The 144,179-nt window shown below is 40.5% G+C and overlaps 1 protein-coding gene across 17 annotated transcripts; it reads left to right on the top strand.

The window, feature by feature from the left end:
* The first annotated feature begins 48,692 nt into the window (after positions 1 to 48,692).
* On the top strand, positions 48,693 to 143,057 carry TSC22D1 (TSC22 domain family member 1). 17 transcript variants are annotated; one of them, XR_014954548.1, is made up of 6 exons: positions 48,693 to 48,920; positions 49,529 to 52,389; positions 78,851 to 78,953; positions 82,038 to 84,637; positions 85,517 to 85,774; positions 86,738 to 111,744. XR_014954548.1 is itself a non-coding variant. In XM_021528468.4 (4 exons), exons 2-4 carry the CDS (start codon positions 49,562 to 49,564, stop codon positions 141,898 to 141,900), a joined length of 3,138 nt encoding a protein of 1,045 aa, XP_021384143.2. In that variant the 5' UTR covers positions 48,693 to 48,920; positions 49,529 to 49,561; the 3' UTR covers positions 141,901 to 143,057. The 17 variants fall into 17 exon arrangements, 3 of the variants coding, with proteins under 3 accessions (XP_021384143.2, XP_085433420.1, XP_085433392.1); XR_014954545.1 differs by having other exon boundaries at positions 78,851 to 82,455; positions 84,408 to 84,637; XR_014954552.1 differs by having other exon boundaries at positions 78,834 to 78,953.
* The last annotated feature ends 1,122 nt before the right edge of the window (positions 143,058 to 144,179 follow it).

Genomic DNA, 144,179 nt, shown 5'->3' with positions numbered 1-144,179 from the left:
TATATCCCCCTACCCAATTCAATATGTGTAAATTCATCAGGGGAAACAGATAAAACTGGTAGGCTGAAGCAAGCAGTACAAGAGAAATTGGTAAGAGTTTGTCATTCACCAGGGTGGATGGGATGCATTGGGTGAAGCAAATGACACCTGTCAGTCCTCTTCTCACCTCTGTATTGGCCCACGTCCTCACTGGTCCCAGGTGGAACCAAGCACCCTGATCATCAGGAGCCTTCAGGACAGCTACTTCTCACTCCAGAAGCACTCTCCATCACAACCCCAAGCTCCCTGGGGATGATTTGTGAGGCAGGACCTCAGATATGATTTTCTTGCCTGAAAGCCCAAACACTTTGGAGGATCAGGCCTCTTCTTTCTTCCTTCCTGCACCACATATCAGAGAACCAAGGACTGGAACTAATACAATACTGAGTTTCCAGTAAAAACATCCCCACTAAGTCCTAAAGGAATTTGGGATATATTTTTCTGGACTTATAAGACCCGCCAAAGCACAGTGATTGCACCAGTCTGGAAAATAAAAGCTGTGGGCCTGAAGTCATGAATCAGGAGCAGGAAGCACACTGGCTGAATTGATAACTGGGACATTGCTTTAAAACAACCTGGTGAATACAGCAGGCCAGCAAGGCTAAGGCAAGGGTGGGCTGTGCCTCTCCCATCATCTATTAGCTCCACTGCAGTAAAGAGAAGAACAGATTCAAAACCAGACTTACATTCTCAAGGAGAATTTTAAAAATGCTCCTCAGATAACTGGACAGGCACATGGGTAAAATTCAGTCATGGATAAAAATTTTCAGTGAGAGTGTAAAGCAGGAGTTCACTTGCCATGTGGCAAAGGCAGCACGTGGCTACTGATGTCCTGATGGGCAAAGCAGGACGAGGGGAAGAGAAAAGGAAATATGCTGAAGACATCAATTTGTTCAGGTTAATTGAAACTAGAAAAATCTGTGAGGTACTTCAGAGGTGAGGTCAAAGTAGTCTGAAGACTATTGCCTAGAAAGAGCAATAAAAATATTTGAGGAGCGGAAGAGACTGAAAGATGAAAAGGCTCAGGTGAGAGTGATGGTAGATATGAAGGAACCTGACAAAATGACTTGAGATAATATAGAATATGTCAGCTGAAGTAGCATGGAGAATTTCAGCTGAACACAGTATTTCCTTTTATTTAACACAAGAGAAAAGTGACATTAGATGAAAATGAAAGATGATGGGTATAAACATCCAAAAAAGAAACACTGCTTTTCAGAACAGCATGCACCTCCACTGTCATAACTAAACAGGTGGGCTTTTTTTCATTCTGCCTAAATACAGGGCAATGCCTATAGGTGTGTGACTTCATTTTTCTCTCACAACACTAACAGAAAATGTTCCATGCATGGAAATGATTGTCATAAGATTGTGTTAGAAGAAATACTTCATCTGAATTCCAGGACCATCTTGCAGTTACATGACTAATAGGCCCAGTAGGTATGTCAAGAGAAAAAATGCTCTAAAAGCCACCCTACTCCGAGGTGTGATACAACCAGTAATTGCCTAAGATTGGCAAGAAAAAAAGCCCCTGAACTGTGTACTCCAAATGTACGTGATTCTAGGATCCTTTCACTTTCTTTTAGCACCAAACATTTCTGGAAGCAAATACATCAAGTGAGTTAATTAGCAGGCTGGGACCAATGTCCTTAGCAACCTCTGCAGTCAGGAGGAATGCAGTGCACATGCTACAGGAAGGGAAATAAAATCCTATTTTTAAAAGCTTCTCTTAATACAGCAAAAATACAAACCTGATGGACTAGAAGGCAATGAAAGTTTTCCTTCCATGTACCCCCTCTGGAACACCAAATATTCCCATAGGCAAAAACAGACCCAGAGCCAGTGAAGCTCTGTTTCCCTTGGGAGAAATGAGAAGCCCAGTGGCCAGAGTGGCAGAGTTGGGTCCCTCAGTCCAACCCAACCCAACTCAACCCAACCTAACCCCATCACTTTCAGCATCTGAGCTGCAAAGGGAGGACACTGTAGCACCTATGGCAAAGCAGCCAGCAGCCACAGCCACAGGGCAGAGTACAGACTCCCAGATGAGTAAGTCCTTGCTACCCTGCAAGACTAACTCTGAAACCACCAGGGGAGGTTACACGTGACTGGGAAAGTTGCCAAGCAGTTATACCCCAAAGTAAGAGAAAGTGAAAGTGTCACAGTTTAGACATCTGTTCTTACAATGCTGTTCACCTACTTCATTCAAATTTCCTTTTTTGCCCTTTAATCAGTGCATTGTTTGTTACCCACCTGACTCCCATTTGGGAATGTTTTAAGAGTGGCTGCCCCAGCACCAGCATAACTGGTATTCCCCAGGCTGTTGGTTCTGAGCTCAAGCTGGAGTGTTTCTAGTGACGCCCTTACACTTGAATGCAGCCCTGGCTACTGCCCATCAAGTCCTGCAGAAGGGTTACATACTCATGACTCTTATCCACTCCTCTGGAAAAGCTGAACAAGCTTTGTCTCCATGAGTGGATACAGTATCTCATTATGATCTGGAGGGATCGTTCTCAGAGATTCAGCACTGGGATGACAAATCCGTAAACTCCTTTGGGATCTGTTTCTTTGTAAATACACAGACATGACTCATTACACTAATGTAGTTATGTGTGAAAATTCAAGGGGAAAATATAACCCCAAACCACCTTCATAAGAAAATAAGCTGCAAAGCCAAACATTACTGCATGCTTTTTTTTTTTGCCTGGATATCAGCAGTTTACAAGTTCCCTCTTGTTGGCCCTCAGGAAACAGCACATCCCGAGACTATGAGCACCAGGCAGTTAAAGCAATGCCAATGCTCTTCAGTGTGATTAAAAAAGCAAGTTCGTTGATATTTGCTGGAATTATCCACTGGCCTAGATAGGCCATGAATTCCTTTCTGTATGCCATGCTGTCTGACCCTTGCAGGCCTAAGCGTTTATCCCCTGGGATGCCTGTGGCTCTTGTGCTTGCTAAAGGCTCCCAGGTCTCATCCTGCTCCCCATCAAGCTCTCGGAGGTTTGATGTTGCAAGTCCTCTGCTAATGGGCTGCGCACTGGTGCTAATGAGGTTCAGCTCACTGACCACAGAGAGGATGGGCCACTTGTTATTTTTCTAATTAATTCAAGAACTAATCATACAGCAGCATGCTCTGAAGACAGCCCATCTAACAACTGTGTTAAGAAGTCTGTACAAATCTGTCCCCTCTGCATTCACCCCTGAGTATTTTTCCCTGCTTTTTGCAACTCATTCAAACAAAGGATGGCAAAAAAAAATCTTGTTCTACCAGCTGCTTGTGTTCTCCCCCATGGCAGCTCATCCTGTACATTAGGTCCTTCTGCTGTTTTAAATCATTTGGCATTCCTTTTGGGCCCACCCATCCCGCATACCCTGAGCTTAAATTCTTGACCCCTACTGGGAGATGACATTAGCTCTCCACTTCACTGCCTCTCCCATCTTACTCAAAGCTTATCTAAACCCACAGTTGCTCATATCTCCGATTTCTCTTTTTCTTTTGGTTATAACACTCTAATTAGAGCCTTGAAGCATACAGAGAAGTGATTTGCATGAAAGGCACTATTCAAAATGAAACTGGTTCCCAACCCATGCAGCTTAGCATGGCATTTGAAGGCGATAACTTATTTAGAGCCCTCATTTCTTGCCATTATTTTTTAAACACTCAAAGCCCCATTCATCTGCCCTTTTCTAAAAGACTGGAGCTAGTTTCGCTAGTTTTTCTGGATGGGTAGTACCCTAATAGGTCTGTACTGTGTTAAATAAACCCTAGAAGTGTTTCCACATTCCTCTTCAGTGTGTATATATTTACTTGAATGTGTATCACCTGTTCCCCAGCCCACACAGTGGATGTCTATCCTGTATGCTAAAACACACAAGATAAGGCCATTATGATAAACATCTGCACTCACCACTTTCTTGCTCCTCCAAAGCTGCTTATTTAAATGAAAAAGACAGAAAAAGTCATATCAGAGTGGTAGGCAACTTTAAAGTGAAATACTAACAGTAAAGATGAAGACACCTTATTATAGTTACCAGTCATTATTAAATATTAACTAAAATTAAATCTGGAAAGTTTGTAAACACCCTATTTACATACCCAAGTGGTTGTCTTATGTTCAAAGCCTCCCCTCAGAAGAAAAGCAGCTCCCAGTGCCATTTGGCTTGAAGGGGACATAAGTTACAGAAGACCTGACACGAGGAATTTGTGCTGTGGCTATTCATGGTGCCAATGCTCTCCACGTAACTCTCCATTCATGGCCTGTTTGGGGAACGGGATGTGTCCCAGGCACTGCAGAAAAGTCAGAAAAGGGCCACTTATTGGTAGCATATTCAAAGCAACATTTGCAAAACAAATTCAGCACAAATGAAATCTGGCCCAAGCAAAGTTGGCAAATCCTTGCTTGTGCTGTCCATGGAGAGCAAGTCACGTCCTTGCTGGGGTACTCTGGCTGGTCTCTGTAAATGTTCTGCTGCCTGTAAGGATGCTTTACCCATCCTAAAACTGTGAGAACTCCCGGCACGCTGAATGCATGGCTAATCCCATGGGAAGCTTTCTGCACTGTGCTGTTTCAGCAGCCAGCCAGGCAACAGCAAATTGGTTGTGCAGACCCAAGCGTTTCCCCGTCCCCCTGCCTTTGAACAGGCAGGGATGAAGAACAAACTTCTAATGAATGGACTTCAGTGCAGTGAATGTGGCCCTGGCTGGAGTGGTACAGCTCTGCTGGCCTCGGGCAGAAATGCTGCAGAGGAACAAAACGAGGAGCAAAACACTCAGAGTTGAATTTGGCCCTGTAATTTCAGTATGGGGCAGTACCAGGTTAAGCTATATAGCACTACATGCAAAATTGAGTGTTCTTACGCCCAGGATCAGGGACAGAAGCCAGGCCAAGGCTGACTGCAGTGACAAGGGTTAAAAATCAATAATTAGTCTAGATAGAGAGCTGAGATTGCTACATCTGCCTGTAGGGCACCAGCGCTGAGCAGAGAAGATCCTGCTGCTGTGGGAGGATGGACCTTGGCTCACCACAACATCCCACCCCCTCCTCCAGCAACATCAGTAGCAGTGTCTTTGGTTTCTAGGGCTCTGACACAGCCAAAATGAAATGCAGGGTCCCAGACCTTGAGCTAGTTCCTTTCCTCCACCCTGCTTCAAGACAGCCCTCCCCTGCGGATATCCATCCACTTAATCTGTGTCTTCAGCTGGTCTTTCTCTGCAGGCTGCATTTATTGTTCTATATGAAAGATAATTCTGAGAAGAGCAAGCCAGAGAATGTGTCAGAGAAGGGGAAGAAGTGACTTTGTAACTCCAAATAAGTGCATGCAAACAGGGATGACTGCCAGTGATTACTCCCAGAGTTGTGCCTTCTGAACCCACCACATTCCCGTCCCGTGACGTTTGCTCTTCTCTCCAGCCTGACTGCAATCATTAGCCAAAAGATATTGTGGAATTTCACTGTCAACTAGTAAAACTAGGCCCTAGAAATAAGCTTCCTCTATAATTACTCCAGAATACTCAAAGGACCAGATGTTGAGGCATGTGGGACACATCACAGCGTAACAGGATGGTTGTGGTTGGGCAGGATCTCTGGGGATCATCTAGTTCAAGCCCCCTGCTGAAACAGAGCTGGTTGCCCAGGTCCATGTCCAGACTGCAGTCCCAAACTTCAGCAGCAGGAAAAGTTCCTGAGGCAAGCTGACTTCTCAGAAGGAAGAGAAATTCTCAGAAGATGCTCCACCCAGATGGCAAAAGACACCTTCATGGCTTCTGTAGGACAAAGCAGAAAGTAGGGTGGGGGGAGACTGGGGTTTAAATGGAAATGGGTTTTGGCCACAAAGAAATAGGTGGATACCAGGGAAGGGAGGCTGCCCCAAGTTTGAACAATAATAGCCCAATTTCCCATCAGTGCAGTTTCATTCTTGCCTATGGAGCTGAGTTAAGGGCAGTGCTTTAAAAGAGAATAAACCAGTGTTGGGAAGACAGTACAGTTGTTATGGTTGGGGAGACCTGCACCCAGGGACCTGGTGAGCGGGAGAGCCACGTTCAAGTTTCTTCATTGCATCAGGCTTCCTATGCCATCCTGGACAATTCCTGCCTAACAGTGCCTCAGTTTCCCACAGGAACAAGAGGGAGGTAAGAGCTTTTCTCAGGCTCTTTTTCCTCTTTTTCATTGTACATGCTAGGATGGGATAAGCCTTAAATAGTGAGGTGCTGGCGCCAGGCAAAAGTGGTGGATATTTAGGTAGACAGGCAAAACTCTAAGCAGGTGACGCCAGGTCACCCTTTCTGAAGACGTCTCTAGTAGCCTCAGAAAAGAGGTGATTTGAAGACCCCCCTGAAGTATTTCATCAAATAAATCCTGATTATTTAGGCTTTGTTAAGACAGAGTGATTGTTACTCTAACTTCTTAAGGCACATAAGCATTTAAGCTGCCTTAAATCTTTAAGGTAGCACAATGTAAGCATTAGAGCCAACTTAAATCCTTATTAAGTCTTCTAGGTGCTTAAAGCATTTAAGCCATTTTTAAGTCTTTTTAGAATTACTTCTGATTCCATGGGAAGGATGCAATGTTGAAAGGCATTTTGTATGCAATGTCGCCTTAAAGTTCATACTGTCAGACAAGCTGGTGTCTTATATGCAGCCTTATCAGGAGAGATTTGAAAAATGTCTAGACTTTAATTTCCCTGCCATTTCAGGTTTGGTCCCAGGTTTACAACAATGCTTTATAAATGTGACAGAGTTTTGAGAACAAAATGATTGATCCATCAGCTCATCCTGGTGATTCATGGTCCACATCAGGGCTCTATTACACTGGTCTGTGGTGCGTGCTTCAAAGGACAGTAGATGTTGAAAATGAGTGAGTTCCTTGCACACACAGGGACAATCACAGCTCACAACTAAGCAATCTTTTTGCTCTGACTTTTCAGCAGTGACCTTTGGATTGCAATCAACCTTGGAACGCCCAATCTGAAAAGGCAACATTTTTGGCATGCCGTGAAAGCAAGGCTTTAGAATAGAAACTACTTTTGCAACTTTTATTGTATGACTTGCACTCAAGAGGATGCCATAACAAACTGCTGAGCACAGTCTTTCTACGAGAAGAGATGCAATCCAGCTAACCCTGTCCTGTGTGCACAGTCAAAGAAACCACTTAACCCCTTGAATAAGGGGTGGCATATGTGGCAAAAGTTCTAAAGGACTGGGTTATCAGTGGACAGAGGGTTTTTCCAATAACGCCAGTGATAATTCTGACTTGTTCTGGTTCTTAATTTGTCTTGCTGGATCATATCCCTCATACAATTATGACTCTGAACGGCTGATAAAGCTCTCCTTTTAGCTTGATTTTTGACTGGCAGTGACTGGGAAGCAGTTTGCTTCCTTCAGACCCTTAGCTGGTGCTGATATTGCAGGCACCCTCCAAAGTCAACAGAAGAAGACCCACAGCAAGCACAAGCCAGACAGACATCTCACCTCAGTGTTGGCCACTGTGCTGGGACATGGGCTCTCCTGCTGGAACCCTTTAAGGACTGACCCTACAGGATGTACAAAGAGACTATGATATGATTTGTCTCTCTTCATCTTCTAATAAAATCTGTTTCTGGGTGGGTTATCCAGTCAGACCTAGTCACACTTCTTAGTCAATGGGCAAAGATGAGCACTTCTAAGAAGCCATTCTTGTGACCTGTTAAACACAACTCTCTTAGTAAAGGGCAGCCATACCTTGGAAAAAGCTAATTGCTCTCCTCTATGAGTCTAGGCAATGTCAGACATAGGCAGTCACAATACGCATTTGAGCAGACGAAACCGTGCATCTTACACCTAGGTACAAACCAAGTGCTTAAATTGGCCAGACTGGATCTTACCAAGTGCGCTCTGGTGTGTGTACAAAAGTGAATGACTTTCTCAGCCACCTCTTGAGGTCAGTTTTGAAGACCCCCTTTACTCCATAAAATGCCATTGCTACTGAATCATGGGGCCAGTCTAGATTCTCCTCTTTTCACTTAATTGCAAACTGTTAGCCAGTATGCTATAAAAGGTTTATGCAAGCATACCCAAGCGGGTTTGAATGTTTTCCACTTCCCTGCTTTTGCACGTGAGAACTTGCTCACTCCCATTTGCAGACTCTCAGCAGATCTGGAGGTTATGACTGAATGCCTCCAAGCTGAGGGATGCAAACAGACGTCAGTGTTTGGAGTCAGTGACCGCACTCATGCCCACGATAATCACGAGCATGTACAAGCCACAGGGAATTGTTAACATTGAGACTGATTTGGCCATAACAAAAGTCTCAACTGTGTTTTGTTATAAAGTGCCTCATTAGTCTGATATTCTTTGTGACATCCCATTGGCAGTAGATATGAATAGAGGGTTTTTTCCTGTCTCACACATGAGCAATAGGCACAAATTCCCATGTCAGCCAAAACCAGGCCTGCTCTCCACACCAGAGATGTGAAATCTGTGGAACAGATTGCCCGGGGAAGTGGTGAAGTCTCCCTCACAGAAGATATTCAAGGGCTGTCTGGACACAGTCCTGTGCCACGTGCTCTAAGATGACTCTGCTTGAGCAGGGAGCTTGGAGCAGATGACCCTCTGTGGTCCCTTCCAACCCGACCCACTCTGTGATTCTGTGATGGTGTATCTGAACAACTGAGTCTGCAAGATGCTGAACATCCCCTGCTGATGAGAGGAGCCAGGTAGTTATTTGCCTCAGTCTCTGGAATAATCTAGCCCAAAAAGGGAATGGAAAGTTCAAGAGCTTATTTAAGAGCTCTGTGCCCAAACTTAGCTCGCGCAAAAGGAATCTGCAGGCTGAGTGAGTGCAGCCTGCTGCACAGCTATCTCTTCTCAATACCCCCTGGGATGAGTTGAGGAGTATCACAAGTCAAGCAGCAACTGCATCTGATGAAACCAAAAGGAAATTACCACGCACAGAGTAGCATCTGTTGGATTGTGTAAACATGCAACATGCTTGGGTATGCAGACCAGGCGTGGACAGCAGGACTACTAATTCAACACGGAGCACAAAGAGCAAAAGAGGGCTGGCTGTGCTCCTGCAGCCGAGGCTGAGTCTCATCTCCTCTGCAGCCATAAATGCAGCTGGCTCAAGGTCACCTTGTTGTCCACCAGGACAGCCAGATCCTTCTTTGCAGAGCTGCTTTCCACCTGACTGCTCCCAGCCTCCACTGGCACACAAGTTTATTCCCCTAGGGGTAGGGCATTGCATTTCCCCTGCTTGACTTCATAATGTTCCTGTTGGACCACTTCTCCAGCCTCCTTAACATCCTTGTGCATGACTCAGTACCACTGGTGATCTCACTGATGAGGCAAGCTATCCTGTTAGGTCGTGTTCCTGAATCAACACCTGACAAACTCCTCCAGCTGGACTCTGAACCATTGCCCACCACTCTGGCAATACAGCCAACTTTCCATTCACCTTATATCCAAATCACAATAATTAGGGCATGCCCAATCAAGCATTAACTTTACAGATGAAGCCACCATAGTCAGGGATTGAAAACGTATCTGCTTTTCCTTTTGAATGCAGCTATCCCTGTTTGAAAAAGAGTCATTCCTCTTCTCCACTGCTATCTAGACATGCAGAATGATTCAAACTGCTGATCCCATGAGAAACATCAAATGTCATCACAAACATCACAGGAACAATCTATTTGGCTCTGTAACAATACTTCTCACTAGTGAGAAGAAAAAAAATTTATTAACGAATTACAGATCAAAGGCCCTGAACCAAGCCTTGGTATTGCCTCACTTATTACTTGGCCAGAGGAAAGACAATATTCCTGATACACCAAGACATCTCTGTTTATCTGAATGATATGAGAGAGAGATTTGTAGTAGTTCCAATTAGATTAATAAAGAATGTACTGCATGCTTGGCTATCTCTGAGATGAAAACCATGTGCAGTGCACAATAATTAAATTGCTGATCACCTGCAGAGACAACGACCTCGATTCCATAGCACCCTCCTAATAGCTAAGGCGAGAGATCCTCTGCAATTGCCGTCAAGAGTTCACTCTGTTTGCTAAAGCCATTACGGTCATTATTCTAATTACCTGTTAAGACCTATTCTTCTGTGTGTGGTGCTGCACAATGACAAAGGGAATATTGTTTCTGTAGCTCAAAGTTTGCACGCTTAATCAAAGAAGAAGAGCATTCAGGCACCTAACAAATTGAGTGAGTTAGGGAGGGGAAGGAATTACCCCATGAATTAGCTATGAAATGTTTGTGAGGAAAATCTCTGGGTGAAAAACTGATGTATTCCTGTCAATCACCAGCCCCTATATTCTTGCAAAGTGGAGTGTGGGAAGGCTGAGTGTCTAATAGCCTGCTTCACAGGCAGTAATTCCTCTGGAATATGGTGACTGATTTGCTTGACATTTCCTTTGGTGTCAGTGGTATTAGAACCATCAGGCAATTTCTGGGAAGCTAATTTATTCCTTTCTACTATATGTTGATAAGGAACAAAGAGATGTTAAGTGCTGAAATCTCTCAAAAATCCAGTATGATTCGGATGCAAATCTCAGGAATCTTTTCTTTAGTGTAATGTAAGTATCGATACAATTTCCTTTTCTATTTCATTAACAAAGTTTGCTGCTGGCAGTATCCAAAATAAATCTGAGGTTTGGCATAACATGTAGACATGACTGTAGAGAAAAATAATTTTGTTAATTTAATCAATAATATGTCCTTATATGGAAACCTTGTCAGAATGTAATTATGTATCCAAGCAAATGTATTGCTACATGCTTCTTAGTAAAACTATTGCAGTGCAAAACTGTAAACTTAAAAGGAGCAGAGAGGCTTTAGATGCCCAAACTATTCTAGTCTTTGTGATGATGAAATTCCCAGTGCTAGTGTGGTAGGGTTCGGAGGGTACTGTAACCCTTTTATTTCCCAAAAGCAGCTATTTAGGATTTTTTCTTTTTTTTGCTCTTTTTTTGGGTAGTGGCTGAGATTATGATGGTCCCTGCTAATAAATCAGGTTTGCTAGACAGGAGTCCCTTGGTTTGGGTTTAAACAAGTTTGTACTGTATTAGATGGCTTAGCCCAAGGAACTGGCCTGTTTACCTTTGTCCATGTTCCTAACCTTTCTGTTCCTGTTTTTGTCACCTACATAGCACTTCAGAGACAGTTCTGCTCTCATGATTACCATGACCACTTAGTGATGCTTGGCTTGCCATTTTTTGCAGTGCTTCTGCTGCATGGATAGTGACTATTTGCAGCAAAAGCCATTTGAGAGCCCATAGCAGGAGAGTCCTTGTCCTGATCTGTTGCACCCAGCATAAAAGCTGAGATAGAGAATCACCACAAAGAAATAGCTGTGTTTTTATTGTTACATCCCTTTTTTCTTCTTCCCCCGTCTATTGCTACTCCCCACACATATAGGTCTTGGGAACAGAGTTAATATTTCCTATTTTTTTATCCAAGGTGCAGGTTAGATACACAGAAGCACGAGCTCTTTCCCATGCAGGAGCCAGTTAGGCTAATTAGCTGATGTGAACAAAAGCTGAATGACTTTCAAGGTCACCTCATATCTGAGAATTGCTTTTGTGCTACATAAAGCTCCAGCCTCCCAGCAGACTCTCTCGCTCTACCCCTATTTTCTGCAATTTGTTTTATTTGGCGAACCCTACTCCCTTGTTACCCTGGATCATGGACAGTTGAATTCACTCATTCTTCAAGCTCAATGGAACGAAAGATTGGTCCCAGAGTCCTGAGGTATCACCAAAACACATATAAAGGGGTGATGAGCATACTGCCTGCTCTGCTGTTTGCTGCAGGCTGAAGATCAGTGCTCCCTGTGGCCATGATCAGCTCCTTCTGGAAGCTCAGACAAGATTTCAGGTCTACCAGCTTTTAAAAGCTACTTGTTATTTACTAGTACAAGCATTTAACAGCATGCAGCTTCCTAAAACATGATTCCTCCTCCCCCCATCTTGATTAGTTTAAGAAGAGGAAATACCCTAATTTATAAGAACAAATTAGTGAGAAAAGACTGAGCCCCAGGTGTAGTCTTACCTCAGACTCAGACTTTGCATACACTTAGGGTGGTGCAAGCTCCTGCACTCAAAGGAGAGTGCTGTCTCAGAGTGGCACAACCTGCAGGATGTTTAAAGGCAAGCACTGAGTGCTAACAAAACCAGCAGTTTACTGATGAAGGTTCTGCTAATATGTTTATGCAAAACTTGTCCTTTGGTTCTCCCAAGGCATGGATAAATGCATGCAAGCAGTGTTAATGATGAGCTACAGAAAGTGTCGATGACACTTATTTTAATGACAGCACTGTGCACATAGGCAGGCACCAAGCCCAGCTATCTTTTTAGGGAAGGCCAAAGGGCTGGGATCCATACTTGTGTTTAGGTTCTTACATCCCACATAGGTGCTGGCAGCCAGACCCTCCCCACCTAACACCAGTCATGCTGTAAAGTTCATGTGTTTAGAGCTTAGTCACACAAGTCAGCAAGGAAAAATCGGTGTTTGCAGGGGTGATTCAGACTTGAGCCACTGCTCAGAGCCACACATCTCCATGCAGGAAACTTACTTCAAATGGACTCCCAGCTGCACTACCACAGGTGCCCAAGGGCAGCAAGTGCAGCTTTGGTGCTTCACAAGACTGAAAAGGACAATAACAGGTATGGTCTGTAAACAAGCCTGGAGAGGAACTTTGTGTGAGAGATTGAAGAGCACTTCTGTTAGCAGCAGAAACGTGAAAACAAAAAAAAAAAAGATTGTGCTTTACCCTCCAGGAGTGGTGAATAGAGACATTAGTGTAATTGTTCTATGATTTCCAACCCAAACCTGGGAGCTAGACAGCTGTTGAACCTTAATTTCCACCTTTCAGACTATTCCATTCTTGTGTTTGAGTGTCTTCACAGGGATGCTGGGGATTTTTATGCTGTGAAGAAGTTTATGCCCATTTCTTAAAAGAGCACAGATTCCCATGCACTGTGTGTTCACTTTTCCTTTCTTCAAACCACCTAGCATAGGAAGAAAAAAGCACAAGAAGAGTTACCTGTAGATAATGCAAAGGAATGCCTGCAAGGCTTAACCCTTGAAAGAGTGTGTTTGTCCTGTATATCCACAGTTTAATTAATTTATTTCTGGAATGGTTTTAGAGCAAACCAAAGCAAACATTTTTTTGCAGCTGCCTGCAATGAGGTTACAAGTAAACTAATGATATAATATTTTCTCTTGGAATTTATTCTATGAAGATGACTCATACTGGACAGCTAAATGCCATCAGCGTTGTGTCAGCTTTTACTGACTAAAGTGTTTTTCCATATGTGATAGTGGACTGGTCTTATTAATGGTTGAGCTGTAAAATTTTGCTTTCCCTCTTATTTATGATACTGGAAAAAATCCAGTGCAGCACAGTACATATGTAAGTCATTACCCTCCCTCTAAGCTCCCCCCTAAGTATGGAATGTTACTGTATTTTAATATATTACAGAAATAAACAAATGTTTTACATGTGGGGGATGAGTATAAATCAGAGATTATTCAAAGGGCAAAGGGGTTTAACAGAGTTTGCTGTGCCTGAAAATCTCTGGAGCCCAAGCAGTATTGTGAGGGGGTGCAGCTCTGCTGCTGCACTCTGCTTCCCCTCACTGGTTTGGCCATGTCCAGTTCTACATAGTGCCAGGCTTAGTGTTCAAGCAAGTTTTCAGGGCTACTCTTTAATGGACTCAGGGTATCTGATAGTTTTTTGTATCATGTGGTCTGTATTCCTTACTGCTGCATCCCAAAGCCTGATGTTGGGGAGTTTTTCCTTCCAGACAACAGCTGCTGGAGCAGCTCCTCAGAGAGCTCCCATCCTTGAAGCTTCCTGAGGGCCACATGCACACCCTGAGTACTCCTGTCCCAGCCTCAACGGCTTCAGTCAGCCACTGCTGTGGTGTCCACATTTCTTCTTGCTGAGACAAGTAAAGAACAGTGGAAGTTAAATACAGAGACACTCCTGAGAATAGGGACCTCCTAAGTGCCTATAGATTTTATTCTCTTCCCTTCTGGCCGCCCATATCTTACATCTCCCTTTCCATTAGTGGCTCAGTTTGCAGAGGGGAATTATGGAGTTTCCTGAGGAACTGTGACTTGAATGCTCTCACCCTGGGGAGTGAGTTGCCCCTTGGCTGTAGGCTGTCACCACTGGCAGTGCTACCATCAAAAGGGCTGGAGTCCTTTGGAGAGCTCTTTTAGCCCCACCAGGTGCAGGAGCAAGGCCTGTGCATCAGTGGGTGCCATTTGTACTGGTGGGAAGAAGGGGCTGCTGAAAACTGATGGCAAACACGGAGTTTCCATCCTTCTGCCTGAACCCTCTCACCTCTCTCTACCTGTGGACAGCCCCAAGGCTATTCCCTGGGCTCATCAGCATAGCTGTAGGCACTGAATCCATTCCTGAACATGCTGTGTGTGCAAGGCTAACTGGGGCCATGGGAGATAGCTGGTAGTGGCCACTCCAGTGTGGAGTATCACATCTCTTACCCAGGAGCTGCCCAAGTGCCCCTTTGCAACTGTGCCTTGATTTTGCCATGCCAAAGTCCTCAGCTCAAGCATTTATGCTTGGATCAATTCTCTGTCACACAGGGAGTGAGGAAAAGAAATCTTCCTCCTCCTTTTCTTCCCTCTGGATCAATGCATACAACTTCATGTGACATCAGTGGGAGCTCTGTCAGAGATCAAGAGCAGTAAATGGCCTAATGGAAAGAATAATAATGCTATCATGTGGCCATACTACTTCTCATCCATCTTGTGGGTTAACAGATCTTCCTCTTGGTGAGCTCACTGGTCATAATGCTCACCCTCAGCTAATTCATACATTTGAATTATCTTTTCAAAGACACTATCAAAAATCACGAGGAAAATAGAAAATCACAGAATATGCAGACTGCAAGTTGAAATTAGATGATCTAAAAGTTGAGTCTTTCCTTAGAAATATAATAGGCAATATAATTATTTTAAAAACAAATATAATTTTTTTAAAGTAAATTCTGTTAGAAGCTCTATAATATAAAAACTATGATCCTGAGTTTTAATTTTATCCAGCTGTAAAGTAATACTTTATTGACCTCAAGCTGGTTTATACCGGTTTTTTTTTCCTACCTCTTAATTATAACAGACACATCTTTATAAGCCAGTGGATTATTTACTAATGCAACATTTTCATTTTATTTAAGTGGGAAGAAAATTTATTTGTTGTGGGATTTAATTTTTCATAGCGTCTTTTTCTCCTGGATGTTGCATCTTTGTGGGTACCTTTCATCTAATACAATATTAGCTTTCATGATGGGGCTGTCTGCTTCCTTGATATTCACTTGAAGCTGGATAATAAAGTAGGGAAGAATAAGAGAAAGACAATAGAAATAGAAAAGTCTGCATATATGTGGCAGTTAATTTTCCAGCAGAAGCATCATTATGTTTACCCAAAACTGCTTCTCTGTTTGAGATTTCATTCTCATTTTGATTTGTTGTGGCTCAATGGACACTTAAAATAATTATTGTTATTTCCTTTTGCTTGAACAGCAAAAATATTCTGGCACTTTCACAGATTCAGTGGTCTCATTCATTTACAGTTCAAACAGAAGGGATGTAAGGAAAACTAAATTATTTTATATATTTATTTTGGCATCCAGAAAAATAGAAAACATCATCTTCTTACTGTAAGTGGTCATTAAGGAGAAATGATGAGTTTCTTGATGGCATGATTTATAAATTCTTTAAAAAGAGGTTAAAAGTGTATGATAGTGTAAAAAATTGTAATGGACTGATTTTTAAGAAGTATTTTGTCTATGTCAGGTATCACCATATACTCACATTGTGGAAGACCCCCTGCACAATAAATAGATTACAGCAAATCACAAAAATGAGGAATCACAAGAAAAGTATTTGTGTCTCATTTCAAAACACACTAAGGAGCTAAAATTAAACATGTGCTTCCCCTCCCTCAGCTGATTCACCTCAGTCTTCAGTGGGGAAACCAAAGCACTTCTGTGCATGGCACAGTAAAACACAGAAACTGAGACTATTGATAGAAAATTATTTCAGGGTAATTGCTGCTTGCATTCAGTCTGCTCCTTGGAGATGAATGAGTTGTTATTAACCATACGCTCAAATCTGTGATGAGTAAATCCACCTTGTTTGTCTGGATGGAGAGACAAGTCTCAGAGAATGTGAAGGGTTACAAGGAGGAAAGAGATATTTTAACATGAGACCTACATCAATGTGCTATGTTCCTTAAATAGAAGAGAAAATGTCTTTTGTGGTAGGGAGTGTTTAATGCAAAAATTCTGAAATTTTAAGGGTAGGCAATTGGGGTTTAATTCATGTTATGAAACTGCACACCAGAAGATGCTGTTCCACCAGAACAGTTGGGAAGAACTTAGCTTGTCCAGCAAAGTCTCAGGACAAAGGAAAACATATGAAAATGTTCACTATTTTCACCACCAACATTTGGATGTCAGACAACACAGGGCAAAACAGAGCTTGTGAGCAGCTGCCTGCTGTGGCAGGGGAATGTGTGACTACATCAGATTCTTCATTAGGGACCAGAAAAGATGCATGCCAGGTAGCAGCCACCACGCCTTGGTAGTTTGGAACGATTCAGAAAATGGGAAAAACTTTCAAGACCATTTTAACTCCTTTGAGCTCCCATTAATGTGCAAAACCAGCTCATTTCCAGTTTCCAGAGCACTCCTTCTTTTGCAGAGGTCAGGGCTGAATCTCACAGAGGTTAAGTGCCTTTCCCAGGACTGGAGTGCAACAGCAATAAGGGCTGTGGGGACTGTTGACAAAGATAGGTCACGCAGCAAAACAATTGCAAGTCAGGAAAGGAATCTGGGCCATGGGGATGCTCAGACCCCCACACAGCCAGATGAATGCTAACCATGGTGGGAATAAGAAAGAAGACATTGTTCCTTTAAACATCTTGGGACTGAATGTTTACCAACACAGAATCATCTTCAGATTTTTTCAAAACATGGTTCAGCCCAAGGCTTTCCTGGATATCAGCGAAGGAGTTAATAAAAAGCAGTGAAGATTAATGAGTCTTTAGTAGACTTGAACTCTTTATTTCCGAGTTACAGGATAGATGTCTGCAAATCAAAATAATTTGAAAAAATAATGGATTCCATATTTATCTGGAAAATAAAATCATATAAGAAAAAAATTGAAAAATCTCAGAAAACATCCACCAGAAAGACATCATTATCCAGACTTCTCTAGGAAAGTATGAAAAAAGATAAGATCAAAGGTAGATGCACCAAGTGCCTTGAACCATGTTTATACATAACATCTTCCATGTGTTCTGCTTTTGAAAGCAGATTAGCATTGGAAATGATTCAAAAACTTCTTCAAAATGAGCAATGAAGCTTTAGGAATACTAAGATGAGGATGAGAAAATTAACAGAAAGAGGTTCAGATCTAGATTCAGGGCTGTAAGGGAAGCTGTTGTAAAGTCCTTGCAAGTTAAAGATGTTGGGGAAGACGTCCAGACATCTGGACACAGGTGGTTGCTTGTGTCACATGAGAACCTCAGCTATGAATAGAGGGAACCAAGAAGGAGAAGGAGAATTATGCTGAGCTTCTGCCAAAGAGAAATGAAAATAATCTAAAATCTCTTATTCATTTTATATATGTTTTGGGTGTGCAAGATGGATAGAATATGCAATTTGACTTCCATTTTAGTATTATTTTTCCTTTTTTGTTCCTCTCATGTCACAAAGATACTCTTATTTAATGGGCTAAGATAAGCCTGGGAAATGAGTGTGCTTACCTTCTGTGTGGAGCCCAGATGTGGTGATGGAAGCAAAGGGAACTTACCAATAACTCCTGAGGCCAGGATTCACTGGAGCTTTCTAACTTCTACAGGTATCGCAGCGGTTCATCAGTGGCCTGATTCAGTACAAGATCCAGTGTGCTAGATTATGGAAAGAGAGTGTGTCAGACCCTCTCTGCTGACCTCATGCACACAGTTTGGGTTTCTTTGTTGTGTAGGAAAGAGAAGATGGTTAACAGAGAAATATGTCAGCTTGCATGAAGCCAACATTTCCCCAGCTGATTTTGACCAGCAAATTTGTCTTTACTCCATTTGAGAAGGCTGAGGGGACTATGTCCCTGCACAGAACAGATACTAAGGAATGGTAAATATGTTAGCATTCAAAATACACTTGAAATACAACATGCAAGACCAAAGTCCAAAGAAGTTACAGGTGCTGCCTCAGCCCACCCTTTGAGCTTTGCTTTGAGTCCCACTGAAATCAATGCTCCTTTGAAGTGTACTTTCCAACACTGTCAAGAAGCACAAGGGAGATAGCAAAAGGTTAACCTAAAGTAATGGCACTATGAGCTATATAAATCTTACTCTTTCCATCTGCAGCTGTATAGATGGGCAAATTTCTTTTGATGCCTGAAACTGTTGCAGCACACCAACACTTAGAAATTGCACCGCCTTATTTATTGCTTGAGCGAACTTCTCTTGTTGCAACAGAAGGCACAAAAGAGCCTCTGTGGATCTGGCCAGTCTGAGGACTCGTCTGGTCGAACTTCTGCTGCTGTCAGTGCTGGGAGAGTTGCCAGTGACGGGCAGGTGGGAAGACACCCGGGTGAGGACAGGATTACTTGGACTGCTGGAGAGTAGGTGTATAATGCTGAAAAGCTTCAGGAGAAAGCAAAGTGCAGCTTGGCTCCAGCATGGGGATGCTTCACCCTGCTGTGCCTCCAGCTGTATGGTCTGGCACCTTGTGTGCCAGAGTGAGTGCCAGAGTGCACCTTGAGTGACTGGGCAGCCGGCTCTAGCACGTTCCACTGACACTGCCCTGTCTGCCCACAGGGTCATGTAACATGGGTCAAAATCGTCTCTATCATTTCCTTTCATGTGTCCTTGCAAAGTTCATTCTTCACATTCTGCCACTCCCAGATCACCTCCAAAACTCTGACTTTCTAGGTTTCTCATCCCCTTGAACATCTGCCTTTTATCTGGTTTTCCCCTAGATATATTATGCTTCATTGTCTCACAGAATGTCATTGTTATTTTTCAGCTGGTATCCATCTATCCCCACTTGTGTTTGCAACAGTAATGTCTGGGAATCTTAATAAACCAGAATATCAAACATAACAACTTCGGTTTGTAACAACCTCTGAGCTAAGGAAAAGGGGAGGCAAACACTCTGCCTACAGACACAAAGGCGGATTCAGACTCTGGTGGCACAGAGAGCATTTGAGCTTACACCTGATCTGCAAAGATAAAGTTTTTCATCTGTTTGAAAAGAAAGCAGCAACGACTGTACCGCCCCCAGCCCTCATGGTTTGTAAAAACGTGCGTCAGTAAAGATGAAAAGCAATACAGATAGAAGAAGAAAAGGCATCCCTATGAAAATGCAATTGGCATTTCAGAGGCTGCTTTTGCTTTTAATCTGTGGGTTTTAGAAATGAATGCACTTTAGTTGCTGTAACAAGAGATGACTTGTGCTGAGTGGGCAAGTTTGGTGGTGTGCAGAGGAGCTGAGTGAGGAACAAGCCCTGCCCAAAGGAGGTGTATGTTCAACCTGACATTGCTCCGGGCACCCACAGCTGACCTTTAAAGCCAACATGAGCCCTGGGCTCCCCCTGAGGTCACCTTTTCTAATGTGTGCTGGGATTCAGTGGGGATGCTTGGAAATTGGCTGGGGCATATTTACAGAGTACAGGTTCAGACTGCTCCACAGTTAATTTGTCTGTCCAGACTTCAAGGTGTTGCCCACTGAAACAGCCTGGGTCTGGCATTCCCAGGATTCCCTGGCATGGGAATCCTCTCTTCCCCTTGGAGAGGACCATTTTCCCCAGCTCCATTTCAGGGTGCATCTTCATGTCCTCAGTATTCCTCTAACCATTAGAAACAGCAGGTAAAGGGTGGATTTTATAAGAGCACTGGTGTATCTCTTTTAAAAATACTTTTCCCCTTCTCTCTTCACCTTTCCCATCTCTTTCTTTGCTGGCTTCAGAGTGAATGGTCAAGGGTAAACCCAATTTCACAGTCTTCGTATTATGTATGGTAGGCTGGAGAGCAACAGCTTTCTGAAGCAAGTCTAAATATGAATGTTCCATGGGAAAGGAAGGAAGAATACATTTGTAGCAAAAAGGAAAGATAGGATGAATGAGAAATGAAACACTGGAGGTGATTTCCTTATGGCAGGTGAGTACTTGCTTAGTTTAGGACAAAGCTAGTTATTGTAAAATCCATTAGATATGGATTATGCTACCTCTTAACATTATTGTTAAAGCATATATTTAATTTTATTTCATAGATATATAAATATTTTATATTTATATTAAATTTCTACTATCAGGTATTTGAAGGTACAGCTCAGACTGAAATGAATGCTAATGAGGAGCTAACTTTGCCCTAGCTGGCTAATCTGTGCTAAAATAGTTTCCCTTGTCTAGATTAAGGTCACAGGTCCATGACTGCAAGCAGTTGTAGTAGCTGATTGAGTTTCCCTCATCAGCTGACTTGCAGTACCATTTACGTATCTACTCTGTACTCACCACGACACTGAATTCACATAATTTCCCAAAGGGGAACCTTGTGCAAAGTCTGAGTCACAGTTTATGCTAAGATGTACAAAATGAGTAGTTGCTGTGGCCTCAGTTGGCATTTTCAGCAGAAGATCTGCCTCAGTTTTGTGCCATAAGTATGCCTCTTGATGCCATGACGTTTGGGTTTTGAATCACTCATCAGTCCTTTGATCCTTTAAGAGTCACAGAATCTACGTGAGGCACTGCTGATAGGCAGTCTGAATAAAGCCCCTTTCTCTATCTAATCTGACTGGGCTGATGTAATGCACGATACAAGGCAGCATCTTCACAAGATAGGAATCTAGGAGCAGCTTATGTGGCTAAGCCTTATACCAGACACTGCCTGGTAATGCCGACTGGATGGGGGAATTAACTAGAGGAACAGTCAAGGCTCTTTGCTTAAGGGATTACATCAATTGTTATAAGATATATTTGCAATAAAGATCTGTGGTTCTGCTAGTAGGTCAGTATCAGTTGTGGCTAAGAACACTATCTTGCCATCTGTTCTTGGCAAGAATTGTACAATCCTTTCTTTCAAGTCGCAGATATTATTACACTTAGTCAGCCTTTGTCAGCTCAGGACTTGACCATTATAATGCTCCCTGCAGGATGCTGCTCGCTGCGACCATCTGGAAAAAGAAGCTAGAGCAGTATACAGCTGCTTATTCAGTAGCATTTCATACCACAAATGTCTCACACATCTGCCTTGTCGTCTGCCCCAGCTATTCATTTGCGGGTGTGGTGGGAGGTGCTGCTTTGAATCTATACAATGCTGTGCATGCAGACACAACTGTGCTAAAGGAACACTAGCCTGCAAAGTGAGGCAAAATTTCTAGTTTGGAAGCTTTGCAAGGAGCTTCTGGACTTCATTAAATATAGGGTAAAGGAGTATTTACACTTCCTGTCTTAGGCTACATGGACACAACCTGTCCCCACCAACTAAATTTCTAACTTCTTCCTCTAAATTGCCTTCAAGTCAGATTGCTGTGGCATCCTCCAGTCACTGTGATGAGTGGTGCAGAAAGGGGGGTGTCCACCAGGTGAGCAGCTGTTCCATGTTTTTTTTCCCATTATTCACTGCATGGCCCACTGCCCCACTGACCACACATTATCCAAGCCTTTCTCGGAGGCAGATCTGTTCCCTTCCTCACAGGCCCTTCTGTGTCACTCATCACTGCGACGTGATTATTAATCAATTTATTCTCACAGACTCATTTGTCGGGGAGATGGTGGGTATGCCTTCATCTTGCCTAACTGTGATTGTTACATTCTCCTGGGATGTCACCTGCTTTGTTTCACCTCTCATACCAAACCTTCGTGCTGTCGGTGGCCAGTGTGGCTCTCACAAATTAAGGGCATGGTGCCTGTGTCTCCTGGATTTTTGACATTCCCCTGCCTGGTGCACAGGCTGCCTGGAGAAAGAGTTGCCCACTTCAGTGGCAGAGAAGGCAAGCAGCAGCAGGAATATGGGAGGTCATGGTGAAAGCATCTGAGAACTAGGAGCTTTGCAAGGTGAGCAAGGGAAAGAGGAACAAAGACTACAGCTGAAGTAAGGCCACTGGCTCTGTCCCCTGTGATGCTGCAGAGACTGAGCTAAGGAGTGCGAGAGAAGACTGGGTGAAAGAAAAACAGCTCAAAGTCTGGCAAATAGGTCTGAATGATTAGGAGACCAGAGGAAGGAGGCATGGATGAGAAAAGAAACAGCAGAGGATGGGAGAGGCTGGAGCATGTTTTCCACCTTGGTTTTGGACAAAAGCCACTCTGGCACTCCTCTGTTGGTAAGAAACAGCCTTGAAACTCACCCACAAACTGTGCTATCACCCTCATCTTCTCACTGGTCCAAAGACTGGGTGGCAACCTATCGCTACTATCAATTACTCCCTCAGATCAAGTGTCTGAGTCACTTCAGGTCCTGGAGGGTCAATCTACCACAGACCACATCTAACCTGCTGGCTTTTCAAGGCACAGCTTACCTTTGGAGGCAAGGTAGAAGTTAAAATTCAATTCACAGTTGAAAATCATTGAAGCTGCTGCTATACTGTGAGTCCTGTTTTCCCAGGTATTGTTCATGTAAGTTGTAGCAGCACTGAACACGCAGCTCCTCTGTACATAACTACAACTGCACGAGGACATCACATAGTCTATTTGCACAGCCTGTTAGCTGCATAACTGGTCTTTTGTACACAAAATCTCTGATTCAGCAAGTTCTTTAATCATGTGTCCCACTTTAAGCACGTCTTTGAAAATTGGGTCTTATGTCACGTACCTCTGAAAAATCAATTTTTGTTGTAATTTGTGGCTTTTTCTGTCATTTGAGCTCTCTTGCTGGATTTCTCTGAAATTCCGTGCCTGAAGCAGAACATTAAGGAAAGATACAAATTCTTATAAATGATTAATTTTATCAAACAGTTACCTTCCATGGCTTAAAGTGACACATCACTGTTTTCTATTTTTTTCTGCATTATTACCCCCCAAGAAAGGACTACCCCCTTAAAGCACAAAAATCTCTTCCTAAAACTGCCCACAGTCTGAGGATTTTTCTCTTCGGTTAATGAGAATAAAACAGGACATCAGAAAAAGCCACATTTGACAGGATCTATTTACTCCTATGTCTTCCCTTAAGCTCCATAAATTGTATGGGCATACCATTCAGCTTCACAAGTTTGTTTGCAAATCACAAACACCCTAAATTGTCATGATCCCATAAAGCCTACCACATACTACATCCAAACACATTTGTCCAAACAACAATTTTATACCTAGTTCATATCTAGTTTATATCTACTTCTAGCATATACCAAAAATGCTACATGTGCACAGATAAAGATCAGTGATTCAATGATGCCTGCTGAAAAATGGGAAAAATTACCTGTATTATTAAAACCTAGAAGTTTTCCTATGCATTTAGGGACAATATTTTTTGTCTGGAGTTATCTAAACTGCACTTTGCCCTCCTACTCCTGGTAATGTGCATGACAGACTTCACTGCTGGCTTCCACAAGGATGATTGATTGCATTTAGGTATCAGAGAGTGCGTTCCTGGGTCTCAGGAAGTTTGTGAAGGCAGACAGCACATGGCTCCCCTGGTGATTTGAAGAGGTTGTATATGCCAGTTGTGATGGAAAGAGACCATGACCTCTCTTTTTGTCTTCAGAAATTTTACAGATCCATCCACAGAAAGCCGGTTTGGGACTCAAATAACCTTTGTGTTTTCTAGGCTGCAGTCTGAATAGGTGGAGAAGGAGGAAACCACTGTCAATAACTGCAAAGCTAAAAATAGGAAGACCAAAAGCCTCCGCAGGACTCTGGAAAAATCCTTAAGGTGGAAGTAAGAGGTAGTTATAAGGTTGTGAGCTGAGAGGGGAGAGAGAGGTCAGTAGAAGACACTACATTACTTACACAATTTAGGTTTCAGAAATTACTTTCTGGTGCACACAACATCATTAGTAGGTGTTTCTACTCAAGTCCTGGGTTCTAGCTACTTTTTGTGCCAACACATCATGCCATGGCAGGAAGCAGGTTTCTAGGCATTCCCAGCATGTAAGAAGGACAGGACTCATGACCTGTGACTCTGATTTAGAGAACAGAGATTCTTACTTGCAGATACATGCTTTGCAAAAGCACTTTTTGGAGCCTGAAAGCTGGTCAAGCTGCCTCCACAGGCATGGTCCTAACTGGTAAGAAGTTTGATGGAACTGTAGACAGATGCAAGCCTGGGATGGAGTAATCTTCTCCAAACTGAACTGTGAAGGACTGGGTTTTCTAATTGTTACCTAGGATGTGTCCCCAGACATCTCCACAATGGAAGGTGAGCTTTGAGGATTGGTACTGATTTAGGCCATGTACAATTCAGCAAATAGGTCAGTGCAACAGGATCAGATGCTGGAAACTTGACATTTACACAATATAGATCGGTCTCATTCTAGTCTCATCCCATTAGCACACCAGATGTGTCCCTAGGGAACACCTTTTCATTTAATTTTATCAGCAAGGGATCCAGCTGGTGTCTCTGAGACTACTCCATGATATGAACCCTAGCAGGGAATGTGGAGGTGCCTAGGGGATGCATTTCAGAAATACTTCCCAGTGCAAACAAAAACTCTGTTGTACAAAGATTATTAATCCTTAGATCAATAATTTTTATACAGCTGAAATAGCTACCGTGATACCTATCCCTCAGTCTGAGTACTCCTCTGAAAATGTGAGGTCTGAGACAAAACCAAGATGACTGACCTCATTTATACTTCTAAAGTTTGAAAATTGTATAGGTTTTCACCTCACATTTTCAAAGAAAGTAGAGGGAATATTTCTTTCACAAGAGATCACACACTTTTTTCTATCTTACTCTTAAATGTAATGAAATATTTGGCTATTAACCAGAACCAGCAAATTACCAAATTTTGCATTATAAAAACTGTTACAATTTTATTTAATGAAAAGTAATGGGCAAGATAATAACAGATGGATATTCCAGCCTAATGTAATGTAATAGAATAGAAATGACCAGTAAGTGTGTATTTAAATATATCCTCTTGGCATATTTTAAATTGGCTATTTACATTAAATCTGAGTTAAATTGCTAGTGAATTTCATGAGGAATTTAATCTAGTTTGCCATGTTAGAAAGAAAGGCAACAGTTATGCAGGAGGTGTGTCCTGCCTGGTGGTTCAAGTGGATCTCCTTGGTTGTGGAAGGACACCTCTGAAAAGTTGCCTGTGCAGAGAAATATCAGAAGGAAATGTTGGGACAGGCAGCTCCTGGATGAAATAATTGACAGCATCCCACGGAGGAGCACTAATACTTCAGAGGCCTGATTTGCTTCTTGCCCACACAAAACAATTCCACCGGCACAAGTGGGGGACAGGGATTTGCAGTGTGGAGGTGGGAAGGTGCACCCGGGGCTGTAATCACTTAAATGGGCTTTGCTGCATGAGGAAATGAGTGAGATAAGGAGCAATGAGGTGGAAATGTCTCTTGCTGAGGCTGAAGCTTGAAAAGCAGCAGCAGTCCTTCAGCAGCTAATTTAACAGTCATATTGCATATCAAAGGGACCCACTGACTTTTGGAGTGCACAGAATAAATAATTGATGCCTCACCAGGGGGACTATCACGTCTCAGCCATCAAACTGATGGGAATTAGCCTCATTGGAGGAGATGTTTGCAAGGCCAGACCATAGGCAATACTGTTGATAAGCAATTTGGCTGTGACATAATGCAGAAGTCAATGACATGTCAGTATTTTGTTACAGCATTTTACTCTCTGCTCTTCATTAAACCCTTCCAAGTGTCTGAAAAGTAATTTCTTTCCAGTCACCACTGCAGTTGTTGGAGCCCTCTGACCCCAGCAGCCTGGTCACAAGGGTGTCATGACATTTCTGCTAGAACAAAATAGGTCTCTGAAAAGCATGTAGGAAAGAGAGACACTGAACAGGCTATTTCCACTGCAAAGCTTCTTGGATGTTTCTGCATTTGAGAATGATAATACTAAAATTATTTTTTTTAAATAAAGGCTCAGGGTCAGTATCCTGCCAATGGCACCTCAGAAACAGGATGGTTCACTGTCATCCACCAGTTTGTACATAAGGACATGACTTTGGATGGGAAAACTGGCCTTACAGCCATTGGCAGGAAAGCCTCCAACCCGAGGTTTCATTTTTATTGGCCTGGGGACAAACACTTCACCAAGAGGAAATCCCATTGCAAACCATTTGGTCAGAGTCAATACCTCGTCACTCGACTTAGAATCTAGATGAGGGATGTGAAAATAATCTGGGAGTACAACAAAAACTGCAGGGAATAACTGTGAACCGGGAAGGCAGTGAGTGAGGCTACTCTATGACATGGCTGCGTCTGATTCTACACTCCCATATGCTCTGGATCTGTCTGCATGCACCTACAATTTAGAAGAGAGATTTTCCCAGGCACCGGACACAGCAGAAAAACAGACTCAGGTGGAAGTAAATCCAACCCACATCTTTATCAGCTATCTGTGCAACAGGAAAAGGAGACCTAACAAAGCTTTTATTTCTCAGGGACAGGCTATTAGACCTGAGAGCTCCCGAGTATCACAGTGACAACTGCTGAGACCTTTTAGGGATACAGAGCAAAAGTACCCTCTATCACCATGTCAGGGGGCTGAAAGATTGTAGCACCTCTTGCTCAGATCTCAGCAGTGCAAGCTCCTGGAACATAGTGCACTGCTGCAGCCAACCCCCAGCTCCGGCCCCAGCCAGCAGATGCTCCTTGCAAACAACATCCCAGGTCCTTGCTTCCACCTGGGAGCGGACAAGAGGTGCCCCCCAGCCTGGCCCTGCATGCCATGCATGCCTCTAGCCCCCTGCAACAACAGGGGGGCAGCTGCGGGGGAAGCCTGTGCCATTAAGTGCTAATGAGCAAGCTGGCAAGAGAAGGGGTTGTTTTTTTAGCTTCCTCCTGAGAGGGAGCCTAACGTAACTAAATACGAAGACAAAGGTGAGCAGGTCATTCCTGCCTTGGGCGGTCCCAGGTCACAGCTTTTCCACTGGCACTGGGTCACAGCTTGTGCCGAGCAGAGAGCTGGGTGAAGCTGCTGCACTTGCCCAATGTCAATCAGGGATGGGGCAGGGAAAGGCCATGAACTCGTTCATGTTGAGAACATGAACAGCCAGAAGACAGGCTGTGCTGTGCTGCACATCACCTTCAGTAACATCTGAGCTCTGCCTTAAGCTTTGGAGGCCTTAAGCCCCCTTAAGCAGGCTGATGCTTGAGAAATGTGGAGGTCTACTTAAAAAATGGTACTATGGCTGGAATCTGGGTATGTTCCACAAGACTTAAATCCATGGAAATCACCACTTTGCAATATGTACTGCTTTCAGAATCCTGAAGCCAAGGTCAGAGGTGGTAGCAGTGATGCAGATTACCTGACATTATGTTGCAATAAGAAATTATTGGGAAATTGTCCATTTATTAATGAGCAAGACCATTTTACCAAAGTTTCTGGGAACCTAAATGCAATCAGTGAATATATCTTCCCCAATCCTCTCTGTATTTACCTCTGTACAGGTGAAGAACTAAATAAAAATGGGCACTGGGAAATAAAGTGACTTGCTCAAGGTCATACAGAAGAGCTGCTGCCTTGCTTTTGGCATTCAAACCAGATACACATGTTGGGAGCATTTTCATCCTACGTTCCTCCTCTTTTCTGAGATTAATACTCCCAGAAGCTGAGCTCTCTGAGGTGCTTGTGTCTTCCCTTTTACGGCAGATGGAGCCTCATCTGGGTACATGGGAGGCACTGGATACAACTCAGCATTTTCTGAGACACTGTCCAATACCTTTAGAATGATATTAATTGCCATTCCCAACTGTACTGTTCAGTCTCAGATCAGGATTTAGCATGCTTGCATTTCATAATCTGCCTCTGAATTCTAAAATATTCCACCACAACCACTATAGTAGACTCTTCAAATTAAAATGCTGTTTAACAGGAAAATGAAGTCCTTGAAATGTATTGCAAAATTAGAATTACCCACAAAATAAAATAATTTTGATGTGACATATCTGGCTGTAAATTTGCCTTGCAACAGAAATATTCATAATTATAGTAATTTGCAGCTCAGCCTCTTACTGTAGTTACATGATCCCGTAATTGCTGAGTTGTCTGCAAAGCGCTGGTTGTGCTAGCTAAACCAGTTTGCTGCTTTAAAGGAACAGACTCTGAGCCAGCTCCAGTGCGTCCTGAAGCCATGGAAAACTTCCTAGAGACTGCAGTGAGCAGTGGGCTGGACCTTCAGCTGGAAGGGAGGATATTGAGTCTCCTGCAGAACTGTTTCAGTAACATTTTTTCAGAAGTGTGGAATACTGGGATGGAGATTAATATTGGTAAAAACTGTGTAAAGCCACCTCTGCTGTAAATCACTGCATCTTAACTGAGCAGTTCTGGGTTTATGCCAACACAAATGGAAAATACTCTGGTCAACATTATGGATAAAATATTGGCTTGTAGTTAGGATACCAAGCTGTTGATTTCCTCAAATTCAGAAATGAATGTTCACTTTCTAGGAGCCACAGTTAGGAGAGGTGTAATTGAATAAATACTACTTTCAGATTACATATGCATGCCCCAAAAAACATTGAGTGTCCGAGCTCAACTGCAATTAATGACCTTGAAAATATAGTCTGTTTCTCATGATCACATAAGAACTGGCATAACCCATGGAGGTATCTTTTAAATAACACCAGTAAGCAAAGAACTTGCATAGGAAAGGAGAACCTGAGATTTAGGTCCTAGGGCAGGATCTACATTTAACTTTGAGTAAAGCAAAAAAAGAGTCCTAACATTCTCTGTTCCTAAATCCTGAGCCCTTAAAGTTGCTTTCAGCTAGTTCTACCATCTTGTTGCCTCAAACCTGTGTTTCAGGGAGGTTTTATATTCAGCAAGAACAGAGACTGGATTACCTGTGGAATTGTGTTCTCTCCTGGGATGTGGACACTGTGGGCTTGGACTCCACTTGATTGGGGTCTAAAGGGATTTTCCATCTCCTAAGAATGCCTTCTTAGAACCAAACTGTCAGAGGCAAGCTGTGCTGCATGGTCAGACAGTATGTAATGCTGTAATAAATAACAGATAGGTGTTGGGTCTGATTTTGGTTTTTAAAAATAATTATTTTTTTAAAATAATGAATACTACTATTAAAGCTATCTTTCTTCTGGTCTGTAAAATTAATGTTACACTCAATCTCATATTTTATGACACTAGAAAAAGAGAAACTTGCAAGAGATAGGTTTTTATACTTCAGCCAATGTTGTAGCCATGCCTGTTTAGTCAAATTCATTGAGCAGTGTTTGAATGATAACTCCTCTATTATCTAATGTGTGTCAGCAAATGATCACCCACTTATAAAGCACTTATTGCAGCCAACAGCATGAGGTTTCTTCAAAAAAATTCTGTGAGCAAGGTTGGCCAGGTACCAACCTAATTCAGCTAAGAGACATAACCACTAAGGTCTTTCTGCTGTGCCTGGGGAAGAAGCAATTAAAAAGCTACTTTACCCAAAAGCTTAGGAGAGTCCTGTGACACAGTGCCTCTTAGCAGACTAAACCTTGCTGCTGATAGAATGTCTGCTTGGAAATGCCCCATCCATCCAAGCTCATACATTATAGCATTTCATTACGCTCACTTCAATTTAGTATCTCCTACAGCAAGCATGTTTCTGGCGCATAAAAAAGCAACCAGCTCATGTGGACACATTGCTGTGAGAAACCTTGCATGGTGTGCCACAGTATTTTATATTACAGGTTTTGAGACAGTTGGTTACAAATACTGTTATTATTAGAGATTTTAAAAATGGCTATTCAGCTTGTGTAAATTCTTTCAAAAGACTATTTCAGCATGTGACCTCTGGAAGGAAAGTTCAGGTGCACATACTGCAACTTTTCCCTTTACCCTGGGCCAAGCAGGGAAGCTGCTAGTCAGGCTTTGCCCAACAAGTTTAAGGAGTTAGTTTCTCCTTCTGGCCTCGTTCCACCAGGCTTTCCTCATCACTTCTGTTTAACTAGGTTTCTGTCACTGTAGTTTGAACAATGCTGTACATTGCTGACCTTCCTGAGGAGGAAGGACTCTGACTTCAGACCTGGGGTTTGGGATTGTTCATCCCCACACTGCAATGCATCCTCTTCCTCTGAAATCTGTATTTGGAGCCGCTTGTCCCTCTCCCCCTTCATCCATAGCAAGCCTTCACCTTCTCGTCATCAGCCCTGGGGGTCAAGTCAGGGATGCTGCAGGTGGGAAGGAGAAAGATGAGGTGAGATTGTGGTTGCAGCCATGCAATCAGCAATAGGAGCTGCAGGGACAACTGCTGCTGCTGAGGGGCCAGCTCCATCCTGGCCAGTCTGTCCTCTGCAACTCGGTAGCAGCCGCATCACTGCAGCATGTGTGGCCAGTCTACAGCAGGCACTCTGCCACCTTCCATTTAACAAACAGGCCAAGGGGAGGGGATCTGCAATCCCTCTTCGACCTGCAAGCCCAAGAGCAAATGACTGTCCGATGTTTCTTCTGGAAGCAATGGATTGGAGTACAGGAATATCAAGACCCAGACTGTCTGGGCAAGCTGTTGTGAATAAAATCACTCCTCCCTCCTCCCTGCATGCACATCATCCCAAAATAAATGTTGATGCCATCAGTAACCACAGCAGTGTGCCAGCTAATGGACCAGCAGCAAGAGATGTGCTCCTATCACCTCAACAGAGAGACCTGTTGGAGTAGAACGTGATTCGGCTGTGTTACTATTCTCAATTTTTTTGTTTGTTACAATAGGTCTTTGGGGTGGCAGAAATACTAGTACTTCTTTCTGGATGGTTCTTCCATCCTCTACCCCACCTCTTTTTTATTTTTTAGCACATACCTCTCTGCAGTTTTTAATTGCAAGTACCTTTCTCCTACCTAAAGAGCTGACAGTACTGATTCCTGGTGTCTAATATAGTGGTTCTTATACAGGGAAACACTGATGTCTACAGAGATGGAGCCATAATCCACACAGAAACTCTGCAACGTGTCCCATGCTGACCTTCAGCACACAATACCAAGGACCTGTCTTCTCAGCAGTTTTCTTGGCCGTGTTCCAAATTTTGGATCAATTTTATGCTATCATCTTATATAATCTATTTTTTCCCTCTCTTAAAAAAAATAAAAGCCATGACAAGAGGGCTGTTACATCAGTAAGAAAAGCAGTAAAAACATTGACTTTATGTAGTCTTCTGCCCTGGGCTGTATATTTTGTAAAGCATTTTTTCAATCAGTGCCAGGCTGGGATTATGAAGTGTGATAACCAGATGCAGATAATCTGCATGTACAAAGCTGAATAGCTGGACAGTGCAAATGGCATTGATTTTTTTCATACTTGATGAAAGTTATTATTCTGACCTTAATGCTTCCTTGATTTTCAAAGTAGCATGAGGTGTTTTGTATCTATGGCTTCCTGGCCCCATACTGCTTCTGTCCAAGATAAGAGAAATTTTATTAGTCATTTCAAAGAGGACAAGCTCATACCAATGGTGTCAATACCAACTGCATCATAAGGCTATTCTCTTGGAAAAAATGTCTGAACAGGAGTTCCCTGAACAGGAAGAAGTACAGTACTTGTAATAGCACCAAATATTTGCCATATGACTTAATGTAGATCCACATGTCCATCATAGTTTTCACAGCTAATGTGGCAGCAAGTAGATGCTCAGCTGGGTTCATTTTCAGGTATCTGTTTCCTCTAGATTGAAGCCAAAGTCCAGATCTGTTGGCAGTGACTCTGTAATGTCAGTGCAGCTTATGCTTCTGTGGCCAAAGGTAAATTGTGTCATTCCTTTTAATGAAATGTTCCTTAATTTCCTTTATTCCTTTGAATAGCATGTTTAATAAATAGAATATACATTTTATAAAGAGATTACAGAAAAGGAGAGTCGCTAATACCATTATATAATCTTGCAAATCCTAAACCTGAAATTGCTTTTTGCTTGCTGTTCTACAGAACATCTTTTCTTTGTGTCCTCTATAGCTGACAGAATAGTGTTTGTTTAAAAAAATATGTGACAGAAAACACCATGGGAAAAAATGTATTGTGAAGTCTCAGCCAACCCGCAGGAAGGCTCAAGCCGGGACTGTCAACACACACGATCCCAATTCAATGTCTGCTCTTTGCAGTAGAAGAAGGCAGTGCAGAACTAAGCAGAAATGAATTAGAAGACCAAAAAGAAAGAACAGAGAAAATTTTATTTCTTCCTAATCACAATCCAAACATGATTAGCAAATACCTGTCTATGGTACAAGGATATAATTTCACTCTGTAGTTCCTACCTAGTGAATGCCATAAACTAGCTCACAGTGAAGTTTTCATTTTTTTGAAAGCCCAAACAAAACTCCTACTGATTTCAGTGGAGCTAGGCTTTCATTTGATAAGCTTATCTTCTGCAATTTCAGAACTCTAAGAAACCAGTATTAGTTTTTCTTTTTTTTTTTTTTCACATCCTGCATTTATTGGTCTGTGAATTTCAAGTAACTCATCATAAACACTGTGAACATATACCGTGATGCTATATATTTCTCAAGAGTTGGAGGATGTCATTTTACTGCCTGCCCCTCCCAGAGACACACTAGATAAAAAAGACAGAAGGCTTCTGTGTACCTTTCCCCGGTGTAAAACAAGACCAGCTCTTAAATTGACTTTTCTGATCAGAGTTGGATCTTGACATTAACTGCTCAGGGCTTGAAGGTACCCACAAACTCTGCTTAAAAATACCTATTTGTTTGGCTTGGTTCCACCAGAGAAAAAAATATTGTGCTACACCCCAACAGATTAACTCATATCCATTTTAGATGCTTTGGACACTCTCCAAATAAAAGTGGTTTTGTTATTGCTAATGAAGGGTTTTCACCTTTGATTAGGAAGTGGAAACATTGCTATGGAAGTGAAGCATTATAAAAAACAAAAACAAAACCAAACAAAACCAAACAAAACCAAAAAAACCTCAACAAAAACCCACCCAGGAACTTCAAGTGGATTTGATAGCTGCTTATGCCCAAGCTGTCACTTTAACTTTCTTTGAAGCCTGATGATGTTAAGTACAGGAGTCCAGGCGAGAATTGCTGAGCAGCTGGTTTCTGAGCTGCTGTTCTGTTTGGTACCTTGATGTTCCCAATAGCTATTAAACACCACAGTATCAGGATTTCACCGAGTGCCAGCAAACTGTAGAGTTCACAGGACTCTTTCTTCTACTAAGCTAAGGAATCCTGAACTGTTTTTGCAAGCATTTAAGCATACTTTAGAAATGGTCTGGAAGTGGCATGTACAGCCAGTGCCAGGCTTGCCTTCTGGAATGAGACTGCCCTTCCCAGGTGGCATGACCTGCATGGAGAACTTCCGGTGGTGTCATAGCAATACACACATTGCTTATCACACAGAGAGTTCCATTCAGAGCGTTTTGACAGCCTCTGGGGTTGTGAGTGACTAGCATTGGCTTTCCACAGAGATGTTACGGTGTTGGGGAAGGTGTGGGGCTTGGTGTGTCACCTCCCCACCTACCTCACGTCAGTATAATAAAATCATCATCACATATGCTATTGCATCAGTAATGGCTAAAGAACCTCCCTCTGCAGCTGCTGCTGCTCAGGGTGGCAAGCTGGTCTGCAGCAGGGCTAGGAGAGTCTGGGTCCCTGCAGCTCTGTGTCTGGGAAACTCAGGAGAGCTATGGCTATAGGGCATTTATGCAATGTCTTTTATGCAGTAGAGCTTCTCTCTCTTTCTTACACACTTCTCTCCATCCTCATGTCATATCAGGAGTAAAAGTTGCACTACAACCTTTCTCCTCTACTTCATTAAGCCTGTGAAAACTAAAGGTGTTTGGCACCTCTATATTTTTATCAAATACATTAAAACTCCCAAATTGTTTAGGAATATATGTAATTTCTTGAGTTTGGAGAAAAAACAAATGGGAAAAATATGCACTTGCAGATACTTATAATTTTTTGAAAGTAGGTTAAAAAAATACTACATGAGATCTAGGGCTTTCGCTTTCTACCATGATGCTCAATAAGATCAGTAATATGGTCACAGCACATTTCTATTTCTAGAAACAGTGCTAAGGCAGTGCTCCTGGACATCCTGCTGGCAGGGGACCTTCTGCTCTGTAGAAAAAGCCTTTCATGAGTAGGATGCCGGTCACCATTGCTGCCCTACAGTACTGTTCCTCGATATTGGGCACACCAGAAACCAGGGGCACAGGTTTAAACACTGTCCATGACATGTTGTGACCAAAATCTGGGTATAGTTATAATCACCTTTTTAGTTCCCTGAAGGTATTCAAGTGCTTTTATGAAAGATGGGGGTTTGCACAAGGCAGAATGGAATACTTCTGGGACATGATTTCACAGAACCATAGAATGGTTTGGGCTAAAAGGAACCTTTAAGAACAACTTGTTCCAACTCTGCTACCGTGGGCAGGGACACCTTCCACTAGACCACGTTGCTCAAAGCCCCATCTAACCTGGCCTTGAACGTGGCAGGGATGGAGCATCCACAGCTTCTCTGGGCAACCTGTGCAGTGTCTCACCACTCTCACAGTAAAGAAATTCTACCTAATATCCAATCCAAATCTACACTTCTTCCATTTAAACTCTTTCTGTTTCTTTAGATCATTTGAGGCAGAGGCTCTAAGATTTCTTGTATTCCTACTACAAAATTGAATAACCTTGGATTTGTTGTCCACACCCATTGCTTATGCTGTCTTTTCCACTAACTTACCAGGTCAACAGGTAGTCTGCATAGAGTCATCTGCCATTGAACAAGCAGAATCCCTTTCACAATAGAGAACAGGTTTGGGGTTTTAAAAATTGATTTATTTCATAAATATGCACTTTTTTTTTTTTTTTGTCCAGCAGCAATTTATGCTGCTGAATATGTGACTTTCCAACAAATCCCTTGCTTAAAGCATATAGAAAGAAATAATAATAGAGTGGAGAACTCTAAGTCCTGTAAGACTTGTGGAGATCTCTGCCAAAGTAGGTCAATGTGTTCACACATTAGTTTTAGCAGAACTGCTGGAAGATTCCTGAGAGAGGTAAAAATCTGAAACTGCTTTATTTGTTGCTAGCTTTGCAATCTGCTAAGACTTTAAAAAGTGGTTAAAAATAGTGAAACAATTTTTATGAGAACTGAGACAATAGCAGATATTGAGAAAGGAAGCAACATGCTCATATCATTATGCAAAGCTCTAAATTATTCCTTCAGTAGGCTCCAAATGTTTCTGATTTAATCTCAGATATTTCTTATATTTATTATAATTTTTAGCTTTAAGAATTAACAAATTACAAGAACTTTCAGAAAACTATGGCAACAATCATAATCTTAGAAAAAAATAGTTTACCTGAGATTTCTTCAAATAGCAGGAGAACAAATAGAAAATTTCTGAGAAGTTTAGTGAAATATCTGCCAATTCAAATCTTGGCCTGTGTCTAGAAGCCATAGCACTTTCTGCATCCTAAACATGCATATGACTGGATGTTCAAACTTTGATAAAATATTATTATATTTACACTAATACACCATGCAAATTCTTCAGTACCCTTACACCTTTGTCTTAAACCAGAATGTTTTCTACAAAGATTTCCAAATTTTCTTCTCCTTTACCAGTCTCCTTTCCTTTAGGTAGCTAAATTTAATTCCCGTTTTTTCAACTTTGCTAAACAGCAACAACTGGCAGCCAATTATATTTTTTGAGCTGTGTTTTCGGCCAAAGAGCTGGATTTAGAGCTCTGAAATGTGAAAACACAACCAGGGCATTTGTATCACATGCAGTTGCCAGCCTTTCCTATAAATAGCTGGGTCAGGAGAGCACCTGTGTTTTTTCCCTCCCAGCATTTGATGGATAGCTTTGCTGGCATCTCTGCAATAGACACTACACTAAATTCAAAAGAGAGGCTTAGTCAGTTCTAAGTAATGGAAAGTGTCCAAATTCTCTTTGGCTTTGATTCTAACAGGGAAAGACATAATTTTCTCGTCCCTTTCCAGATTAAACTCCATTCCATTTTCTGCTGCCCTCAATGCGCACTCCTGAAAATCCCACAGACGCATTAACATTCAGTCAATGAAATATTTCTAGAAGCTAGACTACTACAATGTTTAGGTTCTTCTGCAGTTGCAAGGCCTTGATTTTAGTTTGCCTTTACAGTGCATAAATTGCCTTTAATTTTGAGAACCCTGAAAAATACCATCTTGACAGCCTGTAATGTCATGCATCCGTGCTAGCTATACCACCCTGCCTTTAAGGCTGTCATTTTCATCTTCTGTTGATTACTGATATGAGAGAAAAAATTAATAATCACCATCCAAATAATGAAGAACCCGTGTTTTCATGAGTTCTCCTGGAAGTTCATGAGGAAACTCTTTTTCAGCACAGATTATTTGGAAATTCCTCAGAATGTGGGTGAAACAACAACGTGCAAATGTTTTCTCTTTCCATTGTGCAGGATAAATAAAACACCCCCAGATGGTAGAGTATCAACAATTCCACCTTCTGGCATTGGGGAAGCAGGATGAAGGGAGGCATAGTATACCAAGGGAAGCACAAGCAGCAGGTTTGGGCTGTAAATGTAAACTATACCTACGGAAAAGACGAGATGTAACCTGCTAATGTCTACCTCTTAAACCCTTCCCTTGAAGATGGCATGCTACAGAAAGTACAAGCTATTTTCTTGCCACTCACAACCTTTGGCTCAGCTGCTTGTAGACTCAGGAGGATTTGCTACCAAGTTTATAGCAGATCATGCTTTCAAAGTTTTTTTTTGCAACTTCAAAGGGCAGGAGGGTACTTCAGACTGGAAACTAACAGCAACAGCACACAAGTCCTAGACTGTTTCAAGTGCTGACACTGTCTGGGTAGTCCATTCTGACACACTGCAGTGTCCTTGACCCAACCTTGCATGAGCCACCTTCCATATGCTAACATATGCCCTAGCTAAGGGCAAGATCACCAACCAAGAATACATTCCTCAAGTGGCTTCTACTACTTGTGTCAAACTTCAGATTACCACATTTGATGGAGGCTCTGAAATGGCATAATGGTAGCTCATGCACATCTCTGCACACCCACAGTCATAGATTCTTTACTAAGCAATGTAGGCAAATGTGTTCAAAAAGTATGTGTCATTCTCAGTGGCCTTTTTCCACATAAAATTCAGTTCAGCTGAAGTAATTTCAGGGTCCTGAGCATATGCAGAGCTCCAAAAGGGCAGGTTCCTAGGTTACAGTTTACTTTATCTAAACCCCATTGAGACTGCTGAGTTTTGTGACAGCACACTCCACCAGACTGACCAATCTGTGTTTGGCCAAGACAATTCTAGCCTGATTTCCTTAGGCAAAGGTTTGTGATTGTGGCCTTCATGCAAGGGCAAATACATGCATAAATGTGTGTGTACATTTGCATGTCTGTGAATTCCCTTTCTCACCACTGTCCATCATCCACTGGTAATGTTGAAGCTCTCAGTTACTTCCAACCAAATCTGACAGCAGAAAGCAGAGATTTATAACATGCTTATTTTCTATGGGTCTGTATAAATAGGCAGGTAGTTAATGGATAAAATCTCTGGTAGTATATCAGTAGTTCAAAGGAAAAGGTATAACTCCTATAGTGTACATCTATATCCCTGAATTAATTTTCCAGGACCATTTTCTGCCATTAAGGGCACCAAGTTGTGAACAGCCCATGCCACATACTACTAAATGCTCTTGTCCTCTGAAATAGGGTGGCCAGCTACTTGATGGAAACGGAGCTGACCAAAGCTCACTCCCACACTGTGTTCTAGATCCATTTGGGACACTGTTACAGACACAGGTCAGCACCACGCCAAGCACCGTTTGGATAATTTGACAGTACAGAGCATTGAATTTGAGTTGCCAGAACTGTTCCCTGGGACTGTTTGATGTAGTGCAGAAATTCAAAAGGGAAGGGTTTAAGAATGTCCCATCCATAGGAAAAGCCTGGATCAAGGTCACTATCATATTAGACAAGGGAGAATCCAAGTATGAAGTACAAACCTTCAGGGAATAGGCCTCATTAAATCTGTTTCTGACAGAATGCCTTGTTTAGCTGATGGCACCTTATTTAGAATTCACTCCCACTAGCAACCCATTTCAGATATGCTACAGAAACTCTCAGCCCTAGATGCCAGATGCATGAATATTTTTTTTAGTATTTAGCTGTTCAGATTTTGTTCTCTAGGTTGTTTGTAGTAGCTGCCACCATTATTGTTTTTTTAAGACATTGTAATTATGTGCACTTTTATTGCTTAACATGTGAATCAGATGATTTATCTTATTTGCTATCAGTAGAGGCAACTGAGAATTCAGACTGTGACCTCCACAGCTAAAGCATGATGTTAAAATCTTAGAGAATGAAGTCTGCTAACCAGCAGCTGCAAAGTCTCATCTTCCACGGCACAAAGAGAGACAGAGGACAAATACCAAGTATCTGCACACTGGGTATCTGAAGAACAGCCTCCTGCAAGGATAAACAGCTGAAAATTGTAGCAATGCTGAGAAGATTTAAGACTTGCAGGAGCTGGAAACTTGAATGCCCATGAGGACTCTGAAAATTGCAAGCTGTAGGCTCTATCTCTTCGATACCAGAGAATGAAATCTCATATTCCTACTGCAATATTATTAACATCTGTTTGTATTTCACTGGCACCTAGTGACCCAAATCCGAGACTAAGCCAACCAACTGAAAAATGAATACACATGCACCATGGGTCCATAATGTGCGTACACATGAAGAGGAAGACTCCAGAGAAGGAAACTGTTTTTGCATGCATCTTTCTTTGTCATAAATGCGTTTGCTCCATGAATAACAGCAATAACAATGTTTGCCTACAGACTTTTGCCGTGCTACATAGCGGGCCTCCATCCTTCCCAATTCATCAACACTTTTCTCCTCACCAGAACACTTCTCCTCCTCAAGATCTTTTTGCCCGCGGAGAGGGCTGTGTGGTGCCTGACCAGACCTTGCTGGCTGAACCACAGTGCTGTGGCCGCTGCTGCCCTACATGGCTGTGGGGTTGCCTGCTGTTCCCTGGAGCCTGTGTTGGGACCTCATCCTTTCCTAGGCTGTAGAAGAGCAGACTCTTCAGTGCTAGCATACCTTTGGGATCTCTATTCCTGTCTGAAATGAACAAACAGGTTCAGAGTTATTAAAAAGGGGCTGACAGACAAGCAGACAGACAGCCAGGCAGAACAGTTGTGTAAGCTTTGTTTCCTTAGGAAAGCAGGCTAAAAAAAGAAACAAAATGCAGTATGCACTCATCATTGTCTGCAAAAACACTGAAATCAGCTATTTAACACTTTGCAATGAGTGTAATGGCTCAGCAGAGTTATTTATTCTGCTTGAAAAACCTGTTTCTAGGCCTCAGAGGATTAGTTGAGAAGCAGCATAACCTCTGTGTGACCCTACCCGAGAAGAAGCTGGTCTAACTGGAAGCCTGAAAGCAGTATTTTGAAAGTGGTGGCAGCTATGTGTAGCTGTTCTAGGACTGAAACGAAGGGGAAGTTTTGCAGAGAACGAAAATAGTCTAAGCATCAGAAATGAGAAAGAGTCACAGAAAGCAAGTGAAAAGTAAGATTGAAGACAAGCAAAGAAAAAAGCCCAGGATCAGCACATTAACAAATGCATTTAAGTGGCATAAGGAACATGGTATGTAACTAAAATGATAGGTTAAAGGTATGTTCGGATTGTTGTTAGAAGCTGTACAGGGAAGAAATTTGTACAACACAAATTTGGTGTTCTAAAACACATTTTAAATCAACATGAAGCATCACTGCCCCCAGACACAGTGGATGCCGGAGCAAAGACAACATCAGTAACATGAAGCCAGGACTGAACCCAAAAATCTGCTTTCATCTACCTGCCAGTGCTAGGTTTGGGAGGTGATGTTCACATGGACTGTAGAGAGATGTCCAGTTTGAGAAGAAGGAAGACAAGAAACATGGGAAGGAGCTTTCAGCTGCACAGGCCAGGCCAAACCAAGCCCAGAGCACCCTTGGCTAACAGCATCTGACAGCAGGAGGGGGTGGAATTGTCAATCAGCAGACGATGACAGCACCACCAAGTTATGTTAGGAAACATTATTAAGATTATTATTTCCTAACATATATTAACATATATGTTAGGAAACATATATTAAGATTATACATATAAAATAATACAATGTATATTTTCAAGCAGAAAACTACACATAAAAATATTTACTTTTGTATGCACATGTTTATATACATGCATAAATTTATCTATATAAATAATGTGATTTTATTCCCCAGCATAATGTTAAAAAATAAAATCACATTCCTTTCTGCTCTGGATAATCACTTGTCACTTTAATCCTGGTATCAGGTAAAAGCCTTCAATTATTGATTGTTGTCCTTTGCCAAATAAGAGTATTGTATATATTAATGGTAGGAATAATCTTACAGATTATATGAACCCTCTCTTAACAGGCATAGGATTACTCTGTACAGGCAATTCTTTAGTAATTTATTTTGGCTAAATTTGAGTGTCTCTGTAATTGATTTTCTACCCTTTTCTCATGGGCTGTCTTTCATTGTTAGTGTCCAGTGCACCTTCCAAACTGTTCTGATGTTCAGTCTAAATATTATTTTTCTGATGCCATGGGCTCACATACCTCCCACTTTACCCAAGGTCCCTATTGATAGACACATACTAGACATCTAATTACCCTGGATTCTCTTAGCAGTCAATTGAGACAGCTCCAGAGGATGCAGAGGTTGTAGGTGAATGTTCCTGCTCTGTACAAGCAATGTTACAGCAACATTTCTAATTCAGGTACCTCACTGGGGGTGAGCTGAATTTGGATTTTGAAATACAACCCCTCCCCTTTAAATAGTCACAGATGATTATCTTGTGATTTAATGCCTCAACCTGAGAACGCTCACAAACAAACACACATTATGACTGAAACTCCTGCTTTTTACAACATCACTTTTTTGCTGCATTTTTCCGGGCTATTTCCTGTTCAACAATATATTTCTAGTACCACAATGTTCTAAAATGATTACAATGCACAGGGCATATCAACAACACCATCTTCACAAATGTCACCAAACATTAAAAATGTTAGTTTGCATCCACTTTATATACAAAAATCAGATCTAATACTGTGTTTACTAAGCATGTGAACTAAGCAAACATACTTCTGGAAATACTAAGCCTGCATGTTATTTCCTGGATCTGTGTGATTGACACACTGCCTCTCATCTTCATGTCAATGAATTTAATTTGTATCCCATTAACTTCCTCCTTTATGCACCAAGTAAAAATCACCATCTCCTGCAGCCCATGTCAAGAGGGAGTCATTAGAAGTCCTCTCACCAAGGATTCCCCTTTGACCATCCTCGCTAGGTGCTGAGGAGGCACCTGTCAATTGGAGAGCAAGTGTTCTGCATGATACTGAGCTCAATTTAGCATGTGTCCTGACCAGGATTTGTTTTTTGGTTCTCACAGCTGGTTTAAAAGAGAGGACTGGGAGACACAGGGCTGGGGGTGTTTGCTGCAGGAAGCAATTCCCTCACTTACAATGTCACCATATTTTGCCTCACAGGACAGACACACTGACATACTGCCCTTTATTCAAATAGGATGGGCTCCATCAGCACAGTTTAAGGTGTGTTTTGAGACTATTTCTGCCTTTCCTCATGTGTTATCTAAGAATTCATTTAGCAATGAGATGTGGCAAGTAACCCCAGTGGGTTTTAAATTCTCATCAGTGCTTCCATGCTGAAACTACTAATAACAGTATTAAGACTGAGCAGGAATAAAGCACTTTCCAATCAATAGCAGCATGCATTTTTGTTAGTAGCCTGTTTAAAATAGGGAATTTTCTGATTTCTGATGAACAACAGTTAAAATGCCTTAATAACAGGTAAAACTAGAAACGAGGTAATGTAGCTTGATCCTAAAGCCATGAAATATTGTAGGGCTAGCTTTTAAGCTAAGACACAAAGCTCCATTAGACATAATGTCAGCATCTTTCAAAAAAATATAAGCATGAGGAGTAACTTTCTTCTTGATAAGGACTCAACAGGGTTACCAACTAAAGGTAAACAAAATCCCAAGTCTCCATAAGGCCACACCTTAGCACATACCTCATCTTTTTGTCTTCTAAGCCTACAAATATTTACACATTTAATGTTAAGTTTTTAGGGGTTTGGTGACCAAACGTTAATCAAAGGGACTATTCACATGACTGAAGTTAAGCCTCTGACTTTGTGTTTGTGCCTGTCGGGACTTGGCACATCTTTTGTTTTACTGAAAGTGATAAAGAAAAATTTTTTTCTTGTGCTTGAGTTGGAAATCCTAAACCTGTTCCCCACTGAATTTTGTCACAAGGGCATTTTTAATATGACTTTCAAGGTTTGTCAGTGTATGTGTGCAGAAGCAAAAGTAACACATACAGTATTTAAAATGCAGAGATAATCAGAGGCAAGACGCCTGAAAAATAATAATGTAGGGAAACAAACCAAAGACCTCACAGATGTAGAAGAATTAAAATTACTGTTGTTGTGAATGAGTTTGTAAGTCCTTTAGCAGAAAAATAGTGCAGTATATATAACTATTGGAGTTATCAGGAAACATACCAATTGACTATTGATAAAAATTGTGTTTACTTCTGCTGTGCTCATGACCAGTCTGTGGTTACTTTCAGTAAACAGTTCAAGTTACACTACAACTAATGCATATAAAAAACAAAAGCTGAAGCTTGCTCAAGTACTGTCCCATAGAAAATTCTGGATTTCTGCAAACAAACACTTGCTTCCACAGAATATGTTTTAAATGGCTAGAAATGATGTTGACACAGCCAAAAGGGAGATGAAAACTAGATACACAAGCTTCAGACAATTGAGTTCAAGAATTTCTCTGTATTCTCCACAATCAGGAGATCCTATCTGTCTCCAGTTACTGTGTGATAATATGAGAAAAATTGTGTGGCTGTACTAAACACTAACTATACATTCTACTTTTCCAAAGAATTCAGCACTGAAGAAACCCATCTCTTCATGGGGAAAAACAAAATTTAATTCTAGGATGAGATTTTAAAGATTTGTGCCTTATCACAACAGACACATTCTCTCCTAACCATTCAAGAAAACCACACATAAATCACAGAACTTTTAGACATCACAAAATTCCCAGTGTAGTGAGGGAACACAAAGTACATTCCCAAACAAAGCATTTTCCTAAGTGCTTTCCCCTATCAGAATTAGGATCAGTCAGAAGAAAACAATTCCACACAATCTTTGCAACTGAGAACTACAAACCAAGAGCTCGGATTTTCAGCATTTTTAAACAGTCCTATGCAAAGGTTTATGATTAATTCATAAATACTAAAACTAATCTAAAAAATATGGTTGACTCCTACTTTGGTCATTGATTTACAAAAAAAAAAAAAAAGAGGGGGAAGGCTCTATTTAACTGTATGACCATTTTCCATTGATTTGATCATCTATTTCATTTAATCTTCAGCTTAATTATATATAACATTTGGCTGACTAATCAAAGATCAAACAGTTAGCAATCTAAGACCTGTACTCTACAAACAATTAAAGAAATTATCTCACTCTATAGTAGTACTGCATTCATTACAGTTGCATGTTGAGGTATCTGGGAAATACTTTCTATAACCTGGCGCTTGTATAAGATGCAAATTCATCAGTTGACTACAAATTCAAGAGAAAATGGAGGAATAAAGGAGAGCAAGATGAATATAGTGATAAAATGGTGGTGATCTTTTGGCTGTTAATTCATTAGTCATGGGCTGGTGGAGGATTTACTTTTAACCCTTGCTCCCACAATACAGTCTATATAGTCCTGTATGTAGTCTACACACCTACAAAGTTTAAAGCAATGATAAAGCTTCTAAACATCTTTCATTAATTCTGAATTTGAATACAATCCCCATTAAAAAAAGGCTGCCTACTTGGCCACATTTCTCAAGCTCAGGTATAATGAATATTTTAAAACAACTTTTCCAGATGATCTAGAAAGATATGATTTTGTGTATATTGGCATTGGAATACACCTTACTAGTCTAAAGAGAACTGATTTTTTTTTCAAGACTGCTAGATTGCAGTCTTGAATTGTTGATTTCTGCAAGCATTTATTTAATAAAAACTTGTGAGAAAGCTTCCCTTTCCCAAAAGTTCAACATTATTTAATAAGAATTAAAATAAGGGATGAAAAATGTCTCAGTAGGCGTTTTGGAATCAGTAAACTCAATCAACCAACTAACCAGCCAACTAAAAACAAAACAAGAAAGGAAGATCAAGACTTGACTTGAACTTTCTAAGAAAATGCAGAAGCAGAATTACCACTTTTTCAGGGCTGAAAGGTAAGAATTTTCTTATGACTACTTCTCTTAGAAGGAAGAAAAAAATGCATACATCTTTGCAAATCAACTTAGAAACTACAGTCAGCGATATTAATGAACAGAGAGAAGCTTTCTGTCTAAACCAACAATGGCAACTTCATGGGAAAAAATTATTTTTATTAATTTTTAAAAAAATTATTTATTAAACAGTCACACAGGACTTAAAGCACACATCAGACTGATTTTTCATGATTTTGACTGTCTTGAGTAAAAACCCCATAGTATTCCTGCTTGTTGGCTTTATAATTACTTAGTACAAAGACATAAACTACTGCATATGCTAGGATGAATGCACACAACTATGTTGAGTAGTGAAGGAGCCAAAGAAAGAAAATATTAAAATACTGCTTATTTTGATATCCTTGGAGAATCTGTGGTGGCAGCAAGGTGTTGTTTCCTGTCTGAAGAAATATTACATATACAGGAGACAGATCTCTAAATATTTACACTGTGAAGATCTTGTTCTCTTGCACTAGCCCGAACAATAAGATTTTAAAGTTGAAATAAGCATTATTCCAGACACTCACTCTCCCTGCCTGGCAGCAAGGACTGCATCAAGCTCATCTGTGCTTGTTCATTTGGGAAGTATGTATGTAAGAGATGCAATCCAAAGGGATTCCTCTATCCTGGCAACCCTCCAGCACTCTTCAGTCTGCAGCTGAGGTAATGATGGGACTGCAGGATTGTCTGCCTTGTAGTCATGAGCAGTGATCATGGTCAACAAGCTGCTCAATCCATCCAGTGATGACACAAGTAACTCTGGTTCCAGCTGACTGATCAATACAGCTAATTAAAAAATAGCAGGTAGAGCTGTTTGGAATAACTGCTGGGTATAATTTCACTTTCTACACATGGTCAGTTGTGTGGTGGCTGAATTTTTAAATATCTGGTGTTCTGTAAATTAGGTATAGGATGGAATTTCTTTTCCCACCTTGAACAACTAAAGAATACAATCCATAACAATTATAAATTCCAGTGGTTTAATTATAATTTCTTATATTTTAATAGATATGAAATTAAAATTGTTTATCTGAGAATCCCATTTTTATGCTTAGACTAATGCTTACCAAAAAATGAAAGAAAGAGAAGTAAGTTTGTACCTGAAGAAAATAGGTAAGGAAAGAAAATGGGTGTAACATGAAAATGTTCATATTTCAAGCAGCATTAAAAAATTAATTTCAATCTTGCCACTTCTGATGTGCTTTGTTTAGTCTAGACCAGTATTTGGATTGCTAACAGATCAGTGACCACATTATGCAGATAAGTTAACACTGTTATCTAAATTTCATTTTTTCTTCAGTTTCTAAGAAGAGAACAATATGGACCCAATTAATAAAAACCCCATATAACACACTGTACTATGAAGCAGCCCAACTACTCAAAATGAATATAAGTTAATTGGCATAGGCAAAGCAAATATTTAATTACTACCAGTACTACCGTTTCAATTCTTTTTCAGCCTTGCTGATATTGACTAGGTGCATACAAACTTTACAGCTCAATCCTTTTTAGGTTGCTTTTGCACAAATTTTTAAGTTTAGAAACCAACTCATCTGTATTCATAGCCTCTGTGCTTTAAAAGTAGTTGGATTTTGTTCAAACATTCAAAAATAATCTTCGAGTTACAACTCATCACAGAAACCTCTATTCCTCAAAGGAAATTGTTCTGGGAAAGTTATAAGCAGACAGAACAGGGATTTTTAATGGCTGTTGACTTGCAGTGTCGAGCCCTCATCTCAAAAATGTTTACAAGTGTGAGTATCTCATTAAAGACAATCTAAGATTTCAGTGTGGCACCAAGGATCAAGATGTAGACAGATTGTGGGCACGTTTGTGAAGCTGTCCTGAAATCTGCAAAGGTTACATGCAGCCAGCTCACTCTCAGGTAGTAGTCTTTCAGTATAGGCTGCCATCTGATTATCAGTTTTTTAAAAATAATATTGGCTTGCCCTCAGGAAAAGATGAATCCTATTTAACTATGTGTCAATTGTTCTTTAGTTTCTGTATAAAGGCAGTACAGCCATGGAAGGAGAAAGGGTTGCAAGTCTACCTTTCAGGTACCTGGAGACCTGAGCTGAATGCCTGCATTCCAGATAAAATGAATTAAACTGCAAAAGGCAGGGTTTTCTCAAAAGCCACCCCTATCCCCACACCAAATGAAAGCTAGATAAGCAAGGTTAGCAGGGAGAGGCAAGATGGAAGTGTGAAATTCAAGAACAGGCAGCAAGAGCTCTCGCTGTGTGTGACCTTGAATCCTTGCCCTTTTCACAAAATGGAGCAAGAAAAGCAGCTTTTTAGTTCCTTGGTGATTAAATGCCACATACTAAACATGGGAGACTCAAATCTCCTCTCTGCCTGAAGAAACTAACATTTATATCTCCCATAAGAACTCTCTAATGACTCAGCTATATGATATAATACCTTGGACTCTCACAACTTTTTTCCCCATTAAAGCTCTACTACTCTTCCTTATGTGTTTAAATATTCACAGCAGCAAGAGCCAAGCCCTGTTTGTTCTCCATGCTCTCTTGATCGTCCTGATCAGTGGGCTCCACAGTCAGGTTACAACATTAGCCTGAGCCCTTCAAACACTTCACCAATTCCAGGCAAGCCACAGCAATTTCAAAGCAGTGATTTGAGACACCTCCTGCCTGCTCATGGATTTCTCTGTTTGGAGACAACGTCATGCTGCCAGGAGTTGGGAATACGAGCATGGTGCACACCTTACGTAGCACCAGGCTGCCGGAGAAACAGGGCAGAGGGTGTGAACTTGTCCCGTCTCTGTAGGAATGCAGGACATCCCACCTATCGATCTCTGGAAGTCCGGCTGGAAAGGGTTCTGCTTGCAGGAGAGGTGGAGCGGTGCAAATGGTGGGGATCTATCGGGCTGGATCCACTGATCACGGTGGGGCCACGGGATGCCTGCCAGGCAGCTCTGTGCAAGGCAACAGGCACAAGGACGCGAAGGAAAAATCTCTGGGCAGGTATGTGTGCATCGAGCGTCTCTGGAGACCAGGCGGTGCTCACCGAAGGAGAGAAGCCAGCTCCGTTTGGGATGGGATGGGAGCAGCCTCACCGTGGTGGGCGTGGTGAGCTTTGCCGCCTGGCTTTGACGATGCTGGCACTTGAACAGTGAAGGAAGGTCTGTTAATTTCACCTCGATCCCGTTTAATAAGTTTTGTACTTTTTTTTTTTTTTTTTTTTTTAATCAGTGCTTCTGTATGGTTCGTCTGGAGCTTTCATGAGAAGCTCCTCCACACACAGACACACGCCCATGGACACAGCGCAGGTGGATGCGGAGGAACGATCCCACCTGACCTCCGGGCATCCCTGCCCGGCAGTACGGAGGGCGCCTGCGGCCCCCGCCGCGGCTGGGATGGAGCGGGCAGCGGGGCGAGCCGCCCGCCCCGGGCACAAAGGGAAAGCGGCCCCGAGCGAGGGGGATGCGCGCACACTCCGCTCTCCTCCCCACGCGCGGGGGAAGGAGCGGGCAGGAATATTCTGGACCGAGGGAGGGGAGGAAGGAGAGAAGGCGATGAATAACTTGAATAAATCTGCAGCGGAGCTGAGGAGGGGGGAGGGAAACGGCGGCAGGTCATGTGAGGCACAGTCATGCTGCGGGCAGAGAGGGGGCACCTGGCGGGTACACGACGCGGCCGGGGAGGGGGACGGGCCGCCGCCCGCCATGGCCGCGGCCTCGCCCCCTCCTCGGCCGGGACACCCCCGCCCGCCGCGGGCTCGGCCATTTCCGCCACGCGAGCCGAGCCCTATTTCCGCCGGCCCCGGCCAGACGGGCTTTATGTCTGCCGGCGGGGCGCGCGTGCGCGGCGGCCGCCGCCATCTTACGTTGTCTCTCGCCCGCCCTCCCCTTTGGCGAGCTCTCCCCTCCTCCCCCCCGCGGCGCCTCCTCCGGCGCTCTGTGAGGAGACGGGGCCGGCACGGGGAGGGAGAGACCCGCGGCGGCGGGGAAGCCGGGAGTAAACCCTGAGGGAAGAAAGGACGGGGCGGACGCACACGCGGGAGGAGGAGGACGGATTCCAGGCGCGGTTCTGCGGAGGACGAGCGGGTGCCGCCTGTTATAAAGGGGGAGGAGGCGGCGGAGGGGGAAGGAAGAGCGTGCACAGCGGAGCCTCCTCCAGAGACAGCCAGACACAGGGAGGAGAGAGAGGCTGCCTGGCTGGCTCCCCCTTCCTCCCTCCCTCTCTCCTTTTCATGGACTCTTTTGTCGGGTTGCTGCTGCTGCTTTTCTTCCGTCCTTATTCCGTCTCTCTGATATCCAAAATGATTCAGCTCCATGGCTGCCACTGACGGGGATGTCCCTGCCCGGCTCAGCCTGCCGCTGCCGCCCTGCTGTGCGCCAGTCCTGTACGTATCCGCGCCTTCCTCCTCCTCCCGCTCCTAAGAGCGGTGATGGCGAGGGGCGCCGGCCGCCTCGCCGGGCTGCCCTGCGGGCCCGCCGGCACCCCTCGCCCCGCCGAGGCAGGGAGGGAGGGAGCGAGGGAGGGCGGTGCTGCCGGCGAGCCGCGGCGCCCGGCGGAGCCTCCGCGGGGAGGAGGAAGGGGCTCGCCCCCGGGCCGGCCGGCTGGCTGCCCTCCCGGGTGAGGCGCAGTCGGAGGGCTGGGGACGGGGGGGCGGCCGAGCAGGGAGGCGGTGGTAGGGTGGCGGGAGGGAGGGTGGTAGGGAGGAAGAAAGTGAATGGCGGAGGATTGAAAGTGTCACATTCAGAGGCGGCGGAGGACCGGTGCTCGCCCCCTCCCTGTCTCGGAGGGGAGGGGGAGGGGAGAGGGGTGGTGGTGAGCGGCGGTGCCGAGCCGCCTCAGCCCGTGCGCTGCGGGAGCCGGGAGGGCTGTGCGTGGTGGTGTCTGCCCTGCCCTGAGCACGCAGCTAACCGTGTGTGTGTGTATGTGTGTCTGTCTGTCTCTTTCCATACCGGGGGATTGCACTCTTAAAATACACTCGATACAATGCACCAGCCTGACTCAGCCGCAGACATTAGTGCTAGGAAGATGGCGCACCCGGCGATGTTTCCTAGAAGGGGCAGCAGCAGTAGCAGCGGCAGCGGCTGCGTTACTGCTCCCACTGCACCAGGTACCGGCGTTGGGAGCGCTGCCCTCTCTGCCGAGGATTATCAGCCGCCTTTGCTGGTCCAGCCGCCGCCTCCATCTCCTGCAGCAGCTTCAACAGTGGGTCCACAGCCGACACCCCCTCATCCACAAAGCCTGAACCTCCTCTCGCAGTCTCAGCTCCAGCCACAGCCCCTTGCACAGACTGGAGCTCAAATGAAAAAGAAAAGTGGCTTTCAAATTACCAGTGTGACCCCTGCTCAAATATCAGCTAGTATGAGCTCTAATAACAGCATAGCCGAGGATACAGAAAGTTACGATGACCTGGATGAGTCTCACACTGAAGACCTCTCATCTTCTGAAATCTTGGATGTGTCTTTATCCAGAGCCACTGACATGGGAGAACCTGAGAGGAGCTCTTCCGAAGAGACTCTAAATAACTTCCAAGAGGCAGAGACTCCTGGGGCTGTTTCTCCAAACCAGCCTCATCTTCCTCAGCAGCATGCTCCTCAGCCTCATCACCCACAGCAGAGTGTTGTGATCAATGGAAGTGTTCATCCCCATCATGTTCATCATCACCACCATCTTCACCACCACCATCACGGACACCATCATCCATCACATCCTGGGGTGGGTAGTGCCCCAATTTCTGGAGGACCGCCACCCAGTCCATCGTTTAGAAAACTATCAACAACTGGAAGCTCTGACAATGTTATATCAACTGCACCAGTTTCTGCTGCATCATCCACTGGTTCCCCAGCATCTGCTGTGTCTAATATCCGCACTACAAGTAGTCCTGGCAATTTAGGTATAAGTCCTGCTCCTGGAACTAGTACCTTAAGTAATATTGGTGGTGGTAGTTCTAATGTGGCAAGCAATGTGCTTGGTACTATAAATTTAAGCAACATCATGAGTACTGGTAATGTAAATGCTTTGTCTGGAACTAGCAGCAATGCTAATGTGAATATCTTGAGTGGTGTTGGCAATGGTACGAGTGCTTCCTCTAGTGTCATTAACAATGCTACTAATCCAACTGCAGGAGTGGCAGTGGGATCAAGCCAGCAGCAGCCTGCATCTGGCACGTCGAGGTTTAGGGTTGTAAAATTAGATTCTAGTTCTGAACCTTTCAAAAAAGGTAGATGGACATGCACTGAATTCTATGATAAAGAAAACACTGTTGCAGTTTCGGAGGGAGTAGCAGTAAACAAAGCAGTAGAGACGATAAAACAAAACCCGCTTGAAGTGACTTCTGAAAGGGAGAGCACCAGTGGGAGTTCTGTTAGCAGCAATGTAAGCACACTGAGTCACTATACAGAAAGTGTGGGAAGTGGAGAAATGGGAGCACCTACTGTGGTACAGCAGCAAGCATTTCAAGGTGTGGGTCCGCAGCAGATGGATTTTAGCAGTGCTGCTCCTCCAGCAATTCCAGCATCTAGTATACCACAGAGTGTTTCTCAATCACAGCTTGCACAAGTCCAGCTGCATTCTCAAGAAGTAAACTATCCACAGCAGAAGCCAGGGGTCCAGACTCCTGCACAGGCCAGTCTAACCACTGTTCCTGGGGTTCAGCCAGCCCCAGTTAATATACTAGGTGTATCCCCATCTCTGGGCCACCAGCAACCTGCCCTTCAGAGTATGGCTCAACAGCAGCTGCCATATTCGCAGCCGGCGCAGCCTGTGCAGACTTTGCCAGTGGTGCAGCAGCAGTTGCAGTACGGACAGCAGCAGCAGCAGCAACAGCAGCCAGTTCCTGCGCAGATGGCCGCGGGTCACGTTAAGCCGGTGAACCAAAACTCTGTCACGGGGGCTATGCCAGACTACATTCAACATCAGCAGATCCTTCAGACTCCAGCCCCTGCCATGCAGCCAAGTTCTGCAGGAGTAGGAGCTGGGCAACCGGTTCCTGTTGCCCAGGCACAAGGCATGCAGCCTTCAGTTCAAGCACATCCAGCTGCTGCCCCAGCTCAGCCTGTTGCACATGCTCCAGCAGCAATACCAGGTGTAGCTGCCAGTGGTCAAATGCTAAATGTTGGGCAGCAAGGAAGTGTAGCTGCTGTGGTGCAACCACCATCTGCTACAAACCAAATTCCACCTCCAGTTATGCCATCAACGGCTGCTCCTCCATCTTCCCAAGTAGTGCAGCCTGTGCAGACAGGAATAATGCAGCAAGGATTGCAGGCTAGCACTACAGGCCTTCCTCAACAAATGGTCATTGCTCAGCAAAACACCTTGTTGCCTGTACAGCCACAGGCACAAGGAGTGGAATCTGTAGTCCAAGGGATGACTGGCCAGCAGCTGCCCGCAGTGAGCCCTATACCCTCTGGTAGTGCTGTTCCTGCACCAAGTCAAGCTGGTTCAGCTGTGCCTCCTGGCATACCTTCTGCTTCTGTAGGTTTGGGACAGCCGCAGAGTATAGCACAGGCTTCGGCTGTGCAGAATGGTAATTTGGCTCAAAGTGTTAGTCAGCCTCCCTTGATATCAACAAGTATAGGTATGCCAGTGGCACAGAGTGTGCCGCAGCAGATGCCATTAAGCTCTACCCAGTTCCCTGCACAATCACTAGCTCAGTCCATTGTAAGCCAAATCGAAGACGGCAGACGCCCTACAGAGCCTTCCTTGGCGGGTTTACCTCAAGCTGCCAACGTTGAGAGTGGTGGTGGAGCATCGGCCGCTTCAGATGGCGGTAGCAGCAACATGCCATCCTCGGCGTCCCTCTTCCCGCTGAAGGTGCTGCCGTTGACAACACCTCTTGTAGATGGTGAGGATGAGAGGTAAGACTGCCTGTAACTTTATTAAAAGATGGACTCTCTGATAGTTTGATTTGCACTAACTTGCAGTTCTTGTTACAGCCATTCTCTGAAATGAAGCAGTGTGATGTTTCTGTCTAATTAAAATACTATTTCTCAGGTCTCAGTGCATGCAGATATTGTATTAAAGAACTTGTTTTCCACTTGAGGGGGTGGGTTGTATTGATTATGCTTTGAAACTACTGTGTGGGTAAATTGTGCTTAGCAGTCTGTTCAGTGTGTATATTCCCACAGTGTTGAGGAAGACGAGAATACTGTAGAGTATACTAGTGGTGATTGCAGTTTAGGTTATTTATTATATGAAAATAATTAATATTTATTCTTAGGTATTTTTTTTCACAAGCCTAGACTTCATCCTGGCTTAGCTTCTCTTTTTAAAGTATTGACTTTACTAAGGTTGAACCAGTTGTGATTCTTTGGTATATTCAAAACCTCTTTGATGGCCAAAAGATGCTTTAGGCAAATGAGTATGGTGGGATAAGGGATGTTCAGCAACATTGTTGTGGCTCTTTGAATTGAACTAGGGGTATTTTTTGTCTTGATGGTGTCGCTTCAAAGTGTTCATGTGTGGCGAGATCTGCTTAGGCCTGCCAAAGCGTGGTGAACCTTTGCATGTGATGTACCAATTCTGTGCAGTTGGAGTAAGAAAACTTCTATTTTTTCCCCCATTTTCACTAGTTCAAACTACATGTATTCTCTCACCTTCACCTTTTCAAGTAAATGACCACTGCTTAGTCTTAACAGTACCTGCATGTTAATATTCTCATTTCTTTGACAGTGTGTGCAGAGAAGTTGAGACCATTGTGTGTGCAGGCTGAGTTGATTGTAACATCAATTTTAAAGTCTGGAAAGTCCTCAATGGGTTGAGGACCTCTTCTGATAAGGGTTTGTGAATGCCCCGTAAAACTGGTGCTTCTTCCAAAGAACTTCCTAAGAAACTACATTAATGGAGAAATAACTTTTAAGATAAATAACCCTCCTTGGGAATGTGGAGCAGGATAGAAAAGACTAGAAAAACTGAGACTAGGGTGAGGAGACAAAATAAGGTACTGAACACAAGGTGGGAAAATGCTGTAGCAATGGGAGGTGAAGCACTTTTTAAATACCTTCTTGGTGCCATAATTTAAATCAGGAGTAATACCAGTGGCTAGACTTTATTATTTTTTTTTTTTAATAAATTAGGTTGCTGGGAGAGGCTGGATTCTTTTCTTAATAATGAAAATCCTAACTCTATCAGCAGTCTCTGGTTATGTTGATCATAAGGTGTTGACTGCCACTGTGGCTTTCATCACATCTTTCTAAGATGCCAGAGAACTGTAATGAGTAGCAGCTTGTCTTCCAGGAGTGCTAGAAGACAAGTTCCAACACTGTTGCATTCTGATTATGTTTTTTTAGTCAATAAGTACATGGAGGTTATAGAAGACAGATTGAGGTGTTAAAGCCAACAGTGTCACCATTATGCTGTTAGCAGTTTTTCAGAAATATTTTTTGGTTTTCTTTCATTTGAATTTTGTAAACCAAGACATTAATGCTTCTCTTTTTGAGTCCCACTGGTGTTTGGTGTTGTTGTTTTCTTTTCTTGTTGTGTGGTTGTTGTTTTTGGGTTTTGTTTTCTTTTATCAACCAAAAAATCCCCCTAAGCTTTCAGGGGATCATAGCCAAGTAGAAAAATCATAAGCTTAATGATAGGGTTTTGGAAAATGACATCTAGAATATGTCTATACCCTGATTTTAAGAGCATATGTTAACAGTTCAACATGATTGGTAGTTTTTCCAGAATGTTTAAATCCCTCAGGGTAACAATAGCCAGAAATACCTTCTTCCTCTGTTGTTTGGCTAGCCAAAGATCATATCCTTTCTTCTGCCATGCACGTTGCGTCTTTGTTCAATCTGTCATCTCCAGGTAGGCTACACTTTTGTTTAGCTGCAGTTGGAAAACCATTTATATTCTTTACACAAAGCAGGATATGACTCTATTAAATGGACACCAAAAATAATCTGGGTTTTTTTGCGTGGTAGTAGCAGCCAGGTCACTTTTGTGTACAATCAGACCATTTAGAGCAGCTTGTCTCTCTGTATATCCGTATGTGACGTTAAAAACCTAGTGAGATTGCTTCTGTTTCTGCTTCCTGGGGATCTCAGGACAGGGTACTTCTGTTGTCATCTTCACTGGAATTTTGGGCTGGAGCTGAGAGTTTGTTACTCACTTGAGGCAGTGCAAGATAGGTTGTTACTCTCTTGGCTTTGCACTTTTCTGGCCATGGGATTTCTCTAGTTTGTGTTTTTTGCTGGTTTTGTTAGATTATCCCCTCTTTTACAGGAGGCAAAGGGGTTGTGTATTGTAGAAGGACATAACCATTTCAGAAGCAGGTGTATTGTAAATATGAAATACTTATTTCTCTTGGTCTTATCTTCAAATATATATCACTGAAGATTTCTGTCAATGCATCCCAAGTGATTCTAAACCTGGCAAAGGAAAAGGTAGGAGAAAAGAAGTGAGTGGTGACATAATTGGGCCAGTGAAGAAGCTGTAAAATTCCATTTAACGTGCCTTTGAAAAAACATCTGACCCATGTAATACCTTGTATAGATTAACTCCCAGCTTTCCTTAAAGCTGTATATAACTGCGTTTAAAGCTGTGCCAGTATCTTTAAGTCTGTTCAGTTTTTAGAACGCCATTTGCAGCTCTTTCTATGCCTGTTATCAGGTTATGGCCTTTTAAATATAGACAGTGTGTGGAGTGTATCAGCTTTGAGAACCGTAACCTTTATTTCCCCAGTATGAATGACTTTTATTTCAAGTCATAGTGAAGATTAGATATTAAAAATGAGCTGCTTGGCAGAATGCCATATGGAAAATTAATTTGCAGATGATAATAAATAGAGGATGCAAATAATACTCCCTGTACTTTCTATAGTAAAAAAAAATCAAACTGCCAAACAAAAAACCCCAAACCCCAACAAAATCACCAAACACCCATAGTTCTTCTGACTAGCCTTTCTTAAGCCTGTTGGGTATGCCATAGTTGTTTGTGTGTTGGTAGATTGATCATCTCTTAATTTTTTGGTCTCCAAAAATGCAGGCTAGTTTTTTTGGTTGTTAAATAGTTTTTTTTTTCCATCTCCTTAGCTTGAGCTGTGATATGGACTCAGTGCATAGTTCATAATTAGTTTCTTGGATTTGGAGTGGTTACCTTGATTTATTCACTATAATTACTAAATCTTGCTAATTTAAGGCGTGGTCTTTTGAGTTTAGTATTTCATCTTTAGAACTGTAGAGCAGGATTGCTTTTATTTTCATGTGTTTGATATTTAGGCATAGGAGAATGCATGTTTATATCACAGTGAATCTTTTTGTGTATTTATACTTAGTGTTGCAAAATCAGTTTTACATCCTTGTAGACAATGTTTTGCTGTACATGTTTGCAGTAAGATTTTGTATGAACTTAAATTATTTTTAAGTTATCTAGAAAGTGAAGACTTCAAAAGTTAATGTATTTTACAGCATCTATGAAAGCTGCTATGTGAATTTAAAAATAACTTAATCTGAAATGTTGTTTGCCATTACTCAAAAGCAGATTTTTGTGAATGAAGGGTAAGAGAACTAGTAACTGCCTCCCTGACCTTGACAATGTTTCCTGTAGAATTGTTTGCATTCTTGAGGCTGGTGCAAGTTCTGTTCACCTGTTTGTGTATGTCATCCAACGAAGCTGAAGAGAAAGAAGGAAAAGATGATGGCAAACACAAAACAGGCTTAAAAATTTAAAATACATTTTATTATCTAACAATCTCATTATTTTTTAAGAGAAATTTTTATTGGAAGATCCCTTGAGAAATATTTTTCGTGTAGGACGTGTGTTTTGGCTTGTTTCTAAATTTGTAGAGGGGCTGGAACATTAAAGCTTAACATGAGAATCAGGACATGTCAGCAACTTTTGAGAAATCTGTAGTAGTAGTAACTAGTACTAGATTGTAAAGTGAAGTACAGTCAGGAAGTGAAGTACAATCAGGATTAATGTTTGTCATGTATGCAGCTGTGTAGTGGAAAGCTTGACCAGGTACAAGTGAGATTTTTACAGATGTAGTTCAATACTTTTTGAAGATTTTAGTAAGCAGTAGTGAAAGAAATAAGTAAAGTAGAACTGGAAGCTTCAATTATATTTTTGGTGCAGTAACTATTTTGCATACTTACTTTGATTGTGTAAGTGATTTTAGAGCTCATATGGACTTCTTTGTTTGCTGGAAGTTTTTGCTGCTCTGTATTTGGTGAGAAAGGGAATAGATACTTTACAACAAAGGATTTCTGGTGGATTAGCATAGATTTATAGTGGATTTTTTTTTAGCTGCATCGTAGGGGCACTGGTGTTAATTTCTGTCTTGCAGATTTTAAGCTTTCTTCCCAGTCTTGCCACCATTTTGAAAACTCTTGATTTGAGTTCTAGGAGATGAACTGTTAGAAATATCTGTTTATATATTCAGTTGAGCTTTTTGTGGAACTTGAAAAATAACCTCACTAGTATCAAGTTAAGTGAGTAGAAAGAGAGAACTTTGATGAAGAAAACGTGCTTGCTGTTGTGTCATGATGACAAGTCCAGTTTCTCACTTAGTCTTGATGGAGTAAAAGACCTATTGTTGGTGGAATTGACTTTGTTAGTTCTGCTCTAAGTAAAGAACAAGAGGAATTTAGGGTCTGCACCTTGTATGTCTGCTGACCAGCTGTATGTGGCAATACCTGTTTTGATGGAGCTTTTCCTGGCATCTTTTATAGATGCATTTTCTGCATGCCATGATACATGCATGCCCTTTGAACTAAGGACTGTTACAGTGCTTGGTATTACATTGTCTTTCAAGACAGGAAGAACCAACAGATAGCAGGAGGTTGTAAAAGCAGTAATTTAGCACTTAGTAATTAAGGCATATGCTGAAAAATTAATCTCTTCTAGTGATTTCTGGAAACCATTCCTTAGCACTGCAGTTTTGGTTGCTCTTTGGAGCAGTGCATAAATATGAAACCATCTATGTATGTGTATGAGAACATGAACAAGCAAGATTTTAAAGTATTTAATGTTGAAAAACAATCTTTTTTACTGTCTCAGGATTTGCATTCTTTATAGACTAATCTGAAAATTATAATTAAACCCACTGACAAATGAATTGGTAGTGAAGTGTTTCAGCCTTTACAAGTTACTGTGATCTAGATAATGGTGAACAGATACCAGTCAGCTGTAAGCTAGCAAAATTAGCAGACTGGGAGGGGAAAATAATTGAGAAGCAAACACCACCAATCCCCTTCAAAAAGCCCTAACCTTAGTAACCCCCAGTATGTTAATGTATCTGGCTTAGGCATAAATAAAAAGGTGTATGGCTAGCATTCCTATGCTACAAAAAGACCCCCTACAACCTGTTCATCTTACAGATGGTAATAAAGTAAACAAGCCTTTTCAGACCTGTCTCTTAACAGCTTAGGAAGTACATCAAATTGTAAACAGTATTGTTAGTGTGGTTTTCTAAACAAGAAACTGCACATGCCTGAATATCAGTGCAATTATAGCAAGTGATTCTTGGTATGACCTTTCTGGGAATAATTTGTGATCTGGGTTTTCAGTGTGATGTAGGTGAAACATAAAAATTACTAGAAAAGAATAGTGTCTTTGTTCTCATTGATTTAATGCACTGGTTCTTTTTCTATACTTTTGATTAATTTATGAGACTAAAATGTACTGTGTGTAATACATATTATACTTCAAGAAATGACTGAATGCTTCTTAAAGTGGGCTTGTACCTTTCATTTACTGCATTTACACCACCAAAAGCAGTGCTATTAAGATGGACTAAGGGTAAGATTATTTAGTAAATTATTTCATGGTAATGATCACTGTAAATAAGAAACTAGTTTATTCTCAGCATGGTTGTACAGGAAACCATAGCCTAAAGCAAAGATGGAAAGTGTTCCTGAGTGAGTGGAGATATGGCACTTTATTTTAGCCTGTTCTAAAGCATTCAGACTTAGGAATTGCATGATGGAGGTGCAGCATAATTACGGTATCAAATTGGAGCACCTGTTCATCCTTCTGGCTTTAATGTCTGGGAAAACTTACTCTTTTTCTGCCTTTGGAATTTGCTAACAAAGATAGTAATTGTGCTACAGTCAGTGGTGTAGAAATCCTTATCAGCTCATTTTGTGCAAGCCTCCAAACACCTATTGTGCATTGTCAGTGTTGGAAGCAGGATTTGGTTTGTGGTTGCAGCTATATGCAAAAATCTCAATCTTCCACTGAAGCTAAATTGACTTTCCTGAGAGAGATATTTAGAGATTATAAATGTTTGGCAGGCAGGGATTGTAAAGATGCCATACTTGCAAGTGGTACAGCCTTTGGTAGTTTAGTTGTTCTATCATTGTTGGTTGTCTTATGGACTAAGTAACTTGCTGGTACCTACTAAATGAGGGCTTCTGATTTTGGTGCTGTGCAGAGATGAAGAATTATATTCATCATGTTCAAATACATCATTATGCTTTAATAATGGGAACTTGCTCAATTTTATGAATTTTTTTTATACTTGCAAAACTAAGATCTTTAATGTGTTTTGGTAAAACAGAAGAGTCACAGTAAAGTTTTTCACTGTTTTCTTTGAGCAAACAGTTACTTTGATTATGCTTCCTTTAAATTATTTTGGTATTATTGTGTATCAAAAGTGACTCCTGAGATTTTTTCTTCTCTTCACCACTGGGTTTTGTTAGATGTTTGTCCCTCATGTTTAATAGTTTATTACCCTGTTTTGAGTTGTTGGTGAGGCTTCTTATATTGATGACCTTTGACAATCAAGATGTAAATTTAAGAATCATAGGCATTCAGGCTTGAAGTTCTTATTCCAATTTCTGTTTCTTCTTGCAGTGCAGGATTAGCTTTCAACAGAGAATGGCTACCAAAGGAAACTACTCTTTTTAAGTAGCCTTCCTTGCTGGGACTTGTAGGTATTGTACAATCTGAAATGGGTGTAGAATTTTGAAAATATGCTAAAAGAACAGAGTAAGAAGTAAAGTAGTTGAGGATTTTGTTTATCATTATGGCTGGGAAATTTAACACAGTTTAGGAGTTTACTGTAGTCCTCAAAGAGCAACAAATGCACCTACCACTGATGCTTTTTCTTTTCCTCAAGGAAATTCTCAGAAAATGACTTTGCAGTTGTTTTAATTAAATTTAAGGGGTATCTTGTTCATCTGTTTCCATACTTCTGAATCAATTTTTTTTGAGTGTAGCAGAGAAGTACCATTTTATAAATTGTTAAAACAGGCAGCCAAGGATCTTCTCTAAGTTTGGATTTAGAGATGAACTTGCTCCTAGGTGGCAGTCTGTTAAAAAAGATGGGCAGTCCTTCTAGAAAGGTATAGATTTGATAGCACCTGAAAAGTTGGTTGTAAAGTGTTTTATAATGTTCTGCTTAAGTTTGTTAAATGACTCGGCCAGGCATATTGTTTGAGCTTCTTTGTGATTTAAGTGTTTTTCTAGCCTTCTTGTTTGTGTGTCTTGTCTTTTCTTTTTTCCTTTTTTTTGGTCTTGTTTTGTTTTTGCTTTTATTTTGTTTCTTGTTTGTGTGTGTTTGGTTGTTTTAATTAGTATGGATATTGGCAGGAAGTTTTCAGGACTCTGATTTCTTGGTGTTGCTGAGTTTTGAACTTCTCCAGCAACTGTTGAAGCAACAGTGTTCAAGTACTGTGCTGAGTACTAAGGATGGTACTGAAAGCTGCTGGAAATGTGGATACACATTCAACAATAGTTTTAGCATCTTAATGCATTTAATAATAGGGTTCTTTTTTACTTAAGTACTGCAGTGTAGCTCTTAATGGTGAGTTACACAGGTAATGTAATTTCAGCATGCAGTGCTATAGTGTATCCTCAGTGTCAAATTTGGTTAATTCACCCTTTAAGAGTCCCCAAGGTGTGGATTAAATGTAAATTACACCATCTTTTTTACAGATATTGTTAGTCTTTTATTTGTAATTCATTGTTTTGTGTGCCTGGTTATGGATAACTGAGTGTTAATTGTCTTTGGTTCTTACATATCTAGTCAGTAGTCCTTTCAGTTACACAGCGTTAAATTCTGAATTTGGTATCCATTAAGTGTTGCTTATGCTGGTTTGTAAATGGTGTTTTCATTTAAATCCTTGTAAACAAATAAAAGTTATAGAAATAGCTCTTAATGTTTCTCCAGTAACTGAAGTCTGTGCAATGTAGAGGGATGCGATCCCTGTCAAGATGAGAGAAAACTTAAATGCCTCTTAAGCTTCCTCTGACCTTCATGTCACCCAATTTCATTACAGTCATGGATAGATGACAGAGATGATGACTGGCAGTTGACTTGTATATAAGAAACTGTAGAAATACAAAAAGTCAGAATGTAATCATACTAAATTTGTTTCTATATATTTAGTGCTCTTATAGCTATTAAGGAAGATGGTGATTAAAAATTAACCCAGTAATTCATGTATGATTGCTTTGATGTCTATTTCTACTGCAATTTTGAAATACTGCTCTTCTTAAAGAAAAGCAAGCAAAAATTTCTCAGACAGAATCTGAATAATGAGTGACTTGTTTGGCATATATTGCCATTGAGCTGGGATAAGCAAAGGGAAAAAAAAGGCTTCTGTAGATTTCCTGGAAGATTATTTTAAGCTTCATAATTTTACTGGATGTATGTGTGTTGAAATATCATAATATGTTTTTGTACCATATGAAAGATTCCAAATTTTTCTGAGGAAGTCTGTCTGTGGACTATAAACAGCATTTTAATTTATACTTCCATATTGAGCCTGACAGAAATGGAATGCTTTTCTTTCCCTTCAGGATTTTGTGAGGGCTCATGCTGTAATGCCTACCATATAGAAAGGAATGTAAGGGGAAGGAGAACAACTTAGGATGTTTCATGATTACTCTGTGTGTATCAACTTGTGAATAGTATTAATTTGTCATTCTCCCTTGATGTCTCTTTCAGTAGAGGATTCTTAGACTATAAGCATCTCTGAAATCTGTCAAGGAAGGATTTTATAGTAATAATTTGTTTATATTTAGCATTATGGTTTATGTTCTAAGCTGTTCATTGAGGAATCTTGACCTGATCCTAATTTGAAATGTCTCCTGAACATCTTGATTAATTTTCTTTTGAGATCCTTAAGTCTGAAATTCTTAATGTCGCTTACCTATATGTACACATATGAGAATTTATAAAGCTTTTTTTAAAGTAAACCAACCCAAAACAAATCTACTGGTGAAAGAATGAGCTATTGCTTCTTTTACAGTCTCATTTCTTGCAGTCTTACAAAATAAGACCAAGTGAAAATAAAAGCAACCATGAATTAATGACTACGTACTTAAGTACTTGTTAAATAATTTACTGTAGCACCCAAATGAATGCAAGGTATAAATGTACCTCTTTAATCTGCTGAATGAGGTTATTATGTTAAGAATGGATCAGCATATTGCATTGCCCAGTGTTTCTTTAGTAGGCCTAATATCCCAAATTGGGTGAAATGTCGAATTGCTCATAAATGTTCAGGGATTGGTGTAGGATGTGCAGGTACCTCCATGTTATTTTTTTCTTTCCAAGTGTATGAGATTCCTTCCAATTCTGTAATTGCTTGTGAAAAAGAGGAGTTTCTGAGCCTCTGTTTGATTGGAGAGAGAGGAGGGAGGGTGGAAGGTGTGAAAGAAATGTTCATGATGCTGGTTTTGGTTTTCTTTATTTCTGGTGGGAAAAGGGATTTTAATTTTTGAAATACTATCAGGCATGCAGCTTGCCATGCAGCTGTTGGCAATACAGCCTTTTCCTATTTATGGGATAGTAGCTAAAAGGCCTTGCTGTGTGTTGGTGCCCTGCTTTGCTGGCTGCTTTATAACAAAAGAGTAGAAAAGAATGTTGAAGGATTTGGTGTCTGATACAACCTTTGAAGTCATTTTAAGGCAGTGATGCTTTTAAGTGGGCAAAATCCTACATGTTTTTAGTGGTTTATGGAAAAACAGAGCAGCAAAGCAGGATTAGTAATCTTAGTGTTCTTGTGGAGTTGTATCCTGCTAATAATGAAGTGCTTTGGAAGAGCACTGCACTGCCAATGTTGGAGCTGCCATTTGGCCATCAAGGTGCAGGTCAGCCTCTTCAGGAGGTCTCACTGACTGCCCTTGGGGTGCATAGATCTGTAGTGCTGCTTAGTGTTGGAGTTGGGGAAGAAACTGAGCAGTTTTGTTGTTTCACTGGAATTTAACATGTAAATGGAAGATAACGATTTGCATCAAGATACCTTCAGCTTCTAGAGCACTGTGATCTGTGGAAGGGGAAAAAGAAATGCTAGCATGTTATAGCAGACAGGTGTAGTTATCTTCACCTGCATTTATCTGACCATCGGAATCCAATGTAGAATCTTTGTGTATGTTTACTGTCCAAATTCATAACATATTTAGGACAGTTTTTTTTTTAATTCCTGTGAAGTTACTGAATAAAAATACTTCTCTGAAAAAGTTCTCTGAAGAATTTTATAAAGGACAATGAAATTGTATGAAGTGTTCCTGCATATTTTCAAATTGAGGCTTGTCTTGATACTTAGATATTTACTTCTGTCTTAATACTTTTTATCTGGGGAGATGTTTAAGGAAAGCTGTTCAGGTTTTTTTTTTTTTTAATTTTATTTTAAAAAGTTGCTTCCTGTATCAGCCTCTGAACATGATAGACTAAACCGTTCTTAATGTTTCAGAAACATGTACATTTTATAATGATCTAAAATGTTCTAATTTTTTTTATATTCCAATAACAATGATAAAGAACAAAAAAAGCACCCAAGCCCTGGAATATTATTTTGTTAAATAATGAAGTTTACATAATATGTTAGCCAAAAGATAAGTGAGATCACTATAAGAGCCATGCTATTACCTAAATCCCAGACATCCATCCTTCTAGTTTGGCTTTAAAAGTCGTATGATTTTGTGGATTTACAGGTACTCTTTAAAAATACATTCTTGAGGTTGCTGTCAGATTGCTCTGGATTAGGTCTGTAGCCTTTGTGAATGCAGACAAATCTCATGCTTTTGTTGCTGTGATCACTAGAGTCATACATATTGTATTCATCAAATGATATTGCCATGTAGCTGTGCACAACTTGGCCTAGGCAGCTTGGCAGTGTGAGGTCTGTCCTTGCAAGTGGTCAAGTATAAATTTTGGTTGTCTGTAGCAGATTGTAATATATATATGTAGAGTTTCTGTAAATTATATGCTAGAAGTTCTTAATGCATTTTCTACTAAAAGCTTCAATTTTCTTGGATAACATTCTTAAAAATTTTTAATTATAATATGAAAAGTCATATTAAATATTTTCTGTAGCATTTTATATCCTAAATTATATACTCTAACCCAAAGTATGCATTTAAAATTATGTTATTAAAATGGTTTGTTCCATTACAGAATTGTTCAAGATATGGGTAACCCTTTTCTAAAAAAATTTTTTTTCTCGTCTGTTGCATGTTTTTCATCACTGATTCATGTTGTCTGCTTCTGATGAAGAGGCAAAATTTAGAAATGAAGCCATTTCAGAAATCATGCAATTGCTGGAAAGATTTGCATTTTGTTTCAGAAATAAGAGTTAAAAGAAGTAACTATCATTGGTAGTCTCATCTTCCTAATGTGACCACAAGAAAAATGTACCAAAAATAATTGCTGGGAAAAGTAGGCTTTTTTCTTCACAAAAGAAGATCCAGCCATGTCTGAATACTATTTAATTATAGTGTCTGTCGGTGAATGTGACTAGTTCCTGGGAGATTGTTCTTAAGTGGTAAACAAGGGTGTTTTTTAATCTCAAACTGGTAAGAAATGGTTTGAAATACTGTGTTTGAAGATATGTGCAATTTTTTCTGGTGAAATAAGCAATTTTTCTCTAAGTATTGATGTGGTTGATTTTACGAAGATTGCACAGATGGGAAACATGAAAATTAGAACTTTTTGTTTCTGGCTGTTTTGAAAATTAAAACTGAATAGAAGGGGTCTTTGAAACCTGGCAATGAACACCTGAAATGTCAGTGTGGCTGCTGTTGATTTGGCAGATTGATTTTCTTGAAGGATGATCAAGTTAATTCACCTGATTATAACAGTTTTAGAGAAAAGAGATGCTGAAGAGAAGTCTCAGTAAGAGCCCTATGAGGTAAAGAACTTGGAAATTCTGGATTGAGGTTTGCCTTTTGGAGCACTTTGCTGTACGGATTCCAAACTTTTACCTTCTAGAACCTTTTGAACCTTTACTTAGAAAAAAGGTGTCTAGAAGTGTATGTGTCTCCTATTATACCTTCAGTATAATTTCTTGGGAGGGGGTGGAAGAGTTATTCTCTTAATGGCTCATGGCTGGAGGCCCACTGCCATAGGGAGAAGTGACTAGTGGAGAAGCATTTGGCCAGCTGGAGTGGATTTTGTGGAGTCTGGCTAGTATGACTGAGTGTTGTGGGGGTGCCATATGTCCTTGAAGCTGTTTTAATCAATGCTTGGCCAAGACCATGCAGATTTATAAGCAATATAAGGAATTGTTTGATGTTAATTGTAGGTTTCCTAGGTTAGCATGTTTTATATGTGTACAAATTGCATTTAAAAATTTTGTAGTGTATTTTCTTTGCTTGGTTTGAACTGTTTGTCTTTTAGCTTAATTATATTGCTCTGCTTATATGCTGAAGGACAGGCTTCAGAGCTTTGTTCTGTTTCTTTCCTGATAATGCTGGCAAAATACAGCACTTGCCAGGCTAGGTTATGCTGCATGAACTAATGAATCCTTTTCTAAGCATGGAATGATGTCTTCGAGTCCTTTTGCTTCAGCTTTGGGTCCGGTGCCTTTTCCATTTGTCCAGTTTGGTTCAGTATCTGCTTTTCTTTGCTTGAGGACTCCTGATGAGTTGGGTTCAGGAAAGAAAGGCTTCCGTTGGTGAGTCTGAAGAGTAGAAGCAATAAAAGGGAGTAAGGAAAAGAATGGTATGAATGATTTTAGTAAAGTTGGTGTGCTCTTAATTCCTCATCAGATTGGGAAAAGACCTCCATTTTTATTATTTTCCCTTCTTTGTATTTGCAGGAAGTCATTCTCACTTAACCAGAATGCCTTTGTGTTGTCCTTGTAGACTAGGTTTGCTTGCTGCAAGCATTTGGTGTCTGTAGGAAGTGGAGCCAATGTCAGGGGTCACTGGCTTTCCTCTTCTCTTACATCACTCATATATTCTCCAAGTACAATGGAGTGTTGTACCCTGGTCATTTTTGCCTTCCTGAGGATCTTTCACTCTCACCCACTATTACTATGGTGAATTAATATGTTGGAGAGTTCAAATCTCTTGCCAAATGTGCCAGAAGGGTCACTTGACTTTGGACAGGTAAAAAGCACGGAATGTCCATCTTGTAAGTTAAGAAGGTAATTTAACTTGGTTCTTTGAAAACAAAAAGCTGCTGTTGCTGAGGCCTACAGCATCTCAAAATTGAGTTGTGGCATTGTATTTTTCTTAAATGACAAAAGATAATCTACAGGGATTAGAAGCAATTCAGAATGAAACAACCAAATAATACCTAAACCAAGAAGTAAATCTCTAAAGCTGAATGATAAAACTACATCAGACTTCTGATTGAGACATTGACTTACAAAGAACCCTAAAGCTATGATAGCATAGTCACTTTCTTGTGCTTTAACTTATAAATTAGAGCTAGCTTAGATCATGAGCTAGACTGTGTGTGCCTATGTGCCCTTAAGGAATTAGGGAACAAGAGGCCATGGATAGAATTGCCTTGGCTAATATTAAGAAAGATTTTGTCTGTGGAGCTCATTGGCCCAAGATCCTGTGGAGACCTACAGGAAAAAAAAAAAGTTTACAGATTGTTGTACCTTTAAAGTAGGGAAAAGTATAACTGCTCTACCCTGTCAAAGCATAACCCAGAAATTAAGATATTGTGTAAGTAGAACAAGATATTTGTGGTTTCATTAAGAACAAAAATACTTATTCACAATTATTTTTTGGGAAGCTGTTCTTATGCTTGAAAAATGTAATGGTCAGCACAGCAACGGCTCAAAATAGCATTTTGGATGCTATAGCCCTGGCATTAGAGCCTCATTGGCAAACATCCAAGAGGCCTGTAAAAGAAAAAAAATGCCTTAAATGTTTAAGTTTCAAACACTTCTGTTTGATTTAAATTTTCATTTTTATTTAAATTTTCTAGTATTTTCCAATTACATACCTATTTTGTCAGATATTTGAGACTGAGGTTAAAATCCTGTGAAAACACACTAGATGGCAAGAATTCTTATTTGAAGCACAAAATAATTAAATTGATTATAGGAGTGCATGTAGGTAGGTAACTGCAAAGAATTACTCAAACTTCTACATACAGAATCCAGTGGTCACTGTACCAGTGAGATAAGAAATAATTTCAGTAGCTGGATTTTTCTGTTTTCCCTGCTTTCAAATTCTTAGTTGCATGTCAGGTTACAGTGTAGGCCTTTCTAGGTAATTTCTTTCTAAACATACAAGTAGGTTTAGTGGTTATCTGATGCAATTGAGGTGTGTTTGTCCTTTGCAGGACACTGCTGGTACCAGAGGGAGGGTTGGCCTTTAGCAGCCTTCTTCTTTGCTTTTCCCTACTCTTGGCAGTCATTCTACCTCGGGGTAGGAAAGATGCCTCCTGTTGTAAAAACCCCTCTTAAAGTGTCTCTGGATAACTCCTAGCTGTTGCTAATGAATAAATAGGCAAATAGCAAGCATTTAATATTGCCAGGTTCTCGGTTTTACTGCTGCATGAAGCAAGACTTGGAATAAAGGTGGTAAATGCTTCCTGTGCTTCCATGTGTAATTGTATTGGTGAAATGCTGTTACCAAAGTTGCTGTGAACTGTCTTCACAGTTAAAAAAAAATCAAAACCCACACCAAAAACCTCCAAAACAAGCAAACAAAACAAAAAAAAACCCCCAAAAATAAAATAATCGTGCATTTTAGGCTGATTAATCTCTTTGTGGTCATATCTGCAACCAGGAAACTAGGAGTTACTTTTCTAAAATTAGTTACCAAGGCTCTGACATCTGGCATAAGTTTTAAAAATATGCCCTCATCACAGTGCTCCTTTTTCAAATGTTTTAGGTAATTATCATAGAGAAAGAATTTGACTTTATGCAGCTAATAAATATTGGAGCACATTTTCCAAGACTTCAGAGTTGCAGGCATATCTGATTCTCTGCAGATCAGGAAGCACGTCAGAGGTCACTAAACCCTAAAGGAGACAAGTAATCTACTTAGGCATTTGGGGTTTTTTTCTGACTTTATTTATAACTTCTAATTTGAAATACATTGGAAATAGCTTTCATTGTTTCATTGTTCACTGTGTTTTTTGTTTTAATTCATCCAACAGCAGAGAAGGATTGTTATATCTTGTGTGTGGAAATGAGTGTTGTGCTTAGACAAGACCTGAATATGATCCTTCAAAAGGAATACCATTGTGGGAGGGACTTGGGTCAAAACCTGGGTTAAGACAAGGCCCAGGTACTGGATCTGCTGTTTCTCTCTGGCTAAATATTAGTATTGTGTTTGGTCTACAGCGCCTATTCCAGACCCCTACTTCAGAGGCTGGAGGAGTCTGCAAACTTTTCAGGGGTTATACTTTGTGTTCGGAGAGGATGTTTGATTAGGTTTTAAAGTGGAGTGTGCTGTGGCTTATATAGAAATAATGCATAATGTTTCAAGTCAACAGTAAAAGGAGTAATAAATTTAGAAATGCAGGAAGCATGTTGATTTTCTTTTTAATATAAAAGGTTTGGTAAAACTTAGGTTTTTTTTGGAAAAATTAATTGCTGTTATGAAAGCAAATAACCCTAGTTTGTATTTACTGTATAGAAAATGTTACTTAAATATTGTTTGCTGCCACATGAAGTAGCCTTGGAGAGAATTACTCTGAAAATACAAAATTCAAAACCCAGTGTCGTATACTCCAGGGCTTTGTGTGGCATATAGCTAATGTATAAGGCCAGTTAACAAGTGTGGTTTTGCTTAGTGGTAATCTTGGCATGAATTTCTATTCTTCATCCATTTTTTCTGTCTGTAACCTATTTTATGTAGTAAGTTGATCTGTAATATCTTTCCATAGCCTTAGAGAAGCATCTTGAATATGAAATTAGAATATGCTAAATTACTTGTGCCTAAAATAAGGATTAGCCAAGTGTTCTATTTATACTTAAACCATTATTCAGAAAATTTTTCTTCCTTGTGCTGGATAGTCATTTGCATCATATTATTGTCTGGGTGATATTGGAATATATTGTTTGTTTGGAGCACTAATGTGATGGATTACTTTTTCAGTAGGCTTTGAATATCTTTGAATTCTCGGAAAATAGGTGCAGAATTACTGAAAGTGGAATGAAATACACATAAAGGAATAATGACTAAAATTCTTATTACATTAGTCCTTACCGTGTGCCACATCTTGCTCATGTCTACTGGAAGAGGCACAGACACATGAGCATGTTATGTTCTTGGAAGAAAAACTGCTGGAGATTGAGGAAGGTGGTGCAATTATGTGTGTAAACTACTTGTGTAGCTTTACTCTTAAGGAAATGCACCTGTTCCTCCCTAATATAGCTTTATTGATATGCTCTGTAAAGCATCCTAGGAGAAAGGGGTCTGACAAATTTGAGACTTTATTGATCTGTGATTTTTGGACTTGTTCTATATGACAAAAGAAACAACAATTTGTATATGGTTGAGCAATAAATGGCCTCTGAAGATCAGGAGTAGAAGCTTGACTGCAGGGGAAGACTGTGCTCGTGAAGGTGGTTAAGTACCCAACATACAGGATAAAGAAAGGATACTGACAATCAAGACTAAAAGGAGTATGTTCTTTAGAAAGAAATATTCATGTGGGGAATGTTTATAAACATTGGTGGGTAAGAAGGGGCAGGTAGGAAGATAAAGCCAAGTATGTAAATATATCCTCTCCCTCCAGATATTGCTTTTTAAGCCACTGTACTGAGTATGTTTAGGTATATGTAATTAGACTGGCTAGCATATTTCAGAAACATTTTCCATATTGTCATTGACTAAGAGCATTGTGCTCAACTTACAAGTGTTAATCTTGTCTTTTTGTATTCCATATTTATGGTACTGTATGATGTTTAAGATGTGTATATAAGGAATGTCTGTGTACGTGCTGCTTCTTGGATGCAACCAGATATGCTTGTGATGAGCAGCTCAACAGCATAAGAAACTAAACTCTGAACTAGCCATGTGATCCTGTATAACAGTGGCTGTTGGGTTGGATAAGTTTATAAGTCTAATGAGTCTAATAACTTGGTGCCAGAAATTTTAATAGGTGCCTTTTGCAAAACCTTCTATTATGCAATCAGTTTGGATTTTGGCGTAAGTGTTTGAACTATGCGACATTGGTTAATAGGTTTTGGAGATGGATGGAATTTTATTTCTGCTGAATGAGGACTTGAAGCTAAGGTGCTCCTGATACTCTTCTTTTTAATTACTTAGAACCAAGAATTGTATTGACTCTGTTTTTCCTTTGAAAAGAATTGACAATACTATTTGTGATTTGGAAACCTTCATGCTCTTGTAATTAGGGGTTTGAGACTAATGGAAGAAAATTATGAAAGGGATTGCTGAGTTTCTAGTATTGCCAAGTTTAGATAGTTAGGTTTGTTTAATTGATGTGGATTAAATAGTTCTAAAAACTGTGTACCAAGATAGTACTGAAGTTCTTCTAGATGAAAAAAGAAATGTAAGTCACAAAACTCAGAAGAAAAAATGAGCCAGAACAGCTCAGTGCATAATTTATGCTACGTAAATTGCTTTGAAATTAGTGACCCCTGATGTATGGCCCTTAAAAAATGCAAAAGGGAATAGAAAAGCTTGCATGTTATGTACATCTCAACTGTAAAGCTTGTTACTCATTCTAGTATGTCTCTTACTTAAAAAAACCCCGTAAACTGCTAAAATCCTGAAGCTTGAATTAGCAGATGGAGTAGAATAGATGTAGAAATTCAGTGGCTGTGTTTATCAATAAATAAATTATTTGTCGAAATAGGAGACTGAAATAAAATGCTTTTGTATTGTTTCAAATTCATATGGAATATGTGACCAATTGTAAGTGCTGTGGGACCTGATTCAGGAATTTGCATAATGCTGATTTTCTGTTCTGGTTTGGATGATCCCTCATGTGATTTAATGTTTCCAGATGTTGCCCAAATGAACCTTACATTGCACTTCAGCATCAAAACACACTGTTAAATTATTTTATTTGTACTAACAGTTTTTGTCTTTTAAGGTTAATGTAATCTGTTCAGATAATTAGCTATGTAATAAAAAGCATAATTAGTAATTAATAAACTCCCATTAAACCTCAGGTTTAATACATGGAGGTCCAGCTGAAGGGAGATGAACAAATACTTCCCTTAACTTTAATTGATACTTAATAATTCTTGCAGTCCTAGATAGATGTAGGAAAAGCATTCTTAAGATAATTATATGTGATTAGTTATTTCTGTGCTGTATCTAGGCAGAATGAATTTCAAAGCCTTTGACAAATGCCTATTATTTCTAGATATTTGAGCCCATTTTTCCCTGGAGGAAGAGTGATGTATCTAGGGAAGAATTTTCTATTGGAATTTACTCATAGCTGTCTAAAAATTGAGTATTTGTGTTACAACTGCTTATCAATATTTTGGGGTTTTTTTGTCAGAATGGCTCTCTAAGGAACATTAGCAAGACAGAGGGAAATGTGAATTGCCATGGTTTTTACACAGAGTTTATTATATTAGTTCTTTGAACTTCATCTATCTCTTGTAACAGTGAAAATCAAAAATAGGAATACATAGGAATGTATACATTCCTCAATAATAGCAATACAAGGAATACATTCTGTGAAGATTTTTTTGATTTCTCATAACTTTGACATTTGAGTAGTTTTTGAAGTTATATATTTAAGATTTTTACTAATATAGCTTCAGTCGAAAACATGTCTGTACTTCAAGAGATTTTATTGAAGTCACTGAGATTGCACATGTTGTCTTATATCTCTCCTAGTGTGTTTGCAGTATAGGGTGTTCTTTATCATTAATCTGGCCGTTAGTTTATGAAAACTAGAAGAGATATCTTAGCTTAAAAAAAGTGTTTGATATTTAAAACTTTATTATGCATAATAAAGGAGTATAATATGGAATGTCCATGACAATTTCAGTCTTTGGTTCAGTTTAACTAAATCACTGTTTTTAGTGAGTCTCAAATAACTGTCAGTGTTTACTTGACAACTAGCAAAGAGCAATTTTGTCTCCTTAATTCTCCTTATGAATTTAATGTAACTCAGTACTTGAATGCTGCAATAGCAAACAAACTCAACCAAACAAAAAAATCCCTCATGTGAATATTCATGCTTCCAGAGTGATTATGTTACTTGCTTTCTTGCTCTTTTGTTTTATTTTGTAGTCTTGCTCTGTACTCTTTTCAAACCTGTGTGTCCCAAAGCATCCTGATGAAAATCTCTTGAAGTCAATCAAAATAGTGTCCCTGAACATTATTTGCTATCTTTGTGCTTTTTGGAACTTGGTCTTTGAAGCTTCTGTGTCTGTTCAGACTTTGTTTTTTCATGTCTTCTGGTGTTTCCTAGGTCCTGCAGATAGAAAAAAATTCACACATTTCCTGTATCTGTCTCTTTGCTCTTCAGTTTCAAAAGAAGTAGTTACAAATAAAAAATACAGTTATTGGATTGTATCAGTTGGAAAAGAATTCAACATCTTCACTAAATGTTTTACACTCTTGAAATTAAGACTTTAAGATGGCAAGCTTTTTATGTGATGCACTAATTCTGCTGTATAGAACTCTTTAGTAACAAATCAGTTATAGACAGTTCCTGACAATGCAGGCATGGTACATGGCCTGGAAGAAATTGCTAACAAATAGAGAAAGGCTTCTCCTAAATTGGGAAATATCAAATTGTGACACATGTGTAAACAATAAGGTTTACCGTTTTGATAATCAAGTGTCGATATGTTAAATATAGTTACCTTGTGGGCTGGTGGCACATTGTGCATCACTGAATGTTGGATAGTTCCTGTAAAGAAAAAGCCTGTTCTAACAAAAGGTAGTACACAGGACTCTAAAATGAAGTTCTCCTTCTCATAGGGAAGTACCATTGTTACTCACTCTAAAAAAATGGGCAGGAAGAGAGGAAGGTGGTCCGTTAGTAGCTAGCCCCATTTGGTTCTGCATCTCAAAAGTTGCCACACTGGGACATCTTGCGTATTCTTCTTTTGTAGTTTCTTACTGCTTTCTGCTAGCTGACCCTGCTGTGAGCAGTGGTGTTTGGACTAGGTGGTCTCCAGAGATCCCTTCCAGCTTCAGCTAGTTGGTGATCCTGTGAGAAATTCAGTACACTTCCATAATTTTTTCTTTTAAATTCTATTACTTCCAAAGCAAGGAGATGAGATACTTGTTTGAAGATTCTATTTTTTTTTTTTTAAAGGAATGAACATAGAAATTGGGACCAATGATTGTAAAACCAGAACTGAAGGTGGTGCTTCACTAAAGCAAATAATGTTCTTCCTCAATCACAGAACTGAAACCAGAAACCCTAAATGTCTTAGGTTGATGTATGGACTGCAAGCCAGAGTTTTATTAATCCCCTTAAGTTTGCAGTTAATTATTGGTTCTCTAGAATACCTTTAGCTTATTCCTGATACACACCTGTATTTTATTTCGATTCTTCCCCCCCCGCCCCAGGAATATTTTTCATGAAACTTTATATAGATACTGCTGTGAATTCCAGTGGCTGCCTTGTTTCAAACAGATTGCCTCCTTCTTAAGGTCCGTTTACCTTTCTGTACTTGCTCTCTGTACCTTTGCCTTTCTCCCTGACCTGTTGGTTTGTTGTATTGAAAGGCTTCATACAGGAAGATGGGAAGATGAAAGGAAAGACAATGTGGTGAATTCACTGTAGTATTTTGTCTCTCTTAAACCCATGGTTGTGGCGCTGTTTATTATCTATATTTACTTTATTCTAATATGTTACGCAATTTTAAGTTTAACTTAAAAGTAGTGAGTTTTAGGAAGTGATAAAATTTGTGTTTTATATAACACAAATGATAAAGTCAAGTATTTGCCATCATTATATAAAACTATGTGTTATGATGGTGAATATACCTTTTTTATGAATTTAATTTACTACACTGTAGTTTGAGAGAGAGAATGTCTAACTTTACAGTTTCTGGAAGGACCATGAAAAAACTTACTGTTCCTTCTGCAGGCTGTAACTAGTGCTTGCCTGTTTTACCCTTTGTTTGGTTATAGCCGTATCATGTCCCCTTTTCTGGCTCCTACAGTCTTGGATTCTGTGGTGCTATTGGCAAAGCTGCTATGAGCTCAAACTTTTGGGACTGAAGGATTTTAAATTCTGTTATGCATATTTTTGGAGCGATACCTAAGGAATGACTGTCTTAGTTTTGTTCACATTTTTGAATTCCTTTTCACTGGTGTTTGCAGAAGGGAACAAAAACTTGAAGTAAAGAATTGTAAAGTTTGACAGAGTATGGCAGAGAATTTGCTGCTGTCTGTCAGCAGTTCCACTTTTTGTGGTACACTGTTAACCCATTGCTTTGGCAGCAGCCTACAAGTGTCTGGAGAGCTGACAACCTGTGCAAGTCCAATGCTCCTTCCAGAGGAAGTAGCCGCTGGATGGGCAGGATTGTCACACAAAGGGAGAGACATCCATTGTACTTGTATTATATGCATCTCTAATTCTCAAGACAGTTCACTAGGCCTAGTACTTCAGACTTACTGTTTCTGGATATTCTAGAACTGGAAAATTTCTGTTCATCACTTTCTTGTTTCTTGTCTTCTGATCTGGTAGAGAATATGGTATAAATGCATGATGGGAGTGAAAATAACATGCTCAGACTATCATTAGACCAGTAATTCAGAACTTGTTAGGTCTTCGTGTGGGTTTACTTTGGCCAGCAAGCAGACCAGAGTGAGTGCTTTGGAGCCAAGGAAATGGAATATGCTTTTGAACTATTGTTCAGGTTTATTCCAGCTATACTTGTTCCTGTTTGCCGAATTGCTAAATGGCTTTTGTAGATAACTTGAGGGAAAGCAAAGGTGGAGGAATTGGCAACTGCATGTATCTCTTCAAATACCCTGTTGTGAGCTTGTTGATTACCTTTTCATGAACTTCTGTGCAACTTTTACAAAAAGCTTGGATGTTGAAAATTAAAATAAACAGGAGACGGAGGTATCTGGAAGTCTGTCTTCCCTTTGCCAGGTTCTGTATTTGGGGACTGATAATTTCATCATGACAGTGGTAATTTTACTAATGCTGAATGTGTTTTTCCATGGTGTGTTTTTAAGATACATTTGCGTTATGGCTGACAAACTGCTAGTGATGCAAATGTCATCCTGAGTGTGTCTTGATGAAAAGGAAGTCAAGTCTAAGGATCAGGTCAGCATGAGAAACAAACCAATGATTGTAGCTTCCTAATGGAATTAAATTACCTGACAAATCAGACTTTAAAATGTTTTCTGAGGTTGTAGACTGTCTGAAAATTGTAGGAAGGCACTTCTTTAGGTACACAGCATAGGAACTGGAGAAGGCTCAGCAAAACTGACTAAAGGATTCTGTTACCATTCTACTACAGTCTTAGATTGAGAATTCCCAAATTGTTCTTTTAAATTAGCCTCTTAGGTGAGCATTTTTTAATACTGAGCACTTTCTGAGAAGGTATGACATTACCTTTCATAAATGTTTCACAAGTGTGGTTTTGTTTCTTTGGAAATACTTTGAACTTTGGATTGCATTAGGCGAAACAAAAATATGGTCACGTGTAGTTCTATTGTACTTTTGACTTAAATACTGCATTCCTTTTTTTCTTTTTTACAAGTTTGTTTTTCTAATAAAACTGCTTGAGCTGTAGTTGATTCTCAATTTCATGCTGTCTTTTGGATGATACTTATTCTAGCAAGACTAGTCTCACTTAATATTTTTCTAAAATGCACTGGTGGTCTCAAAAGAAGAGTGCTTCTGAAACAGGGACAAGGATTCTTCACTCAAAACCATTTGCAATCAGAAAAGACATTCAAAACATTTGTCCCTGCTTTGGTTGATGGAGGAAGAGATTTCTAAAATGTTGGGTACATAAAAACTGGGAACTTGATGTTCTTCTCTCCCAGTATGAGCAATTAAAACAAGTGTGGGAAAGAACAGTTATATCTATTGCAAAATACTCTTGACAGGGCCTGATTTCTTCAAGTACTTGATTGCCAGCTCTGGTAAGTGCTAGTGTGTTCACTGATCATCCAAAAAAATTGTGTAGAAATTCAGAATTAAAAATACATTTAAAATTATGGACTGTAAATTCAACTGATCAGGCTCTTTGAAATACAACACACATAGATGTATACTGGTTGAAAATTTTAATGATTGAAAGCTGTCTGCCTGAGAATCCCCCTACTTCGCTTGTTTAAACCTTGATGCAGTCTGATTTTTCAAGTATCCACTGTAAATTCTTGGGCCGCTGTTAGAAAAGTTTTGGTTGCTGGGTACCTGTGATGCTTTTTAAATTTTTTTGCACAATGATGCCAGATGTTTTGACACTGTCCTTCATTCAGCCTAAAGTAGTAACATGGAAGTAATAACAAAAAATGTTTTGCCAGCTTTATGGGTTACTTAGAAGGATAGATTTTAATATTAGTTCTCTTGTCAAGCATAGCAGTCACTTCCATGAATAAATATTCTCACCAATAGATACTATTATGTGATATTAGAATGGTTCTTAAATATTTGGCAAATAAGATGGCATTGAGCAACTTGCATTGGAACCATGTTTAAAAACAAAAACCATATAGACTTGCATCAGGTCATGAAAGAAGCTGAATTGTACTTAAAAATAGCATGGCTGATGCAATAGCAGGCTAATGTTGAAGCCTAAGTGTTATAACCATAACACTGACTCTGGTCCTGCCAGTGGCTTCATAAATGAATAAAGTTAATGCTTCAGGAGCATTGAATTAAGTGGAGTTCAGTCCAGTCAGTGATTCTGCTACATGGTTAGTGTAGGATGTAGGAACCAGCCTTGAAAGATTTAATTTTCAACCATTTTTGCCCTCCTGGGTATTTTTGTTAAATATTTGAGAAAGAAACACAAAGATCCAAGTGTGTGCGTGACTTTCAGGGGTTTCTGTCAAAAGCCCCCAATATTTTAGTTCTTCTCATATCTCTTTCCCATGTTCCCCATTGTAGTTTCCCTATTGTTTTGTGTATTTTGGCTTGCTGGCTCTCTGAAAAGAAACCCTGGCTGGGCTGCTGCTGCTCTCTCTGCTTGGGGTGTACTATCTGGGTAGTTGGTGGTTGTCCATCAGAATGAGTAATGCTGGGGATGCCTCTTGATGTTCCTCATGTTGTACTTGCAGAAGCAAAAATAGAGCCATGCTTATCTATTCCATTGGTCCCTTCCTCTGTTGTTTGAGGTGAGACACTGGATATAAAATAAACAGTGGCTTCAAAAGTGGTTTTGTGGGGAATGTGCAGTAGAAATACTTGTTTTCTTTTGTTATTTTGGGTTTGTTTTGCTTCTGAAGACCCACTAAGAATTGTGATTGAACTGTGTACACTAGACAGTAACCTTGTTGAGGATGAGAGGTTTATGACTGCAAACTATTTAAATGTAATAACTAGAAATTTGCAAGTCCATGGAGTTACAAACAGTGTGTGCAAACTAAATAAATTTCTATTAACTTTGTCAATTTCTGAACAAAATTAGTGGCCCTAATCAAACATTAGTTTGTTTAATGCTAGCTCCAATTCTGAGACAGATATTTAAGTTTGAATTTGACTTCCTCATAGTAACTGCGTTTCCTCCCTTTGAATTGTGTACTTTGCCTGGGCCATGGGGAGATGGATTACTGATGCCCTTGTCCATAATATCATGTTTTTGCATCAGACTAGCTTTGGATTCACTACATATTCATGCTGCAAATGAATGTGAAGTGGTAGTTTGAATCTGCCTTGTGATAATTGGAGAATAGGGTAATCAGATGATTCTGGCTTTTCTGATTGCAAGCTGCTGCACAGGCATAATTTTTTTTACATTATTTTTTAGGACACTGCTCAGAATAACAGTTTTCTCTGATATAAGTGATGAAGAAGAGGAAAGGAAGATGTGTTAATGCATACTGGGGAATAGAGTGGGGAAAAAAAGATGGATTGGTAGTTTGTAAGAAGAGTGTTAATGTTCACATTTTCTCTCTTAACTTTACCTTTAAAACACTTAAGCTTTATCAATAGCGCCTTACCACTGTTACTAAATTTCAGTTAGATTCATAGAACTGTAAAATGGTTTGTGTTGCAAGGGACCTTAAAGATAATATAGTTCCAATGCCTGTCATATATTTTCATACATTTTTTTAGTCTGTAACTCAATATTGTTTTGCTGCAGTTAAAGAACACTAGATATAGTAGAGTTCAAAAATCTGTGCTATCCAGTTAATGATTCATTTCCTTAAAGGCCACGGTTATCATGATGAAATTATTAGCTCTTTGAGAAAGGTCTGCCACTTCTAACAGGTGACCAAGTGATTCCACTGGAGTTGTGGAATTACACCCTTCCCCATGTCCTCCCCTGCCCCAGTGCTCTGTGTCCCTGCTTTGGAGATGGGAAGCATCTTCCAAGTAACTTTTTTAATGCAGAATATCATTTATTGCACATTATTGCAATGAACTGTAGTAAGTATAAAAGCAAATTATTATTGATTGTGGTTGTGAGGGACTTGGTATTAGGGAGAAGCATTTTATTAAATATAACAACTCTTTCTGAGGAAACACTGACCTTCATGTATGTTTGGTACAGAAATCAGAGATTAGGCAACTAATTTCATGCTAGAAGAGTCATGTCAAGAATATCTCCGTTGGGTGTTATTGTCAGACTTGCTTCAAAATAAACTGTGTGTTGTAGATATTAATAATATACAGAAATGTTAGGTAATGATTCAAAAGGTAGTGTTGTTTTCAAGAGGGTTCCTAAGTTTTCCAACTGTAATAATTCTGTGATACCGTCTTGCATGTTTGCCTGAGTGTGTGGGAAGTTCTCTTCTATCTGCCCTGGATTGTGGTTATTTTTATCAATGAAATCTTTACTCAAATGAAGGAAAGAGGGTCCTGTGAGATTCAGTGTATGGTTAAACACTCTCCAGCCCAGATCAGTCAGTGGGGTAAGTTGCTATTTTGGTATGATTATTTGATATCTTTTTCCCTGTTCTCAATAATTTTTGTGAAGAGAGTATGCCTAACCTAGAAATCAGTGATTTTGTATGTATTTTTATGTATGACTTGATACTATGTTTTTTTGTTTTTGTTTTTTTCTTGGATACAACCTAAACCAAGTCCTAATACTTCAACAGATACAGAGTGACAAACACTACACACTGGTATGCCTGTGAAGAGGCACTGCCAAAGTTAATTGTGTCTAGTGCAAAAGCTTGGAGTTCTGGCTGATCAAAGCAGGTAGGTGTGAAGATGCTTGCATGCAGAGAAGATAAGGGGACAACTCAATGCAAATGCTTTTACAGAAGCAGAACAAAATTATACATTTCAAATGGCCTTTACCTCAGCTGACTGAAACATTTTTATAATAAAACTTGTGATGGTCTTCTTCCAAGCAGTTTGGAAAAAATGATGCAATTTTTATTTAATACTGAAATGTGGGTGAATTGAGTCACTGGTCCAATAAGGAAAGTTAAGTCAGCAAATCTTCAGAAAACATTTAATTAGCTAATGTAAGACAGCATATTTTGTATGGTGGTAGCAGTACAAGACAATTTAGAATGCTTTTTTCATTTACTGTTAACACATACTAGGTAAAAATCTAAAAATGTAATTCTGATCTAAAGCATCAGTGGCTGCACATGAGACTCTTTAAACTTGTATCTGAACCTGAGAGTCAGACTGTATTGCAGAGGTATATCATGGTGTGCTTGCACATCATTTGCAAGTCATGACTGAATCAGTTCATCTTCATTGTCAGCTGCTCATGTTAGACAATAATAAGCCATTGTTGCATCACAGATCTATTAATGCTGAAGATCTTAGCTTACAATAGTGTTTGACATCACTTTGTGTCTGAGCAGTAACAGTTACTAGAGAACTCAGTCCAGTTTTGGCTGTAGAGTTTTTACTGCTTCTGGAAATAAAGAAGGGATCAAGCCCGTTGCTCTTGAGTGCATTCTAAATCTATTAACTCTAGGAGTACGGAAACCCTTTGTAGAAATCAGGATTTGATATGGAAAGTAACACAAGTGCTCAAATATGAAATACAAGTTTTGAATGCTTTCCAAAATAAAACTTTGTGAAACTGATGACTTAAAACAACCCAGGCAATTTGTTTGACTTTTATTTATCAGTGTGTCCATACTGCCTTTTCCTGACATTACTCTACTAAATATTTATGTTAGTGTAAATATTGCATGAAAGGACATTTCTCTGCTGTGATTGAGTTCTCCAGAGATCACAGACATCAGAGGAGAGTAATGAAGTATCAAAACTTACAGAGAGAAAAGTCTTGAGCTATTCTCATCTGGAAATTTGGTAGGACCTCACTCTACCTCTAAAAAACCCTCCAAATAAACCAGAAAACCCACCCAAAACCCCACAAAATCAAGCATCCAGTCTGATGTGGCTGTTGGAACAGCACTGAAATAATTCTTTCCCTAGCATTCCTTGTGTGTGATATTTCAGCTTCCAGGTTCTACAGATAGCCAGTCTAGAAGACTCTGACCAGAGAAGTGTAGGAATTATGTGAAGATTGAAAACTTAGTAAGAGAAATGATGCTTTTTTAAAAAATTGTTTAAGAAATTTCTGTTCCCTAAATGTATCAAATTATTTTAAATCAAATTATTTTAAACAAGCCATGTATCAAGAGCTACAAAGCAAAATGCAAAAACCACTGTTAACATTAAGAAACTACAAGCTTTTTTTCATTTTTTTTCAAGTAAGTTCAAGGTATACAGAAATACTGTAACCTTTATTTCTTTATTTGGCTTTCTTAAACAGAAAAAAGCAAACAAATAGCCATCATATGATGTCTTAAAAAAAACAGTTTATTTTTTTTTAATATTGGCTCATGCACTCTGCCCAGAAGCACAGAATTTCTCTAAGACTGAAAGAAGGTCTGTTTTTATGACAGAAATGAATGTTAGTGCCAATAAAGTCTGTTAATCTGATTAAAATGTGGTCTAGTTAGGCCAAAAAAGGTTTGCTCTCAACTGTACTTGGCATAAAAGCTGACAAGAAATAAATAGCATGTTAATGAAGACATTTATAAATATTCTCGTGATGTAAACAGTTTTAAAAAGGAAAAAAAAAATATAATATTGTTTAGCAAATATACAGAAATAGAAATATACATTTCATTAAGTGTATAAAATTGATGCTTCTCTTAATGGGAATTGTTTTTAAAAGGTAGTATTTTCTATAATCAACCAATCATTGAATTTTTTACCTCTAGAGTTTTCCTGTTGTTTTACATGTGCCAAGAAATACTGGCTGTGTTTCTCAAATGTGTGGTGTTGTGATAGCTATATATAATTTCGGAATTCTGTGTCATGCTGAGTTCAGAAAAGTCAGGGCTTTTTGCCACTCCTGAACTAGGAGTTTAGGGAGGGTCTCTCAAGGATTGGTACCTCTGCCAGTCTTACCTAGGTATAGTCTGATGCCTTGTCTGATGATCTAGGCAATGCTATGACCCTCTAGGTTTTAGTAGGCCTTTAAAGAAGTTGAGCACAGAACATTTCTGGACAGAGGCCAAATGCTTTTAAAACACCTCCTGGAATTTAGAAAGTCAAGATTGTTGCCATTCTATTGGTTGGTATATTTATCTTCTAATGACAGGTTGCATGATAATCTTAAAAATAACATTTTGACTAAGGTTTTTGCTGCCTTTTCACTCCATCTTGGGACTAAATTACATTACCTGATGTAGCTATTATAATGTTCAATGACTTCTACCCTTCTCTCCAATCAAGTCTCCTCAAAAACCCTCAAAAAATGCCCTACACCAGAAAGTTTTGGGAAACTATAATTTTTTATTGTAGTTTCAGTAGCTTGGAATTCAAACAGATTATATAACTCCTTTTGATGCTTAATACACATGCCATATTGGTGCTAATTCCTGGGAAAATTATGTTTTACTAAAATTTGCTGTTCTTGTAATATCTGTTTTGAATAACAGTTCAACTGGATGCTAGTATGTAGATCCCTTGGTGGGTTTGCAGCCTGCACATCTGTCTAGAGGTGTAATTAATGGCAGCAGGAGACAACTGTAAGTGCTGCAAATGCTCTGCAGGGGTAGTTGCACCTTAGATCTAAAATAATTGCATCATGCTTTAAACTTTCAGTCTGAGGGTTGAGAAGTACTAGACCTGACTGTAGGTAACTTGAATCAGCTATGGCAATTTGTCCTGTTTTCTGTGTTCTTTCACTTGGATTCTGCAGTTGTTGGAACTGCAGCATTAGAAATATGAAAAGTATTGTTGCTTATATTTATACTATTAACCAAATATGGGGATTCAATTTTTTTGCTTATTTTGCAGATGGTATCCTGTACAATTTACTCATAATTGTATAAACTTTCAATTTCTTGGCTATTGAGCTTCTGCTCATCAATGCAGAAAAATGGAGACCACTTCTCAGTGACCCGTGAATTGGCTGTGGAACATGCCCTATAGAGAAGGAAGAAAGCACTAAAAGGAGTTTTCCCCCAGGTGTATTTATCAATAGTCAGTGCACTATAGAAGGACATTGCAGAGATTCCTCTCTTTGCCTAAGAAGATGAGGGTATTGATTATAGAATTCCTTACCATCTTGCATATGTTCACAAACAGAACTGCTGGTGTTTTGCTGACCTCACCTACATCTGTAGATCCACCAGCGTGTTTTTTTCTTGTGTCATCATGGCCATAATTTCTTTCTGCTTCAGCCTGAAGGATCCCATCAGAGCCTGCTCTTGAGGTAAATCAACAAACTACAGTAGAGTGAGAAGAGCTGTTGGGTATTCATCTGCTTAAGCTAACTTAATATCCCATCTAGATGGTACAAATCACTTCTGGTGATTGATGTGAGGCAACAAAAGAACTTTTCCCAAAATTCCTGTAAGTGGGATTCAGGTACTTTGGTCTTTTCTAGACTTCTTTTTCATTCTTTTGAATCTTCTTAAGTTATTTTTATTCAATTAAGAATAAAAATATTTTTATTACTACTACTACTACTACTACTACTACTACTACTACTATTATTATTATTATTGTTATTATATTCATTAGCATTCCTCATCTCAAAATGCAGAAAGATTTATTTGTTTCAGCCCGAAATACATATCTGTGTGTAGGAATCACTCAGGCTAGGGTTTTTGATAGGCTAGAACACAAAAATTACCAGCCTAGTTTATTCTGTACTGCTCAAGACAAGTCTACTCAAGGGAAGAATTCTGTATGAAAGGATAAAAATAGTTTTTCCTTGGTTGTAAAAGGAGAGATACTGTGATCTTGATGAAAGAAAACGAATTTAAAAACAAGTCATTCCTAACAGCTTGTTTCAGGTTGATCTTCCAGAAACTGTTCAGCTGTTTCTGTGAGAACACCAATGGACAAAATCCTCATAATGTCTTTAATTTTCCTCTTAAATTTCACTTTGGATCTTTGCATCTTCTGCTGAAAAAGAGACATGAATCAAATAAGACCAAGTACTCCTCTCTCCTACACTCCTGAAGCTGCAATAGGTGATGTCATACCAGTGTATTCAAGGTGATCTGGAGTTTTTTCCATTGAATAGGGTCTTTCTTGTGAAAGACTCTTTCTTACAGAGACCCTAGACAGATTCCTGTTTGAAAGGACCTGCAATAAGCCGGGTCACACTGCTTTGTCTGAGATGATCTACTCTGATACCTTCTGTTGTTTTGAACATCTTGATACCTTCTGTTGCTGGAAAAGAATATTGACTTTGGAAGTCAGTAGTGTTTGTAGGCTTCAATGTATCACCTGAAATGAAGCCTGTAGTACTGTGTATGGTCTTATGAATGATAAGTAGTATTAGAGCAACTTGCAATGCCTTGAATCTCAAGAACTTATAAAATTATCTGGTTAAAAAGAACCTTCTATTCACAAGGGAGTTTTTAAAAAGAAATAATGCTTTCAATTGCTACTGTCTTACAATATTTTTCTTAGCCAGCAGATACAGAGCAGTAGACACTTGTATTGAACACATTCTGTTTATTGCATTTTATCTTCTTTTGTTTTTCTCCTGCCTTCTTTACTGGAAGTGGAGAGTGTAAACATCAGCCTGGAGACATCTCTTGGCCAAGTGCATTTATATTTGAGTTCATCACTTACTCTTTTTGAATAGGAAGAAACAAGAACATGCATGTGGGAATGAAAGACTGAGCCTCACTCGCTAATCTTTGAAAGTTGGTCTGAAATAATGAGAAAGACAATACTTTGTCTAGTTGAAAGGCATAGGAACATATCTTGATCTTGAGTTGATGAAAATATATGAAATTACATTTAAAAAGAACACTATTTTTGTGAACCACTCTTTCTAGTTACACTACAACTTCTTACTTAGCTTGAGATACTGTAACCATATTCAGGAACTAAGAAGCAGAGTATCCTTCTGCATGCCCAAGCAGTTTCTCTGGAAAGAGCTTGCTGATTTTTCTAATTACTTTAAGAGTACCAGGGTTAGTCCTTGATGGCTTTATCTGTCATTTGTTTACAAAACAAAAATGCTCCTTGTATGCTACTCCAACTGCAAAATTGCTGTGGTTTTAATGGCAAAACCTTCCCCCACCACCATTTTCTTGTGTTATTTTGAGCACAATGAAAGAAAGCAAGCTTTTTTTGAGCCGCAGAAAGCTTGTAATTGAAAAACATGTGAGGTATCTAACCATATGATGCTATTTTGTTTAGATGTGTGCTCTAGAGGAGAGGGTGAAGAGACACCACCAATTGCCTCAAAATGAATTAAGCAAAATTCTTCAGACATAATGAGTAATGTACCTCCATGGTTAGCTGTTGGATCATTCTCTACCTGATGTCTTAAGAGCAAAGAAGAGCCTGTCTGGTAAAGTGATGGTGCCGTGCGTGCCTCAGCACAATGACTGCCCCACATGCATGTCGGCACTGCTGTTGTGCAGAAGGTACTGCAGTGGCTAATAGCCAGTAAATACATGTGGGGGCAGCTGTCCCTGTAGGTGTTGGAAGTCCAGTGACTTCTTCTGTTTTGTTGTATGTGGGCTCCATGCTACTGATAAAATTTCATAGGAGTCTTAACCAGCTTTCAGGATTTGTTCGTGTAATCACAACTCCTAGGGCATTTGGGTTTTCAGGAATAAAAAGAGGAGTATATTAGAAATCCAGAAATATGATGCAGGAATTTTGAGTTGGTTCTTATCTTCCACAGCAATCATAATCTGCCTAGGTTAGATCAAAGGTTGTCACAACAGCATTAAGCTGCTATTAGTGTTCAGTCAGTCCGATTTTGGCACATAAACTAGAAAACTTGAGATTGGACTAAGACCTTTACAGAGGAGTTAGGAATGGTGTTAGAAAATCATTGGTGAGGAAAACATTCAGGTAAGTATGACCATTTCTTCTTAAAAGAAATTATGGGGAGATGTTCACTGCATTGCAATAGATGCCATTTTTAATTCACTTGAGAAAAGGTGAACAGAGGAGAGATTTGCATTATTTTTCCCAGAAATGAGCACTTAAATTTCCCCCTCCCCACCACCTACATCTACTTGTAAAAAAAACTTACAGAACTTTCTGGACAAAGCATCTTATGATTGATCTCATCTGTTGCTAGATGTCTTATAGTCTTGAAAGTTCAGAGTTCAGCACTTTGGGGTTGTTTTTTTTTTGGCATCAGAGCATGAAAAAACTGCATGTCTAGTACTCATCTCTTGTCATCCTCCCCTATTGCAGTGACTATGTGTATGTCTCTGTGTGGCAGAAAATGAGGGAATACAGATCATTATTCAAGAAGTTACCAACTAGCACTTTTCCTTCCCCTCCAGTCTTTCTGCCTCCCTATCCTGGAAGTATGGAGTCCCTGCCTCAGCCTACGGCTTCATTCTTTTTCCAGCTGCCCACAAAAGTAAAGAACCAGTGTGAGAGTTTGAAGAAAGAATCTGCTCAGAGGACTGAGTCTCAAGCAAAAGCTCCAGGTTGCAGACTCAGAAAGAAACTTCCTTTGGGGAAGGATCTGCTTCCAGGATTTGCTCGTCTCTTTTTCCTTGGGCAAACAGTTCTTGAAGCAAACAACAGGGTTGCAGGTAGGTAGGGCCCCTTTGAACTGCCATCCGCTGAGGTGTGAAGGATGACTTTATGCTGTTTCTCTATGCATTTTTTTGTTAATGTTGTCTTCCACTTCTCTAGGCTGAGAGAGGGAAAGAGTGTGAACATTGTAAAGAAAAAGTGTTGGGGAGAGAGAGAGGAGAAAAATGTTCTGGGCACTTGGAAAGAATGCCTTTGTGTAAGCTTCCTGTCCATGGGTCATATTTGTGCTACAGTTCTGTGAAGCACTAATGATGTTCTTGGTGTGACCCTTCTCTAGACAGGAAATTAAGTCAAGAGCATAAACTAGTGGCTGGAGCCAAGATAAGTCCAGTGATTGTATATGGTCCATAGCCACACAGTTTTCATCTCCTCCCTGTCTCTTTACACTAACGCTAGGTTTGAATGTGCAGTAAGGTGGAGATCATCAAATGGGTTTGAAATCTGATGTGATTCCCGGCACTGAAAAAGTTCGCCAGTTCTAAACACATAAATACATTTCTTCCTTTAGAGGAGCCTGTGGCTGCTGGGTTTGTAAAGTCCTGTTCTTTTGTCCATGTGAAGAAAATAGACTAGAATACTCTGATTAAGGGGATATGCTGCTAACTCACATGATCAGCAATCCCTCAGGCCCAGAGAAAGAGAATCGGCTCAGGTAAATTCTGGCTTTCTCACTTCATGCTGTGCAGAGCACCAGCCTCTTCCTTGCAAACATCGGTAGCCCACAGTCAAACCTTTCTTTTTCCAGCTATGTCATTGCTGGCACAGGAAGTTTAGTCTAAATTCCTTTTTGATTTTTAGCAAAAGAAATCACTTGAAAACTGGCAATGACATTCTAAGGAGATTTTACCAGTTCCTCTTTGATGCTGAGTTGAAGTCATTTGGAACTATGTTACATGCATTATTACTTTGGTGCATCTTGTGACTCTCTCTCCCTCTTCATTCCCTCCAAATTGCTTCAGGAAACCTTCTAACCTTTATACTGCATCACAAGCCTTCAGCAGAAGATCTTATGTTGCTGGAAGATGACTGGGTTTGGATCTTGGCCTTCCCTAAGCAGGATCTCCTGGCAAAAAGTGGGATTGGGAAAGACATGACTCCTTTTTCCATCACACAGAACCACCCTAGAAATGGAGACCTAGGCAGAAAATTACTTGCAATGCATCGTTCTTTAGGAAATGTGTTTGGCCTCCCATGGTCCTTTTGTTACAATGTCATATAGATATCCTTTATAAAATCTAAACCTGGCATCTTCCTATCTGAAAATCAAGTAAATAAATCCAAGATTATGACTTTAATAATGTGGTTGGATCTTGCTGTCCCTTGCATAGGAGATGCCATGTGAATCTGTGAAACAGGGTTCTGCTGTGATTCAGACTGTTACATTTGTAAAGCCTTTTCTACTTATATGAAAATTATTAGAAATAATATTAATAAAGGTTCTTGTGAAAATGGTATTTAGACTTCTACCTTGCCGGGTTTACTTAAATTTGAGACAAAATGTCGCAATGGGCAATATGGGAAGTAGTGCATCTTTTGAGGTTTCCTGTGGCTTTGTGTCACAAAAAAAGTGTGTTGGAACTGTTGAGAGCTATAAAAGTGGAAATCTTAGATTTTTCTTTAAGAGTGAGAAGTTGTTTGTTAGAAAGCAGAAAGCTTTTAATCATTCCCCCTAAGGGATTCTGTAGTCAAATTTAATTAAATGTCTTGCAAGATCTCAAATAAAAACCTTCTGTCTGGCAGTAGTGAAAAACACGCACATGCTTGTGCACTTGTTCTCACTATAGGAAATGGGTTTCAAAGAATGGGACTTAATTCTAATGTTCATATTAGGAAAGGGGAAAGTTTTGTTCTGAAGCTGAGTGTGAGAATAGGAGTCAGGAGGGTGTACCAGACCCTCTGGCAGTAAGTGAAGAGCACTTTCGTTTTTCTGTTTTCTGCTTCTGGCAGTTGAAGTAAACTAGCCAGATGCTTATACTTGAATCCAATTAATTTCTCAAATCAGTTTCCACAAAACTTTTTTTTTTAACTAATGCCGAGATGTTTGTTAAATTCACCATCTTATTTAAATTATTCAGTAGTCTTTACATAGCTCTGAGGCTACTGCTTCATGGCAGTTGTCACTTCTTACTATTCTGGAATGCACTGCAGTCCTAGTACATTCTAAAAATAATTGTTCAGATGGTGCTGTTTAAGTACATACTTATGTAGTGAGCAATTTTCACTGGACTTTCTGAAATTGGCTTTCTGTTGGGTGGCTTTTTAATATCTTATTTTTCTGTGATTATCAAACTTGTTTGTCTTGGTGCTTCTGTGATTATTGAGTAAAGTGCTGAATTTATAACCTGGTATTTTTAGAGAACTCGTACTCACATGCCTGTGTTAAACTATGAAAGCACAGTAACACTTGTTAACTTAGACCTTAAAAAGAAATCAGTTTAATGTATCAAATTCAATCCTATTATAATATGTGGAAATACATATGTGATGAACTTAAAAATTGAGTAGTTGTTAAAATATAGACATGAATTTTGTACTGAACAGAAGTAATCTAGACATTAATAGCTGAAGATCTGTGGGTCTCGGAAATAAATTCTAACATCTGACTAGGGTTTTGTGCCAGCAGTGCTTTTAGTTGAAAATACCTGTTTTCAAAATTTCTAGTCAATTTAAGGTCTGATACCCTTTGTGCCTTAATAGGTATACTTACACTTGCCTCAGCCACAGTTTTTTGGTCATTTTGTTCTGTAGTAGGTAAATTTAGGACTGTCAAATACTTACGAAACAGGCACTGAGAACTGTTTGTTACTGTCTCAGTTCTTAAAATGGCTTTACTCCTCCCCATCACAACTAGGAGACAAAACCACCAAAACAAAAGCAAAAACCAAACAAAAAAGCCTGTTGCAATTTTACAGTCAGTATTTTGATACTTGTTTTATCACCATCGCATTAGCATGTTTCTGTCATGCTCTGAGTTTTACAGTTGGAATCCTGGGTTCTTGATACAGCCTTAGAACAATAACTCCTTCCTTTGTGTTATTAAATAATAAAGATACCTGAAACAATTTTCTTCATGTTTATATTGTACTTGCCATAAGTGTATGTATTGAGTGACTCTTCTGGCAAACTCCAGAAGGCCAGGATATATGGAAAAACGCATTATGATTTTGGAGGTTTGTAATGGCTGGTACTAGCAGAATTTCGAAAAAAGGCATATGATGTTCCTGTTTTTCCTCTTTCTGTTCTCTTAAAGATTTCTTTGAGCATTTGAGCTACTTAATTCATGCTCCTTTACGTCTTCTTGACCAGCTACCAGCTCCTCCTAATTGTTTCATAGCCAGTAAATAAAATTCCTGACTTTTGACACTGTTTTTCCTGTCCCAGAAGAGCTGTTGTGTTTAACTTGAAAGTTTTGCTTTCTTCTTTTCACCTTCTGTCCACCCTCTGTGGCTTATGCTGCAGCTCTTTCTCTATTACAGGATGCTTTGAGGAAATACCCTGTAAAGATCAGGAAATTTGGGGGAAATTCTTGCTGATGTTGCTACTTCAGCCAGAGCTAAACTTGTCATTTGTGTGAGAGATGCTTTGTCAGTTTAGTTTCAGGAAGGGAGATGTATCAAAAAGTGTTATTTTTGTAAACCAGAAAATTATTTTGATTTTATAAACAAGTAAGTGGGACTAAAGAGCATAGGTTTTGGAGTGTTTGTATCCTCTTGCTTTACACTGAGGAGGTGGGTAAGAAAACGAACAATTTTACATGATTTTCTGAAAGCCAGACTTGTTCCTTCAGCGATGGTGTTCTTGAAGTTGGATTTCATTCTTTCAGTCCAGTTTGCAGGACATGGGGATTTGAGCAGGTAATAGTGTCAAAAATATTTTTTCAGATCTTTTTTTAATTGAGGGAAGTATGCTCATTCCTTGGTTCATCAGACATGAAGGCATCCCTGAGTCTTGAAAGAATGAATGTGATTTAGGGGTAAGTTTAGAAAAAGTGTTTTTAACTGAAAGCTAGAAAAAGGAATTTTCTGAAAGCAGTGGTGACTAATGGTTGAACCATTCCAGTTTTGTTTGTTGCATGGACTTTGAGAAGAATTGGCGGCTGCACGGCTCCTAGGACAGGTCCGTAAGTTGATGTCAGCAACGTGAGGTGAGTTGTGGGTTGTTACAGGAATAGATAGATATTCTGCTATTTAACTTGAGTTTTCAGTTTAAAGACCATATTAAGTTTCTGATTCTTTTGCTGATAACAGTGACACTTCCCTGATCACTTGCTAATTTTCTAAAAGAATATGAATTTACTGTTCTCATGAACTGTTCTGTATTGTATTGTTTCATTCCCTTGGTTGCTCTCACATGAGTAGCTTTGCTTTCTCCTGTAGAAAGTGACGTTTCTTGTTCCCTCCATGGACTAAAGAAGTGGAGGTCAGGAAAATATGTGGGTTTTAGCCTGGTGTTAAAAAACATTAAATGAAGAAATGGCACCTTGCACAGATGGGTGTCACTTTCATGGGGGTAAGAGAATATTTTGTCTTAAGAGAGGGTTATAGGAGCTTGCACAGTTAAGGCAGTGTATGGCTTTTAGTGGTTTTCTTCTGGGTAACTATTCAACAATTGTGACCATACCAGTATCTGACCTCTTCTTTCCAGATTCAAGTTAAGATATCACCTGTAATTCTGAAGAAAATAACTTTTAAATAAATAACAACTTGTATGGTTATAAATGGATTTAATGAGATCATAATTGGCCTTCAAAGATAGAAGTGTGATTTATATAGGTTTTCCCAAACTATAACTTTGTCCTGCCTTAAACTGAAGTTTCATCATTGGATGGAATTATTTTAGAGCTCACATTAAAGCGTCCTTATCCATTTGAATGTTTCAGAGGAATTTCCACATACCTGCTGCTGTTGTGTTTAGAATTTTTCAGAATTTGAACTATTTTTTTTTAAATGGTTTCCTGGTCTCTGGTAGTACTTTGTATTAGATGAAAAAGCATGAAAAATTGATTTGCAAAATCTTTGTGTGCATATAAAAACAATGGAGAGATGAAATTAGACGGAAGTATGTAAGAGTAAATGAAGAACAGCTGACATCAGCACAGCTGCTATGTACATATGGAATGCTCCTGGGTGACTTCAGGATTACAGTGAAATTGAAGCTTAGTTGGATACTGGAACAGCACAGGAACTGGACTTGAAAGCAGCTAGCTAATGTAGGAAGTTTCCCTTAAGAGGGAGTAGACCTGACAGAAAATCACTTAAAGCAGCTAAGTCTTTCCCCCCCCCCCTATAAGTAATGATAGAAAAGTTTGAACTCATAGATTTATAGCTTGTGTGGTTGGGTTCTCTGGTGTACAGTAGTGTATAAGTGCTGATTTGAAGCTTTATTATGCCTCGGGCACTAGCTGTGTTTATCACCTAATGGTGTCTGAAACCTGAGTTAATGCTGCAGCTTTTTTTAAGGGGAAGAAAGTAGGGACAAGTTAGAAGGGCTTCTGGACTTGTACATTTATTCATACATAAATTTTAAGACCTTTTATATCTTTGGCTGCAACACTTGCAGCTGCTTGAAATCAGGAACAAGTAAAAAAATTGATAAGAACATAGGAGTGAGGATATTCAAAGAACTTAGATTAGTTTCTTTACTAATAAATTAAGAGTGGTGATAAAAATGAGAATATGCTATACATCAAAAGCAAGTATCTGTTCCCTTGTATTAGTGCTAAAATTTATCAAGATTTTTTAGGTATTCTTCCCTATGTTTGCATCTGCTCTGGAGATTTCTCCCATATATCCCTTTTCAATCAGTTTTGATACTCCTTTTTTAACTAACTCAGAACTGTTGAGTTTTTTAATAAAGCAGCTTGCAAATGAGAACAATGAACAGTAATGCTGCATTCCGTTCCCATGTCAGTCTTCACATTGTTCTCCAAAAATACGTGCTGCTTGGAAGACCTGACTGTATCTCCACTGCTAGCAGTCAAACCAGTGCTTCCAGTGTGGCAGTACTGAAGCTATAGGGCATTTTGCTTGTCTCTTCAGGCAACATTAACACCCAAATTCCTGCTTGTAGGAAGTAACTCAAGTTACTGTTTCAGATTAATTTTCTGCCTCTTTCAAAGGCTTTTTAAAAACTGTAATTTTGATGACAGTGTAATAATGATGCAAAAGGCTATCTGTGCTTCTTGCTCATTCTACACAAATTTGTCGATTTAACATTTTTCTTTGGGCTTTAGTGCCATATATGAATGGATGAGATAAATCTTGGATTTTTGCTTGCCATTGCTCTTAAGCAGTGAATGGTTTGTATTGCCACATTTTGTCACCCTGAACTACCATCTGTTATGTGTCCCTCCTTAAGCGCCTGCTGTTCCAAAATCTGGCCTGCTTTTTTGAATCTGTGTACATTTTTCCTAAAGAAATTCTCCTTTCTGCCTTTCTGTAAATACCAAAGTATATGCAAGATGTTATGGCTTGACTAGCTGTTCCTGTTTGGTTCTTAGCACAGAATGCAGAATTAGATTGGAGATGTCTGAGTAATCCTTTGGTTTAGTGAATAGTCTCATCAATTTGATTGACCTGTGACATTCACTTATTCTCAGGTCATTACTTTTTGGAACTTAGTCTTTATGTGGACTTCACTGGAATAAATCATGTAGTGACTGGCTTTCTGTGAGGCAGGTATTCTTGTTGCCTGAAGGATTTTTTTTTTCTGCACTGTTGCAGAGACATCCTTCTTTCTTTCAGGATTTTTCATAGAGCAGCACAGAGGAAAGAAAGAGAAAACAATTTCTATTTCTGCTCCTTATTTTTCACATGTGGAATGTGCTTAGAGAATTGTTTACCTGGGGTGATTACTTGATTAGATTCTAGCGAAGATTACTTAAGCCTGATGGCCAATCAGATCACCTGTGTCTGAACTCTCAACAGAGGGTGGCGAGTTGAGAGTTAGATATGGTAGTTAAAACAAGTAAGTTTGTAGTTTTAGTATCTTCCGTTATATAATACATTAATGTATTATAATGTAGTTATAATAAATCATTCAGCCGTCTGAATGAAAATTAAACATCATCATTTCTTCCCACCAAGTTTGCCTACATTTTGCAATACTGCACTACCTAAAAGAAAATACAATAAAACTGCTAAAGCCCTGTATTTTTTCCCCCTTCTTTGCGCCTGTTTGCTCTTTAATTTCTGACATAATTAAGAGGTTTATTTACTTAGCAAACTCCATCCACCATTTGGGGAATCCATGCAGGTTAGATAAGCCTGGCAAATTCATTGCTTTCAATATGATCCATTACTTAATTTACAAAGTACATTAATATCAATAAAGCCTCACCCTATATTAAAATATAGGAATTTACCTTTCAACCTAAAATTACAGTGACTGTAACGTGATATAAATGCTGTTTCCACCTACTCCCTCAAACCTGAACTTCAGCTTAGTCTGTATAAAATTCAGGATGTAATTATTTTCTCCTTTTTCTCTTTATACTAAGAAGGAGACTTTGCTTATTACACGAGACCACTGGATGGTGTTTCAGTACAAGCATTACTAATTTGTTTTATAAGGCAAGGGATTTTATTTACACCCCAAATGAATGTCAATTCCTTATTTGCACCTAAAGTTGAAGATTATTCCCTCAAAATTATAACTTGAACATAGTCTGTCATACAAGGATTTTGCTTGTAGGGGGCAGAAATTTTGCTTCGGGGCAGAAATCCACCTAAAGTAGAGTTTTGGGACCTGTAGTATAAAGTATGGTGTAATACGTGATACAATATCTCTTCTTAACATGTCAGAAAAATAATTACCATTAGAGACTGGGGACTGTACACTGATGTTTTTTTCCCCTCACAGTTTGAAGTGTTTTAGAAAGGAATAATTTGAACCTATGAAAGGTCTGAAGCTTTTGTTAGTGAAGGCCACCATTTTTTAATAAGCCCTCTGCCCTTGTTGCCTAGTTGCTGTCTTACTTAGCACACTGACCTTATTTTTTTTTACTAGGTCTGTAGTAGTGTCTTCATCTAAAGACAGTAGAAAGTTGTTTTTTTCTATTACCTATTATATTTGAATGTTTATGTGTTGATTTTTAACTGTGCTGTTAGTGACAGCTTCACCTGTGAGTTTGTTAGCTTTTTGTTAAATGAAAACATTCTTACAGGTATGGGAACTAGGAGTGGGATTTTATAAACATTGTGCTCTTGTATATAGAAGTGGTCAATTAAATGCAGTTATCCTATTAAGGAACTGCTTTATGGCACTAGGCATTCATACTGACCTTTAAAATGAAAGCTAAACCTCAAATAAGCTCAAACTAAGGCAAATAACATGACTGCCTGTAAAATGAGTTCTGTGAGTATTACAGAAGAAGCAATTCCAGTGATCACAAGGAGCTTGGGTTAAAGGTGCAGATGATTACTTTTGAAGTGAGGTCACTTAGTGAGAGAGGATATTGTTTTCTTCAGCTCCAAACCCATTACTTTTGGTATCTTTTTAAGTGCTTAGTAAATTAAAAAATGAATTTGTGTCAACTCCAAGCTCCTACAGCTTGTAAGAGTAAGTTTGATTATTGGATCTATTTTGTCTGTGGAAATGGGATTATATGTCTGTATATAAACAGATCCATAGCTATGTCTGTTTATACAGTTAGAGCAAGTTGGTGTGGAATATAATTTTTGTAAACAGCTTTGGGAATTTTTCTATTTCTTCCATTTGATTTTAAAGACTATCAAACCCAGCCTCTAATAATTAAGTACTAAGGGCTTTAAAATAAATTTCCCCCAGCTTTTCAAAGCAGTATTATTATGCTACAATTATCTAATTTTTGATGATTCTGCACTAATGTATAATCAAGAGGGCTTTGTCCCCAGAAGGAACAGTGATCACCCTCTGCAGCAGTGGTGTCCCTCTGTCACTAGATAGGGCTGTCAAAGCTTTTTGTGCCATCTCTTACTTCTGTGTGCTGCTTTTTTGACTTGACCTGAATGTTCTTGACCTGTAAGGGTGATGAGGTTTAAATGCTGAGCACAGACTGATTAACAAGGCATTAAGTCAGTTAATTCTTTAATTTTTAAATAAAGTATTAACATGGTTTTGGTGGCCATTGATGTGCATTACAAATTAAAGAGATCGCTTATGTAAGCAGTGTGGATTTCTAAACCATTTGAAGTTTTTGGTGGTTTTAGTCCTCAGTCTTAAACTGTGGAGTTCACAGAAACTGAGTTGCTGAATTTGCTTGCTCATGGTAGCTGTTGTAGTAATGAACAACAGGTATGGTACTAACTTGTTTAAAGAGGAAGTTTTAAAATGAGTTTGTGTAAGCCTCACTCTATAAATGTGGTTTTTAGAAGGTATTTTCCTGTTTTATAAAACAATGCTAGACTTATTAGCCAAGAGGTGGCTTTGCCACTCCTGTGGCTTAGTACCTGAGTGCTAGTTCAGTGAAACTTGAAATAAAGTAGGCTAAGGCTTGAGGAAGGTGGGAATCATATTCTCTAGATGGTACTGAAATAACATGACCTACAGCTTAATTTTTCCATGCTTTCTAAACTTCAGATATAGTGGACTTTGAATATTTTTCAGTTAGGACCATAATGGTGTATAAGAATAAGACCAAAGGTTCCACTGGAGAGGAAAATAAATTTAAATCCTTATGCTTCAGAAGTATTTTCAAATGCTGAAGAGTATGAACTAAATATTTCTATTTTGAGAAGGTGCTTTTTAGTCCTGAGGCCATCTTTAGAAAGTTTTTAAATAAAATGATCTTACATTCATCTAAGAATTCAAGATGATTCATTAATACCACTCTTAATTTCATGGGAAGTGACCCATGTGCTCTGTGGAGAAGACATAAGGATTCTGTATGGCTTTAACAGAGGACCGGTTATTGCCAGGCAGCCTCCTTGAGAGGTGGCTGCTGAATTTTTGTGGAAATATTGTGGTGCTTATGGATAGACAGGTATACTATCCAACACTGTTACCCGCTTGTAGGATCTTGATCTCTTAGGATTCATTTTGATTTCTGCTGTTGTGAGTTGATGTCCCCTTGAAGGACATGTTGGCATTCCTGGTTGACATAGTCACCTGTTGTATATCTTGCAAATTATGGAGTACTTTCTGACTCTAAACATGTGCTTAATTAGTGTTGCTGTTGCTTGGAAGAATGACAGTGCGTAGGGCAGTGCTTTTCCCCCAAATGCTGTGTTGAGCAGTCCTGCTTCAGCTGTTAGCTGGGTCTGTTCTAACATCTCACCTGATGATCTGGGGCGTATTAACAGGTTTTGGATTATACTAAACCTGTTTGTTACAGCATGTTAGAATAGATGTTGTAGCTAGGGCATGTGTAGGGAGAAGACACAGACTTCAGGAGAGGCTGAGAGTTCCTGGGAACTCTTAACAATTGTGTAAGATTTTGTACAATAAACACAAGTACTCCAGGTTTATCTTGGCAGCCTCTCCAGCTGTGTATCTTATTGTGTGAAAGGCCATTAGTCATGTTTCTGGATGCCAGAATAAAATAGAGATGTTTATTGCTTGCAGATGGTGCTTCACATGCAGAAATTATTTCTGCTTATCCAGATACATGACAATGTTACACAGCTTGGTTGTAACTTTGAATTGTGGTAACACACATCTGAGGCTGGAGTTCTTGGGTTTGACCCATCTTTTTCCTAAAGTTTATTTTGATGTTATGTAGACCAACTAGAAGTTTGTAAAATGTTAGTTGTTACAACAAAGGAATCGCAGTTTAATGAAGAAATCTACTGCTGTCTTGCTGACAGCTTTTTAAAGTATGATTGAAAGTGTAAGTCAGTATCGGAAATGGCCTCTGAGCTATAAAGACTTTTTTTTCCTTCCATCATACATATATACTTTGAAGCAAGTACCATACTCATGATTTTACATGAAAGGAGAGTCTGCAAAAAGAGTAATTAAAATAATGTTGATGTAACAAACTCTTGGTTGTCAGTCATTTCCTCTGTAATCTGTAAGATTTCAGACTGCTGAAATCTCAGCAGTCTGATAATTTTAAAGTTTGTTTTTCTCTGATCATCATCATCACAGAAATTGATAACATTCTCATTTTTTCCTTCTGAGGATTTTAGGCCATGCATAACTACTACATCCATCTGAAGATAATTTCATGAAAGGCCTTTTCTCATGCCTTCATGTTATCATGGTGATACTGATACTCAAGTTTCAACATAACTGGAAGTGTCAGGATTTAGTGTTAATTTTGGTCCAACTTGTTATTTTGATAATGGCTTTAAACTTGTACTAATTTGATGCTATCACATTCAAATTCTAAAGGTATCCTAGTCTATCAGTATATGAGTAGTTCTCCATTGACGCTGATGGTGGGAGCTTTGTTTCCATTCTCTTTTATTACTATATTGAAATATAGTGTAGGTTTATGATAGGATTTAAAAACCCATGACTGTTAATCTGAGTAAGTGTATATAATGCACTTAAAAGCTTCTGTGTGTCTTGTATCACTTACTTCTGACTCTCCCTGAAAAAAGATTCAAACATTCAAAGTAGGCTGTAGAATATCTTACATTTTAACCTGGAGAATTGATGTATAGTCCATTATCCACAGAGACTTTAGGTTTGTTTGATGCCAGGTAATGCCACTATATACATATTAAATATGTATTGTTTTATAAAAGTATTTAACCTGAAGAAGCCGTTACTCTTCTTGGAATGTGTTTTTGTTAATTAGCAGTGCATGTTAAGTAGACATTGTAGGACTGGAGAGGTAGGGAGTTGTCCTCTCTCTTCAGCCTTACTCTTTCTACTTCTGATTCTTGCTGATGGCCAAAATTTTAAGAGCATTGTCCTGGAAGTTTTTTCCTTTTTAAAAGGGTAGCAATATTCTTCTGTTTTGGCAGCCCACTTCCATTTGGTGGGTAGGAGGACATTGTTCTTGTCACTTCTTCTTCCCTCTGCCCCAGCTGTTGTAGTGTTGACTTTGCAAGCAAACTGAAACTTCCTCTCTCATGTTTAATATGGAAAAGAGATTCTCTGTCCTAGGACTTGCCCAAACTATGCTAAGAGGTCAGTGTTTTTGCAAAAGCAGCTTAAATCTGTTATCTTCTTGTGCTTTTTGCAGTTATTTTTGTGCTTAAGTATGTGTTTGGATTTAGGCTGCAAACAGTGATGCCACAGCTTCCCTGGTAATAGTACAGGTGGGAAATTAATAATCATGAGGGAAAGATCAAACAAAAAAATAAGGCAGTTAGTTAGGAATGTCTGTTATAACCTAAGCATATGGCTGTATGGGTGGCCATAGACTTTTTAGAGCTCCATGTTTAGAAAACCTGCCTAACTGATATTTGGATGATTCTCTAGCTAGTAGAGCATTCAGTTCCAGATACTTGGTAATCAGAATTTTTGTAGTCATGCCTACTGCTCCAAATTCCTGTCATTCATCTGTCTATTTTAATGTGTCTCTTGTGGAGTAGTTGTAAAATTATCCACTGTTTTGACCTGACAAATGGGAATATGTGAGCTCCTCCTGCTGCTGTTCAGCTGGTGTATGGCTGCTTACACCATTGAAGTGAGATGATGATTCTGCATGGAAGAATGGGGCATGTAAAACTATATGCTGACTCTTGCTCTGTTTGACCTTTCCATAGCAGTGACAAACAGGGTTTCAGCTCATCACTGCAGTGTTGAGAGTGTGTTTTGTTTATTCAGTCAGGTTTTCAGACCCCCTCAATGAAGTTCAGCCTTTACAAACTTGCTCCTATACAACAGCCTGTTTTGCTCACCGTTAGTGGGCTTGCCCAGCTATGCTTCCTCCCTCAGCTTGTCTGGCCAAGCTCATTGCTCCCTCAGAATATGAATTTCTGTAGAATGTTTTGCAAAAGGTGGTGAGCCATTTACCAGTGAGACTTGGGAAATGGGGTGTTAAAAGTAATCCGTAATAAGTAGCTCTTTTGCTAGGTTGTACATTATGTCATTGAGATCAAATAGTTTGGAAATAGTGAGGTTTTGATTCAAATAAAGCATGGCTTTTCAGGGAAAATGGAAAGGAAGAAGGATCTGAAAGAGCTACCACCCCATGCTCTGGTGAAGGAGAGCACAGGCCTACTGGAGAAGGCAATATGTAGGAGGCAGTGGAAGAGGACAGCTTTTTACTCCTAACATAAAAACCCAGCCTTGCTTCCTCTTTGTCTCTTCCTCTTTTATTTTCTAATGAATTCTTTTTTTTCCCAAGTCTCTTTTTCTGTGCATGAACAGATTTGCATTTTGCAGCTTCTGTAACCACTAGGTAAGAAGTGATGAGTTCTCTCACCTTCTAAGCATAAAATAGTGTTTCATAAATTCCAGATGATGTCTGCAGTTCTAGTTCTGCCTTGCTAAGCTGCTGTCTAATTAAAACGTCAGCTTTCCCCTTATCTCCTATGCCACCCAAACCTCCCATATTTTTTAATCTTCTTACAGTTCAAATGTCTTAAATACTAGTGGTGAATGAGTTTTTGTTATCCGGTGATTTGGATAATTTATCAAAATTTAAAAAAAAAAACAGTTCAGTGTTAGTTAGGTATGTAATCCTGTGAATTGTGAACTAAAAGAGTTTAAAGTAATTTATTTGCTGATAGACAGTGCTATGCAAATACTGAATGGTAGATCATCCAGTTGCTTAGCAATAACATTAACAGTCATGAGTGTTTATAAAGCAAATATAATACGATATGGTCAACAAGGTGTGTGGTGCTTTTTGTATTACTTAAGTGTGCTGATAACTGTTGGAAAATGTTTATTAGGATTACACACGAGCCAGCACCTGACACTTAAGAGCAACAACCTGAATCTGATAAATTATATGCCTGTTATTTTTAATCTAAACCCCCACAACTTGAAACGTGATGGTTTTCCAAATACACTAGCTTTGAACTTTGAAATGTTATTTTCATGGCTTTGATAAATACTCTCGTAATGGCTTTGGATGTTCAGCCTGGAAATACTAAGGGTGATAGGTTATGTGATTAAAAGGCTTGTCTCTGTGCACACAGCAAAGCCCTGAGGCACAGCAGTGGGCGGGGGAACCCGGTAACCTCGTCACAGAAATGAGCCCCCTGACCTGGCTCCTGCCAGGGCTGTCACTGGAGATTATCAGCCCTTGGGGACCCGGGTGGCAGACACTTGAGTTAACAGAGCTCAGCTTATTCTTACCCAGATGCAAGTAAGAACATTTTGGAATTGTACACATGTCAGAATGGGATGTTTGGGGAAGGGACAAGGCTGGGGAAAGGAAGGATCGGTGGCTTTGTGTGGAATGAATCATGGGAAAAATAGAGGAGCAAAGGGAGCTGCTTGTGTGTAAGCAAGTGACTGGTCAGGATGTTTGTGAGGCCTTGCCTTGGCCTCATCAGTGCAGTCCCATTAAACTCTTATTTAAGGGGCTCAGTACTGTATGTGTGCCTATAGGGGGGTCTCAGTGCCAGCAGCTCGAGTCTGACCATGTCACAAGAGCCTACATGGTGGGGTCAGGTGAGGGGATGTGTGTGGGGTGTGATAACTGAGGACAATGAAGCAGGAGATGAGACTTGGCAATGGCCATGAAGTCCAGAAAAAAGCCTATGTGCATCTGTATGATACAGCTGGAGGAGCTGGAGCCCAGGCCAAGCACCACAGAGACTCTGGGGTCTGGCTGAGACCCCCGTTAGTGTGCACATTTGTGCATGAAGTAACCGGAGGCTCTTGGGACCAGCTGCTGGGTAGAGGGTGCCGGGCCACATCCCAGAGGGCTCTGTAGAGTGTCTGCGTGTTTGTGAGGGGGTCTCAGTGCCAGCACCTGCAGTGGGGCACGGGAGCTGGCGTGCCCTGTGTTACTAGCTGGGCAGACCCCAGCTGCTGGGCAAACTGTGAGCGAGCCCAAGGCCAGTTACAGGGCTGGTAATTCTCTGAGTATGTGTGCACATGTGTACGTTGTCTCCTAATGGACTTTCACCCCCAGCAGCCAGGAGTGGGAAGAGGATGTTGGTGCCGGCTGCATTTACTGAAGTGCTGAGTTTGCAGTGACCTGTGTTGCCAGACGTGTGTGCTGTGCACGTGTTTTGTGCGTGCCTGTGGGGAACTGTGCTCAGCTCACTACCAGGCCAGACCTTGGGGCAGGGAGCTGGGGCTGGGGTGACCCTGTTGGGCTGCTGGATTTGGCAGCTGCTACTAAAGGACTGTGGCTCTGAGAAAAGGTGCTGAGGTTCTTTGAGAAGTCTCTCCTTATCAAAACTCAGAATGATCCTCTGAGATCATTCACTTCAGGAGATACTGATTCCAGTTTTCAAATGTATTGTGCTGGTGAAACACGTAACAGAAATTGTAGTATAATGGGAAATAATTTCAGTGTAAAGACTTACAGGGGCTTATGGAAAATCGGAGCATACACCATTTAGAACTAATTTAGACCATATATACAATTTAGAATATAAAATCTGATTTAAAATACAGCTATTAATTATGACATATGGTGTTGGACCGTATTGTTCCCCTGCTAGATCTCTATTTTTCAGACTGTTAATTAAATATTTTTGATAGTACATTGCCATTTTTTTTATTACTGTTGCACTTTGTTTTGAGGCAGCTTAGGCAAATTCAGGGTCCTAGATCTGACCTTGAACCTTTTCTATGCATGTGGGCCCTAAAGCAAAATCCATACAAGAAACATATATTTGTTTGTCTTTTCTGGGATAGTTCTCTATTTTGCTTTTGCAGACATTGCAGATCGTATTAAGTCTGTAATAAGTTTCTCTGGAATGATGTAAGAAACTTCATCTGAAGGAAAGTCATCATTCATAAAACCCTCTAGATACTTAAACTGTTACTTAGTAATGTTGTCTAAACTTATGTAATTGGACAAGTTTTTAAAAAATACTTTGGTGAATTCTCTCAGCCACCTGTTTGGCTGAAGGAAATAGCTATCAGTAAAAACAAAAAAACAACAACCTTGATACAGAAAGCCAGGAAAAGTGAAAAGCTACTTGAAGCAATCATGAGAATAAATGTTTTATGTTGTTTTGCTCTGTGAAGCTTCAGGTACTGTGCTGCAGGGCTGTTTCAAAATGTCACAGGCACTGTGTAAATAGGCTGGTAGTATATTCTTGTACTCTGATACACCTGTCTCCTTTTTTATTTGTTTTGTTCTTAAAATGAGCTCAGACCTCTGAAGAAGCTCACATTACACATCATTGTAGTGTCTCATCTATGTTAAAGCAGCTGATGTAGGGGGAAAATGAGGAGTGGTTTGCTTCATACAAAGTACATACTGGTAAAAAATCCGAATGGCTTGTGCTGTGTGGGGAATGGTATGTAGCCCAGTGGCTGAAGACTGATGTAACACAGTAGAAAAGAGAGTTAAAGGTCTTTGATATCTTAATATGAAGTAAGTTAATGCAATATATAAAACCAGAGGTGGTTACTGAATCTGGAAAGAATGTGTTCATTCAAAATATGTACATTGGAATGCCTGAATTATAAAGATGGAAGGAAGGATCCTCTGTTGAACTTAAAAGAATTTAGACAAGTTTTTGAAAACTAGAAGTGTCTTATCTTTAAGTAAAAAAGTCAAACAAACATACTAATTTCAGCAGAGGAATATTTTGGAAAGAACATGTTATGCAAACCAAGTTTCTAAGGAGTCTGTAGGCAAAACAGAGTTTAAGAACTGATATGCAAAATAATTCATGTTCTACTGCAATTAATTATTGGGGGTATGTGTATTGTCACTTATCTAATGTAAAGAATTATATTTATCCTTGAACGGATCCTTGTGTGAGAGTTTAGAAAGACTGACATTCAGCCTTGTGTGACAGCAGTGTATTGGTACAAGATTTTGCAGTTCAGATGACCTGTAATGTTCTGGCTCTGGCTGTTAAATGTGGGTCAGATCTTTGAGAGCTGTGGGAAGGTCCGAGTTCTGGACAGCAGTGAACTGATGAAATAATTGTGGTGCCTGATTTTGGTTTTTGTTTGTTTGCTGAGGATTATAATGGGCACACGTTTTCTCAGCCTTTGTACATTCTTCCACTATGGGTACATGGCGCTTTTAAGTTGTTTCATTTCCTGGCTCACTTAGCAGGAGACTTCCTGAGAAGTCACCGGCAACTGAATACTGTGGCTCCGTTATAGGATTAAAACTTTGATTCAGAGGTCATTAGCTTCATCCTCTTTGACCACTAAGTACTGAAATAAATGTTTTCTGTATTATGTTCTGTGAGCTTCTACAAGATACGGCTTGACTTCTAATGTATGTTAGTATTTAATTGTAATTAAAAAAGGGTAGGTCACTTACCTGAATACTTAGATAAGGACTTTTTTCTTGTCTATGTAGTGTCTGCTTTCTGATTAGTCACTTTAAAATGCAAAACACTGGGGTATGGGAACAAATGTCTGCAGTGATTCTGGATGCAGTTTCATGATAATATTTTCCCTTCTACTTGTTAACATAGTTGCATGTCTATTCCTGTCTTTGCAATCTTATAAAGCTATTGGTGCTTTCCTATTCTTGTTTGCCAAAAAGTCTTAGGCTAAATTAGTTGATGAAAATGTCTCTATTTGCTGATGCTGAGTCAGAAGTGTTTATTTAAAGATGATGAATTTAGTAATCATCAAACCATGTTTAAATCATCAAGAATGCTAATTATAGATCATCCAACCTATCTTTCTGAAATCCTTAATGACTTGAAGTCCAAATCCTCCTTACTTAAGTTAATAATAAATGCATTAGATTCAGTTGGAAATAGGTGACTGTAGTTCACAAAAGATAAAAGTAGTAATTATGAAGATGAAAACATAAAACTTCTTTCCCATGATATGGAGGGGAGAGAAGCTGAAGTTCTCTTTTTCTGTGTCCTTTAGGGTAAGAAAGGAATAAAAATATTTTGACATTCTTTCAAGCTATATATATATTATATTTTTTTGTGGTTTTGATGTTTTTCCTGTGTTGTGGTATATTTTGAATATTTATTCTGCCTGATTTATAAGATTTTTCTTAATTTTCATGGCTTCTTGTCATGGTTTGACACTGGCACAATGCCAGTGCCCCCATGAAAATGTGATCCCTACCTGGAATGCTGTGAAGTGGAATCTAGAATAGAGCAAAGCAGGCCCAAACTTGATAACAGGAAAAAAAACTTTATTAAACTACCACTACAAAAGAAAAGAGAAAACTAAAGAAGGGAAAAAAAACCACACAAAGATCCAAATGAAAACCTTGCAAAACATTCCTCCCCCCACCACCCAAATCCAACAAACCACAGTGAGACACAATCTGGACCCCAATCAGGTTTCCACCCTCCAAACAACCGATACCCAGTCCATCGAGGGAACAGAGTCTCTCCTGTGCCACAGACCCCCCAAGAAACACAGCTCCACATCCTGTGTTTCCATGTCACACATGGCACCGCCCGGAGAAAAAGTTTGCCATGGTGACCCTTCTCCTTTCTATGCACAGTGCTCTCACCACCAATGCATGGATGGTCACTGCCTTTAGGATTTTTCCTTTCAAGGATGCCCTGCCAAGAGGGGAGAAAACAACAGTTCAGTTTTTCATTGTTTGGGACCACAGTCCCCCCCATTTTCCCCTGGGGCCGAGGGCTCAAGAACAGAGATCTTCTTCTCTTCTCTTTCCTTTCCAGGGCAAGGGGGCGCCACCACAAACCCCCTAACCTTTTCTCTGTTCACTCCACTTTTGTCTTTTTCTCAGCTGAAGCAGGTCTCTTGACTCACTGGCATCCTCCCAAAACACAGTCCCTCTTGACGGAGAAGATTTGGTTCAGGTTGTGGCTAACACGGAAAAGTCCAGCCAAAAGCCACTCCTTGTCCCCCTCCCATCCAGAATTCCTCCTTCCAACATCCCATCCTAGGGTCCAAGGTGTCCCTCTTCCTCTCTTTCAAACCGAGGAGGGGAAAGGAAAATTCACAAAGCTTTCATTTCTCAAGGAAGGGTTAAAAGTCCGAACTCCCAGGATGGCTCGATGCCCGGACATCCAGCAACTCCCACACAACTGGGCACCTTGCAGCTCCCCCCGCTCCTTCTTCCTTGTGGCTTTCTCTCTCCCGCTCGGGAGAGGAACTCTGGGGGGGGAAATGGAGACATCCCAGATTTCTTCCACCCTTCCATCTGCAGGGGCCAGCCCGGTTCCAGTCCTTTCACCACCCTTCGGGCTTTCGGCCTACCTTTCTCAGGCCATGGGCTTCCCCTCCCCCACCCAGCTTGTGGCTGGGCAGGGGAGGTCTGCACTGCACGCTGACCGGAACCAAAGAGAGCGAGTTCCCCTGGGAATTCTGCTTTCAACCCCTCTGTGTTCTCAGAGGCGTGTCTACTTTCAATTGGTCAATATCTAAATTGACCCCTTCCTTCCGGAAAAAATTATCTTTCCGTGTCAAACCACGACATTCCACCCTTCGCCTCTGAGAACACAGACTACAAAAAAAATCATTATCAAAATTACATTCAACACATTCTACATAAAACAGCAACTTACACTAAATCTCCACCCCAATTCATCTCAAAACCCAACACATGCTTTGCTCTTATTCCTTCTGATCCCATTTCACAGCATTCACCTTATCACCATCTTATCTTATCTTATCTGATCTTATCTTATCTGATCTTATCTTATCTTTTCCCGGTCAGGGAACCAAATGTCATGGTTTGACACTGGCACAATGCCAGTGCCCCCATGAAAATGTGATCCCTACCTGGAATGCTGTGAAGTGGAATCTAGAATAGAGCAAAGCAGGCCCAAACTTGATAACAGGAAAAAAAACTTTATTAAACTACCACTACAAAAGAAAAGAGAAAACTAAAGAAGGGAAAAAAAACCACACAAAGATCCAAATGAAAACCTTGCAAAACATTCCTCCCCCCACCACCCAAATCCAACAAACCACAGTGAGACACAATCTGGACCCCAATCAGGTTTCCACCCTCCAAACAACCGATACCCAGTCCATCGAGGGAACAGAGTCTCTCCTGTGCCACAGACCCCCCAAGAAACACAGCTCCACATCCTGTGTTTCCATGTCACACATGGCACCGCCCGGAGAAAAAGTTTGCCATGGTGACCCTTCTCCTTTCTATGCACAGTGCTCTCACCACCAATGCATGGATGGTCACTGCCTTTAGGATTTTTCCTTTCAAGGATGCCCTGCCAAGAGGGGAGAAAACAACAGTTCAGTTTTTCATTGTTTGGGACCACAGTCCCCCCCATTTTCCCCTGGGGCCGAGGGCTCAAGAACAGAGATCTTCTTCTCTTCTCTTTCCTTTCCAGGGCAAGGGGGCGCCACCACAAACCCCCTAACCTTTTCTCTGTTCACTCCACTTTTGTCTTTTTCTCAGCTGAAGCAGGTCTCTTGACTCACTGGCATCCTCCCAAAACACAGTCCCTCTTGACGGAGAAGATTTGGTTCAGGTTGTGGCTAACACGGAAAAGTCCAGCCAAAAGCCACTCCTTGTCCCCCTCCCATCCAGAATTCCTCCTTCCAACATCCCATCCTAGGGTCCAAGGTGTCCCTCTTCCTCTCTTTCAAACCGAGGAGGGGAAAGGAAAATTCACAAAGCTTTCATTTCTCAAGGAAGGGTTAAAAGTCCGAACTCCCAGGATGGCTCGATGCCCGGACATCCAGCAACTCCCACACAACTGGGCACCTTGCAGCTCCCCCCGCTCCTTCTTCCTTGTGGCTTTCTCTCTCCCGCTCGGGAGAGGAACTCTGGGGGGGGAAATGGAGACATCCCAGATTTCTTCCACCCTTCCATCTGCAGGGGCCAGCCCGGTTCCAGTCCTTTCACCACCCTTCGGGCTTTCGGCCTACCTTTCTCAGGCCATGGGCTTCCCCTCCCCCACCCAGCTTGTGGCTGGGCAGGGGAGGTCTGCACTGCACGCTGACCGGAACCAAAGAGAGCGAGTTCCCCTGGGAATTCTGCTTTCAACCCCTCTGTGTTCTCAGAGGCGTGTCTACTTTCAATTGGTCAATATCTAAATTGACCCCTTCCTTCCGGAAAAAATTATCTTTCCGTGTCAAACCACGACACTTCTGTTAGCATTTTTATTAGCTAATATTTGAGGATCATACTGTTGATTATGGCTATTTATGAGAGTTAATCTGAGGAAGAAAACAAGTCTTCCATTAAGCCTTTACAATTTAACTCTTTGTTTCCAGTAAGTATTTATAGTGGTAGTATACTTTAATAGGTAGGGGAACATTCCATTGAAACTAATTCTGGAACAAAGCTATTTTAGAAAAGAATGGAAAAGCTCTTTTCTGTACACAGACAAGGAGACAGTTACTGACATAAAGTTTGAGTCTAAATTGTTGTCATATCATTTTTGTCTATTACATGTGATGAGGAAATATTCCGATAGTTGTGCCTGCCCTTTTTTAATCTGGAAATTCCATTTTCTTAGTGATTGTGAAATGTAATGACTTTGCAATGGTCCTGAATGCTGTTGTGAAGCAGCACTGTTTTACTAAATGTAGAAGTCTCTTATATTTTCAGAGACCAAAATACCATTGTTTCTGGTTTTGCTTTTAAAATGGATGGAAACCTGGGTACTTCCTAGTAAGAATCTATGATGAAAAGAAAGAACGTGAAATATTTTAATGTGTGACTAATTTAGATGAAGGATCTGTCCATAATTGTGCCTCATCTGCTTTCAGAAACTGATGATCAGTTCTAGGGAAGGGTTTTGTTCAGTTAAAATTGGCTGAAAAATGATTCAGTGCAGCTTCTAATAGGCCATCATTTTAACTTAGTGGACCCTTACATGTTATGTTAACTGGTGTTAAATGAAATTAATCCAGAGCAGGCAGGTACAATTACTCTTACTTAAGTTACTGTTAAGAGTGTCTGAATTCAGGGTGTTTGAGTGTTATTTAATCAAGTTTTAAATAGAAACAATGGGTTTGATAGGCTCTACTGGTATAAAACAACCCATTCAATATTTTTTATATTCCAAAGTGGAATGTTAAAAAAACCCAACTAAATAACATGTTTCACTGTAAACAAGATGACAAGATGGATGTGTTTTAGGGGCTGGGAGTATTATTGCTGCTATGACTATTTTTTCATTATAAGACAGTGACTTCAGGAGAAATGGTACAGAATGCATATGACATTAAACAATGCTAAATTTACAACATTTATAATTCTGACAAATAAAACTCTCCCTTCTGCACTAGTCTACTCCTTCAAGTTTAGTTTTACATGGATGCATATAAAAGTAAGATTACCTTAATATGTTTCAGGATTCTGAAAGCTTTGGGAAAGAAATTACTGTGACTCCCCTGAAAAGAATGTATATTATCAGAGGTATTCTTTAAATTCTACCCAAGATTCAGAGATCAAATATACACATTTTCTGATACCAAGTGTGAGCTTCTCATTTAGTGTTGGGAAGAAAATAAGATTTTTATCTTGATGGGAAAAACCCAAGTCCCAGCACCTATTATCTAATTCTCTTCAGTGAGTGCCTGTTGTGTCAAATTACCCATGGTGTGTTACTTTTTTTTTTTTTTTTTTTTTCTTCTCTGTGACCTGAATCTCTCAAAACTTTGTGACAGCAGGGGATTGTCACCTCATTAAACTTTTGTATGGCTTTGGAGCCAGGACAGTCAGTGTTTGAGAACAAATGAGTCTGAGCATCAGAAGAATGTTTTGTGCCTGTGTAGAGTCCCAGTTCATAACTGCCAAGTTTAGGCAACTGCTTATCTTTGGGCTATTCTTAACCTCAGCAAACATGTATTGCAAATATTTCCAGCATGTCTAACCTTGCTGTAAGAGTTCAGTCTAGAGTACAACTTTGGAAAAAAAAAAAGGAAAATTCCATCATAAGTTTGTGACCATCAAGTTTTGAAACATTAGAAATATCAGTCTTTAACTGTTGGAAGCTATAGTATAAAAAAGTGTGTTTAGTATTGGCAGTGAGTGCAGAAAAAAAGTAACTGGCCTTAATAGACTTCAAAACCACTTAATATTGTACTTACGTAACACATGTTTTGAGAATAATGTTAAATGTGATGTAAGGCTAAGATACATCTCCACTTTACTTACAGTCTTCACGTAACCTGCTTGCTTTTTTTTCTCTTGTAGTAGTAACAATGTTGATTTCTACATCGCTGATATTTCTGTTCTCCTTTTCTGCTCTATTTTGCTTTTGACTTGTGATTGTACGGAGCTGTATCCACTGAGTTACTAATTAAATATATATCTTTGAACACTGCTAATAGTGGTTTAATTCAGGCAGCATTCATCTAAACACTTGGACTGAAACAGTGGTTCAGAGTGATAAATTAGGAAGCAGTCCCAAACTACACAGGTTATGAGCTTTGTGAAAGTGGTCATTCGCGTATTACAGAACAGCAGCAAAGCATATAAAACTTGTGCAGGTTCACAGGCATGTTTTTAACTTAAGACCAAAGTATCTAATTCTTGCCTTTGTTTTAAGTTTTTTTTGGTGATACTATATATATGTATGTAGTAGAGATGTAGCACTTTTAAAATGAATTCTACGTGGCATGAATGTTTTGGATCAGTCTCTGGGGTTATTTTTTAGATAGCATCTCTCTTGTCAGTTTGGATACCACCTTCTTTCAATGCTGTCTGCACCTCGGATCATGATAGCATACCTAATTGCAGCATGATTGTTTGTGGCCGTTGTTTTTAAATATGTAATTGGATTTAATTGTCTAATCTACTGATACAGTTACCGTGTTGAATTCTTGAGGTTTCAGGGTGCTTTGGAGCTAGGACCTAGTCCTATTTACATTTGCAAGAGAAGAGAGCAGGTTTTCATCTGGGACAGTACTACAAAACCCTGTTACCTCTGAGTGATATATTTGGTGGTGTTTTTTTACTGTCATTTCTCCCTTTGATACCCCTCCTGCCCTAGTTCAAATGCAATTTGGGCATTTATAAAGAGGTTTTGTGCACCGAGTTTCTTGCTGGTTTTGGCTGTTTCCTTGATCACCTTTGCCAGTAGATGTCTGAGGGCTTGAAACTTTCCTCCTTAAAAACATCCATGAGGGAGGAGAGTTACTGTTTTTATTTTTCAGGCTAGTGTGGTCTCTTACCTTAAACTGTCACAAGAAAATAAATATGACATACTAAAGGTTACTGCTTGCGGAGAGCTGAGATTCTGGTTTGCTCTCCAACCAGGAATGCAGAAACCAAATAGCTGAAGTAATTTTTCAAACACAGCTTAATATAAGGTATGTTCTGATGAGTTGCCTACTGTACTTTCATAACTGTACTTTTCAGGAGCCGTAAAGTTTTTTCTGGTTCTCATATCCTAGAGCTGTAATATTTTGGAAATTGATTACTGATTCTTTGGATGATCTTTTCCTTTCTGCTGTTCCAGAAAATAACTTGTGCTGTTTTAGTTGAGGGTGGGGGGGGGATCACAAATGTGTGGCTTTTGCTGGTCTGAATTGTGAGGTCCGAAGGCACCATTTCTGTTCACTGCTCTTCAGCATTCCTAAAGCTGAGTCTTTTGGATGGCACCTTCCAATTTGTGGTGCTCTGTCAGGGTAGTAGTGCTCATGAGCTTTGGGCTCCATCTGTTCTTGTACCATTGCTTCAGAAGGCAGCCTCATGTAATTTTGAAGCTCGCCTTCATTTGAGCAGGAGATTGGACTAGATGGAAGCCAAAGGACCCTTCAAGTCTATTTTTTTTCCTGTTATTTTGTGGTTTGTAACACCTGTATTAACTAAGTGGTTTTGAAGTCTTACATTTTACCTACCTATTTTCATTCCTTTTTTCATTTTATTGGACTTCCCGTGTTACTGTTTGTTCCCTTATGTTGAATGCAGAAACTTTCAGTTCTCTAACTTGTAAAACTACAGCAAGACACATTTGAATTGCCCATCAGTATTCTTCCCTGTGCATCCTGGCAAAGGATTTCCAGAGATTATTCTCATGAAGAAAACTCACTGCCTGCTTTACTTTTTGTGAAGTAGAAAGTAGAAAGAACTCGACTACTTCAAGAAAGCTAAGATGATTCAGTGAAATAATTGAATAAAACATTGCTTTGATAATTTAAAAGTATACATTTGAGTTTGATCAGATAACTTGTGGAGTCTACATGCTGTATTGAAATTGCCATACTAGACAACTCCAGGTTGGCACAGTAACAAATGATTCAGACTCTTGTATCAAATCCTGCTATGACAGCTGATTCCGTATTAAATTTGGATGAGTAGGTTGCATAAAGTACCTGTTTTTAATTGAATTCACAATATTGCAGGCACATCTTTTTCTGTGAAATACTATGTTCCAGTCCAGGTGTAGGTAAGTCAGTGAGAGAGAAGGTAAAGTGGAGGAGGGGGAAAAAAATCAAGGCTTGATCCCTTTTTTTTTTGTGATTACCTTTGCTGTTTCTTCAGTCACTTGAGTTTCTAGACATAAGGCTCTTCATTTGAGTTGGAGTGATTGTTTGAGGTGAATCCAGATTTTTTTTGATGGTGGTGTTTTGTCTTACAAGCTTTCACGCTGCTGGGCTAAGAAAACTAACAATAGTTTCCATTAATGCTTGACCTGGCAATGTGTATGTTCTGCCTGTTCAGAGGGAAGGCCAGTGTTACTAACAAAACAGTGCTGACATCACTTTTATACTAGTGATGCTTTTGGCAGTTGAAGAACAAGTCTGTGCCATGTTGGCTGATGCTCTGTTAAAACAAACAAACAGAAAAAAAAACAAGGAAGGAAAAAACCAAACAACAATACCTTCAAGTGTTTTGTGTGTTCATAAAAAAGAAAAACACTAAGCTGCATGTTCATCAACACTGAAAATAGTTGCACAGGGGCATAAACTTCACATTTTCCATAAAGAAATTTTAAAAAACCCCCTAAAACCCGATTTTAAAATGTATTCTAGCAGTAAAAAGTCTTGAAAATTAAGATTCTAAAATCTGTGTTCTGAAATAAAACCTTGCTTGTGTGCACTGTGTACATACCCATACTTGTATGTATTTTCTTAAGCTAGGTCCAGCAAGGGCTTGTTTCTTGTATCCCTGGGAACAGTGGCAGGATTTGAGTGCACAGCATCTCACTGATTTAGTATTTGCTCACAGGTAACCACCAGCTACCAAATTTTGACTGGGTTGGAGGTGAGAGTACGAGGATCCTTTGGCAGCTTCTGCTAAAACAACTCTTTGGGTTGTTTTTATTTCCTGTCATATGCTGTGAGGCTGGCCCAAAGGATAAGAGTCCTTTCTCAATAAAGCTACAATGCTGTGGGCATGCATTTTTTGTGGACTGGCTAATGACCTCCTAGCAATAGAAAGGCCTAAATTTAGGGGAGTTTTCAGGAAAACATAAGAGGGAGTCTGGTAATCCGATTGATAAAAGGATTGCTTCAGTCTGAGAAATGGCAATGTGGGGGAAAAGAGAAGGTTTTTAAATATAGTGTCAATTTAGTGTTTGGAAAGGAAAACAAAAAAAAAAAAAAAAGGTGTCTTATACATTATGCCACAATAAATTGAAATTGTAATCTTTCCCCTTTCTCATGAAATGTGGATCTTCTGGTGTGACATCAGTATCTTGCTACCCTTGCCTGTGGATTTTTTGCTGATGAGAGGACTGAGGGGAGGGGAGTGTGTTACTGTAGCTTGACTTGAATTGGCAAGTGCGGCTTACTGTAGCCTGTCTGCTGTGGTGTTTTGCAGGTTACTCTCCCAAGAAAAACATGGTGTGCTCAGTCTGATTCAGATCACTGTCTCTTTCTGCCTCCATTCACTAGCAGGTTCCAGCAATCAAAGCTGGGCTGGCTTCCTGTATGTGCAGCACCAGGGAGATTTTTCTAGACTTCCCCTGTGTACACACAGCCTTAAATATTTGGTAGGAGGGAAAAACCAGCAGAGGTTTTGTCTCCAAGGTCTTTTTAGACCTGAAAGTGTAGTGAGTGACTGGTGGATGCCCTGGGGCAGAGGCTGGTAATAGTAGTGGGGTTGGTATAGCGTCCTGGAGGCAGCTCCTTCTCGGGGCAGTCAGAGAAATGAGTTGCTGGTGGCGGCATGTGCCAGGGTAAAGGTTCTTTTCTCAGAATTTTGGTAGGACTCTGGCTCTGTGAGTTTTCCCTTGGCAGCCTCTCTATGCAATGGGACTGTAGGAACAGAAGGCTGCTAGGTGAGGATGGATAAACCGGTGTGTGGCCCGGGCCTAGGGTGATGCAGTAGCTGGGGATAGATGTGCCCAGCAAGCCGTGGTTTCCCATATCCGGCTGTGCTCCACGGCATCCACAAAACTGCCTTTCGCTGTCAGTCGGGTTTTGTCCGTTCTGATGCTCTTATTTATATACCCAGTCTCTGTGCAAAGCCGAGATACTCCTGTGCCAGCGCACTTAGCCGTTATCGCCGTGGGTGAAGGCCAGATAGCCGAGTCGTCGTGCCTGCGTTCTCGGGCTGTTTTCCGGGAGATAAAGCCGTTTTCTGTAGGGAGGAAGGTGGGGGAGCCCGGACCGCTGCGTGCCGTTCTGCGTGCGTGTCTCACGGTTCGTGCGTGTAGTTCTTTATCTGCAGCAGGTGTGCGGCGGCGCCGAGCGCGGCTCGGGCAGGGGCCCTGGGCTGGGGCCTGCGGCAGCGGCGCCCGGGCCCGCAGCGCTCCCTGGCGGCCGCAGCGAGGCCGTGCGGCCGCGGCCGCCAGGTGGCGCGGCCGAGCCGCCGCCGCCTCTCCATCCCTGCCCTGCGCCGGGGCGGCCGCGGCGTCCTGAGATAGCCGGTCCCACGGCGGGGCACCTGCGGGAGCAGCCTCTGCTGCCCCGACCTGTGTCCAGCTCATTCCTGAAATAGCCGGTCCCACGGCGGGGCACCTGCGGGAGCAGCCTCTGCTGCCCCGACCTGTGTCCAGCTCATTCCTGAAATAGCCGGTCCCACGGCGGGGCACCTGCGGGAGCAGCCTCTGCTGCCCCGACCTGTGTCCAGCTCATTCCTGAAATAGCCGGTCCCACGGCGGGGCACCTGCGGGAGCAGCCTCTGCTGCCCCGACCTGTGTCCAGCTCATTCCTGAAACAGCCGGTCCCACGGCGGGGCACCTGCGGGAGCAGCCTCTGCTGCCCCGACCTGTGTCCAGCTCATTCCTGAAACAGCCGGTCCCACGGCGCGGGCATTGTTAATTGTGCCGAGTGAATGTGCACAGAGGAAGCGACTCGTGTCTGTGAGTCGGAAGTGAAGCCGAATCCACGACTGGCCTAACTGACGGTAGTTAAGATTAGAGGGGAGTGGGGCCGGCAAGGGGCAGTGATGCCCCACAACAATGCAGATTCTGTTTTACGTGACAGTTGTGAAATGAACTCAGGAAGCTAGGCAGAGCTTTATACTGACCTTATATATGGGTTTCTCGGGAGGACAGGGTTGATGGAAGTCGTTAATAGCATTAAGGTTACTTTTTGCGTGTATGTACATGGTTACTATTCCACTTTCTTCCAGATTGATTCTGCAGGAGCCTGGTCTGGTATTCCCTATTTAAATTTCACCTCGATTCAGCTTTTAACTTAAAAGATGTTAAGAGCTAGACTTCTGGGGCAAAATTGTCAGTAGGGGCTTGCCTGACTTGTGTGTCTGACCAGAGAAGCATCTGCCTCTCCAAGCCCATGGACCCCAAAATGAGGGAAGCATCAAGGGAAGAAAAGGCAGAAAAAGCTTTAAAGCTGCTGGAGCAGGGTGGTGTTCAGCTGTTTCAGCAGTGTGGTGTATTAGAATAAATTTTGCTCAGGTGTGATATTCTCAAGGTATCCCTAATTAATGCAGTGGTCGAATAACTCCCAAATGGGATGAAACTTGTGAGAAAAATAATGAATGGTCTAGACCTGTATTTACACTTTATAGCTTTCTTGTTTGAATTCCCAGTAATAAAAAAGGGAGACTTTTCTGTCATAGTGTGACTGTTACAGATAATTCCACATATAAAGAGCCCTCTGGGGGCAAGGTTGGTGCTGATAACATTGAGCCTTTCTGCACTGAGAGTGAAGAATTTCTGGTTATGCAAGCAAGCATTATGCATTTTTAATTTCTCTTTTTGGGCACAGTGTCCTGTATGGGAAGCTTAAGAATCTATGTCACTTCTTTGCTTTTCTCCAAGCATTACATTAGGCATGTAGCCACAGGATGGTTTCTTATAGTTTGGGGGGATTTTGTTTGGTTTTTGATTTTTTTTTTTATTTTTTTAAGCTGCATTTGTGTTTTAGGTACCTACTTGCAGTGCTGATATTAGTGGCAACTTCATCTTGCTCTAAGTTGGTGCAAATATAAAATAAAACAGAGAAGTGTTTTTTGAAAAAAATGGATCATTTGTCTTTTATACTTGTATGGAAATGAGTGTTTTGTAGGCAGTTAAATTATTATACAGCAGGGGCTTTGAAGAAAAAAAATAGGCAAATAACTGGTGAAAGGAGTTTCAAACCAGTCTGAGTAACCACTTGCCTTAAAAACAAAATCTAGAATACCTTTTAATCCTAGTAAAAACATTCTTTCATGGACAAGTGGCAATTTGAGACTAAAAACTGTCTAATTTTCTCTTAATTCACAGTGGCAAGAATTGGGATAAATGCTAAACTAGCAATAAGATGATAATGTTCCGGTTTCTTAAGGTACTTTCTGCCATGTAATTGAGCAAACATTCAAATCTTAAAAAACCATTTTTTTTCATCTTCAATGGGAGTTGCTAGATATTAAGCAGTCTTTTTGCATTGTTGATAAATGTAAAAATATCTGAAGCTAAAATTATTTTAAGGTTAATCTATGCAGCTTAGGATAATATATAATGATTTCTCATTTAAGTTTTTTTTTTCTTTAAATCTTATTATCTGTGGCTTTCCTAAAGGTGCCAGATTGACCTTTTTGTGTGTGCCGTAGATCTCAGCTTTCCTTACAGTATGGTGTGCTAGAAGACTCTGCATTCTCTGAGACACCTGCAGCTCAGATTAATTCTGTATGCTTGGTATCCATTGCCTTCACCTTCTACCCATCTTCTTATGTTTCCCTCATGCTCAGAACTTCATTGCCAACTATGTTTTCTGGGAATAGGGCAAAGGAGAACACCTGGAAGGTTTACTAGGTGTCAATTTGGTAAACCAAAGGGAAAAGTACCTGAAAGAAAATAGAGAAAAGAATACAGGAGAGGTGGGAACAGAGAAATGGATGGGCTCGAAAGCCAGCACAAAGCACAGGAATACACAAGGGGCTACTAAAATCCTTTCCGGTAAGGGTCTCAGTTTGAGTAGCATTGCAAAGTCATAGTACCGGTAGTTGCTCTACATAGTAGCTTTTAGCTACCAGAATTATTTTGTAATTTAGGGGGGTTTGTGTGCTTATGCTTAGTTTGTTTTATGAGCTTTCATTTTGGCTTATGCTGGCCACTAAAAAGTCTGCTTTGGAGGAGGGAAAGATATTTACAGATGCGAACCTTAGTTCAGGATATTCTGCTGTTTCTGTAATTAGTGGAGAAAAGGCAGTGACCCTGGGTGCTATGCTGTAGACATCTAACCTTGTCTATGCTAAAGTGAGCTTTAGAAACACCACTTGATATCCAATATGTGAATTACTTCCACTAAGCTTGAGACCTTTTTTTTAACTGCTCACTTACCTTGCAGGGTGCCTTTGAATGGTCCACACAGTCACATGTGAAAAATCCATTACTCTAATAATACTTCTGAATAAAATAATTGGATAATGTTTTATCTGTGTCAATACCTCTCTCTTCCTAGGTACAAGCAATTCAATCACTTCTTGAGTGACCTTGAAATAAGAGATTTAATGTTAATTGTGCTTGTTTATGTGTGTCTCTTAATATGATAACTTTGATTATAACTGAGGGTTTTTTTTTTTTCTTTTTTCTGCTCTCATCTCTGCCTGCCTGCTTCTCTTCATTGGAATGTGGTTCTTCAATTGTTCTGATAAACTTCTGACACAGGTAAATACCAGTCTGTTTGTATCTGTATTTACTGAGCAAGCCCTTTGCTTGGCAGTGTGCAATGAATCTTGAATCAGATATGCTGTAGACTGGGAAAGGGAAATACTACTGCCATGATGTGCATCTTTAGAAAAGATAATTAGCCAGGAATATTTATTTCCTTATCTGCTGTTTCTATTCCTCCCTCACTTTTAACAACAGTAAAATAGATAGATATCCAGGTAGAAAATAACAAAATTTTGTATTTGCTTTTTGGTGACATATATCTACTTTTGGTACTGTATATATATATATATATATCTACCTGCTTTTGGTGGTGTATATCCTGCCTGGTGTTTCCTGAGAGACGTTATGCTCGTAATGGAGCTGGCGTGTGTGTAAGGAGGGGGAACGCAGCCTAGAAAGAAAAAATGTTCATAGTCTCACTCCTCCTACTCTGCCAGTCATTCGTTTCTACCTTCACTTTTATATTGTTCGCATGGAGTAGCAGGTGGTAATTTTTGGTTTTCCTTCAGATCCAGTGAAAAGGAGAAGGCAAAAACATGTGGGCAGGGTGAAGTAGGCAAACCTCTTGTGGCAGTTAGTTGGAGCCCATTGTGAAATACAGTAGTGGAATATGTGTAATGGAGTGAGAGTAAAGGAATGTTATTCAACTTGTCTTGTTAGCTGCATTTGTGCCTTTTATTACAACACTTAAAATTCAGCCTTTGTCAATGGAAGGCCTGTTGACCTGAATGCTGAGCAAGTTACTCTCATCTTTGGACTTAGCTCAGTATGTATGTACTGATAAGGATCCCTGCAAAGGTTTAATGGGATATTGAACTGTTCACCAGAGGGGAACAGTTTTGGTTTTGATTGGTTTGGGGTTTTTTTTCCTCCCCCTAGCTGCCTTGGGAAAAAACCGCCTCATTTTTTTAACTTGATAAATTGATATTCAGAAGCCAGAAGTAGAGAGAGTTTTTTGGAATATGTTTAGAACCCATCATCCTTGCTACTTCTGGTGCATTTGTCATTGAACAATATGGAGTGTTAGCCATTATTAGCTACAGCTGAAATGCACATAGGTCAATAAACTGGCGTTGCATCCATCCATCTGTCCTGCCCACTCAAAATGGCTGTGCTCTGAAGAGGAGTGAAAACAGCAGCATATTGTTCAGAGCTCACACGGGAATGCTGCTCTCCTAAAAAATCCTCACATGTGCAATGACCGAGTTAGTTGTGCTTGTGGGTAGATGGATGTAGGCTGTGTTTTTGCTTTGAATGGTGCTTAACCAACCTGCACTGAAGGGCAGCTGCTGTGCTGGCTACAGGGGCTGCTGGTGCATGGCTGAGCTGCAGTGCCCCTGGCAGGATATCCTGCATGCTGGAGGCGCTTTGGCGCATGGCTGCAAAAGGCAGGATAGCGCAGTTCAGGGCTGGATTTGTCATTTTGGAAGGAGCTACCCCTAACACTGTCACCTTAGCCCTTTCCAGAGGGGTAAGAGGAGCCATGTAAGGGTCCTGGCTAATATTACTGGTTTACTTCTGGTACTTTAGGTTAAAGTGTTTCTCTAGTACACTGTATTTGGAGCATGAACTAAAGAGAGAGTTGTCACAGGCTGGATGATTTTGCTCACATACATGGAAAAGGGAGCTTGAGTGTCTGTAGCTTTTAAATATTTTTTCCCTTTTTCTTCCTCTTTTCTAAAAGTTGTCATCATAAGACAGTGATCCCGTGGCATTAGTTTATCAGTGGAAGTGCTGTTCTGCCAAGAGAAACTGCAGGGCTTTGGCAGATGCTTGCTGTAGATTTAGTTTCTTGATTCTTCCCTTCCTGTATTTCTTTTTATTTTTTCCCTTGAAAAGTAACATTTCCAGAAGTGCTCTTTCTATTTTTCAGATGTTGTATTAAATGTACCAAAAAAAACCCCATCTGCTGTTACCTTTCTTTTGGGTATTTTTAGCCAATACTTCCTTTATCCTCTTCACTCCCCCATGCAATTCCTGACCTTTCTCTCTTTAATGCTTTGTTCTCCTGTTTGACTTGCCCTGGTTACTTTTTCTTCCTCTTTCTTCCTCTTTCTTCCCTACTTCCACTTGCCTTTTTATTTTGAATCTTTGCTTCTTACTGTTACAGCTGTCCTTAGTTCACTGACATGTTTTTCTAGTTTCCAGATGTGTAGTTTGATGGTTTTCTTGTGGTTCTGTTGTTTAATATTTAATATTTAATTTCATTATAAATATATGTTTCAGTCTCAATTGTAGCTTATATAAAAATAATATTTCTTCCTCTGAGATGCAGTGATACTCTTCCAAGTGCATATTTTGGTCTCCTAAATAACCTTCATAGCTTTTTGCTCACCTGATTACAGCAATTCAATTCAAGAAAATCACTGATAATTGCTGGCTATGGAACTGATGTCTCAGTTTCTGGCTTGAGGGGCATTTCAGCACATCTGAAATGTTGTCATATACTGTGCTTCTGACTGATAAGGGAAGAAGTGAACATATTGTCAGAAGGTCTCTGAAGAAAATGCTTTGTCAGAAGCAGCTAATTTCAGAATTGCTGGCTGTTGTTACATAGGCAGATAAGAAAATTGAAGGTGATGACTTTCAGTTTTTTCTGAAATAAATATTGGCAAAGGAAGTCAGTTTAGAAGTATATGAAATAGACACAGTGTAAGAGTTAAATGTTCACAGGAAAAATAATGAAGTATTGGACTAGTGCTGTCTTCCAATGCCTGCTAAAGGAGCTAATGTTAGGGTGTTGGTGCTTGAACTAATGTAACTTAATCATTCCTGGTGGGCCACTGATGGGATTCATTATAGGAGAATACCTATGTGGTGTCAGTGTCTCAGAGTGGCAAGGTATTTATTTTGCTGTGGTGTTACTTCTTTGATGCTGTTTCCCTGTCAAATCTCTTTAAGCATTTCAGTAGGTTTCACAGCATGATGGAAGTAATTTGTACAAGAACAGGTAACACACAGAGCACTTGTCAGACTGTAAGGTTTCAGTTTCAGCAGCAATCTATACCATTCTTTCTTCTACATGCACAGCACTCATCTTGTGCTGCTCATGAGAGGTCCTGGGGTGGTCCTCTTGGGAAGCAATGTGTTAATGGAGGGTTTTATTCTGGTTTAAACATCAGATAATCACTTTTTAGCTAGATCTTGCCTTGCAGAATTTCTGGCCTAATTGAAGGAAAAGAGGTATAACAACATGTTTTTCCTTCTGTAGGAAAATACTTGGCATGGCAGAGAGAACCCCAGTCCATCCAGTTTCCGCAGCTTGCTTACAGCAGTGAGGGTCATGTTAAAACTGCTGTGCTCACAATACCGAAAGGGCTTGGTTACTCCTGTATGAATTGGTGCTTTTGTAGTGTCTCAGAGGTGATGTTCTGCTTGCCTCCTTTTGTAAGCAGGCTGATTTGTTATGGCTCCCAAAGCTTATTGGGCCTGAGCTGTTGTTTGAGTACAGGCTGCTCTCTGAAACCTGATATAAAGGAAGAATTTTTAACTCTACAGTTGTCTTCCCCCAGATTTTCCTATCTTGATAATGGTTATAACTACATTATTCTAAATCTTTGATTTGCTCCTTTAATATGGATGTCACCAAATGCTCAAGGAATGTCTGCTGTAATTTAGTTTCATAAAGCTCCAGTATTACTGAGGAAGAATATCATATGCATAGCTTTAACTGGTTCCTGTTAGCTCACACCTAGTAATGAGTCTCAGTTTGGAGGTTTGGGCAGGACAGAAATTTAGTCTGCAATTTTCCTGTGGAGGTTTTGGATGGCCCTTTTCAATAGGAAGCTCTGAGTCTTTCTTCATGATGCGTTTGTCTGTCAAAACTGAGGCTCCATTTCATGGATTGTACCACTGGCAACTACAACTTCATAGTATTCTCAAATTCTCTCTTGTATGCTTATGTTAAATGCTGACATGTTTTGGGGGGCAGGGTTCCTTCCCCTCCAGTCTGGCTGAATTTCTGCAAATCCTTAATTTTCATTTTGTATTCAGTTGATGTAACATGCAAAATAAATTGTCAATGCCTTGCAGCAAAAAATGCTGAGCTGTTGTTAGGTGCTGTGCCAGCATGTTCATCATCAGGCTTGTTGTTAATCAGAGATTCTACTGGTTTGTGTTTCACAGGTAGCGCAGCAAAGGAAAGGAGCACTCACCTTAGACTAGGATAGCAAAGCACAGCCAGGGTAGAGACATGCCTTACTTGTAGAAGTGGAAGAGGTACTGGGCTTGTCCCCTGTAGGCTTAATCTGATTTTACTCATTTCCATTGTACAAAAAGCAGTAACCAGTAACTATTCTTACTGGCAGTGTGTGTTCAGTATCAATTCTAATAGTTGCACAGTTTGAATATGCTTTGATGACATTTGCTCTTCTGTTATGATTAAATGACAGAAGTTCAGTGACTTTCAGTTAGTGGAATGTAAAGCACTCACTTGCAGATAGCTCACTATAGTTTTTGGAGAAGTCTGACTCCTGCAGCTGCTCCTTCATGCTTGTGCTGGCTTCCAGGTGTTTCTAATGTGTGTTCTTAAATCGGGACTGCTTTTGAGATTCAAAATCATATCTCTTTAGAAGCCAGGGTGATTGATGCTTCATATTTGATAATTCTAAAAATTCTCTTCCCTGGGTAATTAAGTCCAAATTAACCAGACAGAATTTTATGAAAACTTCAGAACTATGTGATATAAGTAATTTCTTGAAAGGAAAATAAATGGACCAGTTGGAAAAAAATTCTCTTGCATCATTAAACACTGTGTTATTTCTTGTGCAGGAACTCCTTGAGCTGCTGGTTGCTCGCGGGTTGGAGGATACTATAGGAAAATTGCATTTACCTGCTTGCCTTTTTGGTTTCTCACTAAATATCTGCCTCGGGCCATGCCTAGAAGTGGCTCCCAGGCTAAATGGATGTTTCAATCCAGTGAGATCTTCCCCATATATGTTTCTTGCTCTTTCACACAGGAAGGAGCAGCTTTTCAGCAATATGTGTAGGGGTACCAAGATGAAAATAAAAATTGAGTGTAAACTAACAGACTAAACATGCGCAATTGTAGTGCTTATCTCTATGTAACTGAAAGCCATACCTTTGGTATCACTTGGTGATGGCTGAGGGATGTATAAGAAAATTCCTCAGATGTGCAATTAGGATGTTAATAGCTAAAGACTTTTTTTTAATTGCTTAATGATGGACTGAAAGCTATCTTCTCTAACTGCACTTCATTATAGTCATTCAAAATACAAAGACAGCAAAAATACAGCAGTGATTTTTGCTGCTAGCATTTGGGAATGAGATGTTTTCCAATTTGTTGTCCATGTTCTTGTCTTTCACTTCAGTGCTTCAGTTTTCAATTCAGTGCTTTGGTTTTCAATACAGTGCAGATGTCTTGTTACAGTTTGTTTTTTTGGGTTGGTTTTTTTTTTTTTGGTGCTTTTTACTTTTTCTTGTCATTAAGACTATTTCCTTTGATATTCTGGCATACATTGCTTTACTCATGGGTTCTAATATTTTCTGAAGGCAGTTTTTGTTTTTGTGTGCTGCTGTTGCTGACTAGCAGCCTTGTGAAATCCTGTGCCAAAGCACTCCATAAAGATTGACTTAAAATAGGAGAGTGCTATATAACAGGGCATTAAAAATCCTGTAGGTTAGGATGCAGCTGATATATGGGATCTCTCCCATAACAGTAAGCACTGTAACTTCATATGAAGGTTTCTTTGCTGTACTTGTATTTTTTTTAGCCTCTAAATATCCTAAGGGTTGCATGTTTGTAACTTTAAAGTTTCCAGAAGAACTTGAATATCTGGTATATGTTATGCTTTATCAAGCATTCATAGGCACATCCGAATTTTAAACTTATTCTTAGTTTGTTGCATCATGACAAAATTGATGCTTGTTACCATAGGTTGCTTTATGTCTGTAGTCTAAAGGTTGGCTTTATTTTCTACTTCTTATGGTGAAGTCTGCATTATTTAAACCGTGTCTGAAGTCCTCTATAGAATGTGGAAAGTGAACCTACTGAATGTTTACCCCGTGGACTTATGGCAGCTCAATCAGTGATGTGTAACACGCTGAGGAATGTGGGCTGTAGTGCTACACTTTATTCAGACTGACATTAACAGTAAATTCTGCTGGATGAATGCCAGATTCATTCACTTACAGGTTAGATCTAAACTTGGGCTGATGTATTTTTTAATTTTTTTTTTTTTAAAGCAAAACTGTCAAGGAGTACCACAAATCAAGAACCTTGAAATAGGCTCCCTCTTTCCCTTTAGACATAAGAGCTATGGGTGGGGGAGAACCTAGGTACCCTGATGCTCTCATGCATGAAATCTTGTTTTTTGTTTCATTAAATGTTAAAATTTGCCTGTATCTGACATTCTTATGCACCCAGAGTGATAATTCATCTGTGCACAATCTGTCACTTTATATAAGAGCCAGGATAGTTCTGGACAAAGGAAGGAAAGCATAGCTTGATGCTGAATTCCTGAATGTGATAGGAGAAAAACTAAGATCCTTGTACTTGAGGCATTTTTCAGTTGAAGCTAGAGGCTATTTTTCGAAGCAATAAAAATACTCAATCTCTTAGAAAATCCAGTTGCTTTACAATTTCTTTGTGCTTTCTGTTGCCTTTAAGTTGTTGCCTCACACATGACTGAGTAATGCTTTTAATTACTTGAATGCACTGGAACCGATTTTGTCAAATTTATGGGAAATGCTTATGAAAAAAATGACGTAGTTGACGAATACCTGCCTCTGAAGCAGTTGTGTTTTCACTTTGTTTTCAGTCTGGTAACTGACAAAGCATATCCTTTGCTGTCCTTTGTGAAGGTGAGAAGTGGAATTGATACAGATTTCTCTGCAGCACAACCAACCCCACATAAAATGTTGATTCATTTGAATCAGGTGCTTCTAGATCAGTGGTATAGAAATAATTTTCCTCGACATAGCTGAAGAAGTATCATCAAATGATGTCTGTGAGTGTTGCCTTATTGTAAAGTCATCACCAGAACTGGGGCTGAAGCATGAGGAAAGTTGATTGGTCTTCCCAGGGGTGGAGCTAGCTGTGGCTTTTCTGTGTGGGCCCAGCAGTGAACTTGCTGCTTTGCAAAATGAAGCAGCTGCTGTATGCTACAGTCCTGCATCATACATGCTTGGGTGTGTATATATTTGCTTTCCACTTTCAAACTGACTCTGATGTGGTTTATTCTAATAAGCAGAGCAAATTACAAGAATTTTAGCAGAAATTCATCAGAAGGATACTGCAAAAATAATATTTGCAGTAGTATCTTTTTATTTGTGTGGATGTGTGTTGATAGTACAGTTATTAATCTTCGATAAATTTTATCCAGTGCTTAGACTTGTATCTCTTAAGAAATTCCTTTCCCCCCCCCCCCCCCCCCAAATGTAATCTAACATTTAGTGATCTTTCTGGCTATATGGGAAACCCAGATTTGAGTCAGAAGAGCTTTGGAGCTGAGTGGTGTATTAGTCAGATGTGCACAACTTTCTGGACCCTGTTTTTAACTCTCATGATAGCTGCTAGCATGATGGAGCTCCTGTTCAGTGGGCATCTCAGAACAGGAAAGGAGAAACTAAAGACTGGAAAGCTTAATGTCACTGCTTTCATCCCTTTCCCACTCCAACATCTGTCAGTATGCATTCATAGTTTCAGGCATCCTAGAAGACACCTGTGACCAGTGGCACATATTGTATGCACAGTAGGTATGGAGAAAGATTGTTCTCCTATGTGGTGTCAACTGTGCAGCTTTACAGGCAACAGAGATGGCAAGAAAACAGCAGTGTTAGGGGAATGGCATCTTAAAATCTATCAGCTCTCTTGGTGCAATTCTGTGGGACACAGACTTAGCTAAGCCTGACTGCCTTGGCTTAGCACATCTGATATATGGGATTGTGTAACTAGCACAATTCATTAGGAATTATTGCTGCCTCCAACTCTGGAAGGATATATAAGGATGCTGCTCAGTAAAATTTCTGTTTTGTTTCAGCTTTTTGGAATTGGTTTTGAACATTCTTCTAGTCAGCTTGATACTTCAGCTCTTTAAAATAAGCAAGATTCCATGCTATAACTAATATTTCATTTTGAGTACTGAAGTTACTCAGTAATATTGGGTCAGACTTTCTCAGTAGTTGTTTATTGGTGTGATTGCTGTTTCCTTTGTTCCTTGTTTATTTCCCATTGAAGCCTGTTTACTTTGATTCACCTCTCTCTTATAAGTGGTTGTAGCCACTTGAAGCTTTCAAGAGGAGCTCTGCTTTCAGAGTAAACATCCCTCTTTTAGGGCTGTTATATCAGTCTGCCTCTACTCCAAGGACCAAGATCCAGGCATGCAACTGCTCCACCATCTGAGTGGTCCCACCTCTGTGCCTTTTCAGTGGGAGTGAGAGGAGAATGCTAAAATCAGCCTTGACTGTTACCCATTCCCATGCTGTGCTGAGAGAGATGGACTTGATATAATAAGAGAAACATTTATTGTAAAGTGTAACTTGTCGGCTTCAACTCCTTGGTGTGTCTTAAAAGGAACATTATGCTCTGTCCTTGTAAGACAGGCGTACAAGGATCTGAGAAGGCTGTTCAGAAATATTCTGCCCTCCTTCACAGTTAGTACATCTGAAGCTCCATTTAAATTTTCTGAATGCCCTCTTGGCTTTGGGAATGGGTGTGGAGTTGCGGTTTTATATGTTTTATTACATCTTTATTCTGTCATGGTTTGTTCCAGTGTACCCCCATACTGTATTGGTTTCTCCCTGAGTTTTCCCACCTTTCCCCAAGTGTCAGTCTCCCTAGAAAATGCCAAGTCAGTCCCCTGTCCCCTCCCAGTGCCTTGTCTGACACTCGGTGTCCCTTCCCCTACCTCTGGAAACTTCCATCCAGGGCACCGAGTGATTGGATGAGGTCCTGGGACCCCTGCCCTGTCTCCCCCTCACTGGATCCCCCAGATGTCAATCCCCACAGAGTCGCTCCTGTCTGTTCCCCACTGGCTGATCGGCCCCCCTCCCTCTCCCTATGTAACATGTTGCCAGCACCCCTCAGTCGCTCTTGTTGGCTGTCCTCCTTCGATGCTGTTGGATCCTCAGGACCTCAATAAGCATTGGATTTTTGCACCCAACAAGTGCCTCTCCTCATTTCCTCGCTGTTGGAATCAGCAGCGACCTCAGGACCCACCAAGCACTCTCCAAAGCCCAGCCGGGTACAGCGGAGGGTGCTTCCACTCGCCCTACTCGCCCCGCAGGAGAGCTAGCCGGGGCTGAGGACAGGGGTCTGGGGCGGGGACGCGGCAAGTGGGGAACTAATCCCACTGCACCCCTCATTTCCAAGGGAAAACAATTTGCCTTTTTTCCTTTCTTTGCTTCCTCAATACCTCCTAAAGAAAATATTCCCTGTGTGTGATGGTGGACTTCTTAGTTCTAAGTAGTTGGTTTTAACACTCCCTTCCTCACCCAAGACAAACCCCTTTCTTTTTTATTGTGTAATACCTACTTCTCTTGCCATCAATCACCTCTTCACCACCTTGGCAAGGTACAGGAGAAGTGCAGGTAAATAATATATGGCTGTGCTCTGAGCCAGCTGACAGAGGGCCAGTTTAGATTAGGTAACAGGAAGCAATTCTTTACAGTGAGAATGGTCAGACACTGGCACAGGAGGCCCAGAGAAGCTGTGGATGCCCTATCCCTGGCAGTGTTCAAGGTCAGGTTGGATATGGTTTTGGGTGACCTGGTCTAGTGGAAAGTGTCCCTGCCCATCACAGGGGGATGGAACTAGATGGTCTTTAAGATACCTTCCAATCCAGATCATTCTGTCATTCTAAGAACTTGTTCAACCCTTCCATTTGGTTTCTTTCCAATGTATTCTTGCAAGGCAAAATCTACTTGAGGAGACACATCTGGCATCACTTTAGCAGTCAGCAGTAAGCCCAAGTAACATTTGCTAGGTTGGGTTTCTGGTTTTGTCTCTGCATTTGTGTGGTCTTGGTCTGATGGAAGGATGTAACCATTGCCCATGCTCTCTGGTGTGGTGGGAGTTCCTGCACACATACTGCAAGTAGCTGGCTGTTTCTGTGGTGAGAATTCTCTCTTGCTCTGCAGCTTGCCTGTGGAGTAAGGAAATTAATCTTCTTTGCTTCTGTACAGTGTACTTGTGGGCAGTCAACTTATCTTCCCACTGAAAAGCATTCAACACAGTCAAGGAAGGAAAATGGTGAAGCAATGTTGGATAATGGTATCTATGCATATAGGCTCATCATTACATGGCAGAGAGTTACTACAGTGCACCAGAACCCTCCTCATGGCAGTCTGTGTTTCTGTGAGGAAGAATATGCAGTATTTGATTGAATTTTGGCTTGATACATGATGAATTGCTATCTTTATCTGACTAACTAGATATGTGTCTTCAGCTTTCATCACTGGTTCTTTTTAAAGTAGCAGTGATGGACAGGATTTGTTTCTGGCAAACAAGCTACTGTCACTTTTGTGTTTAATTAGAATTGCCATTAAGCCTTAGAACTTTGATTTGAGAAACAGTACAACTTGTGCTGCCTTTCTCTAAGCAGAATTAGCTATCTGTAGTGATTAATATGTGCTTCACAAAAAGTAGGAGCAAGTTGAATCAGCTTCAGAGTTGACAAATTTGGCAGTGCTGAGAGAAGATGCATTTGTTTGAGATTTGAAAACGTAATCATGAAGATTTTAATCTCTTTTGATGCTTTATGTAACAGAACACCATGTGACCTCAGGATCTGTGGTGTCACTGTTTGCCCTTCTTGTTTTTCTTGATCATGACCAACCAGTATTAAACTCAGCAAACTTTGAATTGAAGCAAGTGGATAATCTTTAACGGGCAAGGCTTTGCAATTCTTGAAGTACTGCAGAATTCAGGACCCGTAGCTAATAGTGGAATGCTAATGCTAATCTTACAGCCACCAAGGACTGAGAGGTATCTCTTCTGACCCTCCGTCTGGGGGAAACTAATCAGCAGGTGCTAAATAAATACATCAATGAAAGTGGGATTTCTCCAGAAACAAGTGCCTGACCAAATAATCATGAAAGTGTTATTCTTGGAACTGGAACACCATCTGAAGAGGTACTTGTAAAGTTTTTAATATGTAGATACTTGATCTATTTGTTTAATTTTGGGGGAGGTTCCTTTATTCTGTTTGCACAAATATTTAATACTTCTAAATCAAGATACTTGGCACTTGTTGAAACTATTTCAAGCTAGGAACATCATGCTAGTTGAGAGTACTGTCATGCAGAGTTGATTACTTGTTCAGTGGAAATCTACATGCCTTGAAATATCTTTACTGCAGTATTTAAAATAATCCGTATTATAAAATGTTTGCTCTTACAGTGCTTTTACTTCCTTTTTCCAAAAAATGTTATTCTAGTTATTACAAATTTTAAATAATGTAATATTAAAAGAAAAAAGAGAATTTGAAAAAACAGGATTTGAAACTCAAGTAAGTTTGTATTCATTCAAATACTTTTCATATATAATATGCACTATCTTCTGTACTGTCACATGATTAAAGAAAAGTTTAGTTAATCAGTCTTGTTAAATGTTTGGAGAGAACTGAAATACAGCTTAGTCTTTTGCAACCTCCTTTTCCATATTTACAGTGAAATATGAACTGCATGTTTTTGATGTGGTTCTTTCTTGTGTTTAAAATAAATACCAAGTAACTTGGTGAATTGGAAGAATTATTTTGCTGAGTTAAAAATTCATGACAGTGAAGGGAAAAAATTCCCTGACTCTTCATGTTGCAGAGTTGTTTTTCTGTGTGCAGAAGGAAAATACCCATCTGTGGGAGGGAGCATGGAATTTGTTCCTATCTTCTGATCTCTGAACTGGTGCTTTTGTTATGCCACACCCTTAAAATTGAAACCCCTTGATCTTATATAAATGTTTACATATATCAACTAATATGTTTAACTTCATATTTTTGTCATGTTGTGTTTGTGGTATTGCCTGTGGAGAACAGCTTTCCTCTGTGAATGGTGTCGCTTTAAAGAATATAAAATTGTACATTGGAAAACTTTTTTTAAAAGCTCACTTTTCATTTTTTTCAGTAATTGACAGTTTCTGAAAGCAGTAAAATTAGAGTAAGTTAATTGAATGCTTAAGGTAAGTATAATATTCTATAACAGCAATTGATATGTAATGGGAACAGTTATGTGTGAGCAGCACTTGTATACAGCAGTGATTGGTATCACGTATTACTGAACAAAGGAGGTAGTATTGAGGAGGTTGTTTCCTACCATCAAGCAAGCTATTCCACAGAATGTGTAATGAAAAACTTGTGGTGGCGTAAACATGTAATTTTAACTTTTTTGCGTTATTAAAAGGTTTTGTTGTGAATTTCTTTTACTGATACACACAGGAACATGATGTAGCACCTCTAGTCATAAACCAAAATCTGCATCTGTTAGCATTATACAGAAAATATGGATGGTTTCTCCCGTAGTCTTACTCTGCAAGCTGCTTGCTATTTAGTTTTCATTTGCCTTTGTTTCCTCTAGTTTCTCTTGCAGAGATGCTGGTTTTTCTCCTGGTTATTGTTCAGTCAATTCAAGTTGGCTGGTTGTCCTGTCACCAAAAATAGCAAATGCTAAATGGCAATTGCAAATGGCAGCCTTTCTTGGCTAATATTCCTTGTGACTGTGTTTTTTCTCAAAACTGACCCTGCTGGATGCATGGGTCAAATACAAAGAAGCATTTAGCTTTTTTGTGGATGCAGAATTTGAGAGTGGGTGCAGTTGTGTGTGTCTTTCTGGAGGAAAGAGAAGCAATTCTGGGGTCAGGCATCTCATTTAAAACTTAGAGAATATAGATACAGTTGGGTGAATCTTTTCCTTCTTGCAGTCCTTGGTCAAGGGCAATTTACAGCATACTGAGAAGGACTTGTACTCTTAATAAAATTAAATACTTTATGCATGTTTTGCATTTTAAGGCTGCCAGAATGAAGTCCAAGATTCAGAGTTTATGCTCTAGAGCTCCACCAAGTTGTTTTGAAAAAGCAATCCCAAATGTCTGTGTGCTGTCTAGCACTAGACAGCTGGAAATGGTGATTGTATAGATGTGCAGGAGCTCCAGCCTCTTGTGAAGTGCAGACTGAAGACAGGTGGCTGTGTCCACTTTGGATGTACACCATCATCTTTCCATATTCATACAGAGTGAATGGTGGTGTGGTATCCTCCATATTTCTTTTTGAAACTTGATTGGAAGTGCGGAAGTTGTGAGTGGGGAGGGTGGGGAGAGATAAACAGGTCAGAAGATACTTCAGCCTTTGGTTATGGCATAAACTGGAAGGAGGGAGCACTAGGTATATCTGCTAATTCTTAGGATGGGTAAAGTGGGCTGTAGTTGGTTAAAATACATGAATATTGAAGGCAGGCATGAAAACATCTGTCTTGCTGTTATATTTAGGTCATCCCTATCAGAACTTCAGTAAATTTGTTGAAAGCATACCTGAATGATAGGCATCTAGTCTCTGACAGGTGGACTTGGCAGTGTTATGTTTTGCAGTTGGACTCAATGATCTTAAAGGTCTTTTCCAACCTAAACGATCCTATGATTTTGTGATATCAAGGGAAAGAAAACTCATTTTATTTATGAGCTAATGTTCTTACTCTTTTTTAAAAAGAGGCTTTAATTCATCATTAGGCAAATATTAGGTAGTTGTACTCTAATATGAAGAAATAAAACAAAGGTCTAATAGCCTCTTAAACCTAGTGTTTTCTCTATTTAAAGGTAATTTTTCACTCAAGTCACATCTCAGTCCTCCCAAGGATTCAAAGGATCCTTTGAAGTACCTTGACATCTTTCAGTCTATCAGTATAAGTAAATTCCCCCAGCCTTAGAATCAGTTCAATGTTTCTATTCTACCTGCTTCAGTTTATTGACAACTTGTTTTAAAATGCCTAGTTCTTCAGAAATAGAGCTGAAAAACAGGTTTGGGCAAAATAATTTGAGTCAAGAGCCTATCTGAGTGGGCAGTAGTGCAGTGCTGTGACTGAAACATTCACTTACAAATATTTTTGTTTGTAGTTGTCATGATTGTTTGTACCTGAACTGCAGATTGATGTTACTGTCCACCTGGTGGGGGCCTCTATCAATTAGTAGCAGCTGGTAACAGTCAGAGAGGAATTCCCCTGTTCTGTACCTTGTGTGGGAGGAAGCATGGCTCCCTGGATGGGAGGTTGCCTCCTGTGGGTTTTGGGAGAGATCCTTCTGGCCTCTATGCTTGGTGAACAGCAGTGGTTCCTTGGCTCTGTCAGTGGAGCTGGAAGAGGGGATTTAAATTCTGTGTTGCAGTAGGGATTTTCTCTCCTTCTGTATATTGAGAGTAGTGTAGCAGCTCAGTGTGTTGATGCTGTAGAAGAGTGGCAACTGGGCTAACACCCTGGGTAAGAATGAGGAAACGATTCCTGGGAGCTGTTTTGGACTCCATGCATTTCTAACTGGGTTACTCAGACTTCTGATACTGCAGTTACTTTGGCTTTGTTTTTGTGGGGATTGGGTTTTGTTTTGAATTGTTTTAAGCCACAGAGGTAAAAGGTGTCATTATAATGGTAGTGGTTTCTGAAGGATGAAGTAATTGTTTTTCAGAAGTGTTAGGTACCTGACATAATATATCCATGAGCCTTGGACCTTATATATACAAAAGACGCTTGGACATCTAATTAAATGGTTTAGGTGAATATCCACCAAAAAACATGCATCAGCAGTTTTAGGGAGAGGACAGGAATGCTTCATAAACAGGGTGCCACTTGTAAATGTAGCCATCACTGCATAAAGACGATTACCCAGATACTGATTAAGTATGACATGATAGGCTGCAATCTTTCCTTTGCAAGTTGTGTATTAAAAGATAAAGAGAACGTCTTCTGCTGTTTGCAGAATGTCTGGCTCAAGGGCAGCTAACTGTCAGTGGTGTGTGCCCTGCATGGCCAGCATGGATCCAACAGTCTCAAGGTACTTGCTGCTTTTAAGCTAGAAGATGATGTCCTGTGGAAAATTAGAGCTTCTTACTGCTTGAGGTTCCTTTGCAGGATCAGTAGGGTACTGAGAAAAGCTGGATCCCATTTGAAGGAGAACCAGGACTTAAGGATATACAGCCTTTTGTAGAAGACATGGACCCATGCCAGCTGTTTGCAGTCTCTGGCCTAGAAGGTGCTCCAGGGACATGTTCAAAATATGCTGAGCCAGCACACCTGTGTTCTGTTCTCTTTCATTTGCAGTGTGGCAAGGTTTCAAGAACCAAGTATTGTGTTGAAGTAGGTAATACATCCCTAAAGCCGCAAGGCAGTCGGGTCAAATTAAAATTTTGATCAATCTGTTCTTCAGGTAATTTTTAAGTTTTGCAGCATGCCTCATTTCATAGTTTTGCCTACTTTCCCAGGTTCCTTGTATTCTATTTCATATCAGTATCACTTTACAGTTTATTCCTTCAGCAAGGAGAGTGTAAATGGAGATACTCTGGGATTTCTGCGATTGTGAGTCAGCAGGATTTGTGTCTCTTAAATCATTGAAGCTGTGCCTGGATTAAGAAGCCTGGGAGTGCTTTCCCTCTCCAGAGTTGAGCTGTACCTCTTTCTCAGTGCTGTACTTACTGAGTTGAAGCATGGGCATTCATCAAATTCCTCTCATATGCTTGTTTTCACAGATGGGGGGGGGAAGGTACATGCTAGGCAGGAAATTATCCCACAAATGCTCAACTCATCATGTTTTAAAAATTTTTTAAATTGTTTTTAAAATTGTTTTTTAAACATTTAAAATTGTTTTTAAACATTTTAAAATGTTTTAAAATTTTGGGGTACACGGTACTGTGCAGCAAATTTAGTATTTATGTGCAGTAAATGTGCAGTATTTATGTGCAGTAAATTCTTATTTGTTTGTGGAAATTCTCTCCATGCTTTCCTGAATGGTAATGGAAGTAAATGGGGTTTGATTTCTAGAAATTAAAATCTCAATTCAAGTAGAAAAATACCTTTAAATAGGCTACAGTAAATTCAGCCTGTTAAAGAACAGTTCTTGGATGGTACAGAAGGTCTTGAATTTTTCTTGTTTTGTCTTAGGAAGTCACCAGATTACGACAAACTGTGGGTTGTGGCATTACTAGAGCAGAGTATTTTGACCACTCAGAGATTAAGAAATAAGGCATTTCAAATTTGTGTAATATGCATGCACTGGAGCCGGGGGAGTTAATCTTAAAGTCATTTACATACTTACACATTGCTACTGCTGATACACGTGAAGCCATTTGTTGGTTATTGCAGAGACAGAAACTGTGGGAGTGTAAATGGGCAGCTGGATAAAGATCTGTTGTCTTAACATACTTGCTGAGGAAGAAAAGTGGCATTGAAGTCTGAGCTTATTGTCTTCTTCTATACGTTATTTTTCTATACGTGTAAACAAGTTGTAGCGTTGGGAGTTTAATGTTATTGAACAGAATGACCTTAAAATGATTCTGCACAGCAGGGTGGTAACGAGGGATCTGCCACCACAGAAGCTGAGAAGTGGCCGATTTTCATCCTCTTTCACGGCAGATCGGTTTCGGCATCCCGGGTGCTTCTTTATCACACTGAGGGCTTACTTTTCCTTTCTGTACTTTTCATCAGCTGTTCGTAATAATTTCTGTAAAAGCTGGGGTAGGGAACTTCATTCCCAGCTTCCTGAAGACCATAGGACAACTCTAGTAAATTGCAGAGGTTTTGGCTTTTTTCCTAGCAACTCTGAGTTGGCTTCCAGTGCGATAGGCTTCTGTGGGAAACACAGGCAAGTGTCGCACCAAAAAATGGCCATCAAAGGACAAATGATATTCAGTGGGAAGTGTAGACCAGCTGTTAATGCTATATAAATACTTTTTAATAAGCATGAGTAAATTATTAGCTGATCCAAGATTTTCAATATAGTTTCAAGGATAACAGTTAGAAACAGGGGAGGAGGTGGGAAAAGAGGAAGGAATGGACTAGGGAGTTTAAAAAGGCACAATAGGTGTAAACTTCATAAGGGGCTGGGGACAGCGGAGATTAAGGGCCTTAAGATCCTCCATATCTCCCCTGTCCACAATTAGCAGTACTCAGTAAGACATAGTTTTCCCATTTCATGAGACCTGGTGTAGCTTTTCTGCAGCCTTAAGGAAACAGAAAATAATACAAATTCAAAAATAATAGAAGATGACCCTTCTTAGTTACAGGTTAATTTGGCTGTTTTTAAATTTGATCACTAAAGCCATTGTGTACTATTGAAGGTAACCTGGAGTGGGTGGGTGTCAGCCATTGTAGTTCCTCCTGGGCTGCTTGTCCCTTGGGTCAGAGATGCTTTTTAATACAAAGTATTTCATCTTTCCAAATGCTTGTCATGCCAGTGTGCCAAAACACTCCATATACTTGCCATGTTTATTATGTTAAATGTAACTTAAAATGATCCAGTGACTCTTTCCTTCCCTCCTTCATTTAATTTTGGAGTATGTGGTTGAAAATCTGTTGTACAGTTAGAATAAGTGGGATGACACACTTGTGTAAATGGTTTTTACTTCGAGGTGTTCTTGCCTTTGAGAAAAGCATTTATACATGAAAAGTACACAGAAGACCAGGGAATTGAACACTTTTTTATGCATTCATTCTTAAATTATTGAGGCCAAATTTCACATAAAGGAAAAATAAATTTGGGTAGTGAAACTTAAAGGTTGTAACATTTTATCACTCTTCTATATATGCTGCTTTATGACACTAAACTTCTTTCCCACATCCATCCTGGGGACAATGTCAGCATGCAGTGTGACATTGTGTGCAGCTTTCTGGAAGAAAGAAAATATTCCTGGCTCAGATGTCTCACTTAAAACTTTCAGGGTGCTAATTTCACCTGTAGTAAATGTTTCACACCTACTCATGTAAAGGTTTCTAAAATCAGGAAAACCTGTGATTCCCAAGCTGCATGTTACTGCAAATGTATAACTTCTTTAAATTTGAAGTGGAGTAGCATCTGGATGTAATTTCAGGTTTTGAGTTATGATAGACCTCAGCTTGCTCTGTGAGGGGACTTTGAAACTCACTGGACATGTGCACAGCACAGACCTTCATCTCAGCTGCATTGCTAGATGGTTATCTATGGATGATCTCGGGAAAGGCTTACATCCCTCTCCAAGCATCCAAATTTCTTTAAGATGGCTCATATTTCCCTGCAGGATTCTCTCTGATGGGTAACAAGTGGGTCATCTCTTTGACTGTATCCAGGTACTTGATTATAGACAGTATGTCTTGTTTTGTCAGCATTAAAGTTGGTAGAATCATTATAATTCTCATTAAAAATAACTAGGATTGACTTGGTAATTAGTTGTCTGTCAAAGAGAAAGAGGATATCCTCAGAGGAACCAGTGAGAACCTCTTCTTGTTTTTCTTTTGATCTTACGTGGTTATCTTCTTGCTTTAAATGCAGCCTTCTGTCTCTAGTGCAGAGCTCACAGCGTGATACTTCTTTGTATGCACTGCGATCAGAGATACTGTCAGGTTATTTCCAGAGCCCCAGTAGGGTGTGTGTATTCTTTCCACTAAATATTTATCTAGTTATGCTTGCACATCTGGAAAAAAAAATATTTACAAATACAGCACTTCATTTAACTAGCATATTGCATAGCTTTCCCTTTTATCTGTTTTTCCTGGAACTAAACCCCAATTTCTAGCAAACTAATAAACTAAATTATAGATGCAAATAATATTACTGTGGGGGAGGAAAAGCTCACATTTAAGAAAACTGAGAGAGTACTGTCTTGTAGAAAGAGCTTTTTCAATTTAGCAGAAATATATAAATTGAAATAGTAGAATTCAATCTAGGAATAAAATACATGTCTTTTGGAGCTGAGCTGTAAGTTCTTAGTGGCTTGGTTTCTTTAAATCAAGATCTTAGCTAAAGGTTTCGAGCTGGAAAAGGAAGTTGGCTGAGATTTTGTGAACTTTATTTAGGCTATCTGAAGATGGGGCTTGTGTGGGTGGAGTTATTTTGTTTGGTTGTTTTTTGGTCCTTAGTCTGTTAAAAATATTTATGATTTACTGTGGGAAAGAAAGTTCGTTGGACAGCTTCTCCAGTTATGTACCTTTACTGAAACGAAGAAAAAAATTATGACCTACTGAAATAAACGAACCTTTAGTCCTTGATGTAAAGTATAGTCAGAGCTTTTGCTGTCAGTTATTAGCTTGGCACAATTTTGCATAAGTTGGATGCTGGGAGGGTTGCTGTCAGTACACAAAGAATTTTGAATCTATGAATTTTAATGCAGAATAGTATTCTGCCATTTATTCTCCATTTTTAGATGCCAAGTGGAATGCACAGTCAGATGTCAGGTAGAATCTAATTACTGTAGCCTTTACTTGACTAAATAGCAGATTTTATTTTTAACCTCTTCAGTACTTGCATTCTGCAGTTGAAAGCTGTAGTTGAAGTTCACAAGATCTCAGCCTGTCTGAGCATAAGATGAAAGTGTGCTGTGACAGCAATTGCTGTTTTTCTAATATGGTTTCTGATATGGCATCTTTGTAACATCAAAAGATGAGATTTATTTTATGTTCAGAAGATGTGTATTGAGGGCTTTTAATGTTGTCATCTGAAGGGAGCATACACTGACAAGGTACTTACAAGATAAATGTTTTAAATTAAAGAACTTTTTAACACGCATGGAGAAATATGACAAACCAGACTTGCATAGAGACAAAATGATTCTGTGCTGTAGTTTACCTCATTATGTGCTTAAGATGAAAAGCACTTTCTTCAAGTGCTTAGCATGAATAAATTGAGACAGGAGGAAATAATTTAGTGGGAGGAACAGTGTTTAAGGGCTGAAATATTACAAAAGGTGACATGTGCTAAAAAGTCTTTGACTACTCTTTGTATGTTCAGTTTAAGAAGTCAGTTTACTTGAGGATCAAAGATGCTGGTGAACTACTCGTTTGCTGTATCAGACTCTAGTGATTTCTCAGGAGCCCATCTCGAGTCTTTTTCTGTTACTTTATGCAGTTTGTGAACACCTGGGGTGCTCTGTAGATAGGCAGGTTTCCAAAGCATGTGCTAACATGAATTTGTCCAACTCAGTGCACGCCTAGAGTGCCTCAAACTGAAGAATTCTGCAGCCTTTCTCACCTCTACTCTCAGGAATTTAAGCTTTTCCAGGAGCTGAATATCCCGTATGATCTGTTAATGATGTGGTTATAAGGTTTTGAGTAACACAGTAGTAATCTTGACACCCTTCTAGAGGAAAACTGAGTTTGGAGAACTAGCTTCCTTAAATCTTCCATGTACTTTTTTTATTTCAAAAATGAGATATTTGTTAAAAACAACAGCAAAAACCCAGTCCTTAAGAGCTCAGTGTCTGTCCTTGTCAGGCAGATGATGGGGTGTTGAAATGAGAACATCAGATATAGTGGTGCTGTCTCCTCCTCCAAAAAAATTCACCCCAGTTTTGGAGATAAATGTAATTTATATAGTGGGTTTTTTTTTTTATTTCCTAGATGATCTGCTTTCTCAGCCATAAATGGACTTATGGTTTGCTTTTCTGTAGAGTGGGCAAAGCAGAATGCATATTAATATGCAGTCCTACTTATGCAGCTGACAACTTTCTGTTGAATCACAACTCTACTTGTAGGCATCTAAAAATAAATGACAGATTTTGTTAAAAGCCCACTGAAGTTAATGAAAGATGGTTAATGAGTTTAGTGGGAATTCGATTTAGGATCATATGTGTTATCTCTTCTTTGTGAAGATTAATATAGATTAAAGATAGCAGTGTTGTTAATTTAGTTTGAGAATGGTATCATTTTTCTGTTGTAAACGGAATAATGGCATTTGATAATTATCAGTCGTTCTGGCAGAATCAGGAACCATCTTGGAATGAAACCATGACTTTATTTCTACCTTACGAATGAAATCCAATACAATTGTCTGCTGTCCGTCCTGCAGCAGCAAAGCAGGAGTTTTGAGGATAGGCCTGTGAGTTTGCTATCTTCAAGTTCTTTTATAAAAGCCTGATTAGCCTGATAGGACTTAACCTGTTTTTGCACCTACTCTGCCCTTTTTCTGATAAGAACTACAGAGCAACTGCAATTTTGTTAATTGCGCTGAGTAACTGCCATGGGGAGGAATCATTTGAGACATTACTGATTTTGAAGCCCAACCTTCATGTCATAAAACATGAATTTAGATCAAGTCAAGGAGTTGATACAGATTCCAGTACAGCTGATGTGCTGCTGACACTGTCTGTTACACGGCTCAGTTCATCACTGGTGTGTAGTGAGTAACCTCTGCAAGGAAAGTGCTGCGGGAGGTGCCAGTGCAGCACGTGCTTCCCGGTGCTTGTCCCTCGGCGGGGAAGCTGGAGCCTGATGCCCGTGTTGCTTCCGTTTGTTTGCTGTCACGAGTTTGGAAGTCAGTACATGGAAGAGTTTTTCTAAAACATTTCCTTTAATGTTGAGCCTGTTAGGTGCTATCCTGTGCAAATTCCCCACATGTGCCCTTGTGGGATGTGAACTCTCTCTGGTAGCAGGAAAATGGCTGTAAGGAATTATTATTCTTAAATGTGACCTCCCTGTGAACAGGATTAGTTTGAACTACTCTGCTGGCATTACTGAATGAAAGAATAGTAGTCTAGGACAACATAAATAAACTAAGAAGGATGATGCAGATACGCAAATGCTAAATTTAGCTTTAAGATGATTATTCCGTGCCTCCTGGCTTTCCTGCTTTTCTAAGAGCAGCACCTGTGATGTATGTGACTTGTAGCTATTGGAGAAGTTTGTTGTAGTGAATGGAAGAGGTTTTTGACTTTATTCTTTTGCATCTTTAAGTAATGTAATGTGGAAGGGGCTAGCAGGGGCCTGTTAGCTAAAGAAGCTGAGCAGCAAGAAGCTGATAAGGAGCTTTCTCCAAGGCTGTTACCAAGGAGACCTAGAGAAGAGAGAAATTGAAGAAAGATAAGGAGAGAACTTTGCAGCTGGACAGAGTATTTTTAGAAAGTTAGCTGAAGTCACTGTTACTTTTCACCAATGGTGTTATGTTGAATTATTGTGGCCAATAGTTAGGTAGAAGTCTAAACAATTAGAAAGTGTATAAAAGGTCAGCCATCTTCGAGAATAAAGAGTTACCATCTGAAACTGCTTACTGTCTATACTATGTGTCACGACTGCCTTCGTAGCGGCAATGTAACACATGCTGAAAGTGCAGGTCTAGGAAAGAGTGGTTTTACAGGTTGGCTGTTTCTTGTGACAGTATTTCATGATGGTCTAGTTCAGCCTTTGGTCTCTTTCTAAGCTGTTAGTGGTAGAGAAGATCACTTGGATGGGCACGGAAGTAGTTTATGTGTTCCATGACACATGAGAGCATAACATTTGTTGAGAAAAACATCACAGGTGGGAGAAGGATCTTTTCCTAAATTATTAATGCATGTGCTGTAACTTTTAAGGCTGAGTACCTTATGGTGCAACCTAAAAATAAGTGAATAGGCATTTTCTCTGTTACTATAGAAGAGTATCAGCCGGCTTGCTAGAAACCCACAGGTTTGTGTCATATGTGTGTTTGTAGATGATCAGTGGCTGAATATTTTTTTCATAAATGACTTTATGGGCTGATAAGGTGTGTGTAAAGGATAAAGGGGCATCGTAGCTGTCTGGGAGTTGTATCTGCAGTGTGTGGGTATCCTACTTGTACTGCTTGGCCTGGGCGAAGCGGGCAGAGCTGCCGGGTCCGGGCTCCGCTTTGCGGGGCTGAACCGTGCGGATTTCGGCTCGAGGCGGAGGTGCGGCTGGCTGGATGAGCCGCGGGAGGCGGCACCGGGGCTTCCCCGCCGCCGCGCGCCGATAGGTGGCGGTGTCGGCGCGGCCACGGGCGGCCTCTGGGCTCGTCCCGCGCTCCGCCGGGCCGTGCGGGGCTTCCCCGCCGCTCCTCGGGGCCGCTAATTATTATTATTTTCTCCTCTTTTTCCTTTTATTTTTTTTTTTTTTTAATTTTTATTTTTATTTTAAATCCCCGTCCGTTGCTGCGGCACCGCGCGTGCCGGGGCCGGCGGGGCCCGGCCTGCCCCCCCCGCTCCCGCGCGTGCGGGCCCGCTCCGCGTGGGCGCTCCGGCCCGGGCCGCGCGCGGCGGGGGATGCGCGCTAATGAGATGCGCGGCGCGGGGCGGGGCCGGGGCAGCGCAGCCAATGGCAAGCCGCGCCGGCGCATAAATGAGGGGGGGGCCGGGATACCCGGGTTTTGTGCTGCGCGGCGGAGCGCTGACCCCGCTCGGAGCCGGCCGAGCGCAGCCCCGCAGGGTCCCGCAGGGTCCCGGCCCCGCCTCGCCTCGCCTCGCCTCGCCCGGCGGAGCGGCTCCGCACGCACACACGCCTTCGAGAGGAGCGAGACCTTTATATATATATTTTTTTCCGGGGAGTGTTTCTGGCCGCGGTTGCATGAATGCCCAATGTTGTAGACCGGTGGCAATGGATCTAGGAGTTTATCAACTAAGACACTTCTCGATTTCGTTCTTATCGTCATTGCTGGGCACCGACAACTCGTCTCTGAGGCTCGACAGTAGGTAAATAAGTGTTGTGTCTGAGCGGCTCTGCTGGCGCGGCGGTAGCGGGGCAGGTGAGCTCCGGGCTGGCTCCTTTGTCCGGGGGAGCCGCAGCGGCGGCACCGGCGCCCGCCTCTCCCCCCGGAGCTGCTGCCCTCCCCGGCGCCCACCGCTTCTCCCGCAGCCTGCGATTGAGTTCCATCTTTGTGGTCCGTCGGGGGAAAAATGTCGGGATATTTTGGTCGGGCTGCGGGCGCGGGGCTCGGCGCGGCTTCACAGGTTGCTTTGCTGCATTAGAGCATCCTGGTGAGGCGGCGGCAGGGCAGCGTGAGGATGACTTTCTCAGCCAACTGGCTGCCAATGCTCGCGTTTCTTGTCTCTTAAATAATTCAGCCGCCGCTAATGTTGTATGTTTTTTCTCTTTCTTTCTCTCTTGCAGCTCCTCTGGTGCAAGCGTAGTAGCTATCGACAACAAGATCGAGCAAGCGATGGTACGTACCGATGGGGCATAAAACCTTGTTCGTGCTTGAAGCAGTAAACAATATGGGGATGCAGCGGCGATACCCGTGCTGGGACGCGTTTCGGTAGCGGAGCCGGGGACGGAAGGGGAGGCACGGCGTCGGTTTCGGGAGCTTTGTTATTTTTAATTGATCAAAGGCTTCCCGCGGGGAGGAATGCGCACGTTTGTGTATTGATGCCGGGGAGGGAATGACGGCATTGCTCTTGGCTACTGCCTCCCCAAACGATTGATCCCGGCTCCATGCGGCGGCGGAGGGGCGCTGCTGGGCAGAAAGCGGAGCCTATTTGTGGGGTTTTACAGTCCCAAAGAGAGGGGGTTTTCGGGTACTTTTCATTTTATCTTATTAACTCCCCCCGCCTCCGCCCCCAAGCGCAGGCGAGCAAGCCCCCGCGGGCTGCAGCCGGGGCATCCACTGCCGCTGCGCCCTCCTCCCCGCGGGCGGCACGGGCGCTGCGGTGCCCGGAGCCGGCTCTTCCCGTCGGGGGCCGCCGCTCCGCTGCCCCGGCCCCCGCCCGGCGCGGAGCCGGGGGCCCGGCCGCCCTTTGTTACTGGAGCGGTGCCTGGAGCCGCTCTCCCGGGAGCCTCTCCGGCTGTTGCTAGGCAAACTCCGAGCCTTTAACTCCCGGCTATAAATAACTCGGCCGCCCATTGGCCGCGCCGCGCTCTGACGTCACCGCGGCCGCGCGCGGCCGGCGGGAGGGAGGGAAATGCGGCAACCTGCGCCCAGAACTGGCTGCAGCCGGCGCGCGCGGGGCGGGGCCTGGCGCGGGGCGGGGCCCGGGGCAGCCCGGGCCGCACGTGAGGCCGGCCCGCCCCGCTCGGCTGCAGCCCGCCTCCCTAACGCCTCCCTAACGCGCACGCTGCCTTCTGCCTTGCAGGATCTGGTAAAGAGTCACTTGATGTACGCAGTAAGGGAGGAAGTGGAGGTCCTCAAAGAGCAAATCAAAGAGCTGATAGAGAAGAACTCTCAGCTGGAGCAAGAAAACACGCTGCTAAAAACACTTGCCAGCCCAGAGCAGCTTGCCCAGTTCCAAGCACAGCTGCAGACTGGTTCTCCACCTTCCTCTTCCCAGTCACAAGGGACAACACAGCAGCCTGCTCAGCCAGCATCACAGGGCTCAGGGTCTTCAGCATAGCTCAAGATGTCATCGTCGTCATGATTGCTGGCTTCTGGACTGTCCAGAGCGAGGAGGACTAGCGGGAATCTGCCACAGCCACCCTTCATCCATTTCAGTGCACGTTGCAACCCAGACCGAGGACTCCATGCCTTGCACACATCAAGAGAGGCTTCTCCCCCTTGTATTACACACTCATGTGTCTCTCTCTTACCTCCCTTACCCCTTTGGCTTGAAGGAGTCTATGTTCTTAGGTTGCTCGAATAAAATAAACTTCCAGAGAATTAGCACAAGTATACTGGGGACTTGAGCAGCTTCTGCCAGTGGCTGAGAAACGAAGCTGCATGCCTGATTTTTTGTTTGTTTGTTTGTTTGTTTTTAAATCTTCCATTCATCCAGTGCTACAGCTGATACAAGTGCTTTTCAAACTTGGAAATGTGAAGAAATAGACTGGAGGAAAAAGTGATGGCTCAACCCCCTGTAGTGCATTGGGGTTCCAAAGTGTGGACTGGTGTGTAGGATCTAAGAGGAAGAGGGAGAAAGGTAATCTCAGTGTTTAACACTTAATTGTCACCTGAAACCTTAAGTGCAAATATTTGCACCGTTTTCTGAACCAGTGGACAGGTGCATAAAGCTGTATTATATATAGAAAACAGGTAGGTGACAATATAGTTGTTGGGTCATAGGATAATTACCATGAAGGTTATTTGCCTACTGTATATTTGTGTATTTAGTGTAATTACTTTGTAAAATAGAAAACTGTAACTATTTAGGTTGTACAGATTGAAGTTTAGTTGTCTCATTGGCTGATCTGAAGAAGTTTGAAAAGTTTTTTTTTTATGCTACATATATAAGAATGCACCTACGCAACTGTTCAGAATTTGGCAAATTAATGCTGTTTGTGTAACTTCTGAAGATCCCTGGCTGCTGATTATCTTGAAGTAAATCATTGTTCCTTGTAGTTTGGTTCAAGATGGGAAAAACCACTCCAAAAATTATCAAGCCCTGCTAGCAAAGAATTAAAGAAACAAAATTGGATTTCCCAGTATGGGTTTTTTGCATATGATCTGTATAGTAGTATGCATATGTTTTTGTGCATGTTCTCTACAGTTGTAACACGTCAATGTATTTAACTGTTGCACTTGTCAACTTTCAATAAAGCATACAATGTTGATAAATCACTGTTTCTATATTGTACTGGTGTTAACCACAGCCACTTTTAAGATGTTGCAATGCAGTTTTACATGGGTGGTGAGGTCACCTCTTTAAAACAGGCAGATACTGAAGTTAAACGGAGGAGGAGGGAATAGGGCACCTGACGAAGTAAAACACGCTGGGTTTGGTCCAGTCCTGTGTGGTCAGGACTGTAGGGCCACAGATAAGTGTTGTATATGAATATATAAGTTGTTTCCTAGTGGCAAACTGTGCCCTTGCCTGTGTACTGGTCATTCCATGCTGGCACAGTTCCCACCCTTAACTTGAGGTGACAAAGGCAGTAAGCACTGCAGCTATCCCAGCAGGTCAGCCTCTATTAATTACAGTATTAATTCTGCTTTCTGAAAAAAGTTGAGAATAATTTCCACTTTTGTGTTGTGTAAGTTTGGAAAAAATGCTTCTTTAGTAATACTGATTAAAACTGAATCTGAGCTTATGACTTTCTAGGTGAATGAGTAGTGAAGCTGTGATTAATACACTGCAACCAGGGGAGCAAAGGAATTTGCAGTTTTTAAGCAGTAACTTAAAATGCAAATACAAGAAATTAATTTGACTTAAAATAGAAGTGGTGCTTTTTAAAGGGCTTAATTGTCTCAGTTGCCTTTATATTCTGTCTCATATTGCCTTTATATTTACTGAGTGCTTCCAGACCATAATATTGTGAAAATTGACTTTTTTTATATACTTACACAGATCAGCTTTTTCACACTCTTCAGTTATCAAAATTTGTGAAGAATTTTTTGTTTGTTTAAAAATAAAATGGACCTTTGGGTTTATTTCTTTGAAGAACAGCATCAACATATTCTAAATTCCAGTTTGGGTTTTTTTTTTTAAAGTGTTCTTTAATAAATTACTTGGAAGGCTTCAGGATTTGGGTTAGGTAATAACATTAATTTTAGTACACTGTAGTAAAAAGTAGCAAATCAATGGTAGCAAATCTGATCATTTATGTACTGAGTAGTTCTAAACTGTGGAGCTGGTTCTTGGAGCTGTTTAATTACTAAAATGAGGCCAAGCAATGTTTTGTTGCTCAGATGATTTTAGCAATAGCTCTGGCAAAGCTGGAGCCTCTTCATGAAATGGAT

The sequence above is a fragment of the Lonchura striata genome, chromosome 1 (assembly GCF_050655825.1).
Source record: "Lonchura striata isolate lonStrDom1 chromosome 1, ASM5065582v1, whole genome shotgun sequence".
In the NCBI taxonomy this organism is placed as follows: Eukaryota; Metazoa; Chordata; class Aves; order Passeriformes; family Estrildidae; genus Lonchura; species Lonchura striata.
The sequence above is the reverse complement of the archived record's forward strand: the minus strand, read 5'-3'. Positions and strand labels throughout refer to the sequence as shown.

Coding starts and splice junctions, on each gene's coding strand:
- TSC22D1 (XM_085577266.1), top strand. CDS start 49,520: ATGCACCAGCCTGACTCAGCCGCAGACATTAGTGCTAGGAAGATGGCG. Junction 52,390..140,683: donor GTAGATGGTGAGGATGAGAG/GTAAGACTGCCT, acceptor TCTCTCTTGCAG/CTCCTCTGGTGCAAGCGTAG. Junction 140,736..141,642: donor ACAAGATCGAGCAAGCGATG/GTACGTACCGAT, acceptor TCTGCCTTGCAG/GATCTGGTAAAGAGTCACTT.